We start from the raw sequence: 143,580 nt of genomic DNA on the forward strand, positions 1-143,580 counted from the left end.
ATAGCATCAATGCCTTCCTCTTGCAGGAACTGCTGACACACTCCAGCCACATGAGGTCTAGCATTGTCTTGCATTAGGAGGAACCCAGGGCCAACCGCACCAGCATATGGTCTCACAAGGGGTCTGAGGATCTCATCTCGGTACCTAATGGCAGTCAGGCTACCTCTGGCGAGCACATGGAGGGCTGTGCAGCCCCCCAAAGAAATGCCACCCCACACCATGACTGACCCACCGCCAAACCGGTCATGCTGAAGGATGTTGCAGGCAGCAGAACGTTCTCCACCGCGTCTCCAGACTCTGTCACATCTGTCACATGTGCTCAGTGTGAACCTGCTTTCATCTGTGAAGAGAACAGGGCGCCAGTGGCGAATTTGCCAATCTTGGTGTTCTCTGGCAAATGCCAAACATCCTGCACGGTGTTGGGCTGTAAGCACAACCCCCACCTGTGGACGTCGGGCCCTCATACCACCCTCATGGAGTCTGTTTCTGACTGTTTGAGCAGACACATGCACATTTATGGCCTGCTGGAGGTCATTTTGCAGGGCTCTGGCAGTGCTCCTCCTGCTCCTCCTTGCACAAAGGCGGAGGTAGCGGTCCTGCTGCTGGGTTGTTGCCCTCCTACGGCCTCCTCCACGTCTACTGATGTACTGGCTTGTCTCCTGGTAGCGCCTCCATACTCTGGACACTACGCTGACAGACACAGCAAACCTTCTTGCCACAGCTCGCATTGATGTGCCATCCTGGATGAGCTGCACTACCTGAGCCACTTGTGTGGGTTGTAGACTCCGTCTCATGTTACCACTAGAGTGAAAGCACCGCCAGCATTCAAAAGTGACCAAAATATCAGCCAGGAAACATAGGAACTGAGAAGTGGTCTGTGGTCACCACCTGCAGAACCACTCCTTTATTGGGGGTGTCTTGCTAATTGCCTATAATTTCCACCTGTTGTCTATTCCATTTGCACAACAGCATGTGAAATCTATTGTCAATCAGTGTTGCTTCCTAAGTGGACAGTTTAATTTCACAGAAGTGTGATTGACTTGGAGTTACATTGTGTTGTTTAAGTGTTCCCTTTATTTATTTGAGCAGTGTATATCATTCTCCCTTTCCCCACTCGCTCTCTCCTTCCACTCCCTCCATCACGCTCCTCCTTACACATGAAACAGGTCTGGGATCAGGTTGGTGTGTGTCTCCCCTGTTCTCCTCTCTTCTCCCTTCTCTTGCCCCCACAATCTCCTCTTTGCCCTCCCTATATTTCCCCCACCTATCTCTCCCTCTTCCTGTATCTCTATCCCCTTATACAACACAGCAGTCTGGGTGGAAGTTGTCCCACACAAGGCGCCAGGTAGCCTGGCATTTAAGAGTGTTAGGCCTGTAATCTAAAGCTTGCTGGTTCGAATCACCGAGCTTACTAGGTGGGAAAAAAAGATGTCGATGTGCCCTTAAGCAAGACACTTAACCCTAATGTACACACAGAGAGATCAAACACACACGCATACTAGTCAACCTTTCCACATCATACACCCCTCAGTCCCACCACCAGAGGAGAGAGAGCGAGGTGGAGGAGAGTAGCTGATATGAATGTGTTTTGTGATCCAGCTGCAGTAGTCCGGTCCCACAGACGTCAATTCAACGTTGGTGCAACACTGGTTGAATCAACGTGGAAATGTTGATTCAACCAGTGTGTTCCCAGTCCGGGGGGGCTCACTGTTGTGTCTCTGTTCCAAGGACAGTTCAGTTCCCCATGGCCTTGACTCTTGACCCAGACCTCTGCCTCCCACTCCTGTGATCGCCCCAAGTGTGCAGGGTCACCATAGCAGGTTGTGAACTCTGACCTGGCCAGGAGAAGAGCTGGACTACCCACACCTGGCATGTGTGGAATATCTCGGCACCGTGAGCTCATCCACGTCGCTCTGACGAGAACGCCAGGAATGGTCCGGAATGCCGCAGCAAACACCCTCTCCCTAAAGCCAAACATTCTGTCTGCTCTCCCATCTCTCTGTTATGGTCAACATTCCCTGAGTCTGTGTGAACGTGTCAGTGTTTTGGGAGAGGGGGAGGGGTGTATTAGTACCTAATCTGGTGAGGGAGAGAAAGACAGGAGGAGGAGCAGGAGGGAAATGAAAGATGATGAGGATATTTTCATCAAATGAATCTGAGGTATTCCAAGGCTCCTGATGGAGAAATGTAACTCTGTTGTTTTAAAGTCTATAAACAGCAGTGTTTGTTTGTGTGTGTGAGTGTGTGCTTCTACTTATCGGTCTTGTGTCCTCACTAACCCGAAGGACAGGGGTTTTTCCACAGTGAGGAAATCTAAAGAAAATGTAGTGCCTCAACATTTGACAGGAATGACATTATTACATTAACACACCATCAAAGAAAGAGAGAGGACATCATCATATTTCTATAGATATATACAAGTAATACTGTACAGGAGCAGACACAGGAAGGAATAGAGATGAATTCAGGGCTCTGTAGGTCACAGCAGTATTACATATTGGGAGGTAATATGTGTATTGTCATATATATTCAGTGGTGTATGTTGTGATAGGACTATTTTTTTTATCTCTAGAGGTTATCCTGCCCAAATTCCAGAGTCAAAAACAGATCAGTTGGACTGAAGCTGGATGGATTTGTGCTCATCAGACATGCAGCCACACACAGACACACACAGAGTTCACAACATACATACACATTCGCAAACACACCTGGACCACCTGTAGTGGCATGTATGGCTTATTCAACATCCTTCTGTGTGTACACATCTGTGTCTGTTACACAGCTTGACAGACAGTTTGTTGTAACAGAACACATTGGGGAAAGAGGCAAAGGTCACCATCCACCACAAGCCTTCCTACAGGGGTCACAAGAGGTCAAATGTGTCCTTCGGTTGTCCAGTCTTGAGGTCAACCCATGATCCTATTGGCCCTTCTGCCCTGGGCTAAAGTGCTACAGAGAGGGAGTGGCTGGGTGTCTATGTATGCATGGAAGAGAGGGCCGAACTGTCACTCAAACAGAGGCTCATAGAGTCTGTATATGTTCTCTCTGCCAGCCACACACTCTTATTGGCCCAGGGCAGATAGGGGCGGGCATTTATAGTCTGTTTAGTCCCCACCTCCATAAGAGAACTCCCCCTCCAGAGAAGGCAAAAACAAATTAATGGCAGTGTCTTCTTTCTCCTCTCTCTGTCTCTCTCTCCATCTATCAGTCAGTCTGTCCATCTCCCAGTGTCCTCCGTCTGTTTACCAGGTGCAGTCTTTCTTCATTAGTGTGAGGACCTTGCGTCCAAGGCTGGCTCTCCAGGGCTTGACGAAGCTCTTCATGTTGACAATAAGCCGGTTCTGCTTCCTGTCTGCATGGCCCGCCACCAAGTACTCCCCACCTAAGTAGTCAAAGCATAAACAGAGACATCATTAGCTCAGCAGCCCTGCGTGTGTGTGTACGTAACTGTGCGTGTGTGTGTGCACACGTGTGCCTGTGAATAGGTGTGTGTGTGAGACTGGCCTGGGTTGAGGATGGGGCAGGTGCAGCCCCGTGCGGTCCAGGACTCTGGGTAGAGTGTTACTCGTCCTTTCTGGATTTTCACCTTAGTATTCTGACTCAACACCTTCTGAACCTTCACCTCCAACTCAGCATGGGAGCCCTTATCATGGGCTGACAAGACCTTAACCTTTAACACTGAAACAGAGAGGGAGGGAGGAGAGAGGTAAAGATGGAGTGATAGAGAGGGAGAGGGAGGGAGGGAGGAGAGAGACAAAGATGGAGGGAGAGCGAGGGAGGAGAAAGAGAGAGAGGGAAGGAAGGAAGGAGGAGATAAGGAGAGAGAGAGCGAGAACGGTAGGAAAGGAGAGAGGGAGGGAGTAGAGTGGGGAGAGGAGGAGAGGGAGGGAGAGAGAAAGAGGGAGGGAGGGAAAGAGATATGAGACAGAGACAGAGATATTTAGAATTTTAACAAGCCTTTATTGTACAATAAAATACTGGTTACATAGAGTTATCAATAAACAAACAACAGTGGAAATCAATAAACAAACAACACAGTGGAAACCAAGGAAGCAAAAAAACAAATATGGTGTTATTACCACCATCTCTCTTACTGTTGTTCATGTGTGTCTCAGTACTCACCATAGGCAAACTTCATGGTGCAGAAGAGTTTGCTGTTAGCCAGGACCTGCTCCTTACACTCACATTTCTCTGCAGGGGATACAATCATATTGACATATTACACACCAATATCCTGTCCGGATATGTGACTGATACCTGCTCTGTGGGTGAGTGGGTGTGTGTGTGTGTGTGTGTGTGTGGACTTAGATAAGTGGTGACTTAGGAATGTGAGGACAGGGTGTGTGATCAAGGAGGAATTTGTCTTCCTCAGCTGTAGACCCTGGGAGATCGAGGAGAAGGACATTTTGGAAACTGTCCACAGACACACAGATTGTTGTTCTCTGCCCTTGTAAGGATGTACCATAACTTTCACTACTTAACCATTAACGCTTGGGCACTGGGCTGTGGAGCAGACCACACACACACACATACACACACACAGTGGTGACCCCATGTCTAACCTGAGTAGTGTAGGGCAGAAAAGAGCTCGTCTCCCCTAAAGATCCTCACCAGCTCACTGGAGTTTCCCTCCAGATTATACAGGTCCCGATCTGACCTGCACACACATACACATTATAGACTTGCTGTTAATATAAACGTAATATTATATATATCATATCCAACGGTGTGTATGTGTTTGTGTGTGTGTATATATATATATATGACTCACCCGGACATGCAGTATCCCGTGAAGGGATCGCAGTCTCCCGCACAGTCGCACGGACGGCAGCCGTAGTCATGGAAACCCCAGTATCCCACCATGCACCTGTCGCAGTGGGAGCCCCCCACACCGGCCTTGCAGACACAGTCTCCGTTGGTAGGGTCACAGAGAGACCCCCCACCCAGGTGGAAGGGTATTGAACCAAGGGGGTGGCAGCCACATGCTGGGAGGAAGAGAGGGATGAGAGATAGAGGGGAGACATGGCACATCAGTCACATATACATCAATAACTCCACCACAGCTAATCAAATACATCGGCACTCAACCCAATGTTATCTACTGACAAATAAACCACAGACATTCATTTGGATCTATTTGTACCTTACCACAGCGAATCAAATCCACCCACACTCAACCACAGCCAATTAAATCCACCACACTCAACCACAGCCAATCAAATCCACACAAAGTAAACCACTGCACACATTCAGATTGAGAACCCTAATGTTGGCAACATTTCCAGTTTATATATATTTTTTCTACCTATGTCTTTATTAGGCACTTATTAGTCATGTAGAGTTCCCTTTGTGTAACTGTCACACAGATAGACACACTCCAGAGCGTGCCACCTCATTGTAGCCCAGCCTGGAGGAGGAAGTGATAAGACTGGGAGAGGGAGAGAGACCACTTCACAAAGGACTCTGGACTGACTGGAACAGTCCAGGAAAACCACGAAGCACAATGGTCTCTTTGTCATCGTCTTATCAGATTGCGATCACACACACGCACAAGGATACATGCACGCGCGTACGACATGCGCATGCACCCAGGCACACGCGCAGGAATGCACAGGCATGCGCACACATCTTTCTCAAATACCTTCCACAGTTCTCTCTCCTGTCTCTGTCCCTTCTCTCAGCTGATAGTCTGTTCTTTAAACAGACCACAGCAATATAAGATAGCACAGTCAGTGCTATGTTCTGCCCACTCAACAACCACCTCACACACACACACACCATAACCCCCCTATGAAACACACATCTTGCAAAGGCTCAAAACACACACACATACACACCACATAAAATGTACACATAAATTCACAAACACATTCTTGCTGTCCTACTAGTCTGAATTACAAGATAACTTTTCAGGGGTGAGAGTAACAGCCAAAGTATGTATCAGTATCACCATAAATCTGTACTCATCTGAGCGAGGGATACAAGGGCGGGGGGGGGGGGGGGGGGGGGGGACTAGAGAGAGACAAGAGGAGGGAGGGAGAGATGGGAAGGGGAGGCGGAGGGGTGGTGTAGAGCTTTATTTCTGTTGTTTAATGATGCTTGAAGCCCCCCCCCCCCCCCCCCCATCCTACCCCACTGGCAGTAAATTACTATTTAACCAGAGCCAGACCCCCTGTGTCTCTCCCCCGCTCCCCTGGTCTGGGTGCAGGGAGATGATGTCACAAGGTTCTACTGTCTGAGACCCAGACAAGGCTGTACCTTTATCACTTATCGCCGTGGGCAACAAATATAAGATAAGATGCATCTGTAGTTTCATTCATTTTGTATCTTTCATTATCAACAGACATTGTAAAGTCCCATGCACACACACACACACACACACACACACACACACACACACACACACACACACACACACACACACACACACTATCACACACTCAAAGACAGGGGAATCATTACACTGACATCTAAATCCAAAGGCATATGTAAGGCAGCTAGGAGAGACAGTCTCTCTCTTCAGGGTTTTCCCCATTTACGATAATACACTTGAACTTGAAATCATTTCTCTTCCTGAAAAGCATCTATTGAGGCCCTGTTGAGACTGTAGTGTTCAGTCACCTCAAGTGATAGCAAACCTAGAAGCAGCAAAGTCATCAGCACACACACACGCAGGTGCACACACACACTTTCCCTCTCTCTCTCGCTCTCTCACGTTGTATAATAGGATCATGTTGTATAAGAGGACATTGTTAATACATTAATTGTATAATTACTGGAGTTTAGAGATGAGAATGTATGGAGTGGTGTATGTGTGTGTGTGTTGACGCAGTGAGCTCTCACAATGAGAACATTATGAGTCTGTAGTGATACGTGACAGAGCAGCTGCCCGAACAACCACAGAACACACCCACTTAGAAAACAAACAAAAATGTATCTCCACACACACACTCATTGTTACTGTGTGTGTGTGAGCTTGCGGCTGGATTGTGTGTTTTCTTTAAAGAGCTCCACCATGCCTGGAATTGGAAATATGTTCCTAGAGACGGAGAGAAATTCCTCAGTTGTCAGATTTCAACCTCACTCTGACACTGGGGTTCCCCTCCTAAACGTGTCCTGTCTACAAACATTCCCCAGATATGTGTTACACTCTCACTTATTGACAATGTGAAAATACCAACATCCTACAGACTTCCCTAAAGGCAAACCTAAACACATGCACACAAGCATGCAGTGACGCACACACACACCAGCCGGCGTCTCCCCAGCCTTCTGCATAACTGTGGGGCTGAGCTCACTGGGTCAAATCAGACAGATAATCAGAGAATGTAGCCACTGTCGTCTTTATGGATGGGTATCTAGTGTTTACTTAAGTCCCATCACAGAGCACAAACAACACACACACACACACACACACACACACACACACACGGAAGACACATTTCAGTTGAATGCATTCAGTTGTACAACTGACTAGGTATCCCCCTTTCCCGTTCCTTTTCCTTACATGAGTCACCACTGTGTTAATTAGTGATGACGAGCCACTCCAGTGACTCACAGAGAACACAAACAGCCATAACAACAGGGACAGGGGTTGGGGTAGGCAGTGTGAGTGTGTGACCCTCAGGTCCCAGGTATGCCCCAGTCTGATGATTCATCTATGTGTAATCCTCAGAGAGAGTGTAGGCTGTGTGAAAGACAAAACACAAACACACTGACACACACACAAAGAACCAGGTGCCCATCAGGAGCGACGTTATCCAGCACGTCTCGGCTTGCGATCTCAGCAATCAGCATTCCGGACAGAAATGAGTTGGCTCTGCCAGTAAGGGTGTGTGTATACGGTGTGTATGTGTCTCATGTTTTCTGGATTCCTACGGTGTGTGTTTATGTGTGTGAGTGTTTGTGTGATTGAGTCAGTGAGTGAGTGATAGAGCAAGCCAGTGAATGTGAGTCAGACATGGGTTCAAATGCTACTTGAAATCTTTGAAGTACATTGAGCTTTTGCTTTAGCCATCTGGAGTGCGTATGCGTGAGTTTGTCTTACGTTTACAGGAGTCCTGGGCCGTGTGCGCCCTCTGGGGGTCTCTGTAGAAGCCAATCTTACAGCTCTGACAGTTGCGTCCCTCTGTGCTGTGTAGACACTCACACACACCTCCGCTGCGCTGGCCGGACTCCCGCCACACCGACCAATCAAAACTGCAGCTCTGGGCATGCCCGTTACACTTACACTCTATAGGGAGACAGGACGGGACATCAGAATCACAGATATCTGTCAATCTTCTCTAAACAGGCACTGATTGGTCATCATGATCAATGATGGCTGTAAGTGGGGCCGTGCGTTGTTCCTGACCAGATCTCATCCTCAGATAGAACTCCTGGCCCTAGTGTATAGTGAATAGCAGTAGTGTCACTCACTCCTGCACTCGTGTGGAGCCCCTGTGAGTCCGTCCGCAGGTTGCCAGGGTCGGTCGTTGTAGAGCGGAGCGCAGCGCTCACAGTGAACACCTGCAGTGTTGTGACTACACACACACTTCCCATGAACCTGAGAGAGAGGAAGATGAGAGGGAGAGGAGGAGAGGAAGGGAGAGAGAGGAAGAGGAAAGGGAGAGAAGGAGAAAGGGAGAGGGAGAGGAAGGGGGGGACAAAGAGGTCAGTGTAAGGGAGAGAGCAGTTCCCACGTGAGATCAGCAGCACCCCAAGTCTAACCCCTGGGGGTCGGGGGGGCTCCCCTGCCTGTTCTCTTTCAGATCCTGTCCTGTAATTGCTGAATGGAGACTGATTGTTTGGCTTCATCGCTGGAAATGAACATTGGCCTTGTGACGAAAGAGGCCTGAAAAGGACAGTGTCTGAGTGTGTGTGTGTGTGTGTGTGTGTGTGTGTGTGTGTGTGTGTGTGTGTGTGTGTGTGTGTGTGTGCATGGAAATATGTAGCGCTGAGAGCACAATAACAGTCTCCTTGTCATTCCTGTGAGTTGGAATGTCATGCACGCGGGTTAATGATGTACTCTAGGTGGGAGGTTGACAAGGCATCTGAGGTAGCTATTTATCTGTTTGGGTTACAGTGCCTCTGTGTGGGGGAACAGAGACACAGAGAGAGGCCTGAACACACACACACACATTCAAACACACAGACGCATGCACACACACACACTGAACACAAACACTCACACACACACTCCAACCCCTGCGGTAGTTTCAGTTTCCCACGGTGTATGGCTATAGAGGATGCTGCCCTCTACCACAAAATGCCCTCTCCCCTATGCTGCACAGACGCTCACACAGAGGGTTAAACACAGGCATGGGAGAGACCTGTAGCTACCGGAACTGGGACATATCCCAGGCCCTTGCACTAACCCCAGATCGAACCCTAACCTTATCTCAAACTCAACCCCAGCCACTGTGCCAGCCCAAGACATAACTCCAACCATATTCCATCAACCAGGAGAATGGAGGAAGATAAGGACAGGCAGGTAAGACAGTGTGAGAAATGGATGTGGTAGATCTGGATTGGACAACATAGAGAAAATGAGTAAAGGAACTCTGTGTACATCACTACATCAATGAGAATGGAATCATCTGTAACCAGGACTGATTGTGGAAAAGGGGGAAGGAGGCAGGTAGAGAGAAGAAGAGGGGGGAGGAGAGGAGAAGAGAAAGAGGGGGGAAGGAGAGGAGATACATTGGCCAAGGTCCAGACAGCTGGTATTCCAAACAATTTCACATGTTTACCTGCTTGATATACACATACACCAATAGACACACACATAAATACATACCCAGGCAGCCAGGCTCCCAGGCACGCACACAAATAAAATGCATGCACACTCCTTCCTGCCCTGAGCTTGTGTGTATGTTCTGTTTTGACAGGCCTGTATTTCAAACACTCTGACCCTCTGATAAAGAGGTTGTTGGACATGGACAGGGAGGGGTGGCAGAGGGTACAGACGGGTGCTCAGGAAGACCTTGGCAGCCCCACACCCAGAGGATGGGCGTCACTTACGCCCATTTCCCCTCACACATCAAAAGCTTTATGGGCCAATGTGAAATTAAGTCATTCATCAGCAGCGTGTGTGTGTATTCATCCAAACAACATGATAAGTGTGTGTGTTAATCCGATCATTAGCGTGTGTGTGTACTCAGGCAAACACCTGTATAGCACAATACTCTCCATGAGGTGCAGTCTTTAAATTCCAACACCTCTCCAGAGACTCATTCTCAAACTCCAGTTACTGTGCAAGTCTCTACAGCCCTTAGAGACTCTTACTGCCTCTCCATTTGCTATGCTAATTGCTGCTAACGCTCCAGTAGCTGAGCATGGGCCCAGAGGGTTGGATGTGGGTCAAAAACTGGCTCTGTGGTCAACTCAGAGTGGCTCACACAGACCATGATCACCTTCCCATGTGGTCTGGACCTGTGAGCCCTGCAACACAACAACAAAAACACTGTTTCTCCCCAAAAACACTTCGGACTGCACAAAACTGTCTGGGCACTAATAGCCCTCAATATCAAGGCCACTGATTATTGGGTTTACTTACTTGCTCTCTCTCTCTCTCACACACACACACACACACAAACAGCTTTGTTTTCATGAATTTTCAAGAAGCCCCTAGCCACGACACACTTAAGGGGGCGGGGGCGGCTGTGGGCGAGGTCGGCCCGGGCCTACCCCGCCTACCACACGGTTTCATTTGCTGAGGCTTTCCAGACAAGCGATGCGCAGAGCTGGGTTTGTGTTGCTCAATGGGTTCGCCTGGGCATGTTCAGTAAAAAATCGTTTTGGAAAGTTGCAGACTCAAATGCCATGAATAGAACTGACATGATTTCTTAAATCAGAGAGGCATGTTTGTTCTACATTTTACATTTATATCTGAAAGTTGGCCAACGTTGTGTCCGTCCTCCTGCTGTACGCGGCCCTGGTACACGCTTGTCCCTGCCAATGTGAAGCTAGCCACATTAACAATTAGCCACAAAAGTGGAATTTGCGGTTCTGAACAAAAGTCCCTCATTAAAAGTGATGCAAACATACAAATAGTGGATAGAATCATGCCAGCTTTGGACTAGATAATGCTAAATACGGTTGGAATGTTGTTAGAATTTAAGATTTAATACAATAAATAATTCGTTTGACAAACAGAAAACCACTGTTGAAATCATGGGTGCACAAAATCCTGGCTCCTGAACTGCTATTTTGTGGGGGTTTTTTGAGCTGAACTTAACTTTTTTTGTACATAATGTTTCCGCCATCGGTTCCTATGACCGAAAAGAGCGTCTGGACATCAGAACAGCAATCACTAACCTCGATTTGGATGAAGATTTCTACTTCAATGAGTCGGCGGCACAGGACATACTGCTCACACCAGACCCTAAATCCGGCAATATAAAGGCCAACGTGTGGGCACCCGGATGAAACTATGGCGGCAGGTAAATAAACCGCCTCTACCCTCTGTTCTATTGGTGAATGTACAATCACTGGAGAATAAACTGGACGAGCTCCGTTTGAGACTATCCTACCAATGGGACCTGAAGTAATATCCTTTTTCTTGGAAACTTGGCCATATCATGGTCCAAACACACCAACACAGTCGAGAAGAGGGCATGACAACGCCTCTTTCCCCTCAGGAGTCTGAAAAGATTTGGAATGGGTCCTCAGATCCTCAAAAAGTCCAACAGCTGCACCATTGCGAGCATCTTGACTGGCTGCATCACCGCTTGATATGGCAACTACTTGGTATTCGACTGCAAGGCGCTACAGAGGGTATTGCGCACAGCCTTGTAGTACATCACTGGGGCCGAGTTCCCTACCATCCAGGACCTCTATACCAGGCGGTGTCAGATGAAGGCCCTAAAAGTTGTCAAAGACTCCAACCACCCAAGTCATAGACTGTTCTCTCTGATACCTCACGGCAACCAATGCACCAAGTCTGGAACCAACAGGACCCTGAACAGCTTATACCCCCAAGCCATAAGACTGCTAAATTGTTAGTTAAATAGTTAACCAAATATCTACCCGGATGATTTGCATTGACCCTTTTTGCGCTCACTTTTTTGACTCCTCACATACGCTGCTGATACTGTTTATTATCCATCACTATATTCCTGGTTAGATGTACATATCTACCTCAATTACCTCGTACCCCATTCACATCAACTCGGTACTGGTACCCCATGTATTTATCGTTACTAATTGTGTATCTATTATTACTTTTATTATTGTTTTATTTCTCAATTTTCTTTCTCTCTGCATTATTTCTGAAGGGCCTGCATGCAAGCATTTCACTGTTAGGCCACACCTGTTGTTTACAACAACAACTAAAATGTTTGAAATCCCACTGTGGATGTATTAAGACTGCATAATTGCTTTGGGGGCATATTTATATGCACTGTACAGACTTACCCATGGATTGTGCACCCATGAAACGGGGTATCAGTCTACACAGTGACACCCACAGAACATAACTATGTAGAGTTTACATAAATGTTAATGTAGCCGATGTGAAATTGCTAGCTAGTTAGCGTTGGTGCGCGCTAGTTGCGTTTCAATCGGTGACATCACTTGCTCTGAGACCTTGAAGTAGTGGTTCCCCTTGCTCTGCAAGGGCCGCGGCTTTTGTGGAGCGATGGGTAACGATGCTTCGAGGGTGACTCTTGACGTGTGCAGAGCGTCCCTGGTTCGCGCCCAGTTCGGGGCGAGGGACTGACGTAAAGTCTATACTGTTAGCGTATTAGCTCTAAATATCTCAAGGGTCTAATGTCCATTGTTCATGTAGCTTGGCCCAAGCAAGTCTCTTATTATTATCGGTGACCCATAGTTGTGGTTTCTTTGCAGCAATTTAAACATGAAGCCCTGATTCACACAGTCTCATCTGATCAGTTGATGTTGAGATGTGTCTGTTACTTGAACTCTGTGAAGCATTTATTTGGGCTGCGATCTGGGGTGCAGTTAACTCTAATGAACTTATCCTCTGCAGCAGAGGTAATTCTGGGTATTTCTTTCCTGTGGCGGTCCTCATGAGAGACAGTTTCATCATTGTGCTTGTTAGTTTTTGCGACTGCACTTGAAGAAACTTTCAAAGTTCTTGACATTTTGTGGATTGACTAACCTTCATGTCTTAAAGTAATGATGGACTGTTGTTTTGCTGTTTGAGCTGTGTTTGCCATAATATGGACTTGGTCTTTTACCAAATAGGGCTATCTTCTGTATACCACCCTTACATTGTCACAACACAGCTGATTGTCTCAAACGCATTAAGAAGGAAACATATTCTTAACTTTGATCAAGATACACCTGTTAATTGAAATGCATTCCAGGTGACTACCTCATAAAGCTGGTTGAGAGAATGCCAAGAGCGTGCAAAGCTGTCATCAAGGCAAAGGGTGGCTACTTTGAAATATATTTTGATTTGTTTTACAGTTTTTGCATGATTCCATATGTGTTATTTCATAGTTTTGAGGTCTTCACTACTATTCTACAATGTAGAAAATAGTCAAAATAAAGAAAAACCCTTGAATTAGTAGGAGTTTCCAAAATTTTGACTGGTACTGTATGTGCTGACATATCAAAAAGCAGAGTGTGGTGGAATGCAAACCAACGTGGTGGAATTCAACCAATGAAAACGTGTGATGGGCGGGGCTGGTACAGGCCCGACTCTGCCCACAACTAACCCCGCCTTGTTCCATGGCGAGGGGTACTCAGAATTTTCTGGACTTTTTGGGGAGGAAAAATATATTCCCATTCAAAATCCTATTTTCACTTAACCTAACCTAAACCTCAACCCCCTAACCCTAACTCCTAACCTAAAACCCTAACCCTGATCTTAGCCACAAACACAACACTTAACCCTTAAGCCTAAAATAGCATTTTAACAAATTCACGACATGAACAAAGTCTTGTCAGGTCATTCTGGTCCTTATTAGGTAGGAAAACATGTACACAAACCCACACCCTCCCGTCTTGTTTGAGTGTGTTTGAGTGTGTTGAGTGTTGAGTGTTGAGTGTTGAGTGTTGAGTGTGAGAGAGAGAGAGAGAGAGAGAGAGAGAGAGAGAGAGAGAGAGAGAGAGAGAGAGAGAGAGCTTATATAACCTCATACCGCGTCCCCCGTCTCAACGCTTGTTTACCCAACTCTCCCACATATCACACTACAACGTTAGGTCGTGTTGTGATATTACCTGATGTTTAGAATATCAACATTAAAAAGCTTAAAACACATTCTGAGGATGCTTTTGTAGCCTAGATAGAGTCAAGTCCAAACTAGGTTAACTAGGTGTAGTCCACTGGGTTACTAGATAAGTCAGTGATATTATGGGGGAGGATTACAGACAGACACCTCTGATTACAGTGGGCTCACACAGAGGAGACAGACTGACCGGCTGCAAACACACAAGCTCCTAGATACTGTAATACTGCCACAGACACTGCTATTGTGGGCTTAACACTCATACACAAAGTTATAGTTACCCACAGTCAGACAGTCGCTGTGTGTCTATGTCTTTGTGTCTGCAGTCTAAAGGTTATTTTGTCACACTCACTTTCCCTGCTCTCTGGGCCTGCTGATTGCAATAGAATAGGCGCTCTGCTTCAAAAGGCATCGGGCGGAACTGCTTGTGGAGATGGCCGAGATAGGCGTTCCACCGGCAGTCTGGAAATGCTCGCTGCATCTCTAATGTCCATCTACACACTGTGAATCAGCCATGTCCATTCACACCTTTATCAGCGCACGCACACACACTTTTTTAGACTTCAACACCATCATTAGCCCAGTGCTGAATCAATATCAACATCTCTTTTGTAATCTGGATCACAGGAAAGGGAGCTCTTTATCTACCCAGACAGAGCAAGCCCAGCACAGGAAGTGGGACAGAGAAAGGTGATAGCCCTCATCACTATGCTAATGACTGACACACAAAACACATGCATGAACACGGGTATGCACGCACTTACACACATAGACAGTCAGATACGCAGACAAACACAGACACACACACTCACCACATGGTTGGTTCTGTCCCTGACAGGGCGGTAACCGGGCGCGGGGACACACTGATCGGCGTGCCCGTTGCAGAAGCAGCTGCCCTTCACGATGAGGTCATAAATGGCGAAGTGCTGGGTGGGCGGGGCTCCAATGGTGGGATCTTTGGCCTGGCAGGGACAGGATTGGCACTCCTGCAGACGTACGCGCACGTTGGTCACCCTCAGCTGCTCCTGGCCTGCTACCCCATATGGGTCAAGAGCTTCCCATTGGGGGAGGGCACGATAGATCACCTGTCAATCAACCAATCCAACAGTCAGTCAAAATGATACGAGTTAGTGGCACCATGTTATTACGCAAGAGTTGGTGACAACACATCTTCTTTTCTGCACCGCTCTCTCTGGCTCTCTTTCTTTCTCTCTCGCTGAGTCTTGCATCCCTAAATTGATGATCCCTCCATTTTACCCCCCAGCCCAAGCACAATTGCCATCACATCGGTGGCTGCTCCTATGGCAACCTGTTACACTGCTGCTGTTGTTGAGGGTGAACTGTGTTCCTGAGAGGGCTGTGTTTCTGACACATATCACTGGAGCATAAGTGTGTTTCTGCCACAGATATCACTGGGGCAGAAGTGTGTTTCTGACAGATATCACTGGGGCAGAAGTGTGTTTCTGACACAGATATCACTGGGGCAGAAGTGTGTTTCTGACAGATATCACTGGGGCAGAAGTGTGTTTCTGACACAGATATCACTGGGGCAGAAGTATGTTTCTGACACAGATATCACTGGGGCAGAAGTGTGTTTCTGACACAGATATCACTGGGGCAGAAGTGTTTTTCTGCAACAGATATCACTGGGGAAGAAGTGTGTTTCTGACAGATATCACTGGGGCAGAAGTGTGTTTCTGACACAGATATCACTGGGGCAGAAGTATGTTTCTGACACAGATATCACTGGGGCAGAAGTATGTTTCTGACACAGATATCACTGGGGCAGAAGTGTGTTTCTGACACAGATATCACTGGGGCAGAAGTATGTTTCTGACACAGATATCACTGGGGCAGAAGTATGTTTCTGACACAGATATCACTGGGGCAGAAGTATGTTTCTGACACAGATATCACTGGGGCAGAAATGTGTTTCTGACACAGATATCACTGGGGCAGAAGTATGTTTCTGACACAGATATCACTGGGGCAGAAGTATGTTTCTGACACAGATATCACTGGGGCAGAAGTGTGTTTGTTTAAGGGGAGTTAGTTGTCATTGAGGGAAGTGTGTGATGCTGGGAGGGGGTGTTATTGGAGGAGAGTATGTATCCCTGATATAGATATCATTGGGTGAGGGGTGTGTGTTTGTGAGTCGAGCCCATGCTGTGTCTCCATTGGCTGTATGGCTGGCCTGGGGTGTGATGGGAGGAGCACTATTAAGTTCCCTGTTGTTGGAATAGGTCACAGAGTCATGGCATTGTGTTCCGCAATTAAGGGAACACAACAAATAGGGCAAGGGGCGCCAGTCCGCGGGAGAGGAGGACGAGACAAAAGAGCGGGCGAGAGATGCAGCCCCACATAACTCAGCCCTGGACAAAGGCTCTACGATAGCCCGGCGACACCGCAGCAACATTGTCACACACACATACAAACACATCCCCAATGGACAAACCCAAACTCCACACACAACATCCAATGAACATTCCCAACTACACACACACTTACCCAATCAACATTTCCATACCCTGCAAAAATTCCACAAGAGGTCTTCTGGATTCTCCAGAAGGGCACAGACTTCATGCAACCCACACAACGAAAGCAAACTCAAACACACATACAAACAAACAAATTAAGTCTCTCATTAAAGTTTTTATGAAATGTCAAGTCATTGTCTGGGTATGGTCTCCCAAACCATAGAAACAGAGAGAGCAGTCCCACAGAAATCTTAGTCAGGGGAGCATGTGGCATTTCTACGCTCATAATCTTTTCTTCCTGTTACAGTCTGAAAAACAGTGCAAGACTGGCTTTAACAGCCCTAATTCCATCAAAGCGCTGTGGACTGTATTCTGGTAAACAGGAACAATGGGCATTGATGGAGGGAGAGAGTGAGAGAGAGAGAGAGAGAGAAAGCGAGATGAGGGGGATGGGCCGTCTCGCCTGCAGGACCAACTTCCATCAGGGCAACGGCACTTCCTCCTTGACAGACAGACAGAGAGAGAGAGGTGTGTGTGGGGCTCTGTTTAGACGGCTCCCTCTCTAAGGAGGTTACAGTCTCTATAACACCTAAACACACACACTCTTCCAGCCCAGCTGACCTCATAAATAACACAAGGAGCCCTGAGCTCTCCAACAGAGAGACTAACGAGACCTCTTCAGTTAGTACCTGAACAAGCGTCCCAGGTTTTCCCCCATTCAGACGAACATGTTCAGCTCTCAGCACAAGAGATGACATGCTTTTTAATGTTCATCAGATAAAGGAGGGGGAAGCTGAGAATACCTGCTCCCTCACAGTATCGCTCCAAGCTAAGACACTCCTCCTCCCCCTCCCTCCTTCTTGCTATCCATCACAGTTAAACACTTATCTGATTGCAGGAGCCCAAACACTTAACACTGACTAAACACACACACACACACACACACACACACACACACACACACACACACACACACACACACACACACACACACACACACTTGACACATTGAGCTAGTAGGTGAAAGCCTGACATGGTAGGCATATTTGCATGTGCACCTTGCCCTCTGTATGAACATAAACACACAGAGCACAGCTCTCAGCTCCCAGGGTAAAGCACACACACAGTTCTGTACATGCCTTGCTGTCATCACCAGACAGGCCACAGACAGTTGAGTTGTCCGAATGATGGTTTTAGTTAATGATGAACATCACAAGATAAATACAGTAGGCATAGCGATAGAGAGAGTGGAGAATGGTTTAGTATAACAGACTCTGTGATGAGGAGCTGAAAGGGCTCTGGAGTTTGGACCCCTCCCCTGACCTCAGGGTCATCAGACAGAGGTTAGAGGGTAAAGGTCATGCTACTATCACGGTGTCTCGCTGCTTCCCTCACACACAAGCATTCACACACAAACATGCATTGCACGCACATCACAACATGACTCGAGTAGCTTATAGTAGCTGGGTCCCTCAAATAAACACATACACACTTTCACATGCTCACACTTGCATGGACACACACACACACACACCACTCACAGGGGAAGACTGCTTTTGGATGTACAATACAGCGGATCATAAAAGATGACAGGATTACATGTAGGCAATCCTACCAGGGAAAGCCTGTGGAGCAATACCATTACAGAGTCAACATGCACTACATCAGAGATCATCAACTAGAGTCATTACAGAGTCAACATGCACTACATCAGGGACCATCAACTAGAGTCATTACAGAGTCAACATGCACTACATCAGGGACCATCAACTAGAGTCATTACAGAGTCAACATGCACTACATCAGGGATCATCAACTAGATTCATTACAGAGTCAATATGCACTACATCAGGGATGATCAACTAGATTCATTACAGAGTCAATATGCACTACATCAGGGATCATCAACTAGAGTCATTACAGAGTCAACATGCACTACATCAGGGATGATCAACTAGATTCATTACAGAGTCAGTATGCACTACATCAGGGATCATCAATTAGAGTCATTACAGAGTCAACATGCACTACATCAGGAATCATCAACTAGATTCATTACAGAGTCAATATGCACTACATCAGGGATCATCAACTAGATTCAGCCGCGGCCCATTTGTGTCTCAAGCGGGTGGTCGGGGGGACGGAACATAATTGGAAATAATTTTATAGACTGCAAAATGACCGCAAGAAGATCACAAATATATAATATTTGACTAAAACATAATAATTTCAAACCTTGCTTACGATTGTTTACGATCACGTGCCTCTCTATTATGCGTGGGAATACCTGGAATAGATTTTCAAAATGAAAATGACTTGGAGCTGATTTCCTGGTGTTTTTACAATGTTTTATGTCCAACAAAAAAACATACACACATATTTTTTCTTTATTTAACTAGGCAAGTCAGTTAAGAACAAATTCTTATTTTCAATGACGGCCTAGGAACAGTGGGTTAACTGCCTGTTCAGGGGCAGAACGACAGATTTGTACCTTGTCAGCTCGGGGGTTTGAACTTGCAACCTTCCGGTTACTAGTCCAACGCTCTAACCACTAGTCTACCCTGCCGCCCCGTATATTGTTTTTTATTCTTCTCAGAAAACTTGGGGGGCACAACAAAACCACCAAATCCGGCCCTGTGAGCCACCAGTTGGGGAACCCTGCACTACATGATCTCCCTGCACTGGGTGAACTGTTAGCTCTGCCTTGGTAGGAGCTGAAACCACTCACACACTGTTTCAGTTAGACATCAAGGAGCTGCCAGGAACCCTTCCTTGCCACACAATCCCTACACCCACCTGATAACCACCCTTCTGTAGTAATAGCACACTCCTCCGTAGTGCTGCTGCTGGCTTGGGTACTACGGACTACCCAGGCCATTGAGAGCTGTAGAGAGGTTAGGGTGTGCAGACTGGAGTTCCAGCCCAGCACTAACACACCTGACTCAACTCATCACGGTTTTGATTAGTACCTGTATTTAGATTAGAGACCCATGATTCAGACACACAGGGGAACATGCAGGTTAGCTTTATGAATGGGGGGAAGTGGAGTGGACACTCCTGTGTGTAGTACAGTAACCAACATCTATCATCCCTCCTTCCTTCCAGCTGTTCATCCGTCCATAAGTAAGGTGCCATGACAGGGCACATCCTGGACCGCTAGAGGTGTGAGTCTGAGCTGCTGTCTGGACTAACACCTGGTTCTGTCTCAGACAGTCCTGTCTGTCTGTCTGTCTGTCTGTCTGTCTGTCTGTCTGTCTGTCTGTCTGTCTGTCTGTCTGTCTGTCTGTCTCCGTACACACACACACACACACACACACACACACACACACAAGCCCTCCTCACCTCTCCCCTGGTACAGGGGTAAGCTCCAGAGTATTTGGAGGTGCAGGGGGCCCTGTCCAGCACTGCCTTTCCCTCCTCCAGTCCAAAGGTGGCGCTACAGTTCCTTGCGTAGTACTGCAATGTCTTCCAGGTCTGCCCAAAGTCCTGCGAGCGCTCCAGGGTCATGGCGGTAGGGCGGGGCGAGCGGAACACCATGATCAGGTGGGTGAAGATGAATTCTGCTTCCAGATCCAGCTGCAGAGTCTCAGACTCCACTTCCCCGGACGACTGCCACCAGGTGTTGGGGTGGCGGAAGGAGGAGTCGGCCATGGCTGCAGCCAGGTGGGCCTGCAGGGGGAGGGCCGCGTTGCACTCCCCACACCTGGCCGGGGGGCAGGGCACTGTGGAGGAGGAGGGGTCAGAGTAGGAGCAGTAGGGCTCTGTGCCCTTGTAGCCACACACGGTCTGGGTCAGGACCCTGCGGCCTAGCACCAGATTGCCCATTCGGGGGTTACACGCCTGGCTCTCACAGCGAGGGGCTACCCCCCCTACACGACCCACATCTATAGGAAGAGAGAGAGGACAGGTTATAGGAGAAGGAGGAGGAGGAGGGTGAGGATGTGTGTGTGTGGTTGTGTGTGCGTCTGTGTGTATGTCATATAAACTTGAATCTAAAGTCTTAACTTGAATGCTTCAATGTGGACTTTGACACAGATCAAGTTTTGGGAAGCTATGGGAGGAGGATGTGCACTCCAGACACATTCCAGATGCATTGCCCATGGGTCTTAAGAACACCTTCTGGGCAACACTGCCATCTTTAAGAGTCCTCTCTACTGCCAACATGCACACAAGGGCTGTTCTGTTCACAGCGGGGGTTTCATGGTTTTATAACACAACAATTCTGTTTATAATATGGGCAGGTATTCAAAATCAATTTTTGGCAGTCGACAATGGATGTTAGCTCACAGTAGCCTTCATTGTTATGGTCTTTTGAGGTTATTACATAGTTATAAATACACATCAGTATCTTTGTGTTTCGTTTGAAAACATTCTACATTATAGAGAAAATCTCAATGATATCATGAGACGCGAGTTTCACCTCGACACAAATAGAATGTTGACCCGAGGTGGTCAACAGAGCGGAGCGTAAGGAAATACTTTTGTCGCTGTTGCTGCCCTTATCACGCGTATTGTTCCGAGACAGCGGGAACGCTACATTGTTGCACACAATGAATACACTGCCCATGAATCCAATTCGAATAGGATCAGTGTTTTTTTTAAAGAAAAAATACAAACCTGCAAGAATACCAGATAGTCCAGTACAGGTAAAAACAGCAAATAAAGTCCACATCATAGTTCCGACCCAAGAGCAAGTGTTCCCAAGAAGAGGTTAGCCGATGAGATACCTAGAGAGAAGCCTTGTGAATAGGCAACGCGACACCTCGTTGGTGTTATTCAAGTGGCAAATAGATGCTAGATTTCATCCGCGAATGTAAAACCAAGGTTCAAAGCCAGTGTAGGTTGTACTATCCATTTCAATAACAATCAAATATGATCAAAGAAGAACAAAGTCCCCAGTTTGACAACACAGAAGGTTCAGACACCCAGGGAAAAGTATTCCATTATGCCGCATTTACTTCTGCAAAGGCCGAGGACTGATTTTCGTTCTCTCGTATTCGTCGGGACCTTCTACCTTACAGTTAATTTGCTTGCTGATGGCCTGAAGATATACTGTGAATCTACTATAGAATACTGAGAGAGTGACAGCGGGCTTGCGGCTCCGCCCCGTCTCTTTGCATTTTTCTCTTTAAAGGAACATTCCTGGTAGTCAGGAGCCAGTCGGTGTCAGGTCAGAGCTGGCACGCTGTGGTCATCCAAACCTCTCCAATCCACAGACACTCATCCGGATATTTTTTTTTTTAATGCGGTAAAGTTTGACACTTCGTGGAAACAAAACAAAGGAACGCAGAATAACAAAGCCAAGGGTCCAGAATGATTGAGGCTCGTGAGCTGAACAGGATTCACATTGGGGGAAATAGTTGCCCCTTTTTAGAAAGGAGACGAACCACTTTTCCATCCAACCTTTTTATGCGAATAAAGTAGGCCTACATGTCCCATAAAAAAAAGTACAACATGCCTGATGGAAACAGCTAATATTGTCGGTCAAATATAAGGTTGGATATTTTTGTGTAGGTTCATGTATTATGCGAGAAATGAAGGTGGAAACGCTTTTATGACCAAATATTGACATAACCATCATATCGAAGTAAATTTGGAGTCACGGATGACATGTTTATGTGGTCATCCCACTAGGACTCGGGAAAGCATACAGTTTATTTGGCTACAGATTAAATACATGATGATGAACTTCATAGGGTGGTGAAAGTGCAAGGTGATGAGGTTAATGGTACTTTCCAATTAATATCGAGGATCTTATTCTGGTGACTTGATGAATCCATGCTTGGCTGCCGTTTGACAAATTAAAACAATCTCACTCTTTTGGCCATAATAATCTTATCATGCGTAGACTGTACCCACAACTGTATCTGCAAGCTGGTGGCTAGAGCACATATGCCAATACCAGGGTGGGCACATTCGCTATATAACAAATGTTTTGTGACATCAGTAGAGTTGAAAATACAATGGAAACCCATTTAACTTTATTTTTTTATTTTTATCTGTACATGGGAATTTAACCGAAACAGTTATTTTTATGTGTATTATGTCATCACACACAGACTTTTAGCACAAGTCAATTTGATGTAAACACATCAAATGCGCATATTTTACTTATGCAGATTTGAGAATATTCACAAGAAAATCTGTCACCAATTGGTGGGAAACCCAGCTAGTGACCCACTTTTAACTAAAGTAACTGCCCAGTGTTTCCAGATTTCTATGAAATATGACCTATAATAACTGACAATATGAGTGAAATAGTTTTCCTTCCAAGATGTTTTATTAATTATGTTAAAACAGCAGCGTTTCTGTGTTGGAATGGTGTGGGCATACCCCAACAACAGAGTGGTGTGTGTGTACTGGACATTATAAATATTCACGCAAGTAAACCATTGACTGGCCAACTCATCCTCCTCTAGAATGCTGATAGGCCAGCTCATCCTCCTCAGGGAGATGACGTCATGTTATATGAGGAAATAGCAAGAATTTTTGAAACACCTGTTTGAGATACAAATTTGAGATTGGGGTTTTGAAGTGTTTTTTCTCCCATTTATGTTTTGGCCACAAATACCAGTGTAGGACGAGTTAAACCGAGAGAGATTTTCACTGGGCACTTACTTTAAAATTGTGGAGTTTGGGGGCCTCCTGAGTGGCGCAGTGGTCTAAGGCACTGCATCGCAGTGCTAGAGGCAGCACTACAGACCTGGGTTTGATCCCAGGCTGTATCACAACCAGCCGTGATTGGGAGTCCCATAGGGCAGCGCCCAATTGGCCCAGCGTCGTCTGGGTTAGGGGAGGGTTTGGACGGGCGGGCTTTACTTGGCTCATCGCACTCTAGCGACTCCTTGTGGCGGGCCAGGCTCCTGCAGGCTGACACAGGTCGTCAGTTGAACTGTGTTTCTTCCGAGACATTGGTGCGGCTGGCTTCCAGGTTAAGCGGGCGGGTGTTAAGAAGCAAGGTTTGGCGGGTCATGTTTTGGAGGAGGCATGACTCGAACTTTGCCTCCCAAGCCTGTTGGGGAGTTGCAGCGATGAGACAAAATCGAAATTGGGGAGAAAAAGGGGGTAAAATACAACAACAACAACAAAGACATTTGGGGTCACTTAGAAATGTCCTTGTTTTTCATACCTAGAAGGCCAGCATCCCAGAGTCGCCTCTTCATTGTTGACGTTGAGACTGGTGTTTTGCGGTCACTATTTAATGAAGCTGCCAGTTGAGGACTTGTGAGGCATCTGTTTCTCAAACTAGACACTCTAATGTACTTGTCCTCTTGCGCAGTTGTGCACCAGGGCCTCCCACTCCTCTTTCTATTCTGGTTAGAAACAGTTTGCGCTGTTCTGTGAAGGGAGTAGTACACAGCTTTGTACGAGATCTTCAGTTTCTTGGCAATTTCTCGCATGGAATAGCCTTCATTTCTCAGAGCAAGAATAGACTGACGAGTTTCAGAAGAAAGTTATTTATTTCTGGCCATTTTGAGCCTGTAATCGAACCCACAAATGCTGATGCTCCAGATACTCAACTAGTCTAAAGAAGGCCAGTTTTATTGCTTCTTTAAGCAGAACAACAGTTTTCAGCTGTGCTAACATAATTGCAAAAGGGTTTTCTAATGATCAATTAGCCTTTTAAAATGATCAACTTGGATTAGCTAACACAATGTGCCATTGGAACACAGGAGTGATGGTTGCTGATAATGGGCCTCTGTACAGCTATGTAGATATTCCATAAAAAAATATTCTGTTTCTAGCTACAATAGTCATTTACAACATTAACAATGTCTACACTGTATTTATGATCAATTTGATGTTATTTTAATTTGCAAAAAAATAGCTTTTCTTTCAAAAACAAGGACATTTGTAAGTGACCTCAAACTTTTGACCGGTAGTGTATATATATGGAGAGTTTGGTCACTTGGCTAAATACACTTCTGCATGGGCTATGTTGACAATATGCTACTGATGGCCTATCCAAAATCCCAGCTAATTGGAGTGGAATGCAAGCCAATTGAGAATTATTAACTGATCTGTTTTATGTAGTACCAATTAATTAATTAACTACCCTGGCCTATGCAGCGATGATTATACCAGGGGTTGGCCTTTTAATTCCTAGATGAATTTTTAATAGCCTACCAAAGTCCTGCTTCCGTTTCCAAAGGACTCTTAAAGGGATACTTTGGAATTTTGGCAAATAGTTCCCCAGAGTCAGACGAACTCGTGGATACCATTTTTAGGTCTCTGTGTCCATTATGAAGGCAGTAAGAGTTATTTTCGCGAGCCAATGCTAACTAGCGTTAGCGCAATGTCTGGGAGTCTATACGGATCTGCTAGCATGCAGATGCCCATAGACTTCCAGTAATTGCGCCAATGCTAGTTAGCAAGCTCCGCTAGCGCTTGTTATCAACTTCCTTCAAACTGCACATAGAGACATAAACATGGTACCCACGAGTTCATCTGACTCAGGGGAAGTCGATTAAGGGTATTGCCAAAATCCCAAAATATCTTATTGTAGGCCTAATATTATAGGCAAAATCTCAATAATATTATAACTTCTCCTCTTGTCATTAGGCCTATATAAAAGTGTAGCTGGTGACAGTGCTGCTTAGGATATGGGGTTTGATTATAGCATATTCTCTCTCTGCAATAGGCTACACGCTTCCAAATATTGTGACATTTGAGCTAAATCAGTAACAAACAGTGTCTGTGTACATGTTGCCCTCGTGTGGTCAGTGCTGGCGATGAGCATTATACAGTAGGACAGTGAAGTCATGGCGCTGCATTGGTATTCAGGAATGATGTGGGGCTCTGACCCTCAATTCCCCCCCCCCCCCCCCCCCCCCCTTTAGCTCAGTGATCTCCTGCTCTAATTCTTTGATAGGCCCTCAACCGCCTCCTCTCTGCTGCTTTCTGCTTCACCTCAATGAGCCCAGCATGGCTACTCTGCATGGAGCCCACCAGAGCAGACCTGCATACTGTCTAATATATTTCATTCTCTGTTTTGCTGAAAGCTCTAGTTCTCCTGGATTATATCCTGCACTTCTGTTTCCATCTTCCCCATGAGTCTTCATCCCTGCACATCTATTACACAGTAGACAATGGGACATGTCAGTGTTATCCTAGGTCATGCATGCAGCAGCTCATGATTAGTGATAGTTTAACTATCCTTTAACAGTATAAGAGTTTTCCCATGATACATACCTAGGTGTATGTCTGTTTATACAACCAGATACACACAAACACACACCCGCTCACACAATGCCCTTTTATGCCCTTTATCGCCTCGTAACACTCACTTCTGTTATCATGAAGTACTCTGAGAGACTAGTGAAGGATCATATCACCTCCACCCTACCTGATACCCTAGACCCACCCACACTTTGCTTACTGCCCCAATAGGTCCACAGACGAAGCAATCGCCATCACACTGCACACTGCCCTATCCCATCTGGACAAGAGGAATACCTATGTAAGAATGCTGTTCATTGACTACAGCTCAGCATTTAACACCATAGTACCCTCCAAACTCATCATTACGCTCGAGAATCTGGGTCTCGACACAGCCTTGTGCAACTGGGTCCTTGACTTTCTGACACCCCCAGGTGGTGAGGGTAGGAAACAACATCTCCACCCCGCTGATCCTCAACACTGGGGCCCCACAAGGGTGGGTTCTCAGCCCTCTTCTGTACTCCTTGTTCAACCATGACTGTGTGACTGCGTCAATCATGACTGTGTCAATCATCAAGTTTGCAGACGACACTACAGTGGTAGGCTTGATTACCAACAATGACGAGACGCACCCAGCTAGGTGAGGGCCCTCGGAGTATGGTTTCAGGAAAATAACCTCTCACTCAACGTCAACAAAACAAAGCAGATGATCGTGGACTTCAGGAAACAGCAGAGGGAGCACCCCCCTATCCACATCGATGGGACAGTAGTGGAGAAGGTGGAAAGTTTTAAGTTCCTTGGCGTACACATCACAGACAAACTGAAATGGTCCACCCACGCAGAGAGCGTGGTGAAGAAGGCACAACAGCGCCTCTTCAACCTCAGGAGGCTGAAGAAATTTGGCTTGTCACCTAAATTTGGCTTGTCACCTATCACCGCCTGGCATGGAAACTACTCCGCCCACAACTGCAAGGCTCTCCAGAGGGTAGTGCGGTCTGCACAACGCATCACCGGGGGCAAACTACCTGCCTTCCAGGACACCTACAGCACCCGATGTCACAGGAAGGCCAAAAAGATCATCAAGGACAACATCCACCCGAGCCACTGCCTGTTCACCTCGCTATCATCCAGAAGGCGAGGTCAGTACAGGTGCATCAAAGCAGGGACCGAGAGACTGAAAAACAGCTTCTATCTCAAGGCCATCAGACTGTTAAACAGCCATCACTAACATAGAGTGGCTGCTGCCAACATACAGACTCAAATCTCTGGCCACTTTAATAAATTTATTTAATAAGGTACCACTATTCACTTTAAATAACGGCACTTTAATAATGTCTACACATCCTACATTACTCATCTCATATCGTGTTTATACTGTATTCTATACCATCTACTGTATCTAGCCTAGGCCATCGCTCATCCATATATTTATATGTACATATTCTTATTCATCCCTTTACATTTGTGTGTATAAGGTAGTTGTTGTGAATTTGTTAGATTACTTGTTATATATTACTACACTGTTGGCACTAGAAGCACAAGCATTTCGCTACACTCAAATTAACATCTGCTAACCATGTGTATGTGACCAATAAAATTTGATTTCATTTGACACACACACACACACACACACACACACACACACCTGAACATGCTCACACAAACACATTAACATTGATGTAAGGACATCAGTATTTCAGTAATGTAAAGACGGTTTAGTGTAATTTCAAAGGAATTTCCACTTAAACCATCCCTTGCTGTTGGAAGTATTATTCATGATCTCAAGTTCAAACTTGCCAAACGGTTTAGTAAGAGTAAAGAGTGCTGCCAGACAGACCCAGATATGACAGTTTACCTCTATGCCATAAGTTCTTCATGCAATTCCAGACAAAACATATTCATTTATTGAAAATAAATAAACATTATATTTGAAATTAAATGCAGATTTCAAATCTTGTTTCAAATGTTTTTAATTCAATTACAATGACCTTGGACACCAGTGGTTTCCATTGATGGGCCACTCCTCCTGGGACATGACTGAAGACTGGGTTTTGGCTTGAAAACATAGAATTTGTTTATTTGCTGCGTTACATAGAAATTAGTAAAGCTTTATCTAGGTAGATTACATCCATTGATAGTAAATAAGTCACATCACAGCTCAAAGATTTTTGGGAAGTGGACCGAGGTGCAGTACTCAACACGATAACCACTATAACCGCCAGAGGGCGCCATTGTCCCATACACATGGGCAGTCTTTTGAATAAAACGCAACCATTTGAAGATGGATATGGATAAATATAATAGTTTACTGTCCTTTACTTATCTATAACATTTTCCGTTAAAATATCTGCCCCAATGAGCAATGAACATGGAAATGTAAATCATGTCTCTTAATTTTTGCCCCTCAGTACACTAGGTGGCGGTACATAAATATTTCGAGCTCTTCTTCTCAATTGATTAACATTTGTTTTGGGTCAAAGTTGATTTGCTCCAGTTTCCTGGTTTCGGCGGCAATGCGTGCTAATCTGGACGTTTTTGTGTCGAAAAGATAGTAAAGTACTAAGATATAATAGCACCACATTTCGCACAGCAATGGTGAGTGTTGACATGGTTGGTTATAATACAATTGCCAGGATCTTTTGAAAAGAAAAACGGATCAGCAGTTGAGTTGGGTGCCTTTTTCCAGCAAGCTAACGTTATCCCATTCATTCATTGCAGTGAATGAGCAGCACATAATCATGTTGCAGATTGAAATCTAATATGCGTTTCATTGCATGGTGATATACGTATGTTCTTCCCTACACATGGGTCTGGACGTTCTATTTTGTTATATTAAATTATTACCCATAACAATAATCCCACCGTCTTCCCGTTGCTGTGTGTGTAGAGTTTACCCCTGAACCCCAAGCCCTTCCTGAACGGCCTGACAGGCAAGCCGGTGATGGTGAAGCTGAAGTGGGGGATGGAGTACAAGGGCTACCTAGTGTCTGTGGACAGCTACATGAACATGCAGGTGAGGAGCACATCTGGACACGTGTGCTTTTAGAAACGCCGGTGTATTTACATACGCTAACGTTGCTTTCAATTGGATTGGATTGCACAAAAACAGTCCGTGGGAAGCCAGAAGTCAAAAACAATTCCATTTCAGTTTACAGTGCTGGTGGGCAGGACGATTAGTCATTATGACGGAATTTGAGACAATATCTAAAGGATTGTATTATTAAACAGACTTTCCAAATGTGGGTCTGTTGTAGACCCACTTTCTTTCTGCTTATCTGTCAAAATAATATCAAATGTCAAAATAAAAGTCCCCCACAAGTTATTTATTTTTTTGTCCACATATGCTGCATGTGCAAGACTTGTATTTTGCACTAACCTGGACAGTGTGTGTGTGTGTGTGGCTGGTGCAGATTAATGCCAATGTAAATTTGTAATGTTTTTGTCATTGGTTTCGACAGTTGGCGAACACAGAAGAGTATGTGGATGGAGCGTTGGCTGGTCACCTTGGAGAAGTACTTGTTAGGTAAATAAGAGCCCTCTTCTGGATTCTCTACAATGTTGCCTTCTGCCCCTTGTCCTTCACTCCTGAGGTGATCAAGATTGACAATGACTGCGTTCATGAAATATCTACCTCTCTTAGAGCAGTGACCTGGGTGTATTCATTAGTGTAGACTGTTTCAACAGAAAGTGTTTTGCGACAAAAACAGGTTTCATATTGAACAAGTTCAGAAAAGTCCCTCAAAGTCCCACTTCGTCTTGTTTGATTTGTAGTAAATAATACCCAGTTCAAGAAAACGATGAGGGAGGGAAGGAAGTATTTGTTGAAATCAAATATTTTCTGCAATAGAATGTAACTCTATATTCTGATTTATTGGTTGAACTGCAAGTCAACCCTTTAATGAATACCAGTAGAAATGTATTCTCCCTGCACTTCTGTATCCAGCATACTTCTAGTGTGACTGATGCAGATGTTTGATTGTGGCTGTTCGGTGTAATTCTCTTTGATCTAAAGTGCGTATTCTCTACCCACAGGTGCAATAATGTTTTATATATTAGAGGAGTGGAGGAAGAAGAGGAGGACGGAGAAATGAAAGAATGATGGCGAGGATGCGACTTACAACTGATGATCTGGATGAGTGTTTAAATCGTAGCTTTTTTTTCATTTTCACTATGTGGAAAATTGACCCTTGGGGGAGCAAGTTAGTTTTATATGTGGGAAACTTTAAAGAAAACAGTTTATTTTTTCTTTTTTTCTCTCTCTTCTTCTACTGTTTATGATCAGTATGTATTATCACTGTAGAAAAAAAAATAAAAGGATGTTTATTGTACCCATTCCTAAACCTGCTGTCTGGTGGTATTATTACAGGTTTGTGAGGGAGGTGATTGATGTGGTGTCTCAACCTTATTATCAAACACTACACATTGAACAGAGCCTGTCAATCAATGTACAGTATTCCTCATTTTCCAAGCCCCACCCAGGATTTGGCTCTTGCACTTTGAACACCTGTTGAGCACATATGTACTTTCCCCCAAACCACTAGAAAGTGACAGCGAGGCGACATAGAAATAGAGGTGACTTACAAAAGTAATTCAACATTTTAAAGTTTAATTTCGACTATTTCAAAATGTCCAACAAACTTTTGGTAAAGAACGCGAAACAGGTGGTTTTAATTTGCCACAACGGTGAGAAGTTCCTGACGAAGGATGGGATGCAAAAGCTGTGTGTGATTGAGAACAGTAGTTTGGTTATCGGGAGGTAAGTCGAAACATTGTATCATTAATGTCCGATATAGGGCTGCAGATTGCAACATTTTTTTAATATTCAGTGGTTTGGCTACTAGTTATTGTTTGTTACAATTTGGTTAGAACGAGTTGACAAACGACTGTCAAACGTCGCAGACTACAAATTGCCCTAACGTGCTCTGAAAGTAAAATTAAATTTAGGCCTAAACCAGATGTTATTCCACCGCAAACTATTGATTAAAAGAGCTGTGTATTGTTCGTGCAGCGACGGCCTGATAAAGGATATTGGACCAGCGAGCACCATTGATTTCCAATATGCAGGGGTCTCGTTTGATAAAGTCATCGATGCAACTGGCATGTGTGTCATTCCAGGCAAGTATCAGTGCAATACACCACCCTGGACAATAGGGGGCGGTAGATCTAGGTGTGCACACCGGTGTAAACATGGTTTGCGCTATCTGGGATCCTTAATCCTAACCATAACCTTTTCCTAATCCTAAATTTAACCCATGCCATTTTAAATGGCAACTTCAATGGGGTAGGGATGTCCCAAGGATACTGGATAGCAAGAGCCATGTAAACATGCAACTTTGGCCACGTTTATTTGCCAAACGTTGTCGAACTGTGCAAATAGAATTGCCATGAATAGGGCCGACATTATTCTGTATTCTACAAGTCAGTGCACATTAGGTTGGTGGCACATTAATTGGGGAGCACGGGCTCGTGGTAATGGCTGGAGCGGAATCAGTGGAATGGTATCAAATACATCAAACACATGGTTTCCGTGTGTTTGATGTCATTCCATTTGCTCTGTTCTGGCCATTATTATGAACCATTCTCCCCTCAGCAGCCTCCTGTGTGTCAGATAGCCATGTTTGGTCTACATAACATATTTTTTATTTGAATGTTCCAAAACGTTAGGTCCTGCCGAACGCACCCCCGTTCTATTGATACAAATATTTGAATCATTGGTTTAGTGTTCTATCATGTAGAGAATTAGGTTTTACAGAAATGCAGTTGTGCTCTTTGATTATTGCGTTTCAGGACTGGTTGATGCACACACCCACCCCGTATGGGCTGGAGACAGGGTGCATGAATTTGCCATGAAGGTAAATATGACTTCCATGGGTCCTGTCCCCTCTGCCTCAACAGCTTGTAATATGACTCATCTTTCAGAGTAAAGCTTTATATGGCGTTTAAACAAGCAGCCCAATTCTGATCTTTTTTTCCACAAATTGGTCTTTTTACCAATCGCATCAGATCGTTTCACACAAGATCTTTTTCAGAGCTGATCTGATTTTTCAAAAGTCCAATTTGTGAAAAAATATCAGAATTGGGCTACCTGTCAAAACGCAGCCTAGGTAATGTTGTGTGTGCTTACAGTTGGCTGGTGCCACCTACATGGATGTGCACCGTGCCGGAGGAGGGATCCACTTCACAGTGGAGCACACCCGGGCTGCTCTTGCCTCCACCCTGCTGGCCTCTCTGATAGGCAGGCTGGGTCGGATGCAGCGGGCAGGCACTACCCTGGTGGAGTGTAAGAGTGGCTACGGCCTGGAGCTGCAGACAGAGCTGAAGATGCTGGAGGTCATCGAGACGGCCAGACGTACCCTGCCAATCAATATATCGTCTACCTACTGTGGCGCACACGCCGTCCCTAAGTACTGAACACACACTCTACACAAGTGGTACTAGGACCACCGGGGGTAGTTGGCCTATCCACAGGGGGTAGTTGGCCTATCCACAGGGGGTAGTTGGCCTATCCACAGGGGGTAGTTGGTCTATCCACAGGGGGTAGTTGGCCTATCCACAGGGGGTAGTTGGCCTATCCACAGGGGGTAGTTGGCCTATCCACAGGGGGTAGTTGGCCTATCCACAGGGGGTAGTTGGCCTATCCACAGGGGGTAGTTGGTCTATCCACAGGAGGTAGTTGAGAAGACTCATGACACCATAGACAAGCTGGTAAAATGCACACGAGGTGGTACTTCAGAGGTATTCTGGACAGAGCAAAAATTCCCCATCCTGAACAGACACCTCACTTCCACCCCGTCATGACCTGTTGAGGTTATGTATTACATTCACCCACACCCATACAGCTAACCCTACTGACTTTCGTCCTCACTAGGTGTTATTAAATACCCACCCCTTTTGATTCTTTCCCAGGGGTAAGACTGTTGCCGAGGCGACAACAGACATCCTTAAGGTCCAGTTGCCGCGGCTGAGTGAGCGTATGTCAGCGGGGGCCCTGAGGGTGGACAACATAGATGTGTTCTGTGAGCAGGGTGTCTTTGACCTGTCCTCCACACGCTCCATCCTGCAGGCTGGCCTGGACATGGGCCTCAACATCAACTTCCACGGAGACGAGCTGCACCCCATGAACTCTGCACAGGTACGCATCATCAACCTGCACCTCTCTTCTGTCACTGGTGTAACAACAGCTGGTTTACTACCTGTACGTATTATTTAAGTGTCTATGGTACTGTCCATCTCACTTAACCATTCCTGTATTGTGTGTGTGTGTTTCTCTGGTGGTGCTAGCTGGGGGCAGAGCTTGGTGCCTTGGCTATCAGTCACCTGGAGGAGGTGACAGATGAGGGCATCGCTGCCATGGCGACAGCTAAGACCGCCGCCATCCTGCTCCCAACCACCGCTTACATCCTACGGTTGCCCCAGCCACGGGCCCGAGACATGCTGGAGGCTGGGGTCATTGTTGCCCTGGGCAGTGACTTCAACCCTAATGCCTACTGTTGCTCGATGGTGAGTACCAGAGGACGGGGGGTGGAGGAGGAAAGTTAGGGGGGAAAGATGGAGAGAGCTGTGGGGGTAAGTTCAATGAGTTAGTGGGAGAAGGTAAAAAGCCTATTCCTCTATATAGCGATCCCTCTGTCATCATCTCTTTATCCCTCTCTGTCTATCCCAGCCAGTGGTGATGCACCTGGCGTGTGTCAACATGAGGATGTCCATGCCTGAAGCTCTGGCCGCCGCCACCATCAACGCAGCCTACGCCCTGGGCCGCTCTCACACGCACGGCTCCCTGGAGGTCAACAAACACGGCGACCTGCTGGTCCTCAACGCACCACGGTAAAGTTACTGTCAATAAATACTACTATATTTTAAGAGCTGGCTTAATTTACTGGTCAAACACCACAGTGTATGTTCCAGTTGACCGTTAAGTCATCTAGCTGCTGAAGGTTATCTTGTAATTGTGGTGACGACTGTGTATGGCGTTGTCTAAAATGCAGTAGCTGTGTGAATGGAACCGGTTGGTTTGTGTGAGTGAGACTACCTAAGGTTGTGTGTGTGTGTGTGTGTGTGTGTGTGTACTGACAGTGTTGTGTTGGTGTTATCCGGCAGGTGGGAGCATCTCATCTACCAGTTAGGAGGACACCAGGAACTGATCCGCTACGTTGTCATCAGGGGCAACGTCGTCTACAACAACGACAAAACCATGGACTTCTAACTCCAAAATTGGTTTTGAATAATTGTTCTTCCCCCAGACATAGTCTCACACGGCCCTTAGCCCCGTGGCCTAGTGGACAGGGCTGTGTGTCCCTATAAATGGACACAGCTCACAGTCAAGGTTTTGTAAATAGACAGTTAATATTAACCAGATATTCAGTGTCAGTGGGGTATGTGGTAACATTTGAGTATCGGCTTTGAACCATTGTTTCTCCAATCTCCAAATTACTGTAGAGTTGGGTAGGGTTCATATCCAGTAAGTGTTTGTTAAAAATAACGTGATTTAAATGTTTTTCTTACCATAAACAAAAGTCTCCATTCTTGCGCTGTCATTTTTTTGCCGTGTTTTAGGTTGGAGACCTTCTGACCCTTGGTTCCTCTCGTTCTTGTTCTGTTAATCTTTCGCCCTTCAGCTCTACACCCCTCCCCTTCCTGTCTCTCTCTCTCTGAGGTTGTAGAAGAGTTAGTAAAGCTTACACAGGTGAGTGAATCATTAGTGAGGAAGCTCAGCCTGTAGAACATGGTACTCTCTGCCAGCTCAACTGATCAAGCATACCAGTAGTGTTGCAAGGGGACTGTGCTCAGTATGATCCAGTCCTGTGTGTGACACTGGAGCATGGTTGCGCGAGTGCTAAAGAGGTGCTGCCACTCAAAGATGGTATGGGAAAAAAATCTCCAGAAAAAAGTGGACACTTAGTATTTAAATGAAGAGTTGCCTACAGTTAAAAACTAAGTGTCCACTTTTTTCGGGAGATTTTCTTCATAACCACTGCTCTGAAGTTGCAGGCCCCCCCAGGGAGTTAACCACCCCCGCTTATTGCTCCAACCATCTTTGTGTGGCACCCTTGACTCCCAATAGGCAACCATGAGCCAGAGCCAGCAACTAGGTTCAGACCTACAACCCTGTACTAATGGGGCAAGAGCCTTACACCAGAGCCACAGACTCCTTCACACTCCCCTCTGGATGTTTGACATAGAGAATTGTTGAAATGTACATTAAAGCATAAGAGATGAGGTTTGAACCCATAACCTCTAGGTAGGAGGCATAGATTTAAGTACCGAAATGCTTCACATTTCTCCCTCTAGTCTTTCTGTAACGGATAATCAATGAGACTATGTGTTCTATGGAAAAGAATGAACGACGTGGAAGGTGTGTTTCACAAGCCAGATTCCGTCACACTTTTCTTGCACCTCTTTGTATGTTTGACATTAAGAGTTGCAGAAATTCACACGTGTAAGAGTTGAGGTTCAAACCCAAACTCAGGGTTATGTGACGGGTTCTAACCATTGAGCCACAACCTCAGAATCATGAGACAATATTCTGCAGAATGAGGTGGCATTGGTGTGTTTCTCTTGGGGCACTCCTGTAACAGTACTAAATTATAGTTCACTCCTGTAACAGTACTAAATTATAGTTCACTCCTGTAACAGTACTAAATTATAGTTCACTCCTGTAACAGTACTAAATTATAGTTCACTCCTGTAACAGTACTAAATTATAGTTCACTCCTGTAACAGTACTAAATTATAGTTCACTCCTGTAACAGTACTAAATTATAGTTCACTCTTGTAACAGTACTAGATGATGATAGTTCACTCCTGTAACAGTACTAGATGATGATAATAGTTCACTCCTGTAACAGTACGTGATGATGATAATAGTTCACTCCTGAAACAGTACTAGATGATGATAGTTCACACCTGTAACAGTACTAGATGATGAGAGGTCACACCTGTAACAGTACTAGATGATGATAATAGTTCACTCCTGTAACAGTGCTAGATGATGATAATAGTTCACTCCTGTAACAGTACTAGATGATAATAGTTCACTCCTGTAACAGTACTAGATGATAATAGTTCACTCCTGTAACAGTACTAGATGATGATAATAGTTCACTCCTGTAACAGTACTAGATGATGATAGTTCACTCCTGTAACAGTACTAGATGATGATAATAGTTCACTCCTGTAACAGTACTAGATGATGATAGTTCACTCCTGTAACAGTACTAGATGATGATAATAGTTCACTCCTGTAACAGTACTAGATGATGATAGTTCACGCCTGCAACAGTACTAGATGATGATGATAGTTCACTCCTGTAACAGTACTGGATGATGATAGTTCACTCCTGAAACAGTGCTAGATGATGATAATAGTTCACTTCTGTAACAGTACTAGATGATGATGATAGTTCACTCCTGTAACAGTACTAGATGATGATAGTTCACTCCTGTAACAGTACTGGATGATGATAGTTCACTCCTGAAACAGTGCTAGATGATGATAGTTCACTCCTGTAACAGTACTAGATGATGATAATAGTTCACTCCTGTAACAGTACGTGATGATGATAATAGTTCACTCCTGAAACAGTACTAGATGATGATAGTTCACACCTGTAACAGTACTAGATGATGAGAGGTCACAACTGTAACAGTACTAGATGATGATAATAGTTCACTCCTGTAACAGTGCTAGATGATGATAATAGTTCACTCCTGTAACAGTACTAGATGATGAGAGTTCACTCCTGTAACAGTACTAGATGATGATAATAGTTCACTCCTGTAACAGTGCTAGATGATGATAATAGTTCAGTCCTGTAACAGTACTAGATGATGATAATAGTTCACTCCTGTAACAGTACTAGATGATGATAATAGTTCACTCCGGTAACAGTACTAGATGATGATAGTTCACTCCTGTAACAGTACTAGATGATGATAATAGTTCACTCCTGTAACAGTACTAGATGATGATAGTTCACTCCTGTAACAGTACTAGATGATGATAATAGTTCACTCCTGTAACAGTACTAGATGATGATAGTTCACTCTTGTAACAGTACTAGATGATGATAATAGTTCACTCCTGTAACAGTCCTAGATGATAATAGTTCACTCCTGTAACAGTACTAGATGATAATAGTTCACTCCTGTAACAGTACTAGATGATAATAGTTCACTCCTGTAACAGTACTAGATGATGATAGTTCACTCCTGCAACAGTACTGGATGATGATAGTTCACTCCTGTAACAGTACTGGATGATGATAGTTCACTCCTGTAACAGTACTAGATGATGATAGTTCACTCCTGTAACAGTACTAGATGATGATAGTTCACTCCTGCAACAGTACTGGATGATGATAGTTCACTCCTGTAACAGTACTGGATGATGATAGTTCACTCCTGTAACAGTACTAGATGATGATAGTTCACTCCTGTAACAGTACTAGATGATGATAGTTCACTCCTGCAACAGTACTGGATGATGATAGTTCACTCCTGTAACAGTACTAGATGATGATGATAGTTCACTCCTGTAACAGTACTGGATGATGATAGTTCACTCCTGAAACAGTGGAAGATGATGATAATAGTTCACTCCTGTAACAGTGCTAGATGATGATAATAGTTCACTTCTGTAACAGTACTAGATGATAATAGTTCACTCCTGTAACAGTACTAGATGATGATAGTTCACTCCTGCAACAGTACTAGATGATGATGATAGTTCACTCCTGTAACAGTACTGGATGATGATAGTTCACTCCTGTAACAGTACTAGATGATGATAGTTCACTCCTGTAATAGTACGAGATGATGATAATAGTTCACTTCTGTAACAGTACTAGATGATGAGTTCACTCCTGTAACAGAACAAGATAGTAATAGTTCACTCCTGTAACAGTACTAGATGATGATAGTTCACACCTGTAACAGTACTAGATGATGAGAGTTTGCTCCTGTAACAGTACTAGATGATGATAATAGTTCACACCTGTAACAGTACGAGATGATGATAGTTCACACCTGTAACAGTACTAGAGGATGAGAGTTCACTCCTGTAACAGTACTAGATGATAATAGTTCACTCCTGTAACAGTACTAGATGATGATGATAGTTCACTCTTGTAACAGTATTTGATGATGAGAGTTCACTCCTGTAACAGTACTAGATGATAATAGTTCACTCCTGTAACAGTACTAGATGATGATAGTTCACACCTGTAACAGTACTAGATGATGATAGTTCACACCTGTAACAGTACTAGATGATGAGTGTTCACTCCTATAACAGTACTAGATGATGAGAGTTCACTCCTGTAACAGTACTAGATGATAATAGTTCACTCCTGTAACTACTAGATGATGATAATAGTTCACTCCTGTAACAGTCCTAGATGATAGTTCACTCCTGTAACAGTACTAGATGATAATAGTTCACTCCTGTAACAGTACTAGATTATAATAGTTCACTCCTGTACAAGTGCTAGATGATGATAATAGTTCACTTCTGTAACAGTACTAGATGATGATGATAGATCACTCCTGTAACAGTACTAGATGATGATAGTTCACTCCTGTAACAGTAGTATATGATGATGATAGTTCACTCCTGTAACAGTATTAGATGATAATAGTTCACTCCTGTAACAGTGCTAGATGATGATAATAGTTCACTCCTGTAACAGTGCTAGATGATGATAATAGTTCACTTCTGTAACAGTACTAGATGATAATAGTTCACTCCTGTAACAGTACTAGATGATAATAGTTCACTATCGTAACAGTGCTAGATGATGATAATAGTTCACTTCTGTAACAGTACTAGATAATGATGATAGTTCACGCCTGTAACAGTACTAGATGATGAGAGTTCACTCCTGTAACAGTAGTATATGATGATGATAGTTCACTCCTGTAACAGTACTGGATGATGATAGTTCACTCCTGTAACAGTACCAGATGATGAGTTCACTCCTGTAACAGTACTTGATGATGAGTTCACTCCTGTAACAGTACCAGATGATGAGTTCACTCCTGTAATAGTACTAGATTATGATAGTTCACTCCTGTAACAGTACCAGATGATGAGTTCACTCCTGTAACAGTACGAGATGAAGATAATAGTTCACTTCTGTAACAGTACTAGATGATGAGTTCACTCCTGTAACAGAACAAGATGATGAGAGGTCACACCTGTAACAGTACTAGATGACGAGAGGTCACACCTGTAACAGTACTAGATGATGATAGTTCACTCCTGTAACAGTACTAGATGATGAGAGTTCACTCCTGTAACAGTACTAGATGATGATAGTTCACACCTGTAACAGTACTAGATGATGATAATGCACTCCTGTAACAGTACTAGATGAGAGTTCACTCCTGTAACAGTATTTGATGATGAGAGGTCACTCCTGTAACAGTACTAGGTGATGAGTTCACTCCTGTAACAGTACTAGATGATGATGATAATAGTTCACTCCTGTAACAGTACTAGATGATGATAGTTCACACCTGTAACAGTACTAGATGATGAGAGTTCACTCCTGTAACAGTACTAGATGATGATAATAGGTCACTCTTGTAACAGTACTAGATGATGATAGTTCACACCTGAAACAGTACTAGATGATGAGAGTTCACTCCTGAAACAGTACTAGATGATAATAGTTCACTCCTGTAACAGTACTAGATGATGATAATAGGTCACTCTTGTAACAGTACTAGATGATGATAGTTCACACCTGAAAAAGTACTAGATGATGAGAGTTCACTCCTGAAACAGTACTAGATGATAATAGTTCACTCCTGTAACAGTACTAGTTGATAATAGTTCACTCCTGTAACAGTACTAGATGATGATAATATTTCACACCAGTAACAGTACTAGATGATGAGAGTTCACTCCTGTAACAGTACTAGTTGATGATAATAGTTCACTCCTGTAACAGTACTAGATGATGTCACACCTGAAACAGTACTAGATGATGAGTTCACTCCTGTAACAGTCCTAGATGATGAGAGTTCACTCCTGTAACAGTACTAGATGATGAGGTCACACCTGTAACAGTACTAGATGATGAGAGTTCACTCCTGTAACAGTACTAGATGATGATGACAGTTCACTCCTGTAACAGTACTGGATGATGATAGTTCACACCTGTAACAGTACTAGATGATGATAGTTCACTCCTGAAACAGTGCTAGATGATGATAGTTCACTCCTGTAACAGTACTAGATGATGATAATAGTTCACTCCTGTAACAGTACGTGATGATGATAATAGTTCACTCCTGAAACAGTACTAGATGATGATAGTTCACACCTGTAACAGTACTAGATGATGAGAGGTCACAACTGTAACAGTACTAGATGATGATAATAGTTCACTCCTGTAACAGTGCTAGATGATGATAATAGTTCACTCCTGTAACAGTACTAGATGATGAGAGTTCACTCCTGTAACAGTACTAGATGATGATAATAGTTCACTCCTGTAACAGTGCTAGATGATGATAATAGTTCAGTCCTGTAACAGTACTAGATGATGATAATAGTTCACTCCTGTAACAGTACTAGATGATGATAATAGTTCACTCCGGTAACAGTACTAGATGATGATAGTTCACTCCTGTAACAGTACTAGATGATGATAATAGTTCACTCCTGTAACAGTACTAGATGATGATAGTTCACTCCTGTAACAGTACTAGATGATGATAATAGTTCACTCCTGTAACAGTACTAGATGATGATAGTTCACTCTTGTAACAGTACTAGATGATGATAATAGTTCACTCCTGTAACAGTCCTAGATGATAATAGTTCACTCCTGTAACAGTACTAGATGATAATAGTTCACTCCTGTAACAGTACTAGATGATAATAGTTCACTCCTGTAACAGTACTAGATGATGATAGTTCACTCCTGCAACAGTACTGGATGATGATAGTTCACTCCTGTAACAGTACTGGATGATGATAGTTCACTCCTGTAACAGTACTAGATGATGATAGTTCACTCCTGTAACAGTACTAGATGATGATAGTTCACTCCTGCAACAGTACTGGATGATGATAGTTCACTCCTGTAACAGTACTGGATGATGATAGTTCACTCCTGTAACAGTACTAGATGATGATAGTTCACTCCTGTAACAGTACTAGATGATGATAGTTCACTCCTGCAACAGTACTGGATGATGATAGTTCACTCCTGTAACAGTACTAGATGATGATGATAGTTCACTCCTGTAACAGTACTGGATGATGATAGTTCACTCCTGAAACAGTGGAAGATGATGATAATAGTTCACTCCTGTAACAGTGCTAGATGATGATAATAGTTCACTTCTGTAACAGTACTAGATGATAATAGTTCACTCCTGTAACAGTACTAGATGATGATAGTTCACTCCTGCAACAGTACTAGATGATGATGATAGTTCACTCCTGTAACAGTACTGGATGATGATAGTTCACTCCTGTAACAGTACTAGATGATGATAGTTCACTCCTGTAATAGTACGAGATGATGATAATAGTTCACTTCTGTAACAGTACTAGATGATGAGTTCACTCCTGTAACAGAACAAGATAGTAATAGTTCACTCCTGTAACAGTACTAGATGATGATAGTTCACACCTGTAACAGTACTAGATGATGAGAGTTTGCTCCTGTAACAGTACTAGATGATGATAATAGTTCACACCTGTAACAGTACGAGATGATGATAGTTCACACCTGTAACAGTACTAGAGGATGAGAGTTCACTCCTGTAACAGTACTAGATGATAATAGTTCACTCCTGTAACAGTACTAGATGATGATGATAGTTCACTCTTGTAACAGTATTTGATGATGAGAGTTCACTCCTGTAACAGTACTAGATGATAATAGTTCACTCCTGTAACAGTACTAGATGATGATAGTTCACACCTGTAACAGTACTAGATGATGATAGTTCACACCTGTAACAGTACTAGATGATGAGTGTTCACTCCTATAACAGTACTAGATGATGAGAGTTCACTCCTGTAACAGTACTAGATGATAATAGTTCACTCCTGTAACTACTAGATGATGATAATAGTTCACTCCTGTAACAGTCCTAGATGATAGTTCACTCCTGTAACAGTACTAGATGATAATAGTTCACTCCTGTAACAGTACTAGATTATAATAGTTCACTCCTGTACAAGTGCTAGATGATGATAATAGTTCACTTCTGTAACAGTACTAGATGATGATGATAGATCACTCCTGTAACAGTACTAGATGATGATAGTTCACTCCTGTAACAGTAGTATATGATGATGATAGTTCACTCCTGTAACAGTATTAGATGATAATAGTTCACTCCTGTAACAGTGCTAGATGATGATAATAGTTCACTCCTGTAACAGTGCTAGATGATGATAATAGTTCACTTCTGTAACAGTACTAGATGATAATATTTCACTCCTGTAACAGTACTAGATGATAATAGTTCACTATCGTAACAGTGCTAGATGATGATAATAGTTCACTTCTGTAACAGTACTAGATAATGATGATAGTTCACGCCTGTAACAGTACTAGATGATGAGAGTTCACTCCTGTAACAGTAGTATATGATGATGATAGTTCACTCCTGTAACAGTACTGGATGATGATAGTTCACTCCTGAAACAGTACGTGATGATAATAGTTCACTCATGTAACAGTACCAGATGATGAGTTCACTCCTGTAACAGTACTTGATGATGAGTTCACTCCTGTAACAGTACCAGATGATGAGTTCACTCCTGTAATAGTACTAGATTATGATAGTTCACTCCTGTAACAGTACCAGATGATGAGTTCACTCCTGTAACAGTACGAGATGAAGATAATAGTTCACTTCTGTAACAGTACTAGATGATGAGTTCACTCCTGTAACAGAACAAGATGATGAGAGGTCACACCTGTAACAGTACTAGATGACGAGAGGTCACACCTGTAACAGTACTAGATGATGATAGTTCACTCCTGTAACAGTACTAGATGATGAGAGTTCACTCCTGTAACAGTACTAGATGATGATAGTTCACACCTGTAACAGTACTAGATGATGATAATGCACTCCTGTAACAGTACTAGATGAGAGTTCACTCCTGTAACAGTATTTGATGATGAGAGGTCACTCCTGTAACAGTACTAGGTGATGAGTTCACTCCTGTAACAGTACTAGATGATGATGATAATAGTTCACTCCTGTAACAGTACTAGATGATGATAGTTCACACCTGTAACAGTACTAGATGATGAGAGTTCACTCCTGTAACAGTACTAGATGATGATAATAGGTCACTCTTGTAACAGTACTAGATGATGATAGTTCACACCTGAAACAGTACTAGATGATGAGAGTTCACTCCTGAAACAGTACTAGATGATAATAGTTCACTCCTGTAACAGTACTAGATGATGATAATAGGTCACTCTTGTAACAGTACTAGATGATGATAGTTCACACCTGAAACAGTACTAGATGATGAGAGTTCACTCCTGAAACAGTACTAGATGATAATAGTTCACTCCTGTAACAGTACTAGTTGATAATAGTTCACTCCTGTAACAGTACTAGATGATGATAATATTTCACACCAGTAACAGTACTAGATGATGAGAGTTCACTCCTGTAACAGTACTAGTTGATGATAATAGTTCACTCCTGTAACAGTACTAGATGATGTCACACCTGAAACAGTACTAGATGATGAGTTCACTCCTGTAACAGTCCTAGATGATGAGAGTTCACTCCTGTAACAGTACTAGATGATGAGGTCACACCTGTAACAGTACTAGATGATGAGAGTTCACTCCTGTAACAGTACTAGATGATGATGACAGTTCACTCCTGTAACAGTACTGGATGATGATAGTTCACACCTGTAACAGTACTAGATGATGACAGTTCACTCCTGTAACAGTACAAGATGATGATAATAGGTCACTCTTGTAACAGTACTAGATGATGATAGTTCACACCTGAAACAGTACTAGATGATGAGAGGTCACACCTGTAACAGTACTAGATGATGATAATAGTTCACTCCTGTAACAGTACTAGATGATGATAATAGTTCACACCTGAAACAGTACTAGATGATGATAGTTCACACCTGTAACAGTACTAGATGATGAGAGTTCACTCCTGAAACAGTACTAGATGATAATAGTTCACTCCTGTAACAGTACTAGATGATGATAATATTTCACACCAGTAACAGTACTAGATGATGAGAGTTCACTCCTGTAACAGTACTAGTTGATGATAATAGTTCACTCCTGTAACAGTACTAGATGATGAGAGGTCACACCTGTAACAGTACTAGATGATGAGAGTTCACTCCTGTAACAGTCCTAGATGATGAGAGTTCACTCCTGTAACAGTACTAGATGAGAGGTCACACCTGTAACAGTACTAGATGATGAGAGTTCACTCCTGTAACAGTAGTATATGATGATGATATTTCACTCCTGTAACAGTACTGGATGATGATAGTTCACTCCTGAAACAGTACGTGATGATGATAATAGTTCACTCCTGTAACAGTACTAGATGATGATGATAGTTCACTCTTGTAACAGTACTAGATGATGAGTTCACTCCTGTAACAGTACCAGATGATGAGTTCACTCCTGTAACAGTACTGGATGATGATAGTTCACTCCTGAAACAGTACGTGATGATGATAATAGGTCACTCCTGTAACAGTACTAGATGATGATGATAGTTCACTCTTGTAACAGTACTAGATGATGAGTTCACTCCTGTAACAGTACCAGATGATGAGTTCACTCCTGTAATAGTACTAGATGATGATAGTTCACTCCTGTAACAGTACTAGATGATGATAGTTCACTCCTGTAACAGTACCAGATGATGAGTTCACTCTTGTAACAGTACGAGATGATAATAGTTCACTCCTGTAACAGTACTAGATGATGATAATAGTTCACTTCTGTAACAGTACTAGATGATGAGTTCACTCCTGTAACAGAACAAGATGATGAGAGGTCACACCTGTAACAGTACTAGATGATGAGAGGTCACACCTGTAACAGTACTAGATGATGAGAGTTCACTCCTGTAACAGTACTAGATGATGAGAGTTCACTGCTGTAACAGTCCTAGATGATAATAGTTCACCCCTGTAACAGTACTACATGACAGTTCATTCCATCTCCCCCTCAATTGAACATGATGCTTTAGTAAACAGAATTGGAATTGGAACTGAGGGAAAAATGGCCAGCATTTTGACAGAATAAGCTTAACTTTTATTGAACACATCACAGTAACTGGTTTTACAAGAATAAATCCATACAATATAAATGTAATCCGTTTAAGGATTTCTAAGGCATGAAATCGAACCTCTTTCCCATTACTCTATTTTGTGTTCAAGCCATGCTATCCTGGATGACTGAGGGGTGTCCCTATTCCCATACACACAATCCAACCCCCCTTCCTCCCCCACCCTTAGTCCCCCGATAACTGAACCAGGGCCAGGATTCAATCCGACTGCAGGTTGTGGACAATTCAGCTTTTAAAGGGAATTTCTGATTGAGCTATATGTAGCATTTGGGTCCTTCCACAAAATGATAACACGTTGGGCAGTTAAAATTGGTCAAAACAAACTAACTTTACATAAGCGGTTGAATAAAAAAATGACTAAGTGTCTTTAAAGTAACAGGGTTGACCATATAAGGGTTGAGGTTTTCATCTGAAATCAGCCATAAATCCACTTGTGACAGGGGGAATGGACACTTGTGACAGGGGGAATGGACACTTGTGTGCAACAGGGAGGGGAAATAAATGCAAGCCTCACAACACGTTTGGCTAGAAATGTTTTAACAAATCCAATCTATGTGTAACGGGTATGACGCGTTATAATCAACAAGCTCAGTTTAACCACAAAACACCAGAAAAGGGCCAAAAAGAGTAGAACCAGCTCACCTGCTTTTACACTGATTTGACAGTTTGTTTTGGAAAGGTTTCACCATATATATATATATATAAATAAGAGTCAGGTTTACGTAACAGGGTTGGCCTTAAAATGAGGGGAAAACAAATGAAATCGCATAAATAAATAATAACCTTCAGAAAAAACTGTCAAAGCAACAACATTACTAGTTCAACTTTTTACAGTAGAATTTCAATGATGTTGAAAACATGGAGGAATTTTGGGGTGAAGTTGGTTGAAATCTTCCCAGAAGTCGGAAAAACATAACGAGGGACAATGTCAAAATGCTGATTGTTGGCACTTTATTTGTGGAATAACCCATTTACGGTGCATTGTTGACAAACCGCGGTCGGATTGAATCCCAGCCAAGAGCACTGATTATAATGAGCAAGATAATAATTAAAAAACAATATTGCCTTTGTGCACAAAATGATACAAGGGTGTGTAAATACAAAACACTAAATAAAAAGCTGTTTTGTGACGTGTGTGTCTTTTTAGAGTATAATTTTGTATACAAGTAATGGGTCTCAAACGCTGTGTGTGTGTGTGTGTGTGTGTGTTCTAAGCTTCGTACTTCTTCCCGGATCGGTGGATCTGCTGGTACAAAGTCATGGAGAAGGCCATTCCCAGGAGCTGCAGACAGGAAGTCACATCAATCACACTGCAACATCATTACATGTATATCTGTATGTCTTCCTGTATGCGCGCACACACACACACACCTTACCTGTATGACCAGAACACACATGGCGATGGTTCCCAGCAGGTGTTTATTGTCATCCAGCCACTCCTCCACCTTCTCATAGCAACCCTGACAAGAGAGAAACATACAATTCTGAGAAGTGAAAAAGGACACTCCTACACATGCAGATACACACACTCCCTGATGGGAGGGAGAAGATCAGACACACACTCCCTGATGGGAGGGAGAAGATCAGACACACACTCCCTGATGGGAGGGAGAAAATCAGACACACACTCCCTAATGGGAGGGAGAAGATCAGACACACACTCCCTGATGGGAGGGAGAAGATCAGACACACACTCCCTGATGGGAGGGAGAAGATCAGACACACACTCCCTGATGGGAGGGAGAAGATCAGACACACACTCCCTAATGGGAGGGAGAAGATCAGACACACACTCCCTGATAGGAGGGAGAAGATCAGACATTTTTAAACAAACACAAACTGACCTGTGTCCAGAACTGGTTGGTGGCATTGCGCCCACAGTCCTGGTAGATATTCTGGCAGCAGTGGTCAGGAACCACCTTCTCCTGCAGGGCAGTGTGCCAGTCTGTGTACACATTCACCCCACAACAATGCCACTGACAGAGAGAGAGAGACAGGGTTACATATTGCACCTCTCCCTTGATGGAATGCTATGCTATTAGTGTGGGGTTGTATGGTAGATCATTAGTAGTTAGGTACCGTACCTCTGTCTGTATGGTGTTCCAGGCGTTGCGGAGGCCCACGTTGTTGTTGGTGCTGTACAAAGTAAGTCCCTCTTTCAGGTCCTGTCTGGCGCTCTCACTCACCTGCACACAGTGGATCATGAGAAATGTAGGCAGAGGCACAGAGCACTATGGGAACAGGAACCATAGGTGGAAGGATAACCAGGGGTTGAATTGACAGGTGGCTTCTATGGGAGTCTTACATTGTCTGTGTATACGAAGAACAGGATGAGTAGGATCAGCTCCACCAACAGAATAACCAACAACGTGATGAAAAACTACAGGGAACCAGTGAGAGAAGAGAGAGAGGCAGGTGAGGTTGCCAATGTGCCAAGCAATGTAGTGTGGTGCATCGTGGGTCGTGTAGTTCACTCACACTCAGCAGCAGACACTTGTTCTCCTTGATGGCACCCAGACAACCCAGGAAGCCTGTGACCATGATGACAGCACCCAGGGTGATGATGAGGTTGGCAGCAGAGATGGAGGGGAAGGATGGTGATAGGGTGGCAAAGCTGCCCTGGGACACAGACAACCACACTCCCACACCCAACAAACCACAGCCCCCCAACTGAGAGGCAGAATAAAATATAAATACATGAGTGTCATTACTCTAATCATTATTATACATTTAGTATATTATGATTTAATAATAAAATAGAATTCAGAATCAGAAGATCAATTTCTTTGAAATTGATGTGTGCAGTGAGTTTATTCTCCCACCCAGAAGAGCAGGTTGAAGAGGAACAACATGTATTTGACGCAGCAGAGGCAGCCGCGAGCCATGGTGAAGCTGTGACTATCTGCAAATAAAAAGGGCAGTGTTTATTATGTAAAACTTGTGAATAATTTGTACGTTTCTCCCTTGCAAATTATCAGCAATCGACTACAATTCAAATGTGACTGAATATCTATATTACTTCAAAAACACTGCTCGAACTTGTTTCCTTTAAGTCGTTACAACCGAGTGTATTTCCATGGGCACTAGTAAATAGTAATACTGCACTCACCTCACTTGCGAAACTCTTGTAATTCCTCAAGAAACCACCAGTGCAGCGTTAACAAAGTAAACCAATCAAAACTCGCAGGTATAGAAGGGTTGGTTGTTTTGCAACAAAATCAACGCTTGGACAACTATAGCGCAAAACACACGGGGTTGGCTTTACATTGCTGACAACATGTAAACTCTATTTCGAATTCAATGTTTATTAAAAACAGAAATACATGTGCACAATGAGCACTTGTTGTCTCTCAAATACATCGTTACAGTTGTTGACTAGCTTGCGAATTTGGGCCATATTAGCATTGACATGAAATCTGTCAAAACAGGACATGGTATCAAGAACAAGCCACTTACGATTCCCCACATGGCACTTCTCATTCTTGCTAGCAATCTGGCCATCCAGAATCACAACACCACACTGACTTCTGCCCCCCATAGAAACGTGCACATTTGTTTTCGTGACATTTCCAGCTAACCCATCTATTATTATCTATCTTTTTGCTCGTCCTGTAAAAAAACACTTCGTTGATCTCTTGAGGGATTACAACAAACTATGGCCTACATTTTCCCAGGTGTATGTACAGTTTGACACAAAGATTATTAGCTCCTATCCATCTGTTTGACATTTACATGTGAAAATATTATCCCGCTGTAATTCTTCAACGGAACCACAAGAGGGCAGCGTTTGCTCAATAATTAAAGTGACTGGAGTCCTGAGGACTAAAGCAACGTTTAAATAATTGTGTAGGCTATTCTGTTCACTCCTGATATAAAAGTGCGTGTGAGCGTCGTATTTACGAGCACAACGCCAAAACCTCCAGATAGCCCCGGAGAAATAACAGAAAATGCATTTGAAAAACTAAAGAACATAATGAACAGTGTTTTGATTTAGTCACTTATTTCCTGGGAAAGTGCTTCCCCCTTGGGGTTGTGTTGAGGCATGACAATTGATTGATATATTTGAACATGTAAATTGTTCTCAAAATTCAGAATGATTAAATGTAATTTCCCTCTCTCTGAATAATTTTACCACTTAGATAAGGAATTAGATGATGCCGTCGAACTTTGAGCGAAGGGACCTGTAAAATAAAGCACACACACACACACACACACACACAACTCTTTCATGTAGGCCTACTGTTGTTCTATGTAGTAGTAATGTTTTTCTGGAAATTATGTTCTGAGCCAATCACAGTGGACACACACACAAAGAGCGAGAGATAAAATCTACCATCACTTTTAGGCCAACTACAGAATAATAAATCACAGATTGCACTCCCCCTTCATCTTTTTTCTACATCGCCACCACAGGAAGTGACATTTGGTGAGGATCGAGAAAGAAGCATTGTTGCTCGCTCTAGAATGTGTTGTTACTGTTTGAATCTGATAGTGTTATGATGTAACTTCTGTTCAAAGAAAATGTCATCATTGTTTAGCAGCCAGATCCAATGGTTTTGGCTACACCTCTAATTTAATTCGTTGACGTTGTAAACAGATAACGTTGGTCGTGCGTGAATCTAACATAATTTACAAGCATATATTCTCATATATATATATTTTTTTTAAATTACGGACTGGATTTGATACCCAAAACTGCTGGGATGATTTTAGACTTGTCCTAAACAGCATGGCCGGAGTATCCAGACCAAAGAGATGATTCCGTACCGTAACTGCACCAGCTCGAGTTCAGCTCATCCTCATTTCAACCATCTCCTGACTACTGCGACCGACCTCTATCCGGTTTTCCAGCGTAGAATCCGCGATAACGCAAAAGTTAAATCCGATTGTATTATTTTTGTAGGCTATATTTAAACTTTCCTGCTGTCGTCAATGAATCACATGCGAAGTATTTTCTCTCGGAAGGGCGGAAACTGGTCTGGTGGCGGGGAGGAATTACGTTTCCGAATGGAACTGCAACGATAGTATGGGACGTCCTGGGAGATAATGGATTTATTTGACCGAGGTCAAATTTCAATAGCTCTTTAACCATTACTCCTAAAAAATATTATAATTTTAAAAAATAACATTACTCCTGAAACTTTCAAATCTGGTTGTAGCTAACCCGATGGCATAGACACACATTGCACACGTTTTTTGTTTGTTGATACACATCTCGCACTATTTTAAATTATTTATTTACATTTTTGAATTTCAATAGCTCTTTGGTCATATGACCTACTGACTTCTAACAAGGTTCAGAAAGTACACTCAGTGGCCCTACACAGTGCATACCCTTTAGTTTGTCAATATTAATCTGACGCGTGTTTTACATACATTTTTCAAACTTCCAAATTTCAATAGCTCCTTGGTCATGTGACCTACTGACCTGAAACAAGGTTCAGAATGTCCACTGACTACCCTTCTATATTGCACACCCTTTAGTGTCCATTTTCATCTCACACGTTTTTACATTAAAATTGTAAACTTTCTAATTTCAATAGCTCCTTGGTCATGTGACCTACTGACTTCAAACAAGGTTCAGAATGTCCACTGACTACCCTTCTATATTGCACACCCTTTAGTGTCCATTTTCATCTCACACGTTTTTACATTAAAATGGTAAACTTTCTAATTTCAATAGCTCCTTGGTCATGTGACCTACTGACTTCAAACAAGGTTCAGAATGTCCACTCAGTGGGCCTACACATTGCACACCCTTTAATTTGTCCATTTTCATCTCACAAGATTGTATATGAATTTTTCAAATTTAAAGTTTCAACAGCTCCTTGGTCATGTAACCTACTGACTTCAAACAAGGTTCAGAATGTCCACTGACTACCCTTATATGGACTATAGTTATTCCATTGTACTGGATCTAATACATTCTAGCATTTTATATACATTCATAAGTGTAATAATGTTTTATGACATACTGTGAAAAACTCTCTTGGCTGCTGACTCTGTCACTTTCAGGCATGCGTAGAGCAGACTGAAAGGGGAAGGGTAGCTCTTGACTTGAACCCCAGGGGTTCTCTGTAAAGAGAGAGTAATCCAAAAGGCACAGACACACCCCTTGACTTTCAATTGGCACCCCTGACCTGTATGTATTCTCTCCTGATTGGTCTCTGTGGTGCTTAGTCAATAGGAACTCCGTTGCCGGCCCCATCATTACGTTTTTACACAGTCTAGCAGTCTGACTAAAGTGCCAGAGGTATGAGGAAAGACATCCTCCTTTGTATTCATGGGAAAAAAATATTTCCTAACACTTTGGATCCTATTCTTGGACAGTTAGAAAACACAATATGTCAATGCCAATTTTTTTTTTTTTTACAAATTACTGTACATGAGTAACCTCAACCTTGTGGGTGTTTGGGCCAACTCAATTCTACCACTGACTAGTCTCTCATGCCCCTATGGACGGGGACACAGGGCAATAGTTTTTCATCTTTTACTGGAGTACACTAATTTTAATTGGGGCTCTTTTCTTGACACACAGTAACAGTTTACCAGATAAGAAGTCAAGAAGTTCAGAAAATAGATTGTAGTAAGAGTTATTACGTCCTGTGCTGGTCCCATTGTCATATCCCTTCTGGATTCTGAGTGGTAAAATCATAGCTGAAAAATGCCTCTATGTATGTGTCTACTGTATGTGGGAATGTTTCATGTCCGTCCTACATGTAGTGTTGGTACATGAAATATTCCTCAACTGCATCGATCATAAATTGTATTATGTTCAACAACTGACATTTTCAGATATTATTTTGACTAACACACTTTAACACACTTTGGTGTTCACAATTCATTCTCTATTGTCATAGACTTGCTGGGCACTGTCACCTGTGATCTTTGTGATATGACTTTCTTTAAGCACGTACGGATGAAACGGTCACTTCCTGTTTTTTTCTTAAAGTCTACAGACGCTCTACATGTATTCACTCTGTGATGGGGCTGGATCCTTCCTATATGCTACTTTTATTGTTCTCCTGTAAATGGTTCAGTGCCTATAATTTAGGCTGTGTGTAGAATGGGGGCATGAAGGAAATGACCTCTATTAGATTATAGTGAGAAGGAAATCAGCATACAGTTTTGGCCTGTGTATTCACTTCTCTATAACTAATCAGTGTTCCATTATGTTTACATAAAAAAGAGAATATTTCTAAACAAGAAGATCCTGCCAAGACGACTGGGCGGACATAAAGTGGAAATGAGAAGTAACTCCCAGCATGCAGCAGGACACCTTCAGCTGTGGGGTCTTTGTAATGCAGGTTTGATGGTTATATTTTCAATAATGAATGGTTAGCTGTTATGTGACAATTATGTCAAAAACTCTATTTTATTTTTTGGGTGTAGATGGCCAAGGAAGTGTCATGTTGTCTTGTCTCTGTCCTTTCCCTTCACCCTGTCTCCCTCTGCTGGTCGTTGTTATGTTACCTTTTCTCCCCCGCTTTCCCCCAGCTGTCCCTTGTCTCCTCTAACTACCCGTTCCCCACCTGTTCCCTGTTTCCCTCTGATTAGGTCCCTATATCTCTCTCTGTTTCTGCTCCTGTCCTTGTCGGATTCTTGTTTGTTTGTGTTTCATGCCTGAGCCAGACTATCGTCATGTTTGCTGTAACCTTGTCCTGTCCTGTCGGAATCTGCCGGTCTATCTGAGCCTATCTATGTTTGGTTATTAAAGAAGCTCTGTTTAAGTTAGTTCGCTTTTGGGTCCTCATTCACTCACCTTAACAGAAGAATCCGACCAAGAATGGACCCAGCGACTTCGGATCCTCTCCACTCAGCCGTCGGAATCCAGGGAGCGATGCTAGGCAGACACGAGCAGGAAGTGTCTGCTGCTCGACATGCCGTTGAGACCCTGGCCACCCAAGTCTCCAACCTCACGGAACAGGTTCACCATCTCCGCCTCGATCCACCGGCCACTTCCAGGGCTTTCGAATCTCCGGAGCCCAGAATCAATAACCCGCCGTGTTACTCTGGGGAGCCCACTGAATGCCGCTCGTTCCTCACCCAGTGTGATATTGTGTTTTCTCTCCAGCCCAACACTTACTCCAGGAGCACTGCTCGTGTCGCCTACGTCATATCTCTCCTTATTGGACGGGCTCGTGAGTGGGGCACGGCAATCTGGGAGGCAAGGGCTGAGTGTACTAACCAGTATCAGGACTTTAAGGAGGAGATGATACGGGTTTTTGATCGATCTGTTTTTGGGGAGGAGGCTTCCAGGGCCCTGTCTTCCCTATGTCAAGGTAATCGATCCATAACAGACTACTCTATTGAGTTTCGCACTCTTGCTGCCTCCAGTGGCTGGAACGAGCCGGCTTTGCTCGCTCGTTTTCTGGAGGGTCTCCGCGCAGAGGTAAAGGATGAGATTCTCTCCCGGGAGGTCCCTTCCAGCGTGGATTCCCTGATTTGAACTCGCTATTCGCATTGAGCGACGGGTTGATCTGCGTCACCGAGCTCGTGGAAAGGAGCTCGCGTTCTCCGTTGCCCCCCTCTCCGCATCACTACCATCTTCCTCTGCCGGCTCGGGAACTGAGCCTATGCAGCTGGGAGGTATCCGCATCTCGACTAAGGAGAGGGAACGGAGAATCACCAACCGCCTCTGTCTCTATTGCGGTTCTGCTGGTCATTTTGTCACTTCATGTCCAGTAAAAGCCAGAGCTCATCAGTAAGCGGAGGGCTACTGGTGAGCGCTACTACTCCTGTCTCTCCTTCAAGATCCTGCACTACCTTGTCGGTCCATCTACGCTGGACCGGTTCGTCAGCTTCCTGCAGTGCCTTAATAGACTCTGGGGCGGAGGGCTGTTTTATGGACGAGACCTGGGCTCGGGAACATGACATTCCTCTCAGACAGTTAAGGGAGTCCACGGCCTTGTTCGCCCTGGATGGTAGTCCTCTCCCCAGGATTCAGCGTGAGACGCTACCTTTAACCCTCACTGTTTCTGGTAATCATAGCGAAACCATTTCTTTTTTGATTTTTCGTTCACCTTTTACACCTGTTGTTTTGGGCCATCCCTGGCTAGTTTGTCATAATCCTTCCATTAATTGGTCTAGTAATTCTATCCTCTCCTGGAACGTCTCTTGTCATGTGAAATGTTTAATGTCTGCTATCCCTCCTGTTTCCTCTGTCTCTTCTTCACAGGAGGAGCCTGGTGATTTGACAGGGGTGCCGGAGGAATATCACGATCTGCGCACGGTGTTCAGTCGGTCCAGGGCCACCTCTCTTCCTCCACACCGGTCGTATGATTGTAGTATTGATCTCCTTCCGGGAACCACTCCCCCCCGGGGTAGACTATACTCTCTGTCGGCTCCCGAACGTAAGGCTCTCGAGGATTATTTGTCTGTAGCTCTTGACGCCGGTACCATAGTCCCCTCCTCCTCTCCCGCCGGAGCGGGGTTTTTTTTTGTCAAGAAGAAGGACGGGTCTCTGCGCCCCTGCATAGATTATCGAGGGCTGAATGACATAACAGTTAAGAATCGTTATCCGCTTCCTCTTATGTCTTCAGCCTTCGAGATCCTGCAGGGAGCCAGGTTTTTCACTAAGTTGGACCTTCGTAACGCTTACCATCTCGTGCGCATCAGGGAGGGGGACGAGTGGAAGACGGCGTTTAACACTCCGTTAGGGCACTTTGAATACCGGGTTCTTCCTTTCGGCCTCGCTAACGCTCCAGCTGTCTTTCAGGCATTAGTCAATGATGTCCTGAGAGACATGCTGAACATCTTTGTTTTCGTTTACCTTGACGATATCCTGATTTTTTCACCGTCACTCCAGATTCATGTTCAGCACGTTCGACGTGTCCTCCAGCGCCTTTTAGAGAATTGTCTTTTTGTGAAGGCTGAGAAGTGCACTTTTCATGCCTCCTCCGTCACATTTCTCGGTTCTGTTATTTCCGCTGAAGGCATTAAGATGGATCCCGCTAAAGTCCAAGCTGTCATTGATTGGCCCGTCCCTAAGTCACGCGTCGAGCTGCAGCGCTTTCTCGGCTTCGCGAACTTCTATCGTCGTTTCATCCGTAATTTCGGTCAGGTGGCCGCTCCTCTCACAGCCCTTACTTCTGTCAAGACGTGCTTTAAGTGGTCCGTTTCCGCCCAGGGAGCTTTTGATCTCCTCAAGAATCGTTTTACATCCGCTCCTATCCTTGTTACACCTGACGTCTCTAGACAGTTCGTTGTCGAGGTTGACGCGTCAGAGGTGGGCGTGGGAGCCATTCTTTCTCAGCGCTCCCTCTCTGACGACAAGGTCCACCCATGCGCGTATTTTTCTCATCGCCTGTCGCCGTCGGAACGTAACTATGATGTGGGTAACCGCGAACTGCTCGCCATCCGGTTAGCCCTAGGCGAATGGCGACAGTGGTTGGAGGGGGCGACCGTTCCTTTTGTCGTTTGGACTGACCATAGGAACCTTGAGTACATCCGTTCTGCCAAACGACTTAATGCGCGTCAGGCGCGTTGGGCGCTGTTTTTCGCTCGTTTCGAGTTCGTGATTTCTTATCGTCCGGGCTCTAAGAACACCAAGCCTGATGCTTTGTCTCGTCTCTTCAGTTCTTCAGTAGCCTCCACTGACCCCGAGGGGATTCTCCCTGAGGGGCGTGTTGTCGGGTTGACTGTCTGGGGAATTGAGAGGCAGGTAAAACAAGCGCTCACTCACACTCCGTCGCCGCGCGCTTGTCCTAGGAACCTTCTTTTCGTTCCCGTTCCTACTCGTCTGGCCGTTCTTCAGTGGGCTCACTCTGCCAAGTTAGCCGGCCACCCTGGCGTTCGGGGTACGCTTGCTTCCATTCGCCAGCGTTTTTGGTGGCCCACCCGGGAGCATGACACGCGTCGTTTCGTGGCTGCTTGTTCGGTCTGCGCGCAGACTAAGTCCGGTAACTCTCCTCCTGCCGGCCGTCTCAGGCCGCTTCCTATTCCCTCTCGACCGTGGTCTCACATCGCCTTAGATTTTGTCACCGGACTGCCTTCGTCAGCGGGGAAGACTGTTATTCTTACGGTTGTCGATAGGTTCTCTAAGGCGGCCCATTTCATTCCCCTTGCTAAGCTTCCTTCTGCTAAAGAGACGGCACAAATCATCATCGAGAATGTTTTCAGAATTCATGGCCTTCCGTCAGACGTCGTTTCGGACAGAGGTCCGCAATTCACGTCTCAATTTTGGAGGGAGTTTTGCCGTTTGATTGGGGCTTCCGTCAGTCTCTCTTCCGGCTTTCACCCCCAGTCTAACGGTCAAGCAGAACGGGCCAATCAGACTATTGGTCGCATCTTACGCAGTCTTTCTTTTCGCAACCCTGCGTCTTGGTCAGAACAGCTCCCCTGGGCAGAATACGCCCACAACTCGCTTCCTTCGTCTGCGACCGGGCTATCTCCTTTTCAGAGTAGCCTCGGGTACCAGCCTCCGCTGTTCTCATCTCAGTTCGCCGAGTCCAGCGTCCCCTCCGCTCAGGCTTTTGTCCAACGTTGCGAGCGCACCTGGAAGAGGGTCAGGTCTGCACTTTGCCGTTATAGGACGCAGACTGTGAGGGCTGCTAATAAGCGTAGAACTAAGAGTCCTAGATATTGTCGCGGTCAGAGAGTTTGGCTCTCCACTCAGAACCTTCCCCTTAAGACGGCTTCTCGCAAGTTGACCCCGCGGTTCATTGGTCCGTTCCGTATTTCTCGGGTCATTAATCCTGTCGCAGTTCGACTTCTTCTTCCGCGATACCTTCGTCGCGTCCACCCGGTCTTCCATGTCTCCTGTATTAAGCCCGTTCTTCGCGCCCCCGCTCGTCTTCCCCCCCCCCCCCCCCATCCTTGTCGAGGGCGCACCCATCTACAGGGTCCGCAGGATTTTGGACATGCGTCCACGGGGCCGTGGTCACCAGTACCTTGTCGATTGGGAGGGGTACGGTCCTGAGGAGAGGAGTTGGGTTCCCTCTCGGGACGTGCTGGACCGTGCGCTGATCGAGGATTTCCTCCGGTGCCGCCAGGTTTCCTCCTCGAGTGCGCCAGGAGGCGCTCGGTGAGTGGGGGGGTACTGTCATGTTGTCTTGTCTCTGTCCTTTCCCTTCACCCTGTCTCCCTCTGCTGGTCGTTGTTATGTTACCTTTTCTCCCCCGCTTTCCCCCAGCTGTCCCTTGTCTCCTCTAACTACCCGTTCCCCACCTGTTCCCTGTTTCCCTCTGATTAGGTCCCTATATCTCTCTCTGTTTCTGCTCCTGTCCTTGTCGGATTCTTGTTTGTTTGTGTTTCATGCCTGAGCCAGACTATCGTCATGTTTGCTGTAACCTTGTCCTGTCCTGTCGGAATCTGCCGGTCTATCTGAGCCTATCTATGTTTGGTTATTAAAGAAGCTCTGTTTAAGTTAGTTCGCTTTTGGGTCCTCATTCACTCACCTTAACAGGAAGTTGCACAGAACTTCCCCAACATCCCCTCCCAAATTGATATAGAACCTTCACAAAAACACATGGAGCAACTGCGAAAAGAAATGGCTGAGGATATACTAAAAATGTCTGGCATGAAATGACATTTAATTCAAAGTAAATGTCAATTCTTTATTTTTATAATGTTGTGTGGGACAGCCATCTGTTCAGTTCATGCCTATCATTTCAGAGTTCAACAAAGCCAACAACTGCTTCATGTGTGCCACTGATAAAGAACCTGGATGTGGCCCAAAGACTGACTGGGTTAGTAACTTTATCTAACATGTTTATAATCTTTTGAAAACAGTGACGGCATGTAAGACAATTTATGATATAACACAATGGATGGCTAATTCGTCACACTGCATTGATATTTGATATTATTTATAACGTGTTACGTTTTGATTTAGATTGAATGATTTGCATGCCAAAAAGAGTTCAACAGAGTGAAGAACATCAACTGGAAGTGCTGTCTTTGTTGTTATAAATGTATGCTATACCCCATCCACACTGAAGAGGCTCTGAAATGTACATCAACCAGGGTTAAAGAGAAAGTTAACACTGTGAAATGTTTTGTACTTATTTAAAGTAAAGTGTCTGTTGACATGTTGGAAAAGTTTAAAGGTACATTTTTTTTCATTGATTTTCTGGCCACCTTTACTGTGGTTACATGTTCAGTATAGTGGGGCAAAACAAGTATTTAGTCAGCCACCAATTGTGCAAGTTCTCCCAGAGGCCTGTAATTTTCATCATAGGTACACTTCAACTATGACAGACAAAATAAGAAAAAAATATCCAGAAAATCACATTGTAGGATTTTTAATGATTTTATTTGCAAATTATGGTGGGAAATAAGTATTTGGTCACCTACAAACAAACAAGCTTTCTGGCTCTCACAGACCTGTAACTTCTTCTTTAAGAGGCTCCTCTGTCCTCCACTCGTTACCTGTATTAATGGCACCTGTTTGAACTTGTTATCAGTATAAAAGACACCTGTCCACAACCTCAAACAGTCACACTCCAAACTCCACTATGACCAAGACCAAAGAGCTGTCAAAGGACACCAGAAACAAAATTGTAGACCTGCACCAGGCTGGGAAGACTGAATCTGCAATTGGTAAGCAGCTTGGTTTGAAGAAATCAACTGTGGGAGCAATTATTAGGAAATGGAAGACATACAAGACCACTGATAATCTCCCTCGATCTGGGGCTCCACGCAAGATCTCACCCCGTGGGGTCAAAATGATCACAAGAACGGTGAGCAAAAATCCCAGAACCACACGGGGGGACCTAGTGAATGACCTGCAGAGAGCTGGGACCAAAGTAACAAAGCCTACCATCAGTAACACACTACGCCGCCAGGGACTCAAATCCTGCAGTGCCAGACGTGTCCCCCTGCTTAAGCCAGTACATGTCCAGGCCCGTCTGAAGTTTGCTTGAGAGCATTTGGATGATCCAGAAGAAGATTGGGAGAATGTCATATGGTCAGATGAAACCAAAATATAACTTTTTGGTAAAAACTCAACTCGTCGTGTTTGGAGGACAAAGAATGCTGAGTTGCATCCAAAGAACACCATACCTACTGTGAAGCATGGGGTGGAAACATCATGCTTTGGGGCTGTTTTTCTGCAAAGGGACCAGGATGACTGATCTGTGTAAAGGAAAGAATGAATGGGGCCATGTATCGTGAGATTTTGAGTGAAAACCTCCTTCCATCAGCAAGGGCATTGAAGATGAAACGTGGCTGGGTCTTTCAGCACGACATTGATCCCAAACACACTGCCCGGGCAACGAAGGAGTGGCTTCGTAAGAAGCATTTCAAGGTCCTGGAGTGGCCTAGCCAGTCTCCAGATCTCAACCCCATAGAAAATCTTTGGAGGGAGTTGAAAGTCCGTGTTGCCCAGCCCCAAAACATCACTGCTCTAGAGGAGATCTGCATGGAGGAATGGGCCAAAATACCAGCAACAGTGTGTGAAAACCTTGTGAAGACTTACAGAAAACGTTTGACCTCTGTCATTGCGGACAAAGGGTATATAACAAAGTATTGAGATAAACTTTTGTTATTGACCAAATACTTATTTTCCACCATAATTTGCTAATAAATTCATAAAAAATACTACAATGTGATTTTCTGGAAAAAAAATTCTCATTTTGTCTGTCATAGTTGAAGTGTACCTATGATGAAAGGCCTATGATTACAGGCCTCTCTCATATTTTTAAGTTGGAGAACTTGCACAATTGGTGGCTGACTAAATACTTTTTTTGCCCCACTGTATGTATTGACCAGCAAACCCACTGCAGCCTATCTCACTAGCTCACTATCCATCCCTGTTTTGGACAATTAATAGCATGACTCTCGTACTTTGCCCTTTTCCATTATGGTTAATATTAACGATGAAAGGAGATATTATCTGTCTCTCTCCTATTGTGTACCGCTGTTAAATACTGTGGCAAAATAAAAAACAGGGAAAATAAGTACTTAGAACTACCAATTATTATATATAAATATTAAAGAAAAGGGTAAACACATCACTGGACTGAACCCCCTAATTGTCAAACTAATATTCATGTACAACAAAACAGAAGATACATGACTAGAGTTCATGCAATATGGGTGTATATCCACTGCACGCTTCTTAGGTGTGTAATTGACATGACCAAGGAGCTATTGAAATGTAAAACTTTGAAAAATGTATGTTACACTGTGTGATTTTACAGTACACAAACAAGAGTGTGCAATATATAAGGCTAGTTCGTTTGTTTGAGTCCAGTAGGTCACATGACCAAGGAGCTATTGAAATTTGAATGTAAAAAATGTTTGTACTTTGTTTACGCTCCCTAACTAATTCAATTAGGAAGATAAAATGCTGCCCACATTTCCACATGTTTATTAGGTTTGGAGAGAAAATGAATGCCCAAATTGTGAAAATAAGACCTGTGCAATGTTGTGCTCAATTGGTTTGAAAGCTATTGAGGTTTGAAAGCGCAAATAGCCGTCGAATATCCAACAAACTGGTCTAATTCTACAGGACATGTTATTCTCAGGAGTATTCCAGGCCCCATGAACTATTGTTGTATTACTATTATTATTATTAATCATAATAATAATAATAATAATAATAATAATGTGTAGCCTAACACAACTGCACACAAATACAAACACGGCCCCAAAGGCAAGTGAAAATTTAATAAAGATAAATCATAACACCACTAATAATTATAAATACTTTGGACATGACTGTACAGATAAACTCCAAATGACAATACAAAATATACAAAAACAGTGACAGTTTCTTTCATTTGCAGCCCTTCAATATCCATGGCAATAAGCATGGTTGTGTTCCCTGTGTGGTAGGGTCTAGGGTGGGGAGCCAAACCACTTTCCAGTTTCAGTCAGAATCATGGGAGCAGGTACCTTTGCAAAGGAAACTGGAGCAGCTGGAGCCATGATGGAGTCCTCAGGAATAAGCAGAGTCCAGGAGACATGAAGAGGAGTGGAACTCAGTGCCAACCCTACCAACTCTTGCTTCTTCTTTCTCTATTTCCCTTTCTCTCTCCTTCCTTCCTTCCTTCCTTCCTTCCTTCCTTCCTTCCTTCCTTCCTTCCTTCCTTCCTTTTCCTTCCTTCCCTCGTCGTTACCCCCAGACCCATCTCTCAGACTGGGATGACTTCAGCTGTACCGACTCACTGCTGTCTCCCTCTCTCTGCTGAAGGATAGAGATACACACAGGGTTAACACACACACACACACACACACACACACACACACACACACACACACACACACACACACACACACACACACACACACCACACACACACCTTGTTGGCGATGGCCCTGAGCTTGCCGAGCAGTGAGGGTTTGTGGGAGTAGACCACGTCATCCTCAGGCTCCTCCCCCTCGGCCAGGGCACAGCTATCTGCCACCGGCAGCTCACACTCCTTATTGGCTGACATCACCAGCCGAGAATACTTATACTCCAGCCTGACAGGGGGTGCCACAGTGACACAGAAACACACAGGACACAGAGATGCAGGAGTCAGGAACGTTGTACTACAGCCTATGGCTAGGATGGTTATTTGATTAACAGGTGTCAGTCAATCACCTCTTGTTCTTTTTCCAGAAATAGCAGGTGAGAGAGACGAGCAGCACAGCTAAGAAGGCCCCGCCTCCTACCCCCACCTTTAGCCATAGGGCAATGGCCTCGCAGGGGGCGGAGCTCTTAGCTGGCAGGGAAATGCCTTTGATGCATAGTTTTGGCTCATTCCACACAGACAAAGTCTCCTACAGAGAGAGAGGGGGAGAGAAGGCGAGGGGGAAGGAGGGAGAGAGAGTAGAGAAGGCGAGAAACTAGGTTCAATTGAAATACCAAGAGGTGAAAGTAAGAGTAGCATTAGTGTGTAAAAGGAGATGAAGAGAGAGGGAACAGGTTACCTGGGCCCCTCCCTTACAGGCTCCCTCTATCTGGTGATAGTCATCCTGGGTGCAGCGGGGACAGGCGCTCCCACTCTCCCACAGGAAGTGAAATGTACAGCCGTCACACGTACCTGCAGGGCACGCACTGCGCGCACACACACACACACACACACACACACAGAGGATAAATGTAGAAGGAGCTAATGAAAATACACAAACGTTTTCAGCTTGTTGAGCAGACAGGTGACGTTGAGCAGACAGGTGACGTTGAGCAGACAGGTGACGTTGAGCAGACAGTCAGACAGGTGATGTTGAGCAGACAGTCAGACAGGTGACGTTGAGCAGACAGGTGACATTGAGCAGACAGTCAGACAGGTGACGTTGAGCAGACAGTCAGACAGGTGACGTTGAGCAGACAGGTGACGTTGAGCAGACAGGTGACGTTGAGCAGACAGTCAGACAGGTGATGTTGAGCAGACAGTCAGACAGGTGACGTTGAGCAGACAGGTGACATTGAGCAGACAGTCAGACAGGTGACGTTGAGCAGACAGTCAGACAGGTGACGTTGAGCAGACAGTCAGACAGGTGTGTGTACCTGGGCACTGTGAGTTTCCCGCGGTCCGTCTTCTCTGGGTTGCAGCGTATGGTCATGACCGCACTCCGACCACGCTGGCAGGATCCAGTCACCTGAGTAGACCTGAGACAGTCATACACACACACACAAATCAAATTTTATTTGTCACATGCGCTGAATACAACATGTGTAGACCTTACCATGAAATGCTTACATACAAGCCCTTAACCAACAGTGCAGTTCAAGAAAGAGTGAAGAAAATGTTTATGGAATAAATGTAAGTAAAAAAAACAACAAAGTAACACAATAAAATAATGAGGCTATATACAGGGTCAATGTGCGGGGGTACAGGTTAGCCGAGGTCATTTGTACATGTAGGTAGGGGTAAAGTGACTATGCATAGATAATAGACAGCGCGTAGCATCAGTGTACAAAAAATACATTTTCCACCCACTTTCAACCACAATGACTGATCTTCACTGGAACCATTAAACTTTGAATGCTGTTTTATGGCGTCTAGCTCTACGCTGACCTACCTGTAGAAGAAGTTGATGTCTGGTATGGTTTTTGAGTTGTCAGAGAAGAGTTCTGGTCTAGCGTTTATTCCGTCTAAATCACTGTCCACTGTCGCTCCTGAGAGAGAGACGGAAAGAGATGGAGAAAACAAGTTTCAAATGAAATTGTTGAAAATAAATGTGTTTTTAGATGAAGAGTATACTTTGTACTCTGGCTATATGACTACTTGTGGTTGTGGCACTGTCCTATAATCATTACGAAGGCACTATTCGATTGCCATCTCACCGAGGAAGGTATCAGCCAGACTGATAGACTGGGATGCCAGAGCCATCCTGAAGCCCCGCCCATCCGCAGGAATGATGGTTGATTGACAGATGAAGCTGTCCACTGAGTTGACGAACTGGGTGGAATCACTCCCCATGTCCTTGTTGGCGAGATCGGTGACATTATCTGTGCAGACAGCTGCCATCGTCCCCTGAAACAGAACACACAACGACGACCCTGAGGTATGTGTGTTATCTCGTGTCCACACAACTGATGTGTGCCTGCATGAATGTGTGTGTGCGTGTGCGAATGTGTGTGTGCGTGTGTTACCTGGTGTCCACACAGGCTGACGTTGAAGACGTGGAGATACTTTGTGCCTTTAGAGGTGAAGCTGGGGCCGATGGTGAGCGAGGCCACGGTGCTCAGAGAGCTCAGGTCAAAGGTCAGGGTGCGGTTGTTCTCCGTGTGACTGAAGGAGCAGTCGCTATAGCAACGAGAGTGCTCCTAGGAGGGGGCACAATAGCATCAAGTCAACACACATCGCACAAATAGCGGCTCACATGATACACACATGATAGTACCAATGCTAAAAACATTCTTATCCAGAGCAGAGACGGTTAACTGTTGATCTGGATGAGAGTAAAACTCATAACTATGGCCCTGAGATTTTAGATTAGGAGGATTTCATGTTATAAAGTGGTTCTAATGATTATAATGGTTGCGTAGGGTTAGTTTGTAAGGTTGTAACTTATGGTTGTGTGATGATATGAGTTGTGTGTTTGTGTGTAATATAATACCTTGTTGCTCTTACTCCCGGGGCCACAGGGCAGACACGCGTCTTCTCCATATGTGTGGTGACCAGACAGGTATGTGTTGGGGGGGCACTCCTGGCACCGGTTGGTGTCTCTGTCAATGTAGAACCCAGCTGGGCATGGAATACACGACCCAGGCCGCTGAGAACTCTGGGATAAGAGGGCGCAGGCCCGGCACGCAGATGCCACGCCATCCTGGACATTTGTCACGCTCACCGAGTAGAGTATCACCACGTCACTGATGTACCGCCGCACCTAGATACACCCACGTCAATGTATTATAGTGAAGTATGTGTGTGTGCAGTGTCACTGTATGTGTGTGTGTGCAGTGTCACTGTGTGTGTGTGTGTGTGTGTGTGTGTGTGTGTGTGTGTGTGTGTGTGTGTGTGTGTGTGTGTGAGTGTGTGTGTGTGTGTGTGTGTGTGTGTGTGTGTGTGTGTGTGTGTGTGTGTGTGTGTGTGAGAGTGTATGTGTGTATGTGAGAGTGTATGTGTGTATGTGTGTGTGTGTGTGTGTGTGTGTGTGTGTGTGTGTGTGTGTGTGTGTGTGTGTGTGTGTGTGTGTGAGAGAGTGTATGTGTGTGTGTACTCACGTCCTGAGCCTGGTTGGTCCTCTGGAAGGCCCAAGTGTATGATACGGATGCGTTCCTGGTCATGATGTGTGTGTAACTCTGTCTCTCCTTACTGCCCTCCCATGACTCCACCACCGTGGTGCTCTTCCTGTTCACATCCTGCAGGGGGCGACACACACACAGGGTTTATATGGGAGCGGATCACTCTAGTTTACAATTCACACAGTGACGGGTTTATCTGAAATCTCACTGCTTTACTGTGATTTAGTTGTGCATATTGTGTACAGTGATTTAGTTGTGTATATTGTGTACTGTGATTTAGTTGTGTAGATTGTGTACTGTGATTTAGTTGTGTAGATTGTGTACTGTGATTTAGTTGTGTAGATTGTGTACTGTGATTTAGTTGTGTAGATTGTGTACTGTGATTGGTTGTGTTTGTTCAAATATACTTTGGTTTCATTTAGATACATGGATTGTTTTAACTGAGTCTACTGCAGGGATTATCAACTAGATTCAGCCGCGGGCCGATGTTTTCCTGAGCGGATTGACCGCAAGAAGCACAAACATAATATTTGACTAAAACATTATAACTCTCTATTATACGCGGGAGCAGATTTCCTAGATTAAAATCACTTGTAGCTGATTTTCTGGTGTTTTAACAGTGTTTAATGTCCAACAATTACATTTTGTATTATTTCTTTGCGGAACGCTGTTCTGCTTTATATGGCTTTACTAACAAACATAGATATTGATATGTATTTATCCAATAGCAATATGAAAGAAGGTCACTCATGTATTGGCTATGTCATACTGGCTATGTTGGGTTGGGTAATATTGATTTACTGGCTAAAACACTGTTGATGTTGCCAGTAACATTTCCCTGAGAACCTAGACACACACTCGTGCAGATGCGAATGATCCGACACACACCATCATGAAGTAGAGCTCACAGTCGGCAGAGCAGATTGTCTCGAAGACGAAGGTGATCCGGCCAAACTCAGTCCCGGTCATCCCAGCAAGTGATGTGGGTAACCTGACAGAACACACACATACACACAGTTAACACACACACACACACACACACACACATACACAGTGAACACACACACACACACACACACACACACAGGGCCAATAAAAAAATGTTTCACAATAATCATAGCCATGTGTTCATTCTGACCACATGACCTAACCATGAAAAACCTGAGAACTCTAACAATAATACGCAGTCAAGCCAAGACTAACTTGAAGCCAGGAACATGCAGGTTCAGGATGAGGTAATCGTTATCCGAGCCTCCAGCACCGCTGCGGATGTGATCCCCTGCCACCTCCCAGCCTGAACAACAACATATTACTGTGATTACACATTCTATTAAACACACATCTATATTCCTTACAATCTGAGGGACACCACACATCTATTCAAAAGACATCTATGCTCCCATCAGTCAGAGAGACACAGAGATATTACATACCCAGCAGGATGTCTATATTAGACATATTTACTATTCACCCATGTGTACTACTACATACATATCACATATCTCTTGACCCTAATCACCCGAGTCTCTGTCTCACCGTTCATGTCGTCACACTTGGAGTTGCCCACGTTGAAGCAGGAAGTCTTCATGTTGGAAGGGAGGACGTTCCACCATTTATACTCATACCCCAGTACTGGCTCTGTCCCCGCAGGACACTCCTCACACACTGGGACACACACAACCGTCAACAACACATTTCATTATACAGCAATACAGACGTGAGTGGCGTGTGTGTGTGTACTGTAAGTGTGTGTATGTACACTGTTAATGTATATACACATGTGAATATACATATATAGTGTGTGTGTGTGTGTGTGTGTGTGTGTGTGTGTGTGTGTGTGTGTGTGTGTGTGTGTGTGCGTGCGTGCGTGCGTGCGTGCGTGCGTGTGTGCGTGCGTGTGTACCTGAGGTGCCGTCAGAGTGTGTTCCAGGAGGACAGGGGAAGCAGGTGGAGTCGTCGGTGTTGTAGTAACCAGGGTTACAGGGTGGGCAGGCCTCTCTCTCCCCTGTAGGGGGCAGTGCCACAGCGCCCGTCACATTCTCCTCACAGATCCTCGGCTCCACCCACCGGTACATCACCTTCGTCTGTCACCACGGCAACCACAGCAGTTACATCACAACCATAGAGATACTATACATAGAATGTCCTATGTATTGTAATCTAATGTATATGGCCACATCCTTCTCTCTATATATGCACACTGTGTGTGTGACTTACCTTTCCCTCGCTGTCGCAGGCTGTGTGGATCTGAAAGTAATCCTTCTCTGAACACGGAGGCCTCTCCTTACACTGTGACCATCCTTCATCTGAGGGAAAGAGTGAAAGAGAGAGAGACCGTGGATATTTTACCTGGTCTTTACTGATACATTTGAATGTGTGTGTGTGTGTGTCTAGTACATACGTGAGTACTGTGTGTCGGGGCAGGGAGTACAGGAGGCGGCTCCCTTGTTAGACGATGTGTTCCTGGGGCAGGGCTGGCAAGAGGAGGAGCCAGGGGCGGAGCTAAACCAGCCTGGTCGGCACGGGAAACACTCCGAGGTGTAGGCAACACCTAGACAGAGACACATTAATTCATTAAGATGTAGATTCTGCTGTCGTCTCACACTGTGGTCTCATTTCCTAGATCTAAGAAGGGCGAGTGCTGGAGTGGGTAAGAACCTGTGATACTACTCTGCCTTGACCAACCACATTACAAAGGCATGCAGAATGGGAGAGAGAATAGAGGTGAGTGTGAAGATAGGGACTACGGGTACGAGCGGTCTTTACCCTCAATCTGGATGTTCCTGAGCAACACTGGTTTAACCATCTTCCCTCCGACCAGGATCCCTGTCGTCCTCCAGTACAGTATGTTAGTGCCAGACTTCAGATTCACCTGAGTCACATGTCACACAGTATGTTGCACACAGATTATGTTACACACATCACACACACCAATCATATAACACACACGTATCACACACACTGCCTTCCTCCTCACCGTGTGTGTGTCCCACTCTCCGTTGGTGGTGAGTTTGATCCACTTCTGATCGTCGGTCTGGGCCATCTCCTGACACTGCTCGTTCTGGACCTGAACACACATCACCACGGTAACCACTCAGAACATTGCATCACATGATTCTCTCGCTTTACATTTACTGATGTAAAGCCATCGATGTAAAACCCATTAATGTAAAGCCATTGATGTACAAAAATCTATAAATGTACAATTAAAGTCTTCCCTGCTGCCGCAAAACAGACCCACTTTTCATCTCTACGGACGTCAACCAGCTAAATAAAAGCGTAATAAATGAACTGATATAAACTTTATCAGGGAGGAGAGAGTCAGACTCACATAGAACTCAAAAAATATGTTGTTGTCAGGGTACTGGTAGCTGAAGGAGACAGAGCCCTGCTGCTCCAGATGCACAGCGTAGACCAGAGACACGGTGCACTCATCACGACTAGACTCCAGATACACGCCCTGCGGCGTCCACGACGAGCTACAGTACACAGAGAGAAAGAGAATACAGGACGACTGTGAGTTTGTGTGTGTGGCTGTATGTGTAGGACAGGTGTGTGTAGTGTGTGTGTGTGTGTGTGTGTGTGTGTGTGTGTGTGTGTGTGTGTGTGTGTGTGTGTGTGTGTGTGTGTGTGTGTGTGTGTGTGTGTGTGTGTGTGTGTGTGTGTGTGTGTGTGTGTGTGTGTGTGTGTGTGTGTTTTGGGTTTAACTATCCTTGTAGGGACCAGAAGTTCTCACAAGGATAGTAAAACAAGGAAAAAATGTAAGATTTTCACCACAGGGAAATTATTATTTTATGTTTATTGTTACAATTAGGGTTAGGGTTAGGGGTTAAGGGTTAGGGTTAGGGGTTAAGGGTTAGGGTTAGAATTAGGGTTAGGGTTAGGGGTTAAGGGTTAGGGTTAGAATTAGGGTTAGGGGTTAAGGGTTAGGGTTAGAATTAGGGTTAGGGGTTAAGGGTTAGGGTTAGAATTAGGGTTAGGGGTTAAGGGTTAGGGTTAGAATTAGGGTTAGGGGTTAAGGGTTAGGGTTAGAATTAGGGTTAGGGTTAGAATTAGGGTTAGAATTAGGGTTAGGGGTTAAGGGTTAGGGTTAGAATTAGGGTTAGGGGTTAAGGGTTAGGGTTAGGGGTTAAGGGTTAGGGTTAGAATTAGGGTTAGGGTTAGGGGTTAAGGGTTAGGGTTAGAATTAGGGTTAGGGGTTAAGGGTTAGGGTTAGAATAAGGGTTAGGGGTTAAGGGTTAGGGTTAGAATTAGGGTTAGGGTTAGAATTAGGGTTAGAATTAGGGTTAGGGGTTAAGGGTTAGGGTTAGAATTAGGGTTAGGGGTTAAGGGTTAGGGTTAGAATTAGGGTTAGAATTAGGGTTAGGGGTTAAGGGTTAGGGTTAGAATTAGGGTTAGGGGTTAAGGGTTAGGGTTAGAATTAGGGTTAGGGGTTAAGGGTTAGGGTTAGGATTTAGGTTTAGGCGTTAAAGTTAGGGTTAGGGTTAGGGGTTAAGGGTTAGGGTTAGAATTAGGGTTAGGGGTTAAGGGTTAGGGTTAGGATTTAGGTTTAGGCGTTAAAGTTAGGGTTAGGGTTAGGGGTTAAGGGTTAGGGTTAGAATTAGGGTTAGGGGTTAAGGGTTAGAATTAGGTTTAGGCGTTAAAGTTAGGGTTAGGGTTAGGGGTTAAGGGTTAGGGTTAGAATTAGGTTTAGGCGTTAAAGTTAGGGTTAGGATTTAGGTGTTAAGGTTAGGGTTAGAATTAGGGTTAGGGGTTAAAATGAAGGTTAGGAGTTAGGTGTTAAGGTTAGGGTTAGAATTAGGTTTAGGGGTTAAAATGAGGGTTAGGAGTTAGGTGTTAAGGTTAGGGTTAGAATTAGGTTTAGGGGTTAAAATGAGGGTTAGGAGTTAGGTGTTAAGGTTAGGGTTAAGAGTTAGGGTTTTGAATGTGAATCAACTGTTTGGTCCCCACAAGGACAGTAAAACAGACATGTGTGTTACCTATTACAGGCCTGACTCTCCTCTCCACTGGGTCCTGGGTCCATGTAGGTGGCCAGGCTGGTGAAGCCGGCAGGGATAGTATCCCATTGGTCGAAACGCACCCCACTGCCCAGCGAATAGGAGCCGGCCGCACACGTCGTACATTGCTGAGCGGACATCTCTAGGAACTCTCCCGCCGCACACGAGAATGCTGACAGACAGACAGACAGACAGACAGACAGACAGACAGACAGACAGACAGACAGACAGACAGACAGACAGACAGACAGACAGACAGACAGACAGACAGACAGACAGACAGACAGAGAGAGAGAGAGAGAGAGAGAGAGAGAGAGAGAGAGAGAGAGAGAGAGGAGGGTCACACACACAATGTGACAGACACATTCACACCTAGACGGTATCTCTCTCTCATGATCATACGCAGCTATCTTGAACAGGTCTCTCTGGAAAAATTGATTTTTTATCTAAATGAGGAAAACCTGAATAAATAAAGGTGAAATAAATCTGAATTAACAAACACACGCACGCACGCACTCACACCCGCACACACACGCGCGCTCACAGTACTCACAGCAGTCTGTTCCTCTGGTGGGAGTAGGCAGGGCTGAGCAGGTGCCCAGATTGTGGGGGATGGCCACCCTCCATCGAGACCCTGCACTGTCACACTCTGTATACTCATAGTAGTAGTCTGTCTGGAAGATACACAATCTCACAGTAGTCATATTAGAGCATGATACACACACTCACCTAAAACACAGTCACGATCAGTCACACATGACCCAGTAGATAAAACAATCTAAGACGCACTTAAATCTGCAGTGGTAGAGCAGGTTGTCATCAGTGAGGCTTGGCAGATGAGGAAAAGAAAATCAGACGGAAAGAAAAGAAAGCTCCATTAATAATTGACAGAGAGTCACCACCAGGGTCTCTGAGTCAGAGACTGGGGTCGGCTCTGCTGTATGTTAAGTCAATACTCTGGGTTGTCACCGCTCATCTTTGTCTCAGCCGTGTGCATTTGTTCTTCTGTTTGTTTACTACTAAGTAGTAAGCCAGGTGTGAACAGGTCACTTCAGGTCAATGACATTATAACCTCTACTGGAAAAAAAACTGTTAATCCACACAACCAAGCAAGTGTGAGTGTGAGTGTGAGTGTGAGTGTGAGTGTGAGAGAGAGAGAGAGAGAGAGAGAGAGAGAGAGAGGATCCCCACAGAGAAAAGGCATAAGGAGACTGGATGGCCATCTTGTTTTGGAGGCCATGGTGGTTTGTCTCTAAGCATTCTATCTGCAGCCAGTCATGCAACACTTCACTTCCACCACCATGTTGCTCCCCGTCCCCTTCCCCCATCCTCCCAAACCTTCTGTTCACCCAGCATTGCCATGGCAATCAATCAGGACCACCAGCAAACAGCTCACTGCCACCCAAATCATTACTGCATTCAAAGTGGGTGAGTGTGAATGAGAGAATGAGAGTGAGAGAGTCAGTGAGCGAGTGAGTGAGTGAGTGAGTGAGTGAGTGAGTGCGAGAGAGAGAGAGAGAGAGAGAGAGAGAGAGAGAGAGAGAGAGAGGGGTGTAGAATCTGAGGATGGAGAGAGAGAGGGGTGGAGAATCGGAGGACGGAGAGAAACAGTGAGAGAGAGAGACAGTTTAAGGCTGTGTGTGGAGTATTGATAAGCCTGGGCTCTTTTGTATAGATCATCATCTCTCTCTAGTTCTAACAAGTATTGTTCCTGCCATTTCCACACAAATATTGGGGACATGGGCACACACACACGCAAACACACGCATAACAAACTCTCAATAGGTGAGGCCATATATTAGGATTTAAGCCGACAAGAACCCCTTTCAAGTGGAGTGCACCTGCTGGTGGGTAAATGTTGGTACTGTGGTGGATATGGGCCTTGTGCAGTGGAATTGGAGGGAGATAAAAGGGGATTGAGATTAATGTGCATAACTTGTCTCCTTGTGACTCATCATGGTCACCATGGATACAGAGGAGACCATGTGCCACAAGATATTTAGTGCCAGAGTGACCTATCCATCATCCATGAATCCACCAGTGTGTGTGTGTGTGTGTGTGTGTGTGTGTGTGTGTGTGTGTGTGTGTGTGTGTGTGTGTGTGTAGATCTGGCAGTGTAATGGGACACACTCTGGGGTACAAATCTGACAGCACTCAATAATTTTCAGCTCAAATAATATGGAGAAGGCTGGGACAGAGATGGCTTCCTGGCAGCTATTGTCCTTAGAGAGCTGATATCATAGCCATAATATATACATCTAACCGGATAATACTATGCCAGGGCCCTTGCTGTTAAGCTGTCCTTCCCCCTTCCCTTACTCAGCGGTAATATTACTCCGACACATCATCGGAATATAATATACGGACGAGGATGGATGCCAAGTGATCGGCTCAGTGCGCCGCGTCATCATATTATGGAGCCTTATATTTTGTCAACATGCTTAGGATTTAAGCCGATAAGAAGAATAGGCGACCAACACATTTTAAATCCCACCATTAACAAAGAAGGCCTCCATAACATCGTATATTTCAACTCCATTCCACGCCAATAGGTATTTTAAAACAACGATTGGCAGAAGGTTGTAGCCTATAATCCCCTGGTTAATGTTTATTCTTGACCCTTATGATAACGTTCGTAACATAAACATTATAAATATGGTTGGGACATAGAATAAGATGATTACACATTGTGCGTGCAGCGCACTTGGTGGCAATGTCATGGCTTGCTTATTTATTGTAGTTTAATAACAGTGTTCTAAATAACAGTGAGAGCCGATGCCGTTCGTGTCGAGCTGCGCGCTCTTACCTCATTGCACGGGCGCAGGTTCCTGCTCGCGGACACCCATTGCCGGGCGCTGATGATAAATAAAAAACATTTAAGAAAACAGAACCCGCGTGACTCTTCCCTCATCCTCGTTTTGTTTTAAGACAGTCCGTCAAAAGCTTCGGATGAAGACCAAACGCATGAATGACAGTGCGTGATTTTGGTTATGGTGCCCACTCGTTATGAATGCGCGCGGTTCTCTCCACCCACTCAGCTACGCTGCGCTCAAGAGCCATCCTGTCAGAGGCACGCGGCGACGTCACTCTGCTAAAGTACTGGCTTTGCGTTATTTTAAGACAGCTAATTGACACCGATGTAAAGTTGCTTTTATACTCACACATTCGTACATTCAACAGACATTCATCAGACATTCATCAGACATTCGCCAAAAAGCCATTCACAAATGTAAAAATCAATAACTAATTCACAGTTTGTCACAGAATCTTCAAACTAGGTATGATTTATTCTATAAATGTCTAGTAGAATTGTACAACCTTTGCTTTGAGTAAACATTCCAGCTAACACAACGTGCCATTGGAACACAGGAATGATGGTTGATGATAATGGGCCTTTGTATGGGTATGTGGATATTCCATTTAAAAAAATCAGCCGTTTCCAGCTACAATAGTCATTTACAACATTAACAATGTCGACACTGTATTTCTGATCAATTTGATGTTATTTTAATGCACTATTTTTTGTTGCTTTTCTTTCAAAAACAAGAACATTCCTAAGTGACCCCAAACTTTTGAATGGTAGTGTACATATATAGAGTATATATATATATATATATATTGGGTAGTGAAAGATAACAGAGGGTGGATGACAAGAAAACCCCACTAATAGAAGAGGTGGACGGTACATGTTTTGTTTTTCGGCTAAATGTATACATTATGATTTGCCTCTGAACTGTATGTGAACCCCTCTGCAATCTACTGGCACTAACCATTAAAAATGAGGACTTCAACCGGGCTGTCCCTATGCTATTGGCTCTCTTTCTCTCTTAAACTGCTAGCACAAAGCCTACATCAAATGTGTTTTTTTTCCTCTCACAATAGATCATGAGAAAAAATCAACTGGCCCAAATCAGCTCTTCATAATTCAGCAGGGAGGTGCGCAACTACCACACATTATACCCATTATACCAGCGGAGAAATATGTCACCTACATAGGTATTACCATCTGCCTTTCAATTCACATTCCTTGCAGAAATAACTATTTACAAACCTTTTAAAACGTCCATAAAGACAGCGGTCTTAGACGGGTATTTGTTCTTTAAAAGACAGACTTTATGTGAATGGATGTGGATGAAAGAATTCTGCCAGTGTTTTAAGGTCCTAGTTTCATATTTGTTATCTTTACCTCCAGCTCTATATATCCAAGTGAGCCTATGAGGACCTTGGGGATCAGATTTACTTCATTAGGTTCGCCACCGTATTCACAAAAATAAATTGCTCCTACATACACCAAGTCCATAGATGTTATATATTTCTATCAAGTCAAAGCTGGAATGTTTACTCAAAACAAAAGGACGTAAAAGTATGCTAGACATTTATAGAATAAACCATATTTATTTTTATGTTTCTGTGACAAACGGTGAATTAGTTATTGATTTATACAGCTTTAAATTGATTTTGGTGTATATCTGTTGAATGTCTGTTGAATGTCTGAATGTGTGAATATAAAACCAACTTTACCTCGGTCTAATTGACAGCAAGAACAATGGGTTTTGTTATTAAGTCCACCATCTGTGTATAGACCTATTACCATCAGTGTTCACTGTTAAAATATATTACTTTTTATTACCATAAATGATTAGGTGAACATTCAAAAAAATCTTCCAGCAGCCCAATAACATGGAATGGTGTGAATGTTGGTCAAAATGGGGAGTCTGAAAAGGCAGACAGATGGGTCAAGCATTTGGTCAAGCAGCAGACCCTGGCACCACACACCACTTTAAATGAACCACCAGGAAGATACTGAGCTGCTGACTTGTCAGCTAACAACCACACTAAACCAGTTGTAGTCCTGATTCTCAAGAGGAGTTGTGCCAGATGCAAGATGACTGGGGAAATACCAGGCATATTTTTTTTAAACTCTGCAACTCTTTCAACTATTGACTTTTTTCACAACTGCCACCAGTTTGGTGGCAAAACATTAACACAGATATATTGACATAGTAAAATAAATGAAAGTGTGTAAATAAAATATATTAAGCATATTTTGTGCTGAAACCCTTATTAAAAGGCCAATGGTATTGACCGAGTTTATGGTAAAAATTATCTTATTTTATTGTTTTATATATTTTACATGTGATAAGGCCACACAGAGGTATATATTTACAGATGCCTGTGATAATCTGAAGTACCCAAAAGGGCCACTAGATGTCCTTTGATAAATGACAAAAAATCCTTGAAAGTTACCAAAATTCTGGTAGTTTACTGGTAAACTTTGAAAGTTACCAGTAATATAATGTCTCTTTGCAACCTTAACCGGGACACATTTAGGAAGTTTTGCCCTGGAAACATGTATGCCATAGGAATACAATTTCTATGGTATGGTGCATGGGAAGGAGGTGGCAGATGATTGTCTGTAGAGGTGCAGCAAGCCACAGATCTGGGGCAGTGTTTACAACGTATGGACACCTGACAGTCCAGCTCATAGGACCCATATAGGGTAGACCCATTGCAGGTGTGAATATCTGTTGTAAGTCCCAGCCTGAAGTAGTTGGGTCTGCCATAGTGTCGTGTCATCACCTATCCCCCCTCCTACCAACACACACACACACACACACACACACACACACACACACACACACACACACACACACACACACACACACACACACACACACACACACACACACACACACACACACACACACACACACACACACACACACACACACACACAAGCTGCCTACATGGCCATCCGCATTCTTGAAGAGTGCAATCAGCCATTATCTAGACTTGTACTCCCTCGATGAGTGTTTTTTCCACGGAGCAGAAGGGTGAAGAATGCAGAAAGTCTCTCTGTTTTAACTCTCCCCAAAACCTGCTGTTCCACTAACAGATGCCCCTGAGAAAGAGAAAAGTAGAGCGGGAAAATAGTCATGCCAAACAAAAGTATCAGATTCAGCTTCCTACTACTCTACTGTTAAATTGTGATTCAAATATATATCATTGATACTCCAAAAGGCCTAAGGCCTAAAACAGTTACATGTTTCATCACTGGGTAATGCTTGCCTCCAGTCCATATAGCCATTAAGTTAACAGTAAAATACTGTATCCTACATCAACCACCAATAAACATGTCCCTGTTGGGTAGGCTCAGCCTGAGATTGGAGGCTAGATGAGCTGTGTGTTGGGTGCCACAGAGGCTATACACTGATATCTTACTTCATTGCAAGTTTATGTTGTTGATAGTTGGAAACTGTGGGATTTAATGTACCTGGTTCCCTGAAAATTTCGGGAAGAAAAGTATAGGATGGCTTGCACCTGTCGAGTGCAGGTAGAGTATACCCCAAGCCAGCTGGTGGCAGCAACACATCTTGTACCAATCTGCATGGCATTGTCTTTACACGAAGAAGAAAACAGTGGTTTCCGGTTGAGCAAGCAAGTGACGCAACCCACAGGATCAAAACAGGAAATATGCTGCCAATTTCTCCTCAAAAACCAACTGTAGCTTTCTGCAGATTATCTCGACAATGCAAGGAAAGTGTGTTACCCAAAATAAACATCTTAAAATTGACCACATGGTCCAGCAAAACATCTTCTTTGGATGTACGTCGAGATAATACCTGGTGTTTTTGAAAGATAAAGTGGCTAGCAAGATTTCCAAGTCACTCTTAGCCTCTTGCTAGCTAGCTAGCTAGCCCACTCATAACTGAGTTGAAATTAACCAGGCATCATCCAGACGTATGGGCTGAACATTACCATATATAGGGCTGGTGACTGCGGTGCGACTAGAGTTGCAGACCACCCCTGCGCCTGAGAAATGTAAACTGTGACAGGCCGTCATTAACAGATCGAGGCCGGAAGAAGACAGTCAACAAAACAGATCACTTGACAACATTAGCTAGCTAACCCAACCACTAAACATGTCATCTGAACAAATAATCGTAATTGTCATGGATGACAAAACGTACAACGTCAACAAAGGCAAGTTGATAGAAAAAAGCGACTACTTCCGTGCACTGTACAGCTCTGGGATGCGCGAGTCCAGAGAGGATTCAGTGCAACTGCAGGGGCTGAGTGTGCCAGGGCTCGAGCTGGTCCTGGAGTTTATCAACACCTCCAAAGTGAAAGTAGTCAACGAGACCCTGGAAGACCTGATTGAGACTGCATCTTTTTTGCAAGTCACCTCTATCCTAAAACTCCTTTCGTCTGAAATTCGACAAGAGAATTGTGTGGAACTCTACAGCCTATCTGAGGTATATGGAACTCATGATCTACGCAACGCTTGTCTCAGATATATGAGCTGTCACTACCACCCGATGCTGCGGAGACCAGAGTTCAGCGACTTACCTGCTGCCCTGCGCAACCAGGTTAGAGAGATGCGTATGAAAGGCACAGCCACTCTGGTGGCTATCGGACTTTTCACCTGTCTGGCTCTGGACCTACCAGACCAGGACGAGCCCTGGTCCATGCTGAGGTATGGGGAAGTAGAGCAGCGTTGGAAGCCGCTCGCTAACAACCTGCCCTCTGACATGGTCAATGTGAGAGGCTACGGCTCGGCCGTGTTGGACAACTACCTATTCATTGTCGGTGGGTACAGAATGACCAGCCAGGAGATCTCAGCGGCACACTGCTACAACCCCTGTAGAAATGAATGGAACCAGGTAGCCCCCCTGAACCAGAAGAGGTCAGTACAGGTCAGCTATATGAATAGATCTCTATGCAGTCTGTCCCAGTCTTGAGTTCCAATATCCAGTCTGTTCCGATGTCTTGAGCTTCAATCTGTTTTGATGCTGAGCCAGCAAACTACATAGGCTACAGTATGTCTCCGTCCTGTAATGTTGTTGTATATCCGTCTCTCCTCCGGTCAGGTCCAACTTCAAGCTGCTGGCGGTACGAGGGAAGCTGTATGCAGTGGGAGGCCAGTGTCAGGGCACTGTTGAGTGCTACAGCCCTGAGCAGGACTGGTGGACCTGTGTGTCGTCACTACCCGACCCCCTGGCAGAGTTCTCTGCCTGCGAGTGCCAGGGCATGATCTACGTCATGGGAGGATATACTGCCAGAGGTTAGTGGGGGGGATTTTCATTCCCAGCAGAAGTGAGAACATTTTCTAAAATGTCCAATGTATACACACAGCAGACATAAAGAACTGTAGGCTACACAAATAGTGCTTGTCCATTTGACAAAATATCAACAGTTTTTTTCAATTATTTGAACAAATGCTGTTTTCTCTCTCTATCCATTAGACAGGAATACCAGCGTACTCCGCTACTGCCCCACCTCTGACAGTTGGACAGTGTTCCGCTCCTGCTCGGCCCACGTGCGTAAGCAGCAGATGCTCTCGGTGGAAGATACCATCTACCTGGTGGGGGGGTACACCCACGAGCTGGAGCCGGGTCCAGGGCGGCGGGCCAGCCAGACGGAGGACATGCTGACGGTGCAGTCTTACAACGTGATCACGGGGGAGTGGCTCCACCTGAAGGACAACACCTCCAAGTCGGGCCTGAACCTCACGTGCACGCTGCACAACGACGGCGTCTATATTATGTCGCGCGACGTCAGCCTGCCCACCAGCCTGGAGCACCGCGTCTTCCTCAAGTACAACATCTTCTCAGACGCCTGGGAGGCCTTCAGACGCTTCCCCGCGCTGGGCCAGAATATGCTACTCTGCTCCCTCTATCTGCCCAACGTTCTATGAGCGTTGCGGATGGAATGAGAGAGACTACATCATGTGCCACAAGAGGCTTGTTTGTGCGTGCTGCGGCTACATAGCTCCCGTGAAGAGAAGTGGTAACGGTAGAGCTGTAGATGGCTGCAGTATGAAACAGTATGGCCAAATCCCCGTTGGTGGGGCAAAATCTAGAAAGACACAGACTTGTTACATTATTTAAACCTTAAAGTAGCTACAAGCACAGGCAAAGCGACAGTCATGCATTGTGGGTCAATGTCTAAGTTAGCATAGCAGCATTGGGCTACTATCGAGATCCATTTTCGGATTCTTTGATTAGAAGTAGACTTGAATCATATAGAACATTCCCCATTGTTTACACTGCAAATTAAAAATTAAAGATTTGCAAAAATCTTCGTTTTAGTGTTCACTACAAACCTTAAACGCAAATAAGTAATATAATTAATACGTCATATTGGATATTGAAGAAAGTTTGTAGCCAAGAAGTGGCTTTGGTGTTACACTGCTTGTTTTGCAATGTGCAATTGAAGAACTTAAATAAAATGCTAAGCTGATGCCAGACCACAATTAATAACTAAACAAATGTTTTAACTCTTGCGTGAGAAGAGATAATGGTAGAATCATGAACGGGCAAAATTGAGAAATTCATTGGCTTGATTTAACTTATGAACATTGTTTAGAAAACAAACGCTAAACTCAGCAGCAGTACAGTTCAATGAAATGGATAAGGAACGTGCCTTCTCCCTCACCTGGGGGGATTTTATACAGATGAAGAAGAGTTGAATTGTAAGTGACCAACCAAAACTGTGTCTTTTTTCCCAATTCACTGTTGAATTATAAGGAAAGGGCTTTCATTAGGGTACGTTAAGGACAAATTGATGAAATACAATGAGAATGTAGTTTTGGTTTAAAGGTAGACTCCGCGATATGAAGCAGAAAAGTAAACAACATAGTGGCTCAATTTCCACAACTAAGAAGCGTAGGAGTGTGAGGCTCGACTTCTCAGCTATTTTGGTGCCCTGGCTACCACGCTGTGAACAGGGTGACGCGAACCCGTGCACAGATACTGTGTGTGACTGTCGCTCATCTCAATATCTCCGGCGCTGCTTTCTGCAACGTAACTTTGCTGAGTCTACTTTTAATTAAAGGGGATTACAGACCTTTTCTGTGGAGATGGTTTGTCTTTCTGTTGATAATACAACTACGTCGTTTGGCTTCTAAAGATGTGTTGGAGTTTGATGAAGGGACTGTATATTGTTTTGTCACCTCTGGTTATGTTCTGACAGATGCCTTGGACTTTGACTTAGAAGATTAAAGAAAATATTCAGGGAGTAGGTGTCGTTCTGTTTAATTGTAAAAACATTGAAACCATGCATTTAGTGATTGTGCCTTTTTGAATGTAGAAGGCTTTGTCTTTTCATCTCTGCAAGTGAAGCGACATAAAATACTTTGAATCACATCTAAACGTTCATAGTCTGACCATATTAAGGCCTTAAGGATCATTTAGTTATCTTTCTTCCCTGTCTTTGGTTTGGTCCTCGCTTCTCTACATCCCGGTACTTTGTCCTCTCTCTTCTTTTGTAGGGGGAACTAACAGCCTTTCTCCTGAAACTATTCCCCTCTTCCCCTTTGTAGGCGAAACTAGCGTCCTCTATTCCTAAATTATTTCTCTCTTCACATTTTGTAGGCAAAACTAGTGACCTGTTCCTAAACTATTGCTGTCTTTTATTTTGTAGGTGGGACTAGTGTCCTCTCTTCCTAAACTATTCTGCTCTTCCCATTCATAGGTGGAACTTGTGTCCTCTCTTGCCTAAATTATTAATATCTTCCCATGTGTAGGTGGAACTAGTGTCCTCTCTTGTCTAAATGATTAATCTTTTCCCATGTGTAGGTGGAACTAGTGTCCTCTCTTGTCTAAATGATTCATCTCTTCCCATGTGTAGGCGGAACTAGTCTCCTCTCTTGTCTAAATGATTCATCTCTTCCCATGTGTAGGTGGAACTAGTGTCCTCTCTTGTCTAAATGATTCATCTCTTCCCATGTGTAGGTGGAACTAGTGTCCTCTCTTGTCTAAATGATTCATCTCTTCCCATGTGTAGGTGGAACTAGTGTCCTCTCTTGTCTAAATGATTCATCTCTTCCCATGTGTAGGTGGAACTAGCATTCTCTCTAAACTATTCCCCTTGTTCCATTTGTCGTCAACTAGAGACCTCTTACAAAACTATTCCCCTCTTCCCTTATGGAGGTGTTACTAGCTTCCTCTCTTTCTAAACTATTATCTTCTAACATTTTGGAGGTGGTACTAGCTTCCTCTGTTCCTGAAGGATCTTTTGCCTTGAGGATGTCCACATCGACAGAGAAGACAAACTGCTCGTAAGCAGTGTAATCGAGGATATTACAACTTCCCAGTATATCAGTTGCATCGTCAGTCTGTCTGATTGGGGAGAAAGCCCTTATAAACTCCAGGCCTCTGTAGTTCACAGAGGTCCACTCCTTCCCTGGGAAGTCTGTCACAGAGGAATCAGTCAGTGTTACTGCTGCTCTCGCTATCCCCTTGAGAGCTATGGAACTGGTCCTCAGGAAGAGACATCTTGGTCAGGGGAATAGTCTCTCTGGAACATTCCACTATCTCATGTCTGCTTTCTGGGATCCAGGGTTGGTCTAGCTGGAGAGCTATAGTCCAGGAGTAGAGGGTCTGTCTGAAGGTGGAGGAGACCCGGGGCATAAGGATGGCATGTGAGATGGTAGTGGAGGTCTGGGATGCTGAGGGCCACACACTGCAGGTTCTGCTGTGTCAGAGGCTTCTCTGCTGTGTCAGAGGCTTCTCTGCTGTGTCAGAGGCTTCTCTGCTGTATTGGTCAGTCGCACAGTCATGTTTGTTGGGTAGGAGTATGTTTTTCCTTCATGAAATCTGCCCAATCATGAAACAAAGAATGGAATTATGAAATTGTTTGAAATAACTCTGACAGAAAAATAATAAATTGGTGGCTATTTCACAATTTGCATAAAAAATTTTTTTATACCTAAATTGAAAGCAGGATTGTCTTCTGCATAGAATGTCAGCCTCATAAGATATTTCTCTGCATAGAGCTAAACCACCTCCATGTCTTGCAGTGAATCAAAGCTTATTTGAATTAAAACCATATTTATCTATGCTCTTGGTTTGTAATGTCTCTATGGAAACAATCATTTGGAAATGATTCTAAATTCTAATGGAATGGCCCTGCATAATAGTGGCCATTAAAACATCTGGAATTCGTCTGCGTCCAACATTTGTGCAACTATGTTTACTATTCTACACAGCTGCAAATCAATGCTAAAAGCACTTTGCAACCCCCACCAAACACACCGATTTAGATTACATTTCTCTTAAACTACATAAACACAACTAGCCTGGTCTCAGATTTGTTTGTGCTTTTGGATTTTTAGACAATTCCATAAGGAGATGGCAAGAGAGCTAAAACAGACTGGCGCCAAGGCTAAAACACAACCGCAAATGGCAGTGTGTGAGCGTGCACATCTTCGACAAAAACCCATTTAACAATCCACCAGGGTCAAAGAAAAATATCACCAGAAGGTGGCAGTATATCCCTGTCTGAGTATTTAGAATGTCAATACAGTTCATTTCCAATCAATCACCTTGAAGTCCAACAGTCCCATAAATAAAAACTGGTAAACAGGTTAATTGGATATGTGGAAACAATATTCTGTGCAGGGGGACATTTTAAGGACATTATACTCTGTTTGACATGCAAATGTTGAGTACATTTACATGTATTGAGTAGGCTACATGCATTCTTGCTGAACCAGATAAATGTTGTTTATGACTTAACCTGCTAAGCCCAAGGTCAAAAGCAATGAGTTGCAAAATATATATTACCATTTTACTGACACATCAAGGTTCTATTACACCGATGCTCATTGAGGGATTGATTTCTTCCCTTTTGATAATTATATATAGATGAGGTTATATATATATATATATATATATATATATATATATATATATATATATAAATGAGGGGGGTCTGAACTGAAGGGGTTTGTTAATCTCATGCTGGAGCCTGTTCATTTATTCATGGAGCTTGATTGAGTGGAGATCAATGCTGGAGCAACCACACCAATCACACACACACTAATCACAGACACCAATCACAGACACAACCGTAGCATAGGTGCCGGAACCACTGAAAACCCAGGGGAACTAAATGACAACTGGTTAGAACTCAGCTAAATACACATATAGCTGACCGAGTGGATCCCTCAATGTGTTATCCATCACATAGAACTACCACTGTACAGGAGTTAGAATCTCTATTGGTTGACTGCATTATGACATGTTACACCTCTGATGTTCTATAGCAGCATGTTCAGCATGTCAGCCAGGGCAGAAAGGTATTCCAGCTCAGTGTGTGGAGGGTAGGGAGGTAATAAGAAGGCAGCTGGGTGCTTTTCTACTTCTTTGTGTTTCCCCCCCCCCACTACGGGGCATTAACCGAGAACACGTGGGTGTCGTGTTTTGAAACTAGGCGAGATGTGTGTGTGTGTGTGTGTGTGTGTGTGTGTGTGTGTGTGTGTGTGTGTGTGTGTGTGTGTGTGTGTGTGTGTGTGTGTGTGTGTGTGTGTGTGTGTGTGTGTGTGTGTGTGTGTGTGTGTGTCAGAGTGTGTGATGGAAAGAGGGCTTGAGGGGATGGACAGGGGGTGGGTATGTACTCTTCTAGAGAACAGCAATGAGAGAGGAAGAGAGTCAGAGAGAGAGAGAGAGAGAGAGAGAGAGGAGATAGAAAGAAAGAGAGGAGCAAGAGCGAGCAGAGAGAGAGAGCGAGAGAGGGGGGGGGAGAGAGCAAAGAGAGAAAGAGAGAGAGACAGAGAGAGCGAGCGCAGAGAAAGAGAGGGGCACAGTTTGCTCCTGCAGCGCTGCAAGGACAGACTCCACTGACAGAGGAGGGGACACACACACAGCCCAGCCTGAAGAGAGACATGTCTACATAACAGGACCATCAGCACACTAATCATTTCTGGACACTGACAGCAACACAGAACACAAATAGATGCCAAGGACTAGCACCTCAAAACAACCTCACCCTCACAGAGAGGGAGGTCACAGTTTGAAGGTGGAACAGTTTGAAGACGGACACGGTAAAGGTGAGGGAAGACATTTGTTCTGGAAGAGACCAACTAAAACAGGAGTAATCAACAGTATCATCTCCTCTCTGCGATCTAGCTCTTGGAAGTGAAAAGGAGAGACTTTACAGTACAGGGCACTGGGCTGTGCTGCTCTGCCTTCAACACTCATACCCTTCTGTGCTGCTACTGCTGTTCCTGCTGTTCCAAACCAGGCTACATCAGACAGAGGTACGCTGAACTGAGCAGCTCTGCTCTACACTCTAGCTAGCTGTACTGCACTGACTAACGGATTGACTGACTGACCATGAGTGAGTCGAAGAAGGGTGATCTGGCTATCCGGGATAAAGCCATCCTGGGCCAGCAGAGGCGTCTGAAGCAGGCCACCCAGTTCACACACAAAGACTCAGCCGACCTGCTGCCCCTGGATGGGCTCAAGAGACTGGGCACCTCCAAAGATCTGGTGAGTGGCTGTCAATGTCCCATTGGACTATTCTTATTCTGTTATTGGCGGTACTGTCACTTACATGACTTATTCATTAAGTCACTGTAGCAAAATGTTTTGCAAGGAAAAACGTCTGTTTTCTGTTGTAGAATGCTTTACTACAGTGTGCCCTGCTCTTATTGAACAAGTTCAGATAGTCCCTCCCTGTTACAGTCTTTACCTAATGAATACCACCCTGGTCAGTGGCTGTCTGAAAGTCCCATTAGATCACACTCTACTGCTTGTATTGTGTCACTTTGACTCTTAGTGGTGGTGGCTAAATGGTGGCTAATGGTGGCTAAATGGTGGCTAATGGTGGCTAAATGCATTTTGGATGAGACTTGGCAGATAGAAGATGTTGAAATAAGCTTATTTGGATAGTTAGTTGAAGAGGCTGTCTGTCCTCTGTTTGCCACCAGCTGCTTATCATGGATCTACCGTTCACTGTTATCGCTGCAACATCAACTGCCATTTCCATTATCTGACGAGGTGTCAAGAGAAGATGGTAGGCCATGTAAGAGACTCAGTACAGTAGATGAGAGGACTGCCTGTCAAACCCTGTCAGAGAACATGGAGCCTCAGAGACACAGTGTGGTCGTCACACGTCTACTTCCATCAGTACACTAGCTATGAGGCCAGAAGGACAGAACAAACAGAGCGAGGCAAGTTAGATTAAGATGTAGCCGCACACCCACGCAGCCACCCACACAGCCACCCACGCAACCACATTCTTATAATCAATGCATGACACAGTGACAGAACACACTGTAAGACAGAGCGACAGTCCCTGTTAGGAAGTGTCCGCCCGTCCCCCAACATCCTCCCACTTCCTGCTCAATCAGTCCTCTCTCTCCCAGTCCTCCTCTATGGACACAAGGGCTTCCTGTGATAATGGCTTCGTTGCCCCACTGTCAACTGCTGACACAGTCTTGATTAGATGGCTGCCTCCCAAATTCCCAGAACGCACTCCAAAAATCTCCAGAATGACTGGAGCGGAGAGCATCAGAAGTGTGCTGTGTGTGTGTGTGTGTTTAAACTGTGTGTGATTACACTGTGTATTTAAAGACAGCTTTCGCAGAAGGCAGCGGCATCTCCATGACGAACTTCCATCTCTCTCAACCCTCTCACGTTATATCTAAATCTATTTCCCTTTGCTCTCAGAGTTGAATTCTCTCACACGAGCATTGTGGGAGGATAACAAGCTGTTATTTAGAGCGAAATTAAATATTTGTTGGAGCCTGTCTGGTGCTCTGGATTCTATTCACACTCTGAGAAAATATTAAATCCCTATGCAGTGAGAGAACCTGAAGGTAACCATCTTCTGTATCCTAAATGGACCCCTATGCCCTATACACATAAGGCTCTGGTTCAAAGTAGTGCACTATATACAGTAGGAAATCAAGTGCCATTTGGGATTCACCCATGGTGTCTGACTTGTAAACGAGTGTCTCCATTATTCTGAATACAAACCAGCAATAGTCAGGGGAATATTTGATTACAAGGGTGACAACAAGAGAGGATGATGCCACTGACACACTCAGGCTCTTCAGTGTGTATTTACAGTCACATGTATAACTTTATACCACTTTGTCACGATGTAATGCAGTCAGAGCTGAATCTTTTCTGCATCACCTCCAACATGTAGACCACATCTGCTGAACGGCAGCCTGTAATTCAACGACGCTACTGGGATAAATCCCTCTTATGCTAATACCAATTATCTGCTCATAGGAAAGAGAAAAGAACTCGCTCTGATTCATACCTCATTTGCTAGAAACCCCATTCGATGGAGGTAACAGGCCCCAGGGGTTACAGAATGATTTGCATGTCATCTCACGGCCCTGCTTCACATTGTAATGGCCTCGGAGCCTGAACAGCAGAACGCCAGAGAGGCAGCCATTGTTACAGCTCCCCCGCCGTGCCTCGCTCGCCGTACTGACTGTCAAAAGCAATCACGCTCCAAGTGGAGACATGGCTAAAGTGAATTGTAGAAAAGCAGCAGGAGTTTCCCTAAGGTGCGTGGGGCTACTCTGAGATAAAACAGAAGCCAGCTGATGGGCACCAACAGAGTAGTGATGTCACCTCACAGCTGAATAGACAGGCAGTATGTGTGTTTATTTTTTATTTATTTAACTTTGCATTGTCAGTTAAGAACAAATTCTTATTTTCAATGACGGCCTAGGAACAGTGGGTTAACTGCCTTGTGCAGGGGAAGAACGACAGATTTGTACCTTGTCAGCTCGAGGATTCGACCTAGCAACCTTTCGGTTACTGATCCCACGCTCTAACCACTAGGCTACCTGCTGCCCACATATGTGTGTCTGTCTGTCATTCTGAAATAGTGTTCATATCTCAAGAACGCTTTATTATCAGTCTCATGGGTTCCTTCCCTTATTAAGGAAGGATGAAGACATTTGTCCTCATTATCATTCTCAAGTCATTAAAATAGAACTAATCCTGGTGTAAAAGCACACATTGAACCGCGCAGGGCTTCTTTAGATGTAGCCTGGTTTGCCCATCCACTTCAACTGAGCCAGTACATCATTTAACAGTAAAGGGCCAGTTATATAAGAGTGATTGTTTGGTCTCTCTCTCCCTCCCTCTCTCTCTCCCTCCCTCTCTCCCTCCCTCCCTCCCTCCCATCCTAGATCAGAGCCAGGGAGCAGTGATCATGAAAAGGGCAAAGACAACCCACCATTCAATCGCAAGAGCGAGGGAAGGGAAAAGCAGAGTGGAGGAGGGTGGGGACAAGAGGGGAAGTGGTAGACTGTGGCCCCTTTTAGCACAAGTGTTATTTATATCAGAAAGCCATGAGTTCTAGAAAAACAGTGAGGGCGAGGAAGAGAGGAAGCAGCATCCCTCTCGCCACTCCTCAGTTGTATCCCTCCATCTGCTCTGCCTCCCACTCTTTTTAACTTTGTGTGTGTGAATAAGCTGTGTGTGAGTGTATCTGTGTATCCTCTTTCCTGACAGACCCAGTGAGGCTTGTCTAAATGGGAGGCTCCAGGTGTCTCTGTCAGGTCGGAGCTAGGCTGCAGCGTCCGCATGCTCCAGTGTGGAGCAGAATGTAGAGCACCTTCCCTTCTCATCACCTCACTGCAGCATGAAGCTCAGAGGAGTGCATTACAGCACCAGGCAAACAAACCCAGCAGGGCATATCCTTCTCCACATCAAGTGGAAGTGTCTGGGCTTGGATTTAATTGGTGGTAATTATCTCATTAAATTGTTTATAACATCCAAGGACGACAACATTAGACCGAGTTCTCTCCCAGGCGGCGACATGGCACCTTCACTCACTCAATGGGATCCCTTGACATTTCCCTAAGAAGTTTGAGAAAAGTGCCCTAACTCTGACTGTGGAGGGCCATGGCGAATTGATTCAGGAGACATCTCAGGAAGGTTCTAGTGATTACCATTAGAACCCAGCACTGAGCCAATTAGCTTGGCTGACGAGAGCAGAGGTGAGGACCCTTCTCTCTATCCCTCCACCCTCTCCACACTCTCTCTATCTGTTTCTCTCTCTCTTCTCTGCACTCTCTCACCCTCCCCGCTCTCTCTCATCCACTCTCGCTGGCAGTTGTCAGAAGCTTTGATGGGCGGCAGCGTTGGTTCACCCAGAGCTGGTCCGCGCTCCGCAGACAGACAGCCGGCTAAAAATACCTGGGTGAAACAGACCGGCACAGAGACCGAGGGAATGGCAGAGGGAGAGAGTAGAAAGAGAGAGAGACAGAGAGGGGAGGGAGAGAAGATGTGTCGCTGGCTACACCCAGATGGTTTGTATGACAGGAAGCCAGCGGCTGGGGACCTTGATCCGAGTGGGAAAGCAGGCATTAGCAGAGTCATGTGACTTCAGCCATGACAGAGAGAGGAGCCTGTTGCAGTCAGATAATTAGCCCACATGGCAATTAGGCTCTAATCTCTCAGAGAGAATGAGAGAAGAAAAGAGGAAAGAGGACATGCCATGACAAAAGGGAGGGAGAGAGAGAGAGAGAGAGAGAGAGAGAGAGAGAGAGAGAGAGAGAGAGAGAAAGAGTGAGCATCATAGTGACCGGTTTGAACTGGAACACTGTGGACATGTTCCGAGGGAGGTCACTGCAGGACACTCAGCAGCAGAATCAGCAGTCTGCAATATGTATTAAGAACACAGAGGAACAGTGTGTGTGTGTGTGTGTATATATATATATATGTGTGTGTGTGTGTGTGTGTGTGTGTGTGTGTGTTTGAGGAGGGCTTGAAAAGATGCTAGATGGAATGCTAGAATATGACAGACAGGATACAGACAGGAAAGGACAAGGTCATTGATGATTGATATTCTATAAACATCCCAGTTTGTTTTTCCTCTTTACCTATTGTGCCATGTCTAGTGGTTTGACTGGACCGGTTGTCTGACTGGGTCAGTTTGCTTCTGTATCTAGTAAATTCAAATATAACATTTAAAAAAAAAATAAACAATGGCCATCTAGCCTACATTTGGCATTCATCAAGTGTCATACAGTGTTATCAACAAGTCATAGAAATATTATATGTCATGCCAATAAAGTTTTCATTTCAATCTCTGCTCCATACTTTCAGTACCAGAAAGGCTATGGGAAGTTATACTCTCTTTAATTACAGCCAATTGAAGAGAGAATTGATTTCTAGAGACCAACTAGGGGAGGAACAGGAAGGGACAGGAACCTTCACATCCTTTGTACATGTTTAACCAACCATCACAAATCACTATTTAAGACTCATCCAGTCATCATCTCTGTTGGCTGAAATGAATGATGGCCAATCATGATATCAGCCAATATAATCTCATCTGCATGAACGCTGATGGATGCAGACAAAGATTAGCCTAAGTCATAGCAGGGACGCCAATTCCAATTGAACCATTTAGCCAATAAAGACTACCACCCATCAGCATGCATTTACAGCCATAAAGGTTATCCCAGGGGGGATTCAATAGGGATAACTCCATATCTAGTGTGACAAATCAAATAAAAGCCTTGTATGAGCTATATGGCAAAACGAGACAGTTTTACATGTACCCATGCTTTTGCCATTTGACGGTTGGCACAAAAGTGATGAACATGTCTACTGTGATAGCTGAAATTGAATAGATAATCAACGTTCATTCGCGGCATTCGGTCAATATATTATTTTGTTGTTGTTGCAAAAGCCCTGATATCACACTGCTTACCTTAGCACGCCATCTTGTCTCTGAGAATGTCATGGCCAGACAGATGCAACATCAGACATTATTATAATCTTTGTCTCCAAACGGGTTATTTTGCAGCCATCCCTGTCCCTGAAACCAGACAAAAGACTAAGCGCATCTGCCAAAGTGGAGCGCTAGAACAGTGAAATGCATTTGAACTTTATAAAAAGGCCAGGGCACATACTGTATGGCAGTTCACAACCACTGCACACAGGCCGCTTGTTGTGGACAGAGGATCTGCATCTAAACAGTCTGACCTCGCTGTAGCTGCAGGGCAATCGGAACCTACAACAGCCAGCTGCCTCCTCACTCACATGGAGCAGGGGGAATTACATTGGGTACACTGCTGTCAGCTTCAATCTGCTCTGCTCTTTGCCAGTCAGAGAGGAGCACTGAGGAGGGGAAGTATGGGTAATGGAGTTTTTCGATAACTTATTAATAATAATGGGATTTAAAGGAGGGTTTTCCCCTTGAGAGGGGGGGCAGGCAACCAGGCAACCAGGCAACTCTCTCTCTCTCTCTCTCTCCCTCCCTCCCTCGACTAATTAATGCTTGTCAAATATGTTTATTTCTTCATTTTTTAAATCTCCTCCCAAGGACCAAACAAAAACTCCATAAATGTAAAAAAGTAACACACTGGGACGAAGTCAGAGAAATCAGCAGTACCACAGACTGTGTCTGTGTCTGAAATGACACCCTATTGGGGTACTATGGGGCTCTGGTCAAAATAGGGAACAGGGAGCCATTTGTGGACACAGCCTGTGACTCCTCCCTCCAGACGGTGACTCCTCCCTCCAGCCTGTCAAATCAAATCAAATCAAATTTATTTATATAGCCCTTCGTACATCAGCTGATATCTCAAAGTGCTGTACAGAAACCCAGCCTAAAACCCCAAACAGCAAGCAATGCAGGTGTAGAAGCACGGTGGCTAGGAAAAACTCCCTAGAAAGGCCAAAACCTAGGAAGAAACCTAGAGAGGAACCAGGCTATGTGGGGTGGCCAGTCCTCTTCTGGCTGTGCCGGGTGGAGATTATAACAGAACATGGCCAAGATGTTCAAATGTTCATAAATGACCAGCATGGTCGAATAATAATAAGGCAGAACAGTTGAAACTGGAGCAGCAACACCGTCAGGTGGACTGGGGACAGCAAGGAGTCATCATGTCAGGTAGTCCTGGGGCATGGTCCTAGGGTTCAGGTCAGTTGAAACTGGAGCAGCAGCACGGCCAGGTGGACTGGGGACAGCAAGGAGTCATCATGTCAGGTAGTCCTGGGGCATGGTCCTAGGGCTCAGGTCCTCCGAGAGAGAGAAAGAAAGAAGGAGAGAATTAGAGAACGCACACTTAGATTCACACAGGACAGCGAATAGGACAGGAGAAGTACTCCAGATATAACAAACTGACCCTAGCCCCCCGACACATAAACTACTGCAGCATAAATACTGGAGGCTGAGACAGGAGGGGTCAGGAGACACTGTGGCCCCATCCGAGGACACCCCCGGACAGGGCCAAACAGGAAGGATATAACCCCACCAGCCTGTGACTCCTTCCTCCAGACTGTGACTCCTCCCTCCAGACTGTGACTCCTCCCTCCAGACTGTGACTCCTCCCTCCAGACTGTGACTCCTCCCTCCAGATAAACCTTTAGTAGTTCGCCCAGGGAAGCCCCTCCATCAGCCAGCCACACATTTACCTGGGTTCATTATCTATCTCCCTGTGTGTGTTTCGGTACACATGCTGTTCATTACAGCAGGAAGGAGCGGGGGGATACGTGTTGAAGTACCCTTAATCATTGTCCGATTTAGATAATAAATGATCTGATGCTGCAAGCTTTGAGAAATGTAAATGAGAAAACTTTGCTGAAATTACACCTTTTCTGTGTTGCCTTCAACAACGCTGGTGCAAGATAGAAGGCTGAATGGTGGGGGTCAAACGAGAATGACACACTGCTGGTTTTCCAATGACATCTCTGATAAAAGGCTGCGGACATCGAGATAAAACCCTTCTCTATGGGTGTTGATAGCTGGGAAGGTGAGTGTGAGGTCAAAGGAAACACGGGAGCTTGATTTGAATGGTTGTCAGATATGACAGAGTCAGAAAACACTGTTCCCTTCGCTCCAGGACCAGAAGGGGGTGAGTATGATTCAGGCCCGGTCCAAGTGACCCTGTTGATTGATGTGGAGTGGTGTGGAGCGGACGTCGAGCTGCTCATTGTGGAAAGACTATTCTGCGGCGGGCTCCTGTGGAGAAGCCTTCTTCACAGCTTGTGTCAGAGCTGACTAACACAGCTCAGCCTAGCAACTACATGATCAGCTAGAACTGAGGCTGGGTTGGGAGGACAATTCTACAGACTGGTAGATTCTAAAGTTCCCCGATGAATTGTGTAATGCCCAAACTAGTTGCTTTGGAAAAATACAGAAGGATTTTTACAAGTTCCATGTCCTCTGAGAGTGATTGAATACCTCTCACTTCTTACCCAGTCGGTTCCTGTATCCACAAACCTTGCCTGGACTATGAGGTAGCAACAGCAACAATATACTTTTGCCTTCGCACTGGCAGACAACAGTGAAGGAGGGGAGAGATGGAGGCAAAATGGTAGGAAATGTGGGGGGGATAAAGGGATATAGCCAGGATCTACTGGGATCTCTCTATCCCTCTTATTCTCTCTTTCTCTCTCTCATTCATTCTCTCCCTCTCTCTACCCTCCTATAATTCTCCCCTCTTATCTTCATTCATATTGTAAACAGGCAGAACAAGCTGCAGCTTCCAGCCTCGTGTAGAGAATGGTAAATTAGCCCTGCACGTTGCACAATACAAAACAAGGATGAAATGATGATGAAAACAATACAATCAGCTGAGAAAAGAACGGGACAAAATACCAGCGTGGCATTTATCCTCCTCCTTCCTCTCCGTCTTGCTCCATCTGTTCCTCAGGCTATTGGGTATGATTGCACAATCGCAGTATTTGGACAGTCAACCCTCTGGGGATTTGTGCTCTTCGTATCTGGGTGCAATACAATACTATGATTACAGGAGTGGGCCATGTAATACTTAATTTATGTGCAGAGAAAGGATACAAGGTACCAAGGTTTTCTATTAACACGAACATACGGAGGAACTGTAAAATAACAGGATTTGTTATAGAACTATAAAATAACTCTATCAGAGGTGGCATTGTATCACAACATAGTAATGAGGCTGTTTGTGCTGTGATGTCCTGCAGCTGCTCTCAGTAATAGTATCTTTTAGAGGAGGCACTAGACTACAGACTCAAGGCTGTATACACAACGGACACCTGCTCGTCTACTGAAGGTGCTGAGGAGGTCAAGGGTCATGTCTGTGTAAACTCTCACCAGACACTTCCGGTGTGCCACAGAGTCTTTAGAGAAACTGCAGTCTCCCACAGTACCAGCAGCAGAACCCACCTACAGATGTAGGATCTTAATTTGAGCCTACTCCCCTAATGCAATTTAGCTGACTTTACAGTAGCCATCACTTAAGAGATTTTGAAAGGAACCGTGAATAATGATGAGAAAGTTATAGATGCACAAATATCATACACCCTCCCCAAAAAAATGCTGTTATTGTAATTGTTAGCATGTCTTGGGGTATGATATTTGTGAGTCAAACTTTCTCACTCATAATTATTCATGATTCAGTCAGGACTATCCATAATCATGGTATCATCCACGTTAATGTAGAAAGTGTTTAGAAACATATTCTATTCTTATTTACAATAAAAGTGACTCCAAAATGAAACAATACATTATTTACCATTCATTTATTTTGGGCACAAAATAATCTGAAACACATCCAAAACAACCAGTAAATCCATCCAACGAGTTTGTAGAGTCACAAGCTTGATGTAATCATCGCGTGCCGGGAATATGGAACAAAATAATAACCTTTTGACTACTTTAATACACATAAGTGAATTTATCCCAATAATTTTGGTCCCCTAAAATGGGGGGACTATGTACAAAAAGGGCTGTCATTTCCAAAACGATTCACCCGATATGGATGAAAATATCCTCAAATTAAAGCTGACAGTCTGTATTTTAACCTCATTGTCATTGTATCATTTCAAACCCAAAGTGCTGGAGTACAGAGTCAAAACAACAACAAAAAAGCCACCATCCCAATACTTTTGGAGTTCACTATATACAGTATACCCACTAAATGTCTTAGAAAAGTCAGAGCAAACAAGCTTCTTGTTTTTGTTAACCTATTCAGTTGACCTTGTTCATGTGGTTATCACACATACGCAGGCTTGCTTCTATGTGCGTGTGAGTGTGTGAGAGAGTTGAATATGAGAGGGAGCGAGAGAGTGCATATCTGCCTGTTTACAGTGTCAATAAGCCCTATAACAGAGAAAGCTCTTAGCAAAACTGGCCCCTCCAGAGAGTACTTCCTCCCTGATCAATAGAACGCCTACCCACAGAGGTATACAGAGGCCTGATACGATCTATTGTGTGAGCCAGTGTGAGAACACTGGCTCAGAGCCCTGATACGATCACTTTGATGGGCTGACAGGGAGAGCTGGAGCACAGGGTGAAATGAGCCCAGGAGGAGACTGACAGACAGCTCGGCTCTGATATGCTCTGATGTTGTGGTCATTACCTGAAACCTTCAACACCTCAACTGAACTCACAATGAGGCCCCAAAGGTGAGATTTGAGACCAGCAACTGTGTGATACAAGCAGAACAACTGTTTTGTAGGCTACATACTGTACAGACATGCACAGTGCAGATAACACAGATTGGAGGCGCGCCTACCCACACATAAGAGCGCACACACGCTACTTACAGCTAACGATGTGCCTCTGGCATAGAGAGAATGGATGTTTCCGTCCCGTCAGTAGCAGCACCGTTTTTCAGCAGCAAGTATATCTGAAATCACTGACATCCTCCTTCTGGTGAATTGATGCTGTTGGTTTTGCTGGTGTTAGCTGACCTTTTGTTCACTTCAAACTACATGGCCTCTTAGAAAAACTATTTCCATCTTTCTCTAGAGTGACTCCCTACTGCAAAACAACTGGACTACCATAAGGCTCAACATTTTATTGTTTTGCCCACCAGTTTTTCTGAAATGGTTTAAAATCGATTTTTGTTAGTCATCCAGGCAATTATCGAATCATAAAAGAACAGTTGCCTTAATGTCTCTATGGAATGGGGTTGGTCTGAGTAAATGGACATGAAAGCTGTACAGAACACTAAGATAGAAATGTATCATATTTACAGAACTCTCTGTCCTGAAGAATATGGAATCATTGTAACATTCTAACATTGAACAGAGACTGCACGAGACTGGTTCCCTCTTCTCTTCATTTATTTATTTACCATTTTAGGTCGACTATGAAATACATATTAAACTAAGGGGCGGGATCTCAGACACAGATTAAGCCTAGTCCAAGACTAAAAAGCACTTTCAATGGAGATTCTATAGTGACATCATTTTGAGTCACCCTTCCCCCACCCCAATGGACATTTATCATTGCCACAGTTGTAATATGTATATATTATTATTTTATTATCGATTTGTATTCATTTTTTTTCTCTTTGTCCAGCATTGTTGGAGCGCAATAATTTCACTGTACCCTGTAATTACATCTGCCAGCCTATACATGTGACTATAAACTCTCTAATCTAATCTAGTTCAGGACTAGGCTTAACTAAGCCCTAAATGCATAGCTTCTTTCTGACTCCCCTGAAAATGGTGTCTGACATCCCTCTACCTGCCCTGTCTCCTGGTTACAGCAGCCCCACAGCATCGTGCAGCGCCGCCTCATGGCGGGAAACATCACACAGCTGCGTGGCGAGGCCCGCGTGGGGAGACCCTCGCCCCTAGTCGACAGCAAGGAGGGGGGCGCCGGCGACGCAGAGGAGAAGAGCGAGAGCACGGCTGACGACTCCACGGAGGAGAGCGAGAGGAGCCTAGAGACGAGGTCGGACGAGGAGGAGGACAGCAGCGAGGCCGGGGGGAAGACAAGCAGCACAGCGGGCAACGATAAAACAGAGGAGAGGAGGAAGGAGAGGCCTCTCACTACCCTGCTGGTCCAGTGCAAGGTACACTTCAACACCCACCCTTCCTTCATTTCGGCGTCATGGGTTTTTTATTAACCTAAATTAAATCTCAAATACTATTCAGTTCCACTCCATATGAAGATAAAAGAGGAGTGAAAGGGGGAGATACAGGGATAGGAGGAGAGAGAAGCACTCAGAGAGACCACAGTGACTCATCATTTATCCAGATGATTTATTCCCTCATTGTATTCCACTGAGCCCGGTCTCGTCAATTCTAAATGGCTTTGATTCTAGGGTTTGTAGAGTCCCCATATCGACCCTCTGCACCCCTCAGACACTCTCGTCACACTGTGTCTGTGGCTAAATGAAGAGCTAATGTAACATACTGTAACAGTGACTCCTCCACATGCAGGATCAGCAACAGACTCATAATGAAGTCAACACACAGCTGAAGACCCCATCATACTAACATCATAAGATAATCATACGAACAACATTGGTAGAATCAATCTATATGCAAGATGGGAAGACAAACCAGCAATGCAAATGCATTGAGTTCACTGGCAACATCATTCATTTCAGTGAATGAATAGCAGTCATTAAGATGTTATTAGTGAACATGAGCAAACGTACCATCCCAAGTAATTTCTGACTCAGTATGTTCAGGCCTAATTATTTCTGCAGACAACCCACTGACAACCCACCTACTGCAACGTAATAATTGGACTAACTTTAAAACACCATACTGCACCCACCCACAAGTATTGATTGTCTGGAACACAGGCTCAGACTGATGAAACAACACCTACATACACGAGACTAACCAGGCATCAACTCCACAGAGAGGTACGAAAATATACCCCCAAATAAAGGAGTTTGACCATGGGGAGTGGGTGGGCGGGCGGCAGAGACTACTGTGTTCTTTCCCTCCTCCAGATCACCTCACCTGAGTCACTCTATAGAACAATGATGACTGCCACACAAAAAACACCCACTCAGTTGCATCATTTCTGGCTGTCATCTCAAGGTAGTGTTGTGTAGCATTTTAACTGACTGGCTTTCTGAATCATACCTGCCTGAAGCAGGTTCCAACAAATCAATGTGGTTTGGGATAGATAGAGCTCTTTGTTGATGAACTCATACATGTACAGTGCCTTCAGAAAGTATTCATTCTTGACTTATTCTACATTTTGTTGTTAAAGCCAGAATTCAAAATGGATTAACTACAATAAAAAAAGAAATTGCACCCATCTAAACACAATACCCCATAATGACAAAGTGACATTTTTTGGGGAAATGTTTGCAAATGTATTTAAAATCAAATACAGAAACATCTAATTTTCATAAGTATTCACACCAGAGTTAATACTTTGCAAATGCAGCTTTGGCGGCGATTACAGCTTTGAGTCGTCTTAGGTACAGTTGAAGTCGGAAGTTTACACACACCTTAGCCAAATACATTTAAACTCAGTTTTTCACAATTTCTGACATTTAATCCGAGTAGAAATTCCCCGTCTTAGGTCAGTTAGGATCACCACTTTATTTTAAGAATGTGAAATGTCAGAATAATAGTAAAAACAATTATTTATTCCATCTTTTATTTCTTTCATCACATTCCCAGTGGGTCAGAAGTTTACATACACTCAACTAGTATTTGGTAGCATTGCCTTTAAATTGTTTAACTTGGGTCAAACGTTTCGGGTAGCCTTCCACAAGCTTCCAGAGCTTTTTCAGTTCTGCCCACAAATTTTCTATAGGATTGAGGTCAGGGCTTTGTGATGGCCACTCAAATACCTTGACGTTGTTTTCCTTAAGCCAATTTGCCACAACTTTGGAAGTGTGCTTCGGGTCATTGTCCAAGCTTTAACTTCCTGACTGATGTCTTGAGATGTTGCTTCAATATATCTACATAATTTTCCTGCCTCATGATGCCATCTATTTTGTGAGGTACACCAGTCCCTTCTGCAGCAAAGCACCCCCACAACATGATGCTGCCACCCCCGTGCTTCATGGTTGGGATGGTGTTCTTCAGCTTGCAAGCCGCCCCCTTCTTCCTACAAACATAACGATGGTCATTATGGCCAAACATTTCTATTTTTGTTTCATCAGACCAGAGGACATTTCTCCAAAAAGTATGATCTTTGTCCCCATGTGCAGTTGCAAACCGTAGTCTGGCTTTTTTATGGCGGTTTTGGTGCAGTGGCTTCTTCCTTGCTGAGCGGCCTTTCAGGTTATGTCGACATAGGACTCGTTTTACGAGTTTTATTTTCCAAGCTGTTTAAATGCACAGTCAATTTAGTGAACGTAAACTTCTGACCCACTGGAAATGTGATACAGTGAAGTATACTTGAAATAATATGTCTGTAAACAATTGTTGGAAAATGTACTTGTGTCATGCACAAAGTAGATGTCCTAACCGACTTGCCAAAACTATAGTTTTTTAACAAGAAATTTTTGGAGTGGTTAAAAAACGAGTTTTAATGACTCAAACCTAAGTGTATGTAAACTTCCAACTTCAACTGTATGTCTGTATCAGCTTTGCACATCTGGATTTGGGTATTTGGGTATGCAGATTTTCCCAAGGTCTGTTAAGTTAAATGGGGAGCAGCAGTGAACAGCAATCTTCAGGTCTTTTCACAGACTTTCAATGGGTTTCAAGTATGGGCTTTGGCTGGGCCACTCAAGGACTTTCCCATTCTTGTTCTGAAGCCATTCCAGCATTGCTTTGGATCCATGCTTGGGGTCATTGTCCTGTTGGAATGTAAATCTTAACCCCAGTCTAAGGTCATTTGCACTCCGAACCAAGTTCTCATCAAGGATTTGCCTGCTGTCATGTGCCTTTTTCTTAGGAGTGGCTTCCGCTTAGCCACTCTCCCATAAAGCCTAGATTGGTAAAGTGCTGTAGAGACTGTTATCCTTCTGGCAGGTTTTCCCTTCTCAGCCAAGGGAACTATGTAATTCTGTCAGAGTGGTCATTGGGTTCTTGGCCACCTCCTTCTTGCCCGAGTCTGGGTAGTTCCATATTTTTTTCAGTTTCCCAATGCTGGAGACCCCTTTGCTCTTGGAAACTTCAAACACTTTATACCTTCCCCAGATATATGCCTCATCATATTTATATCACAGAGATCTACAGACATTTCCTTGAACTGCATGTTATAGTTTATGCTCCAACATGCACTGTCAACTGTGAGACCTTACTGTATATAGACAGGTGTGTTTCTTTCTATATCATCTCCAAACAATTGAATTGGCCACAGGTGGACTTCATCAAGGATGATACAAGGAAATTGGATGCACCTGAGCTCAATTTGGAGTGTCATAGCAAAGGGGTGTAAACACATACCAGTCAAACATTTGGACACACCTTCTCATTCAAGGCTTTTTCTGTATTTTTACTATTTTCTACATTGTAGAATAATAGTGAAGACATCCAAACTATGAAATAACACATATGGAATCATGAAGTAAACAAAAAAACTATTAAATAATTCAAAATATATTTTGTATTTTAGATTCTTCAAAGCAGCCACCCATTGCCTTGATAGCTTTGCAGTTTTCCTAATTTGTGCCCTTGAAAACCAAACGCAGAATCAAACTGAAAACACATTTGAAACCTTTAGACATGCCTCCTCGTCCTTCATTTCAAAATGTTAAGTATCAAAAGAAAATGTCAACGAAGTTGAATTTCATAGTGGTTTTTATTAACACCATCTTTTGCCAAGTGCAAGATGAATTATGATATGCTGAGATAAGTTCATAAAGTGCCATATGAAAAGAGAGTTATAACAAGGGACAATAAAAACATTCATAAATCATTATCCGTAGGCATTAGATAAACAAGTATGAAGAGAGCTGTACAAGGCAAGATATAAAAAAAAAACAAGAATTATGCAAATATAAAATCAGGTAAATGTGCATTTGAAGGTGAACTGTGACAGACAAAAACACCAATCAAGAGTTATGCTTAGATAATAAGGTAGAGCTGACAGAGCTTTACAAGACACAAAATATATGAACCATTTAAAAAAAGAGAGAAGTATAAGACCCCTAGATACCACATAGATGAACATATTTGGAGCACAGGGTTGGTCTGCCTGACTGGAACTCATCTACTATCCTTGGCAGCATGTGTGTGAAATAGAATGCCTTTAGTTTAGGGATAAGATCAGCACAGAACTTCACATCAAAAGGCACGTCAATAACAACCTGCTCGGATGGAGCCCAGACAAGCAGTTTGCATCTGTACGAGTATTCAAAGATAAATACGCAACTCAGAGGACTAAAGGTCAAGAGGGAATTCATTATCAATGGAAATAGTTGTTTTTCTCTAATGGGGAACTGAAGATTAATGGGTCAGGGACACGGGAGGAATTTCAGTCTGGGACTCATAGCTACATGTGTCAAGTTCTCATTGGTCCGAATTGTCTAAACATTGAGCCTGAAAAAGGATATTTGTTATTTGGCCATTGGCCCAGTTTTATTGCAAGACATTCTAATAGGTCAACCATGGGCTAGGGTTGGGTTATAAACTCCATCCAGTCTCTTTGTTCAGAGGAGAAACATTGAGGACAGGGAAGAATAAACATCTACCATCAACTATGATTTGTTCTCTTTAAATAAATATATTTTTCTCCCCCTGATTTGCTTTGGGGTCTGTGTTATTGAAGAATAACATCAACTGCTAGCACATCTCTCCGGTCCTGTGCAGAACATGTCCATTTGCACCTTCATGTAGTACCCACGGGCTCCATTAGGTTGCAGCTGAGGAACCCCATGCACCAGCTTCACATTGGTGAGTTTGCCAGAGAACATTTCAGTCAGAGACTCACACTTCTTAATCAGAAGGGGACATTTGATTTCTAATAGTTCTTGAGAGTTTAAACACTCGATCTGGGCTTGCAGAAATAAAACATGGCTCCTTGACACTCACTATTGTGCCTCCACTCTGCAGACTAAACCCTCAGCTCTCCATCCATGTGTAGGCCACCTGCTCGTTCTCCTTGCTATATGTGGTTGCGGAACCTGGGGAAAGAGATTCTCCCGCACAAAGAAGTCGGGAGATTTGTTGAGGTGCGCACAGGAACCTTCTTTGCTGAGCTTGCAGTGATCCAAAGCTAACGCGCGTCATACATTACATGGGAGGCACTCTGTGCTTTAGTGACCTCCTCCAAGCTGGCACATTTACACTCCTCCAGCTTAACATAAATGTGACAAGCATTACTGACACTGCATGTTGATGCCATGTTACCCATAAGGATGTTGTAACTGTGTGGCTGCTGCTGGAACCTGATGACTGTTTGGTTAAGCTTTGATGAACTTGTGTAGAAAGCTCCACACTGGAACATTGGCTCCTTTCAAACGTTTAAGTGCGTTGTGGGAGTGGCATGCAGGAGTTGGAGGTAGAGGTGGAGAAGCGGCTGTGGTGCTGTCAGAGAACTCGTCACTTGGTTTGTGACGTTTGAAACAGATCTCGCTCAACCTTTTTGGAGCTAAATTCCGCTGCGTCCCCGAGTTCCACTGGTATTGCTCATCTGTACAGGACACCCCTGTCAATCCTCCATACACAGCATTCTGCACCTTCAACAAAACACCACTGTTAGAATAGTCAATTACAGTACAGAACACTAGTTTACATGGTGTTCACAGCTGACTAGTTTACACAGTCTCCATTTAACTAGGAGATTTAGGTTATGCTGGCAATTTTCTATTTGATTGTAAAACTCACCTTGATTCTGTACCTACCTCATTGCCATTTGAGATTAGACTGATATACTTACACAATGAGCCATTACTGTAATAGTTAACGTTATCAGTTCTGGTCAGTGATATGGTTTCATCCCAATTAATTAGCTAGCTAAGTAACTAGCTAACGTCAAACATATAATTCATAGAAAGGGTTATGATAAACAAAAAGCCAACACAAGAACACCCTGCAGTCTCCACCTTACCGACAGATGATACAAGAATCCAGGCAGAACGATGGTGTGTTTTGCTCTGACTGGGCTGGACATCTGCTTTGAGGAACAGCAGGTTGTCATCCTCAAGACAGTGAATAAGCACCCGCCCAACTCTGCCGCTGTGGAGGTATTGATATCTGTGCTTGTGTAGCTCCTCACCTCTGACTCATCCACACCGAGAGACGAGACTAAATATTTGAAGATGTCTTCATAGGTGATATGTGGCCATTTTTTCATATCGCCCTCCTACCCTTGAATAATCCGTGGATGTGGCACAGACTTGCCATTAGACTTTGAAAGGTTTTTCTTGGTAAGATCCCACGACATTTTGAGCTAGCTAGCTAACAATCACAAAACGGCAAGAACGCCACAACGAAAGTCCTCCACAAAACAGAACGTTCGGACATTGTTTTGTTTCCGGGTTCTTAAATAAAGTGGCCCGACGGGGTGTGGTATAAAGGCCCGACGGGGTGTGGTATATGGCCAAAATAACACGGCTAAGGGCTGTTCTTACTCACGACGCAACGTGGAGTGCCTGGACAAATCCCTTAGCCGTGGTATATTGGCCATATATCACAAACCCCAGAGGGTTCATTAATTGCTTATGGTTCATTGAACAAGCATGGGAAACCGTGTTTTAAACCTTTTACATTGAAGATCTGTGAAGTTATTTGGATTTTTACGAATGATCTTTGAAAGACAGGGTCCTGAAAAAGGGACGTTTCTTTTTGTGCTGAGTTTATATCCTCAATTTACGTCACAAATAGTACGGTTAGTCTGAGTATGCGAACACAGCTACTGTGTATGTGTTTGAAGTAAGTGGTTCGCCAGGGAACATTCCATGGGGCTCAGCTTATCTTTGTTTGATTCTGTTTTTAAAAGCGGTTACACGCTCCATATTTACCCATTAATTCCGGAGCCATTTTTAAACTTCACAGAAGGGAAGGAATTTTTCACCACTCAGGCAGAGACAAAAACGTACGTTCGCAGGCCTGCTGAGAAGCCTGGCCGTGAGAAGCCTGCAGGGATTAAGAGGGAAAGCTATACTATCACCATATTGTGTGTTGGGGACTACATTTTTACACCCAGCTACAGCAATGGGATTTGATGTCCTAGCGGGCTTTAATCTAGGGGGTAAAAAACACCCTAAAGTCAAGTCGATGTATGTACTGTGATACACAGTGATAATATGGCAGGAAAAAGACAAGTGAAAACATGCTTTTCTCAGGATGTTTTATCCATCCATACATCTAGGATCCATTTATCCACCCATCCAACCCTTATTCATCCTTCCATCCATCTACCAATCGAACCGTTCATTCAAAACATGGTGGATGTTAGAGAAGGCTTGAGATGAGGTACACTGGCTCAGAAACCACAAGGTAGTACTGCTGACCTAGCAAGGACACAGAGGTTATGTCACTGGGTTGTGTTAACTCGTGTTCGGGGAAGCATATCATTATGTGTCCACTCGGTGTCTTTCCCTCTCCATCGAGAGGGGGCGGGTGTGACATCTTGTTCCGTTCTCACTCACGCAGATCCACCATATGCTGTGAAGTGTGAACATGTTTTAAATCCTCCCTCCAGAGTTGCATGTTTTCAGCAACATTGCCTGTTCTGCCTTCCACTCGCAGAAGTATGATATGCTAACTGACTTGCCTAGTTAAAAAAAAAGGTTACATTTAAATGCAATATTCTAATAAGAGCCTTGAGATTTACAACAGAAACTTCATTATAGAACATTTTACAGTTATGGGTTTAATTGCCTTGCTCAAGGACACATCGGCAGATTTGTCACCTAGTCGGCTCGGGGGAATCAAACCGTCGCTCTTTCGGTTACTGGCCCATTGCTCTTACCACTAGGCTACATGCCGCCAGGCCTCTGCAGTCATTAGAATCTGCCGCAATGTCTGCTTCCCCTTTACCGTGAATCACTGCATTGTGACATGAAGTGCCCTACGACAGAACCACTGGGAGATGTGGAGGAGGATAAAGGACCACCACCCTGGCTGTTAGCAGCTCTGCTGGGTGGGTGAACACACACACACACACGCACACACACGCTGGATGACAGGGAGTGAGACAGGTAGGATGCTTTAGGCACCCAAAAGAAGACAGCCCTGCTGAAACACAGGATCCTCACTTCAGAAGCATTGTTGTGTTGTTTACTGTTCTATGGTTCTGGCTCAGAAGACAACATCATGTTGCTCTTGTACAGAAGATGTTGCCCTTGAGGATAATGGTTTTGGACGAGCACTATTTTCGAAACAGGAACTGACCGGTTCGCTGATTAGTTGAAGAATATTCCACAGGCTCTGCTGATTGGGCTAATATTTCACTGTCTAGTAATGTATTCAGGATTATAAAAGCATGGACAGGCCTCAGATAAGATCTCTCAGATCTTTTTCAGAAAACAAACACAGTCATTGGCTCTAATGGTTGAACTAATAGTCAACACATCCACTGGAGTGAGACTAATGATTTCATAGGTGTTTTTTTCTAAAACAGTCATGGTTGGTTTGGTATTATCTCTAACCATGAGGCAGAATAGCCAAAGTCCTGCAACATCAGCACAGGCTTCATGATCTAATAGTCTCTGACTCAGACAGAGAGGATCAATACAAACGTGATTGCATATAAACAACTATGCCAAACCTAGAAAACACCTGGTCTTAAACACTATCTGTAATTGGTTGGGAAATGTGGCTTAATAATGGACTACTAGCACAAATTTGACCAAAACTCGAGTCGATAAGGCTTTAATTCAGACTTTATATCGTAGTTTGGCAGTTTTTTTCAACAGCAGAGCTGTTAGGACCCATATGATGAGAAGCCTTTTGTAATCAAACAGATATATTTCCCTATAGCTGCAGGATAAATATACGCGTTCCTGTCTGCTGTTCTCTCCTTTGTGGGAGTATAAGTGTGTTGACTATACACGTACACTGTCAGTTAACACTGTAGTTGTTCTGCTGTGTTTCCACAGTGCTGTGACACTGAGGTGAAGGCTTCCATCAACACCGGGAGTCAACACAACCGCATCTCCAGCTCCTGCTGCAGGAGGCTTGGGTGAGAGGCCTTATTCTCCCTCGCTATCTCTCTTTCTCCGTCGACCTCTACCACACCCACGAATACCCACCCATCACATAACACTCCTGGGTCCAGATTTGCCAACTAGCACCGAAATACAGAGCGCCAACAACCACATTTGAGTTCCACAGGCACTCACACAACCACAACCAACATCAGACTGCATCAGCATCAACAAACTGGCCTGTGAGAGACAGAACAGAGTAGCGTCCTAATAACCTCTACCATGGCTGTGTGTGTTGCCAGATTGGTTCCCACCCAGGAAGGTCCACCCTGTGAGCAGACCGAGGGCCAGGGCTCGGTGAGGGGCCTGCAGCTGCAGCTGGGCAGACAGAGTGTCCAGTGCTCTGCCCACGTCACCGGTAAGGAAGGAGACACCACATATTACGTCACATAAACATTTAAAGCAGCATTGCAGCCAGTTGTATTGACTGTCAATTAAGCAAGAGAGAGTCCACTCATACAGGGTAGGAATACAGGTGTTATGGCAGTGTCAATGAAACACTTTCGTTTTTCTTTCTCCGTAAACATACATTCTGTTCAGCATTATCTGGACTGTAGGCGTGGCAAACAACATTGAATCGAATAATGCTATGGATTGGATAAGTCAACTTGATTATATAAATCGCTGGGGTTAAACTGTAATGTTCCTGTCAGTGATCAATACAAAACGTCTGGGTGCTCTCTCACAATGACCACAAGCCATTTTCCACACCATCAAGATTACTTCCCTTTACCAATGTCAATACAAAACCCCTTGGTAAACCCCCCCCCCCCCCCCCCCCCCCAACAAATCAGTGCCTAGGTACAAAGCGGTGTTTCAGACAGTAACATTAACAGATGGTAATAGATTTGCTTACTGGCTGTGTTATTTCTGAATGCTTGCTCTAAAAAGGCAGCGGTCTTAAAAAGGTGTTGGAGATGTGCTTGGCAGCCAATGTGTATGTGACAGCGTGTGTGTGTGTGTGTGTGTGTCTGAGAGAGAGAGAGTGAGTGTGTGTGAACTCAGTATGCAGCATGTGCTCCTGACCTTTCCTATTCAGCAGCCAGGGACAAATCACAAAGACAAGCAGAGAGAGACTAATACCTTAATGGTTGAACACACACACGCAATGCAGATGGGAGAATGGAGATGTGCTGATGATTCCTGTTAGTTTTGAGCTCATTTATGCAGTGTTAATTAATCAGTCAGTGAGAGACACGGCAGGTTAGAAATTCACTGTTTCTTATTCTGCTCCCTCTCTCCTCTTTATCTCTCTCTTCCTCTCTTTGTCTCTCCTCTCCATCTCCCCACAGAGGATGAGGTGTTTGAGCTGTGCCTGGGTCTTCAGACTCTGCAGGAACTCAAAGTAAGTCCTCATTAGTGTCGCAAATGTGTAAATGCTGTGTTTGATCTGTCTTATTTACACACTTTATTTGAATATTTATGAAATGCAAATTGTTATATTTGGTAGCACTTTGTTTTTCCTTTCGCCTCCAACCCCATTCGATGTGTGGAACGGATGTGGGTGGGGCCAGGTCTACATAAGGGTGCTAATTTAAAGAAATTCACAAAAGCTCTGACGAAGGCCGTGAGACCGATACGTAAGCTTATTTAAGATCAGTGATACTATCAAGAGCAGTGTGCGGGTTCCTTTTTCATTCATCTTGTTCAACTGCACCTGAAAAACGTTTGCTCAGATGTGCGAGATCCTTTAGTATTTTGAATCTGCCGTCCTCCCTAAATCTCCCCCAACTTGAACTTCACAGCTAATGAAAACTGCTGCTAAAAATAATCATAGGGGGGGAAAAAAGCAGACATTGAGCTGTAGCGATTAGACTAAGCAGAGACCTTAGGAACTGGCATCTTCAATGTATTACTATCAGAACACATCAAGTAATGGCAGGTTAGGACAGAGATGGAGACAGACAGGTTTGTGTTATGTTATCTGAGGGTTATGGCTGCACTGCTGGCGCTTCTTGGTGAGGACAGGGCTGCAGGTGAAAGCAGACAGATAAGACAGACTTCAGATCAGCACATCTCACTGAGGAGGTTTAAAATGCTGCCATTTCCCCAGGATATCCCAGGAAATGGCAACCCAATGTGACAGTCAACAAACAGAACAGAAGGGGAAATTACATGAACAGAATTCTGTCTCAGAGGGTCTGAGAGGGAAAGTAGAATTAGGCACGAGACTAATTGCGCCCATTTCTCACAGAGAATCTAATTAGACTTTAAGGGTACACTGCAAACCAGATCTATGATTATGCAAAAGCACCCCCGGAGGATCTGCGATACCGGAGACAATTTTCCTTCCAAGTGCACCCAGTCTCAGTATTCTGCTCCCTCGGCAAAACTCAAGATGGGAACTTTAACTCAATTTAATCATAGCTGAAAAGTTTTCAAAATACTCCTTAAATAGACCGGTGGCTTGGAAAAAAGGGTAAATCCTAATTTAATTATCACGTATGCCTGCAAGGAAAGATACCCATATATGGAGATGGAGGAAGCCTGGAGTTAAAGTTAAAGACAACTGTTAGAACAGAGACAAAATGTTCAATTTAGTCCCTGGGCCGTTCTGGTGACCTGGAAGTAAAACACAAAGCTCAGTGGAGTCTGTTAGGCCCAATGGAGAGCAGAGAGCTAGACTCAGGTGCATCTCACAGCCATTGTGTGAATTGTGATCACATATGCATGCGCACTGGGGCATATTTAATGTTGTGCCCCTCAAGAGAACCATTTGGATGGAAAAGTACATAACTGAAAAAAGTACAGTGTCTCCCTTTAATGTCACCATGTGCAGACCGATTGAACTGCTATTTGGAGCAGACGATGCGACCTTTCCGAGGATTTTGGTTTACATAACATTATTAACCCTCTGTTGTCTAAAATGGCACTTTGTTGGATGATGGCAGTTCCGCAAATGAATGGAGTTTCCATGGCACTGCACTCTGTGGTAGAGTTGATGTTAAACCATGTTTTGACCCTATAGTCAGTCACGGTCACCCATCTGATGTCTCCCTTATCCATCCTTTATCTCCAGTGCTGTGTGGACCTGAGCAGTAGAGTCCTAAAGCTCCAGGGCTCAGGGGAGGAGCTGCCTTTCATGGAGCCGCCATTGGTCAGCCAGTGCCATCAGCAAGACAGCAATGAGAACCTGTGACGCTGGCGTGTCACAACCTCCCAGCCGTCCCACGCCCTCCTCTGATTGGCTGGCGCTGAAAAAACATAATGCGGTCCGGGTCGGGACTGTCCAATCAGTGTCTCGCACTGCCAGGAACATGGTTGACCACCCCAATTCTCTTCAGTTTACACCATTGTGTTTGTTTCTGTGGAATTAAGACATTACCATGATGTTACCCCTGTATTGAATTAGACTAGTTTATGGAGCAGATGGAGCTCAAGGTTTGGGACGATTCTATGTAACAATCTTCATAATTATGTACTTAATCAAGGTGTTTTTTATCTGCCAGACAGTGCATCATTGTTCAATGCACTCATGGAAAAAAGGAATCCAAAAGGGTTCTTTGTCTGTCCCCTTAGGAGAACTCTTTCTAGTTCCAGGTGGAACTATTTTGGGTTCCATGTAGAATCCTCTTTGTAAAGAGTTCTACATTGATCTCAAAAAAAAAAAAAAAAATGGAACCAAAAGGGTTCTACCTGGAACCAAAAAGGGTTCTTCAAAAAGTGATCCTATGGGAACAGCCGAACAACCCCTTTAGGTTCTAGATAGCACCTTTTTCCCCCCTAAGAGTGTACTGAAACATACGGAGGAGTCAGACGATGATTATCATTTGAAATGAACATATTGTGATTTGGAGGTATAAAATCATTTACATTGATCATCAATTAAATGCCCAAACTGTTTAAAATCAAAAACAGTTCAGCCTAGAGGAAAAAATGATATCTCCCTCACATCCCTTCACAGAGAGATAGTCTTCTAGATGTCCTCTCAAACGTGCTCAAGAGAAAGTGAGAAAAAAAAAACAGGTCTTATGAAACCTTTGAAACTGCCTGTTAAAAAATCTAATTGAGAGTCAGGACAGACAGGGAATTCTGGAAGAGATGTGAGGAGACTACTGCTACTCCTGAACTAACTGCCTTCAGCCAAGTGAAGACTCTCTCTCTCTCTCTCATTTATTTTCCCAAATGAAGAGTGATCCTAAGAATGTCACGATGACCCACATGAAAACTAGTTCTCAATAATTCCACTTAAAATGTTAAGAGTCCTGGAGCTAGTTGTGTGTGTCAGACGGACAGCACAGCAAAAAGATCCAAACATTCCATAGTTCCGCATGATTTTTTGTAGAAGTCTGCTTTTGTATACGTCTGGATGTTAGTGTTCCTGTGAGAGTGTGTCAGTGTGTGTGACTTGGAGATGTGCGAGTGTGTGTACGTACTGGTAGATGTGCACTTTGTGTGTGTGTGTGTGTATGTGTTGGATGCATGTCAATCGAGGGGCTTTTCTGTTTTGATATGGTTAGTGGCTAGTGTTTCACATGGGAAAGAAAAAGGGATGAGTTCTATTTACTTCTCCTCCTACTCCTCCCAGCTGCTCCTACTCCTCCTCCCAGCTCCTCCTACTTCTCCTACTCCTCCTCCCAGCTCCTCCTACTTCTCCTCCCATCTCCTACTACTCCTCCCAGCTCCTCCTCCTCCTACTTCGCCTCCCATCTCCTACTACTCCTCCCAGCTCCTCCTACTCCTCCCAGCTCCAGTCAGAGGGAGCTGCCAAAACGGAGCTGACCCCAGCTGCCTTCCTTCCCTCGTCTTCTTCAGGGGACATTAATCAAGGCCCTCATAGATGTTTGTTTAAGCATATTCTCTCTCTCTCTCCCTTAATTTTTTATGTTCAGGAAACAAATCTGCTTAGTACATTTTACCTCTTCTCATTTGGTACGTTATTCACTTTGACAAGCCTTGCTTGCTGATTTGGTATTTTACTAGGACCGGTGCAGCAGCACAGAATCATCATCAGGACCCTGCTTGTTGCCTGACTGACAGTTTCAAAACAAGTCACATTTTCTTAGTCACATGCCCCGAATACAACAGGTATGCCCCGAATACCTTACAGTGAAATGCTTACTTACGAGCCCCTAACCAACAATGCAGTTTCAAACAATACATATAAGAATAAGAGACAAAAGTAACAAGTAATTAAAGACGAGTAGTAAAAAATAACAATATATACAGGGGGGGTGCCGGTACAGAGTCAATGTGCAGGGGCACCGGTTAATTGAGGAAGTATGTACATGTAGGTAGAGATAATTAAAGTGACTATGCATAGATGACAACAGAGAGTGGCAGTGGTGTGGAGAGGGGAGGGGGGCAATGTGAATAGTCTGGCTAGCCATTTGACTAGATGTTCAGGAGTCTTATGGCTTGGGGGTAGATGCTGTTAAGAAGCCTCTTGGACCTAGACTTGGCGCTACGGTAACGCTTGCTGTGTGGTTGCAGAGAGAACAGTCTATGACTAGGGTGGCTGGAGTCTTTGACAAATTTCAGGGCCTTCCTCTGACACTGCCTGGTATAGAGGTCCTGGATGGCAGGAGATTGGCCCCAGTGATGTACTGGGCCGTTCGCACTACCCTCTGTAGTGCCTTGCAGTCGGAGGCCGAGCAGTTGCCATACCAGGCAGTGATGCTCTCGATGGTGCAGCTGTAGAACCTTTTGAGGATCTGAGGACCCATGGCAAATCTTTTCAGTCTCCTGAGGGGGAATAGGTTTTTTCGTGCCCGCTTCACGACTGTCATGGTGTGCTTGGACCATGTTAGTTTGTTGGTGATGTGGACGCCAAGGAACTTGAAGCTCTCAACCTGCTCCATTGCAGCCCCGTCGATGAGAATGGGGGCGTGCTCGGTCCTCATTTTCCTGTAGTCCACAATCATCTCCTTTGTCTTAATCACGTTGAGGGAGAGGTTGTTGTCCTGGCACCACACGGCCAGGTCTCTGACCTCCTCCCTATAGACTGTCTCATTGTTGTCGGTGATCAGGTTGTGTCATCGTCAAATTTAAATGATGCTGTTGGAGTCGTGCCTGGCCGTGCAGTCATGAGTGAACAGGAAGTACAGGAGGGGCACCTGAGGGGAGGATTAGTGTTGCGGATGTGTTGTTACCTACTCTTACCACCTGGGGGGCGGCCTGTCAGGAAGTTCAGGATCCAGTTGCAGAGGGAGGTGTTTAGTCCCAGGGTCCTTAGCTTATTGATGAGCTTTGAGGGCACTATGGTGTTGAACGCTGAGCTGTGGTCATTGAATAGCATTCTCACATAGGTGTTCCCTTTGTCCAGGTGGGAAAGATGCAGTGTGGAGTGCAATAGAGACTGCATCATCTGTGGATCTGTTGGGGTGGTATGCAAATTGGAGTGGGTCTAAGGTTTCTGGGATGATGGTGTTGATGTGAGCCATGACCAGCCTTTCAAAGCACTTCATGGCTACAGACGTGAGTGCTACGGGGTCGGTAGTTATTTAGGTAGGTTACCTTAGTGTTCTTTGGCACAGGCACTATGATGGTCTGCTTAAAACATGTTGGTACTACAGACTCGGACAGGGAGGTTGAAAATGTCAGTGAAGACACTTGCTAGTTGGTCAGCGCATGCTCGCAGTACATGTCCGGGTAATCCGTCTGGCCCTGTTATTTGCCTCGAAGTGAGCATAGAAGTGGTTTAGCTCGTCCGGTTGGCTCGTGTCACTGGGAAGCTTTCTGCTGTGCTTCCCTTTGTAGTCTGTAATGGTTTGCAGGCCCTGCCACATCGAACGAGCGTCAGAGCCGGTGTAGTACGACTCGATCTTAGTCCTGTATTGAAGCTTTGCCTGTTTGATGGTTCGTCAGCGAGCATAGCGGGATTTCTTATAAACTTCCGGGTTAGAGTCCCGCTCCTTGAAAGTGGCAGTTCTATCCTTTAACTCAGTGCGAATGTTGCCTGTAAACCGTGGTTTCTGGTTGGGGTATGTACGTACGGTCACTGTGGGGACAACGTCATCGATGCACTTATTGATAAAGCCAATGACAGATGTGGTGTACTCCTCAATGCCATTGGAGGAATCCCAGAACATGTTCCAGTCTGTGCTAGCAAAACAGTCCTGTAGTTTAGCATCTGCTTCATCTGACCACTATTTTGTATCAATCTACTCACTGGTGCTTCCTGCTTGAATTTTTGCCTGCAAGCAGGAATCAGGAGGATAGATACGTTTTTCCTCTTCTCATTCGTTCCACTTTTGCTGACGTACGTTATTCACTTTGACAAGCCTTGCTTGCTGATTTGGTATTTTACTAGGACCAGCGCAGCGGCACAGAATCATACTAGCCCCTGCTTGTTGCCTGACTGACTGTTTCACACTACAGGGTCGACTACAGGGCCGAAACGTACTGTGCTGGCTTGAATATCGTATTTTCTCATTATCCTTTACAGCACAGTTCCAGCTACTATGGTGGATACGTAACGAGTCCAATCCAGTACTGTACAGCTCGGCTTGGTTCAGTTTGACCCGATGGTGTGAATCAGGCATGTGAGAAAGCCAAAAGGCCACGCCATAATCTTCCCACTAACATGCATTACACTCTGCCTTGATCCATTCACATTGTTTGGACAATCGCGAAGCGCTTCAGACGCCCTCAGAAAGGTCTTCATACTCTGCTTTTACCATCTGGACTTGTATTCAAAGACTCTCTGAGTACGGGTTTCCACTAGTTAGCACAGCCACAGTCAAAATTGTCTATATCGGGGAAAAAAATTATGAAAACAAAAATTAGCTTTTTGGTCTCAATTCAAGGTTAGACATACGCTTTGCAGTGTGGTTACGGTTAGGTATACAAATCTGATTTCAGGAAGAGACGTAGAAATAGGCTGGGTTTATGACTTTGTGGCTGTGGTAACTAGTGACTACCCCGAGTAGGCGCTGATATCGGATCAGTCATGCCTTTCAGCTCATAATGGACAATATTACATGGACCTGATCCTAGATCAGCACTCCAACTCAGACTTTTTGTGAAGATGGGTCCTGGACAGTGCCATGCTCTCAACTGTGTAACAATATCCATCTGACCTCTAGCTCTTTCTATGGAGGTCACCCACAAATAATTGCTAATGTTTCGTACTAGTGTACTTCCTAATATGCTGTGCGATGGTAATCGACGTATGAAATACATTTATTTTTTGTGTTTTTTCTGAACAGTATTTTCTCTGCCTATTAAAAGATGTATTCTGGCTAGCTATGCTTGCAGTTTTTTTAATAAGTCTAATTTGCACACATTTACTATGCCAAGACTAAGATGTGCCAGTCACATCTTGACGAATGCCAGTTATAACACAAAAACAAGACTAAGCTACAGTAACAGTACAACCATTTATCTGCTCAAAACACATCAAACCACAAGCAGTATCACTAATATCCACCACCTGATCAAGTGGAGGGAAGAAGGGAGGATATGCAGCGCTAACTAAAACATGAGTCACTGTGCTGCCATTTTCTTTTTTTTTAATAGCTCTGTTAGTCTCATGGTTGTGTTGCTGTGACGTCGTTATAAAAATAACCTTTTCAAGTTGGCGCAGCAGAGAAAGCAGATGTTCCCACAGCGAGGGACTGGGGGGCTGGAGGGATGTGATAGTACTACGGAACTCTTGCGTTGTGTTCTTAAACTGTTCAGCCAGAGATCCCAGTTGATTGGTGTTTATTCTGACGATAGACACAAGGAAGCACATTAGATATGACGGACAGTAGGTTGACGGCTGTAGATTCGTTATTAGTCATTTGCATGTCAATATCAGACTGGGTATTTTGTAATCAAACGTCATAACAACAAAATGAGTACAAAATACAATACATGTAAGTACCTGACAATAGACACAAGGAAGCGCATTAGAAATGCAGGCCCAACAGTATGTTGCTGGCTGTAGATTTGTGATTCGTCTGTTAGCATGAAAACAACTGAAAAAGTAGGGCGCTAATGTGTCCACTACAATCAGAAAATGCTAGCTAACAACCCTCTTACAGCGCTAACATACAAAAGCAAATCCCAGGAAGCCCGCAATATCTAACAGGTACGCATGCGCACGCACACACACCGAGTGTACAAAACCCTAGGAACACCTTCCTAATATTGAATGCACCCCCATTTGCACTCAGAACACCCTCAATTCGTCGGGGCATGGACTCTTCAAGGTGTCGAAAGAGTTCCACAGGGATGCTGACCAATGTTGATCCAATGCTTCCCACAGTTGTGTCAAGTTGGCTTGATGTCCTTTGGGTAGTGGACCATTCTTGATACACACAGGAAACAGTTGAGCTTGAAAAACCCGGCATCGTTGCAGTTCTTGACACACTCAAACCGGTGTGCCTGGTACTTACTACCATACCCCGTTCAAAGGTTCTTAAATATTTTGTCTTGCCCATTCACCCTCAGACTGCTTAGAATTTAAGTTTCACGATCTCCCCCTATCTGCAAGCATGACCAATGGCATAACACCTTATTGATATGTAAATTCAACCAACTAATAGGAATACATACACTGAATACATATTTCTTCAGTGGCAAGTGGAAACATAACCAACCCTGTTACGCATGCTCCCACCCCCCCAAATCAGAGAGGAACCAGGGAGGCAGGCTGCCTCTGTTTGTTAATCCCCCATGCCAGCCCAGCCCCCAGGTGCTCTGCTGAATCACTGCTACCAACAAACAGCCTTAGGACTAGAGCCACACATATTACACAGATGTATCTCTGACTGCAAAGGAATACAAGCTCAAAACAATGCTACTAGCAGAGGTCTCTATGACCAAGTCATTACCTTGGCACCCAGAACCAAATCAGCTTCAATGTTAAGGCTGTCACAAGATACTATTTTCCCACTGTTCTCCATGTCCACAGTGCTGATGGAATAAGAACAGGTACTGCAGTAGACAGGATTCAGAATAACATTGCTAATGTCAAATTTGGAAGAGAAATGGACCTCAGCTAAGGAAACTTCTAATCAGATCAGTGTCAATTTAAAAAGCTATTGTCCTGTGCTGCTGCTGCTGTCTGTTTTACAGATGTATCAGCTGTCATGTCACAAAAACAGCCAAGTCCATTCATCTCATCTGAACTGTCTCTCAGTAACGGTTTCATCTGAGCCATGGGACGTCCCTGGCTTATCCTAGGTTTAAACGCAACGCGTGGGCTCAAAAGTGTAGGCACACAGAGAGAAGGAACTCTGCGGAGCTACATTATATCAAAGCCAGGTTCAGAACGTCCCCCGAGCACCCTACAGATAACCCAAAGCATAGTCATCTGTGCAAAACTGTAGTGTGCCATCATAGCATGCTTTGGGAGGCCAGTAGCAACTTTCCTTTGCTATTCACTGACCACAGGCCACATCCTGTCACAGCTCTAAGTCGCCACATCATTTGTTCCTCTGCAGAGAACAACGGCATAATTCAAAGGTGTAAACGCTGAACACAGGAAACAGTAATGGTAGTCTCCGTTGTACTTTGGGGCTTTTGACACCTCCGGACCTCCGCCAAGCTATTTTCTTGCTTGATTACTTGAAAACTGCTGTGAATAAAACAGAAGAGTAAGTATTATTCAAATCAAATCATATTTTATTTGTCACATACACATGGTTAGCAGATGTTAATACACTCGCATTAACATCTGCTAACCATGTGTATGTGACAAATAAAATTTGATTTGATTATTGCTCACATGTGATTCTGTTAGTCATATGGTTAAAAATACATTAAACTAGAGGCATCATTGAGGCATCTAACCCTCTTTTGCCTCCCACACTAAAGTCTAGCCACGTCTGAAGTCTCTCGCCATCTCTGGAAGAGTGTTGCAGGGTGACAGAGCACCTCCCCGCAGACCTTGAGTACGGTGTCCATTTTCGGACAGCCTCAACAAATAGACACCGTACCGGAGACCGTTCTCACTTACTGGAAGGTGAGGGGCTCTGCAGAGCCAAGCAGGAGACATAGTCAGACCCAGTGGATGAAAGGCTGATACAACACTCTCACTCACAGAACCATCACACACTGAATCTCTCTCGGAGTCTTCATCGCTACACATGGGCTCTATCTCAGGTTACATAGGCGTTCCACTGATGAAAGATGGTCAATGTGTGACCATGTCCAACCGGTCACGAATGGAAGAGCCTTCGTTGCTTTTAAGCATCACAGGCTGAATGATGTAACTATGGCAATTGAAAGAAAAGTGTTGATTCAAATCATGTACTAGATCATGACATGAAAATAAATATCGGACAAGGCAGCACAATTGCAAATAAAAATTACGGGCCAGTGTTGACACACAGTATTATAATTTACATGTTACCTGCTCCTATTGTAATAGACCTGAGAATAAACAGACAGGTTTGGTGGGGTGGAGTAGAAACCCGTTTGTCTGTATTCTGCATGCTGTCTGTCTGTATTCTGTACGCTGTCTGTCTGTATTCTGTACGTCAACTCACAATGTGATGATTTGTCTTGCCTGTCAAAGAGAAATTACAAGGGTTTCGATTCCTCCTCTCTCTCTCCGCGTGGTGGGGGCCGCGGGGGAAACAGAGACTAGCCCTCACATCAAGGACCCTTGTGAGGTAGATAGCGGCCGGTGGGCTATCAGTCAGGATCAGAACCCGTCACGGTGACACTGGGATCAAGCCTGAGCGAGAGCGCACGCACGCGCACACACACACACACCAGCATCAAGCCTAAGCACGCACAGGGGTACCATGCCAGTTTGGAACAGACTGTAGCCACCACAGAGACTCAGCAAAAGCACAGTAGTACATCTCCATCAAGATGAGTGTTGTCTCATGGGCTAGGGACTTTGTTATGGCTCATCTTTCTAACAGCTCTCATGTACTCACAAGGACCAGGACTGATTACAGTACACTACCATGTCTATTCAGGTTGAGACAATTCATGAAGCGTCTGTAAACAACTACCAACACTACTTCAATATTCAGCCTGTATGAATGCTATTCAGCCTGTATGAATGCTATTCAGCCTGTATGGATGCTATTCAGCCTGTATGGATGCTATTCAGCCTGTATGGATGCTATTCAGCCTGTATGGATGCTATTCAGCCTGTATGGATGCTATTCAGCCTGTATGGATGCTATTCAGCCTGTATGAATGCTATTCAGCCTGTATGGATGCTATTCAGCCTGTATGGATGCTATTCAGCCTGTATGAATGCTATTCAGCCTGTATGAATGCTATTCAGCCTGTATGGATGCTATTCAGCCTGTATGAATGCTATTCAGCCTGTATGGATGCTATTCAGCCTGTATGGATGCTATTCAGCCTGTATGGATGCTATTCAGTCTGTATGAATGCTATTCAGCCTGTATGAATGCTATTCAGCCTGTATGGATGCTATTCAGCCTGTATGAATGCAACATTGCAGCGATATTATGTGAAAATCAATAAGGCTTTATTGTACAAACAGACCCAGATTATGCATGGAGGCTCTCACAGAGGGGCTACTGAGCATAGATACATGCATACTTTACTGTTGTATTTCATTCTGTGCTACAGAGATCAGGGGAGCGTGTGGGCTAGTAACACACAGAATGGCACATACAAACTGTGATATAGAATGGAAATGGGGTAGGTAGGCCTATAGAGATATAAAATTGAGACTCTGCATGCAGACTTCTGCAGAAATATCCTCCGTGTACAACGTTAAACACCAAATAATGCGTGCCGAGCAGAATTAGGATGATACCTACTAATTATCAACATCCAGAAAAGAACCGCTAAATTATACAACCACCTAAAAGGAAGCGATTCCTAAACCTTCCATAACAAAGCCATCACCTACAGAGACATGAACCTGGAGAAGAGCCCACAAAGCAAGCTGGTCCTGGGGCTATATTCACAAACACAAACAGACCCCGCAGAGTCCCAGGACAGCAACAAAATTAGACCCAACCAAATGAGAATGAGAAAACAAAAAGATAATTACTTGACACATTGGAAAGAATTAACAAAAAAAACTGAGCAAACTAGAATGCTATTTGGCCCTAAACAGAGAGTACACAGTGGCAGAATACCTGACCACTGTGACTGACCCAAACTTAAGGAAAGCTTTGACTATGTACAGACTCAGTGAGCATAGCCTTGCTATTGAGAAAGGCCGCCGCAGGCAGACCTGGCTCTCAAGAGAAGACAGGCTGTGCACACTGCCCACAAAATGAGGTGGAAACTGAGTTGCACTTCCTAACCTCCTGCCAAATGTATGACCATATAGACACACATATTTTCCTCAGATTACACAGAATTTGAAAACAAACCCGATTTTGATAAACTCCCATATCTACTGGGTGAAATACCACAGTGTTCCATCACAGCAGCAAGATTTGTGACCTGTTGCCACAAGAAAAGGGCAACCAGTGAAGAACAAACACCATTGTAAATACAACCCATATTTATGTTTATTTATTTTCCCTTTTGTACTTCAACCATTTGCACATCGTTACAACACTGTATATATACTGTACACAATGACATTTGAAATGTCTTTATTCTTTTGGAACTTCTGTGAGTAATGTTTACTGTTCATTTTTATTGTTAATTTCACTTTTGTATATTATCTACTTCACTTGCTTAGGCAATGTAAACTTCGAGTTGAAGTCTGAAGTTTACAAACACTTAGGTTGGTTTTTCAACCACTCCAAAAATGTCTCGTTAACAAACTATAGTTTTGGCAAGCCGGTTAGGACATCTGCTTTGTGCATGACACAAGTAATATTTCCAACAATTGTTTACAGACAGATTATTTCACTTATAATTCACTGTATCACAATTCAAGTGGGTCAGAAGTTTACATACACTACGTTGACTGTGCCTTTAAACAGCTTGGAAAATTCCAGAAAATGACATCATGGCTTTAGTAGCTTCTGATAGGCTAATTTACATAATTTGAGTCAATTGGAGGTGTACCTGTGGATGTATTTCAAAGCCTACCTTCAAACTCAGTGCATCTTTGCTTGACATCATGGGAAAATCAAAAGAAATCAGCCAAGACCTCAGAAAAATAATTATAGACCTCCACAAGTCTGGTTCATCCTTGGGAGCAATTTCCAAATGCTTGAAGGTACCACCTTCATCTGTACAAACAATAGTACGCACGTATAAACACCATGGAACCACGCAGCCGTCACACCGTTCAGGAAGGAGACCCGTTCTGTCTCCTAGAGATGAACGTACTATGGTGCGAAAGTGCAAATCAATCCCAGAACAACAGCAAAGGACCTTGTGAAGATGCTGGAGGAAACAGGTACAAAAGTATTTATATCCACAGTAAAAACGAGTCCTATATCAACATAACCTGAAAGGCCGCTCAGCAGGGAAGAAGCCACTGCTCCAAAACCGCCATAAAAAAGCCAGACTACGGTTTGCAACTGCACATGGGGACAAAGATCGTACTTTTTAGAGAAATGTCCTCTGGTCGGATGAAACAAAAATATAACTGTTTGGCCATAATGACCGTCGTTATGTTTGTAGGAAAGGGGGATGCTTGCAAGCCTAAGAACACCATCCCAAACGTGAAGCACGGGGGTGGCAGCATCATGTTGTGGGGGTGCTTTTCTGAAGGAGGGACTGGTGCACTTCACAAAATAGATGGCATCATAAGGAAAATTATGTGGATATATTGAAGCAACATCTCAAGACATCAGTCAGGAAGTTAAAGCTTGGTCGCAAATTAGTCTTCCAAATGGACAATGACCCCAAGCATACTTCCAAAGTTGTGGCAAAATGGCTTAAGGAAAACAAAGTCAAGGTATTGGAGTGGCCATCACAAAGCCCTGACCTCAATCCTATAGAAAATTTGTGGGCAGAACTGAAAAAGCGTGTGTGAGCAAGGAGGCCTACAAACCTGACTCAGTTACACCAGCTCTGTCAGGAGGAATGGGCCATAATTCACCCAACTTATTGTGGGAAGCTTGTGGAAGGCTACCCGAAACGTTTGACCCAAGTTAAACTATGTAAAGGCAATGCTACCAAATACTAATTGAGTGTATGTAAACTTCTGACCCACTGGGAATGTGATGAAAGAAATAAAACCTGAAGTAAATCATTCTCGCTACTATTATTCTGACATTTCACATTCTTAAAATAAAGTGGTGATCCTAACTGATCCAAGACGAGGAATTTTTACTAGGATTAAATGTCAGGAATTGTGAGAAACTTCCGACTTCAACTGTATGTTTCCCATGCCAATAAAGCGCCTTGAATTGATATACAGTGTTTGACAGAGAGGAGACCTTGAAGGGACAATGATGGCTGAACTGAAATATGAATCAGTCTCAGTCCTAGTGATCAGGGGGCTTCTTTAGTGTCACACAAGTGCTATCTGACCCGCAATTTTATTATTAGTTGTGTGAGGAGACTGCCATGACAACCGAGTGACCTGATGGCGAAGGTGAAGGATTTGAGGGGGATACTCCCTTACACAAAAAAACACATGATTTGACATGTGACAAATCACACGATATTTCACGTTGAAATCATGTTTTTGGAACACTTCACGTGATCACATTTTCATGTGTCGGTTGATGTTATCACACGTCGCTTTACATGTTATCACATTCATTTCACATAAGATCACGTGAAGTTCATGGGGTTTTTCCGTAAAGGCTGTTTGTACGAGCGGCGGCTGTCAGTTTTCAGAGTAGGACCATTTTCTTTTCCCACATAGGGGAAATACTATTTCCGACAGTACTTATTATTAGCCCTGTCTTTGAGCTTAGATGGGACTCAAAGGGGAACGTTTTCCAAACCCTTTTATGTTGGCTAAAGCTCTTACAGCCTAATGCCTTCAACACCATATCAGATTTTTTCCCCCTCCAGCTTTAACTTCAATTATAACTCGATTATTATCATTTGTAATGACATTCAAATGTACCCCTTTCTTCTAAGGTAATTATAGCTGTTGATGCTTTACCCAAAATGATATTATGTAGTGTAAATAAAATGACATGTTGCAAATCAACTTCAACCTATCCTTCATTTACAGTGATACAAATGCATCCATTATAGAGTGTGTTTAGAGACGCCCTGATCATAGCCTCACCATTCTGCTTCATCAGAACAGTTGTTTTCAACCTTCCTGCGATTACACTAACCCGCTAGCCATGCTCTGTGGAAGCACATGAAATGATAACATTCTCTATCTCTGAGAGAGAGAAAAAGTCCTCCGTCCATTACACACAGTCAAAAACAAAAAAGGGTTGTTTTTCTTATGCCACGGTAATGGGAGAGACAACTTAAAAACATAATCACGTAACGTGTTGAACAGCCTGGCCAGACCCATGAATATAATGATTAACAGAACGGAAGGAGGACATACAACACACATCATTCTACAGTCCCCACTGTCGGTTTACTCTATTCCCTAATGAACTTCTGTTACGAGCTCTAACTTCTAACCTGGACAAGTGAGACTAAACAGATGTCAACACTGACTATCAATATAAATGGTAAAAACTACAGGAGAGTGGTGACAAGAATAGCTCCCATTGCTTAAACACACACACACACACACACACACACACACACACACACACACACACACACACACACACACACACACACACAGCTGGTGGGGACATTACCCCTGGGTGGTTAGTTCCCAGGGTCATCTGTCTGCTGCTTCTGTATTAGATAGTGTAACATCCAGCCTGATGGCATTGGGGAAATATCAGGGCAAAGGTCAAATTCACACAGGAACCATTCCACTCCTCCATGTTGCATTTATTATACCAGGCCAGCTGTGTCCTATGTGGGAAATAAAGAAAGAAATCAAATATGGAACCAATTGCTGGTCTTGACATTACTCTATTTGCAGGGGCTTGACACACGTCTACATAAAGTAGACAAACACTTAAGAACCTAACATTAGAAGATTTGATATACTGAATAACCACGTGATGTAGCAAGTACTGGGACTGCAGTCAAGAGGCCTTAGTCGGCAGACGGAGTCAGAAGTCGAGACCCAAGTGGAACCCAGTTATAGAATGCAGTGTTTTTCTGTCCCTTCAGTCTTGACGCACAGAGACACAGGTCCTGGGAAGCAGCGTGACACACGGACGTGCCAACCGTTTGACCATTAACGGGCAAAACAGGAACAAGTCTCGACAAAGCTGATAGGAATGCTGCTGACCAATGAGCCGGCTACATATAAGGGCATAAATCAGCGTTGTTTTTCTCATGCCACAGTAATGGGCGCAACGATCAACCTAAAAACATAATCACGTAACTTGTTGAACAGCCTGGCCAGACCCATGAATATAATGATTAACAGAGAGGAAGGAGGACATAGAACACACATCATTCTACAGTTCCCATCACCGGTTCATTAAATACCTTAATGAACGTACAGGAAACTGCCAAAATAAAGGAAACACCAACATAAAAATGTCTTAATAGGGCGTGGAACTCTATTGGAGGGATGAGACACACCTCCTCCACAAGAAATTCCATCCTTTGGTGTTTTGTTGATGGTGGTGGAAAACGCTGTGGATGGGGGCATAGTCATCCTATGGGGGCATAGTCATCCTATGGGGGCAAAGTCATCCTATGGGGGCATAGTCATCCTAGTCATCCTATGGGGGCATAGTCATCCTAGTCATCCTATGGGGGCATAGTCATCCTATGGGGGCATAGTCATCCTAGTCATCCTATGGGGGCATAGTCATCCTATGGGGGCATAGTCATCCTATGGGGGCATAGTCATCCTAGTCATCCTATGGGGGCATAGTCATCCTATGGGGGCATAGTCATCCTAGTCATCCTATGGGGGCATAGTCATCCTATGGGGGCATAGTCATCCTATGGGGGCATAGTCATCCTATGGGGGTGGGGGCATTGTAATCCTATGGGGGCATAGTCATCCTATGGGGGCATAGTCATCCTATGGGGGCATAGCCATGGTAGGAGAAATAATGGCCTGCCCAGATTTATATTTTTTTTTACATGACCCTAAGCATGATGTTAAACACTTAACTAACTCAGGAACCACACCTGTGTGGAAGCACCTGCTTTCAATTTCTCTTTGTTTCCATTATTTTGGCGGCTACCTGTATGCAACTTCTAACCTTGAGAAGTGAAACTAAACAGATGAAAAACAAAGTGTCCATGCTTTGGTACACACTGCACTGCAGGGCCTTGGCCCATGAAGGGGAGGGGAGCTCCAGAGTATGATACCCAAGAGACACCTGAGCCCAGAGTCTAGACACACACATACAGTACACACTTGAGGCAGCCACTGAGTCCTCCACTCGTCCCTCCTCATTTATAATACATGAGAACCAGAGTAGACAGACTAGAGGCTGATATAGGATCTTCCCTTTGGGAGAAAGGAGGATTCCCCTATAGACCCATCCAGCAGTCAGCCAGTGTTCACGCTTGTTGCCTCGACTTACAAGCCCTCTGCAATACAAAACTGACAAACAAGAGTACAGTCTTGCTGCTGCGCTGATGGTCAAGTCACTTAACGCTGTTGGTAATTATGTTACAGCAGTACCTCTCCAGATCCTTGAGGATCAACGATCACAGAACAAAAAGACAGAAAGAATGGGACTAAAATGGCCGACATTTGGTATACAAGATGAAAATCCGGGAATAAATATTGGTGGTTGAACCTATCGCTACATTAACTCTGTCAAACCGGCACATTGCCTTAGGGCAGGGAAGGGCCACAACAAAAAAACTGAACCGCAGTGACTCGACCGAGTCACTCTGTATTAAACTCTGTCTTTAGTGGGGTTGAGTCAGAGTGGGTTTTGAAATGCAGATGAGAGCACTGCTTTAGATGAATAAATCACGGCTGAGCCTGCACAGGAGCTCCCTGCTGCTCTGAGGAGCTATTCTACCGGCATTCACTTAAACTGGGGAGTTTAGAATGCATGACCATGGTTGCTTTAGGGAAGGTAATGCAGAAAAAGTGTGACATCATCATGCAGAAGCAGGATACCATGCATTACGGATGGGCCATTCATTTAGCTGGCCCCTTAAAGAAAATGCATTAGGGCAGGATGTTAAATCAAGAGATGCAGACAGGTAGTATGTAGTAGCTGCATGTCCGAGCTTTCTTGTTGAGGGCCCAACTTTGTAAGTGCTGTTCAAACCCATATTTACATAGTAATGACATACTGCAGACAGGTACACAGGTTCACTTGACATAAATGTTTTAGCTTGCCACAGTGAAACACCTGAGAGTGGTGGTACAAAGTAAACTGTACCATCTGCATGGCAACGCCGCTGAGAAGACATTCAGATGATTCATCTACTGCTGAAATAAACACAAGCAGAGAGAGATAAAAGTCCCCATAGGTATAACAACATGCATCTCTCCTCACGACGCCTTGTACAGCAACAGCCAGAATTATCCTGCATTGTCACATTGTGAAGCCAGAGAAAATAAGCTTCCTGATAAACACACTGTAGATGCATTTACCTTACTCCCTTCCGTGTTATTAAGAAATGACTCATATATAATACCTCAGGTCTGTCGACAGTCAGAGAAGGGGGATGCGTTTGGTTGTTATTTGTGATGGGTGGGTGAAGATGTCTACCATTGTGTGTGGAACTCAGACTTGGTGACAGGCGACAGCTACACACACAGGCAGCGCTATCAGCAATAAACTGATGTCGCACTGCAAACTGGGTTTAGCCATAAGGACCTCTCTCTCTCTAGCTACAGTCTGTCGCTCCTTTTCTCTCTAACATCTCCCTCTCTTTGAGCCTCTTTCTCTTCCACTCCCTTCTCTCTCCCAACCCCCTCTCCCTACTTCTCTCTTACTCTCCCTACCCCTTCTCTCCCTCCCTACCCCCTCTGTCTCTCTCCGTCCCTACCCCCTCTGTCTCTCTCTGTCCCTACCCCCTCTGTCTCTCTCTGTCCCTACCCCCTCTGTCTCTCTCTGTCCCTACCCCCTCTGTCTCTCTCTCTCCCTCCCTATGTCCCTCTCTGTCCCTACCCCCTCTGTCCCTCTCTGTCCCTACCCCCTCTGTCCCTCTCTGTCCCTACCCCCTCTGTCCCTCTCTGTCCCTACCCCCTCTGTCCCTCTCTGTCCCTACCCCCTCTGTCCCTCTCTGTCCCTACCCCCTCTCTCTCTCTCTGTCCCTACCCCCTCTGTCTCTCTCTCTGTCCCTACCCCCTCTGTCTCTCTCTGTCCCTACCCCCCTCTGCCCCTACCCCCTCTGCCTCCCTCTGTCCCTACCCCCCCTCTCTCTCTGTCCCTACCCCCTCCTCTCTCTCTGTCCTTACCCCCTCTCTCTCTCTCTCTCTCTCTGTCCCTACCCCCTCTCTCTGTCCTTACCCCCTCTCTCTCTCTGTCCCTACCCTCTCTCTCTCTCTCTCTCTCTGTCCCTACCCTCCCTCTCTCTCCCTACCTCCCCTCTCTCTCTCTCTCTCTCTCTGTCCCTACCCTCCCTCTCTCTCCCTACCTCCCCTCTCTCTCTCTCCCTCCCTCTCTCCCTACCCCCTCTGTCCCTCTCTGTCCCTACCCCCTCTGTCCCTCTCTGTCCCTACCCCCTCTGTCTCTACTCCCTCTGTCTCTCTCTGTCTCTACCCCCTCTGTCTCCCTCTGTCCCTACCCCCTCTGTCTCTCTCTGTCCCTACCCCCTCTGTCTCTCTCTGTCCCTACCCCCTTTGTCTCTCTCTGTCCCTACCCCCTCTGTCCCTACACCCTCTGTCTCTCTCTGTCCCTACCTCCTTTGTCTCTCTCTGTCCCTACCCCCCTCTGTCCCTACCTCCTTTGTCTCTCTCTGTCCCTACCCCCCTCTATCCCTACCCCCTTTGTCTCTCTCTGTCCCTGCCCCCCTCTGACCCTACCCCCTTTGTCTCTCTCTGTCCCTACCCCTTTGTCTCTCTCTGTCCCTACCCCCCTCTCTCTCTCTCTCTCTGTCCCTACCCCCTTTGTCTCTCTCTGTCCCTACCCCCCCCCTCTCTCTCTCTCCCTACCCCCTCTCTCTCTCTCTCCCTACCCTCTCTCTCTCTCTGTCCCTACCCTCTCTCTCTCTCTGTCTCTACCCTCTCTCTCTCTCTGTCCCTAACCCCTCTCTCTCTCTCTGTCCCTAACACCTCTCTCTCTCTCTGTCCCTAACCCCTCTGTCTCTCTCTGTCCCTAACCCCTCTGTCTCGCTCTGTCCCTACCCCGTCTCTCTCTGTCCTTAACCTCTCTGTCCCTACCCCCCTCTGTCCCTAACCCCCTCTGTCTCTCTCTGTCCCTAACCCCTCTCTCTCTGTCCCTAACCCCTCTGTCTCTCTCTGTCCCTAACCCCTCTGTCTCTCTCTGTCCCTAACCCCGCTGTCTCGCTCTGTCCCTACCTCCTCTGTCTCGCTCTGTCCCTACCCCCTCTGTCTCTCTCTGTCCCTAACCCCTCTGTCTCGCTCTGTCCCTACCCAGTCTCTCTCTGTCCCTAACCCCTCTGTCTCTCTCTGTCCCTACCCCCTCTGTCTCTCTGTCCCTACCCCCTTTGTCTCTCTCTGTCCCTACCACCTTCTGTCCCTACCCCCTTTGTCTCTCTCTGTCCCTACCCCCTCTGTCCCTACCCCATCTCTCTCTGGCCCTAACCCCTCTGTCTCTCTCTCTCTGTCCCTACCCCCTCTCTCTGTCCTTACCCCCTCTCTCTCTCTGTCCCTACCCTCTCTCTCTCTCTCTCTCTGTCCCTACCCTCCCTCTCTCTCCCTACCTCCCCTCTCTCTCTCTCCCTCCCTCTCTCTCTACCCCCTCTGTCCCTCTCTGTCCCTACCCCCTCTGTCCCTCTCTGTCCCTACCCCCTCTGTCTCTACTCCCTCTGTCTCTCTCTGTCTCTACCCCCTCTGTCTCCCTCTGTCCCTACCCCCTCTGTCTCTCTCTGTCCCTACCCCCTCTGTCTCTCTCTGTCCCTACCCCCTTTGTCTCTCTCTGTCCCTACCCCCTCTGTCCCTACCCCCTTTGTCTCTCTCTGTCCCTACCCCCTCTGTCCCTACACCCTCTGTCTCTCTCTGTCCCTACCTCCTTTGTCTCTCTCTGTCCCTACCCCCCTCTGTCCCTACCTCCTTTGTCTCTCTCTGTCCCTACCCCCCTCTATCCCTACCCCCTTTGTCTCTCTCTGTCCCTGCCCCCCCTCTGACCCTACCCCCTTTGTCTCTCTCTGTCCCTACCCCTTTGTCTCTCTCTGTCCCTACCCCCCTCTCTCTCTCTCTCTCTCTCTGTCCCTACCCCCTTTGTCTCTCTCTGTCCCTACCCCCCTCTCTCTCTCTCTCCCTACCCCCTCTCTCTCTCTCTCCCTACCCTCTCTCTCTCTCTGTCCCTACCCTCTCTCTCTCTCTGTCTCTACCCTCTCTCTCTTTCTGTCCCTAACCCCTCTCTCTCTCTCTGTCCCTAACACCTCTCTCTCTCTCTGTCCCTAACCCCTCTGTCTCTCTCTGTCCCTAACCCCTCTGTCTCTCTCTGTCCCTACCCCCCTCTGTCCCTACCCCCCTCTGTCCCTACCCCGTCTCGCTCTGTCCCTACCCCGTCTCTCTCTGTCCTTAACCTCTCTGTCCCTAACCCCTCTGTCTCTCTCTGTCCCTAACCCCTCTGTCTCTCTCTGTCCCTAACCCCTCTGTCTCTCTCTGTCCCTAACCCCTCTGTCTCTCTCTGTCCCTAACCCCGCTGTCTCGCTCTGTCCCTACCTCCTCTGTCTCGCTCTGTCCCTACCCCCTCTGTCTCTCTCTGTCCCTAACCCCTCTGTCTCGCTCTGTCCCTACCCAGTCTCTCTCTGTCCCTAACCCCTCTGTCTCTCTCTGTCCCTACCCCCTCTGTCTCTCTGTCCCTACCCCCTTTGTCTCTCTCTGTCCCTACCCCCTCTGTCTCTCTCTGTCCCTACCCCCTTTGTCTCTCTCTGTCCCTACCCCCTCTGTCCCTACCCCCTTTGTCTCTCTCTGTCCCTACCCCCTCTGTCCCTACACCCTCTGTCTCTCTCTGTCCCTACCTCCTTTGTCTCTCTCTGTCCCTACCCCCCTCTGTCCCTACCTCCTTTGTCTCTCTCTGTCCCTACCCCCCTCTATCCCTACCCCCTTTGTCTCTCTCTGTCCCTGCCCCCCCTCTGACCCTACCCCCTTTGTCTCTCTCTGTCCCTACCCCTTTGTCTCTCTCTGTCCCTACCCCCCTCTCTCTCTCTCTCTCTGTCCCTACCCCCTTTGTCTCTCTCTGTCCCTACCCCCCCCCTCTCTCTCTCTCCCTACCCCCTCTCTCTCTCTCTCCCTACCCTCTCTCTCTCTCTGTCCCTACCCTCTCTCTCTCTCTGTCTCTACCCTCTCTCTCTCTCTGTCCCTAACCCCTCTCTCTCTCTCTGTCCCTAACACCTCTCTCTCTCTTTGTCCCTAACCCCTCTGTCTCTCTCTGTCCCTAACCCCTCTGTCTCTCTCTGTCCCTACCCCCCTCTGTCTCTCTCTGTCCCTACCCCCCTCTGTCCCTACCCCCCTCTGTCCCTACCCCGTCTCGCTCTGTCCCTACCCCGTCTCTCTCTGTCCTTAACCTCTCTGTCCCTAACCCCTCTGTCTCTCTCTGTCCCTAACCCCTCTGTCTCTCTCTGTCCCTAACCCCTCTGTCTCTCTCTGTCCCTAACCCCGCTGTCTCGCTCTGTCCCTACCTCCTCTGTCTCGCTCTGTCCCTACCCCCTCTGTCTCTCTCTGTCCCTAACCCCTCTGTCTCGCTCTGTCCCTACCCAGTCTCTCTCTGTCCCTAACCCCTCTGTCTCTCTCTGTCCCTACCCCCTCTGTCTCTCTGTCCCTACCCCCTTTGTCTCTCTCTGTCCCTACCACCTTCTGTCCCTACCCCCTTTGTCTCTCTCTGTCCCTACCCCCTCTGTCCCTACCCCATCTCTCTCTGGCCCTAACCCCTCTGTCTCTCTCTCTCTCTCTCTGTCCCTACCCCCCCTCTCTCTCTCTGTCCCTACCCCCCTCTCTCTCTCTGTCCCTACCCCCCCTCTCTCTCTCTCTGTCCCTACCCCCCCTCTCTCTCTCTCTGTCCCTACCCCCCCTCTCTCTCTCTCTCTGTCCTTGCCCCCTCTGTCCCTAACCCCTCTCTGCCCCTACCCCCCTCTGTCCCTACCCCATTTGTCTCTCTCTGTCCTTGCCCCCTCTGTTCCTACCCCCTCTCTCTCTCTCTGCCCTCCCCCCCCAGCCCTGTCTCCATGACCACTATGTGTCTCATGATGAGTTAGGTAACAGTTCTCTGAAATCGCAGGAAGGAGCACCAACACGCCCAGGGGTTCAATTATTAACACGCTGCAGGAACAGGAAGCTACTAGGCTTAGCTGCTGTTAGGAAATCTTTTTTTATTTTTTATGAATAAGGCCTACCTGAAATGGCTATCTGCAGACTATGTAATCATTTAGGCGAGCAGTCAGCTCACCAGACCTTTGATTTAATCAAGAGGCTAATTAAGGGATTAATGATCATTTCTTTGGGCCAAATTGATTTACCCTGCTAGTGCTTCATTCTGTTGTTGAAACAGGAGACAGTTCAACAGCGTGTCTGCCCTGTAGCCAGGATGGCAGTGTTTATATAGAAGCTGTCAGTGTCATGCACAGGAGGTTGGTGGTACCTTACTTTGGGAGGACGAGCTCGTTGTAATGACTGGAGCAGAATCAGGAAATGGTATCAAATACATCAAACACATGGTTTCCAGGGGTTTCATGCCATTCCATTTACGCCGTTCCGGCCATTATTATGAGCCGTTCTCCCCTCAGCAGCCTCCACTGGGTCTGGTAGCTGGACCATCTGTCACTCTGTGAGCACAGCAGCTACTGGCTCCGACAGAGAGGGCCATGCAGAGCAGCAGAGTATAGTACAAACGAACAGTCACACAGTACGTGCATACGCAACACAAACATAAACAGACAGGAAGCTAGCTACTGTATTATGTAGTGCAGTCTATGTCATTCAGCCCAGGGACAGATGGAGATAGTGCTCATGTAGCAGAAAGATAAGCCTGAATAGAGCTCGGCAGCTTGTCGTCCTAAAAAAAAACGGAAAAGAGATACCTCTGGTTCGTTTCTTTGGGGGAAATGAATGGGAAAGAACGGGGTTTTGGGATAAACGCCGAAAATAAGGTCTGAGGTTGACACAGGCTTAGGAGATCTTCTACGTTTTGTTCGATGAGATAATATCAGGCAGTAAACGTGGCCTTTATGAATTCTGAAGCCTTTCATGTGCTCTGTGTGCTTTTTTTGATGACATAAATGCTTCAGAATTCACAAAAAAAAAGTGATGTTAGCGGGTGAAGATTATCTCATAGAACAAGATCTCCTAAACCTGTGTTTACCACCAACCTTCTTTCATCGCGTATATCCCAAAACGCCATTCATTTACCCATAGGCCTTGCCCAACGAACCATGGCAGAGTGGTGCCTACAAAAAGACACCATTACTATTTCTTACAGTTGAAGTTTGAAGTTTACATACACTTACGTTGGAGTCATTAAAACTCGTTTTTCAACCACTCCACAAATGTCTTGTTAACAAACTATAGTTTTGGCAAGTCGGTTAGGACATCTACTTTGTGCATGACACAAGTACTTTTTCCAACACTTGTTTACAGACAGATTATTTCACTTATAATTCACTGTATCACAATTCCAGTGGGTCAGATGTTTACATACACTAAGTTGACTGTGCCTTTAAACGGGCTTGGAAAATTCCAGAAAATGATGTCATGGCTTTAGCAGCTTCTGATAGGCTAATTGACATCATTTGAGTCATTTGGAGGTGTACCTGTAGATGTATTTCAAGGCCTACCTTCAAACTCGGTGCCTCTTTGCTTGACATCATGGGAAAATCAAAAGAAATCAGCCAAGACCTCAGAAGAAAAATTGTAGACCTCCACAAGTCTGGTTCATCCTTGGGAGCAATTTCCAAATGCTTAAAGGTACCACCTTCATCTGTACAAACAATAGTACGCACGTATAAACACCATGGGACCACGCAGCCGTCATACCGCTCAGGAAGGAGACACGTTCTGTCTCCTAGAGATGAATGCACTTTGGTGCGAAAATGCAAATCAATCCCAGAACAACAGCAAAGGACCTTGTGAAGATTCTGGAGGAAAATGTAAAACCAGTCCTATATCGACATAACCTGAAAGGCCGCTCAGCAAGGAAGAAGCCACTGCTCCAAAACCGCCATAAAAAAGCCAGACTACGGTTTGCAACTGCACATGGGGACAAAGATCGTACTTTTTGGAGAAATGTCCTCTGGTCTGATGAAACAAAAATAGAACTGTTTGGCCATAATGACCATTGTTATGTTTGTAGGAAAAAGAGGGAGGCTTGCAAGCCGAAGAACACCATCCCAACTGTGAAGCAAGGGGGTGGCAGCATCATGTTGTGGGGGTGATTTGCTGCAGGAGGGACTGGTGCACTTCACAAAATAGATGGCATCATGAGGCAGGAAAATTATGTGGATGGAAAATTATGTGGATATATTGAAGCAACATCTCAAGACATCAGTCAGGAAGTTAAAGCTTGGTCGCAAATGGTTCTTCCAAATGGACAATGACCCCAAGCATACTTCCAAAGTTGTGGCGAAATGGCTTAAGGACAACAAAGTCAAGGTATTTGAATGGCATCACAAAGCCCTGACCTCAATCCCATAGGAAAACTGTGGGCAGAACTGAAAAAGCGTGTGCGAGCAAGGAGGCCTACACACCTGACTCACCCAACTTATTGTGGGAAGCTTGTGGAAGGTTACCCGAAATGTTTGACCCAAGTTAAACTATTTAAAGGCAATGCTACCAAATACTAATTGCGTGTATGTAAACTTCTGACCCACTGGGAATGTGATGAAAGAAATAAAAGCTGAAATAAATTACTCTCTCTACTATTATTCTGACATTTCACATTCTTAAAATAAGGTGGTGATTCTAACTGACCTAAAACAGGGAATTTTTACTACGATTAAATGTCAGGAATTGTGAATAACAATGTATTTGGCTAAGGTGTGTGTAAACTTCCGACTTCAACTGTATATCCCCAGTCTGTCCTGTGCATGTCCACCCACACCCTACAATGAACAGCTGTGTGATGGAACTTCTGTACGTCTCTAGATGTGTCCCTCAGTGTGTGTGTGTGTGCATGGTTGCGTTTGTGTGTGTGTGTGTGTGATGTGTTTGTGAATCTGGGCAGCCCTTTGACAGTGTTGCTAGCCTGCTGAGAGAGAATTCCCCTGGGATATAGAGAGCAAAGAAGAGAGAGGCAGAGAGAGAGATGAAGAGAGTGGTCCCGTCTGCTCCACAGGAGTGAATGCGTGGATTCCAGCCTCTGCCTCTATAAATACTCCAGTCACGCATCAGAACAACAGTCTGCTGGCGGGGACAGGTTTTACATACATTTAGACGAGTAGAGGACACACAGATTTCATCTGTTTCCCTTACTCTCAGTTAGAGGACATGAATACAGAACAGTACATGCACTGTTTGTGTGTCAGGTAGCATTAGCTGAGTTAATGGGGAACTAAACAAAATGGTGGACAGGGAAAACCAGGAGCTTTCTACCTTGTGCTGCGTTCTAATTAAATTACATGCAAGATTATTTTTGTATTTTGACCTACTTAGTCCACCTGTCGGCTCTCTCTAGTAACGAGCCTGCGGAGGAGGTTAGAGCTAACTCATTTTCTTCCTTGATATGGTTTGAGTGAGAGTAGCTTTTAGGTTTACATTGTTGTTTAACTCCAACTCACCCACTCCCAGTTGCTCCAGCCGGGCCTTGAACTCTGGCCTCTCCTCCAGGACCCTAAGGAGATGGGTGGGCTCCATGCGCTCCAGCTCCACCCTCCAGTACACATAGATCTTGTGGTTGAAGCTGACGTACACCAGACAGGGGCTGTTCTTGCCATCCTTACAGGTGTACTGACCTGTTAAACACCAACATGTAAGGCCTGTTAGACAACAAGAGTTTCCCCTAATCACATGTCTTAATCAGGAAAAACTCCAGGCCCTAGTCATTACAGTAAAATATACATTCAGTGACAATAGGAGAGGCTTAGAAATAGGATTGTTCAAATCAAATGAATAAAATCAGACGTTATTTGTTACATGCGCCGAATACAACAGGTGTCGTAGACCTTACCATGAAATGACAAGCCCTTAACCAACAATGCAGGTTTTTTTGGAAGAAAACATTTGCTCATCACTGTGGCCCTGTGAACACTGGCCTATAATAATGTGCGTTTCGCAAGCAATGCCAACAGTGGTGAGGCTGAACTAATTCATTCCAATAACCACAGAGACAAAGCATGGATGACCCCTGAGTGTGGGTTGTTCACACACTGACTCTGATAGTCCTTGTCTGTAGCTTCAACATGCGTTCATCGTTACACATTCTGCATTTATTCCTTGTGGTATTATTATTATTTGTATTATCCCCTGCGCTGTTGAAAAGCGCCCGGAAATTAGCATTTCACAGTTACTCCACACCTGTTGTTTAAGAAGCATGTGACAAAAATAATTTCATTTGATTCTCTCTTGCCCATTTCTTTAATCATCTTATTAGATAACAATAGGATCTCTCTCTGCTCTCAGAGGCACTGGGGCTCGTGCAGAAATTGGAGAGACAGCATTTGACAGCAAGCGAGAGAGTGGGAGATAGAGAGGATGTAGCTTGTTTATGTGAGCCTGAAGTCCAACACTGCCATCTAATGGTGACATGAGCTGTAAACATTTATTGTATTAATACTGTCAATATCATTTGCTTAGTCATCACGTAAATCAGGTATACATAGGTGAGGGATCTGACAAGAATGTGTGGTTCAGAATGAGATCTCACATGCACAGAAAGCATTGACGTTCTCGTCAAACTGGAAGCGCACCACCATGCGGTTGTGGTCGATGATGTAGGTCTGACCGTCCCAGGCACACGCCACCACCTCCTCTCTGCCGTCGCCCTGGAGACAAGAGGCACAGTCAAAAACCGCACGGTCACAGGCAGTCACTTAAAAAAAAAAACATATACTGTTTTTATAAACTCACTGTGATATCCAGCTTCTGCAGAGCAAAAAGCTGGTGATCCACCTGCACTGACCACTTCAACTGCTCTGAACTGTCCATCAGTTTCAGTGTGCCTGGAACACAAAAAAAACTACACGATCACATTGTTCACATACTAAAATTACCAACATTTTATGCTTAAATTTGTTAATGGCATCAAGAGTATTGTTTAAACTGCATTTAATAATAATAATATTAATAATAATAAAATGACAGTCTGATTTTAAAAAATTAAGAACTAAAACAGCTCAAGACCTGCAGACCACTGGTTCTCACAGGGTTAAGGAAAACATTAAAGCCATAGAAATGGAATGAATTATTCATTCGTTAACAGCAGCACTCAGTGCTGGACACCAACATAGTCATCTAAAGATGTATTAGGTTCTCTGCATATGTATTAGGTTCTCTGCATATGTATTAGGTGCTCTGCATGTCCAGTGGTATGTACCTGCCAGGGGTGGGTGGAGCCTCCTCCCCAGGCCCCGCCTCAGAGGAGCACTGTTGTGTCCATGTGCACAGCAGGATGGCAGAGCCACAACCAGGCTGGGACACCATCAGTTCAGGAAGACCCTCTAGGTCTGGGTTTACTGACAGGCTGTCCACGTGTCACAGGAGGAAATAATGGATTAGAAATAGTAGAGTGTACACTTTACAGGATGTGAAGTCATCCAGTGTTATGTGGGGTTTATATGTCGGGCCAGAGTTCAACTTGGGATAACCGGTCATACAAAAGTAGCTCAGCTTTTAGCCAGGTCAATTTCTATGGCAACGAATCTTTCAGAACGAACCTGCTCCTGGGCAAGTTAACTCCACTTACCCTGAATGAAATGACTGAGCCACGTGTTGAGGATCAATTAACTCAGATTCACTCCCTCTTGCAAAGACTGCATCATCCCCTCCATTTGAGGAAGACGACTGACTCAATATTTTATTAATCAAATGTTTTTTTTTGTGCTACAAAATACTAATGTTAAGATATCACATTTCACATTTAGTAATGATAGAAGGCATTTTAAACTTCACGCAACGTGACACTTTTGTGTGACTTAATAAATAACAAATATCAATAGGAGTGGGAAGGTGCTTGTGCATTGATAAACACACCAAAGACGGCCTTAACGAAAAGTTGGAAAATAAAGACGGCACTTTTAATAGCCTATTTCACACCATAGCCTGCTGAACTTGCAAGAGATTTTTTCTCTCAGAACAAATAAAAATGTGGCACTAATTAATTCATAGATGAAGGTTTCGGCATTGTCACAACGAAGAGAGCGACTAGCCATGTGCGACATGCGCAGTTACAAGCCTGTTAGAGTTTAGCGGCAGGCGGACGAGCAATATCCACCGTCGTAGTACGGACCAAGCCTGAGCTGGAATGTAAAGCTTGCTGAAGATGGTAAGAAAACCCTGAGTAGAGTAATCTAGATTACTCCGTAGGAAACCCCTCAGGAGTTTTTCAGCCTTTGATTGACATATTCCATGTTTGTGTATAGACCTGCCTGTCCCTCCAGAAGCCACTTCTTCAGCAGGACCAGCTGTCCAGAGCTCAGGTCTGAAGAATCATTGGGCTCCTCCCAGCAGAACGCTCTCACCACACGGTCTGTGTATCCCACTACAAGCTCACTGCGCCCATCCCCATCTGCAAAGCGTACACACACACACACACACACACACACACACACACACACACACACGCACGCACACACACACGGCTGAGAATAAAGCAGTCAAAACAGAAACGGTCAATTGCATTGAGGGTCCCTACATCTAGGATGAAATGGGTGCAGAACAGAGAGGTTACCTATGTCACTAATAAGGATGACTTTAGTGCTGGCAGGAATGTGCTGAGAGAAGCAGGGTTTCTGGTCGTCAGAGAACAGCGCCTCCTGCTGGCTGGATGAATCTGACTTGGCTCCACTGCAGACAGGTCAAACAGGTGAAACCATCCCTCTGCACCCACAGCAACTACAAAGTTCTGATGGATAAGTTAGGGCGGTGAATAGTTAGATGATAGCACTCATTGGATGCAAGGGGAAAATGACACAACTATTCCTCATCTGACTGGAGGACTATGCAGTTTCTGCACACCCACCCTTCCGTTGTTGCAGATGTCTCCAACACCAACACAGGTGAGCTAAAGAAGAAACAAAAAATATAATTCATTAAATATTTGTCTAAATCTGCTAAAATAACAACAGAAATCAGATGTGCAGGCAGGGGTGTTCAAATTCCCTCTTTAACGCCACTACAGTTGTACTTAAATGTGACGATATTTGAACTCAAAGAGAGGTGATCAAATGCCCTCTAAGCAGCCACTTACCATGCCCACACATGTTCTAGTGAGCCAAGGCTTGGCGTCATCGTTCTTGTACACATGCAGCTTTCCACTGGTGTCACCCACGATAAGTTCATTCAGCTGTTCAAAAATAATAACAGTTCATGTCAAGGTTTTGGTGTCAAGGCCATGGGTACAGTCAGGACATTTTGTTTCCATAGACATAAGATATGTTGTCATAAATATGTTGAAGGTCAAGGAATGTGATAAGAGGACTGTTATGGCATCTACCATTTCACTCTTGACCCTCTTATCGTGACTGGAGGGAATGAGTCAGAGACCCTCTAAAGCAAGAGTTGTTATTTACAGTACAGGGACTAGAAAGGCACAGCTGGACAACGAGTGGGCAAGTGGAGAATGGACAGAGCAGTTTATGACTTCTGGGAAATTATTGATATGTTGCCACGTAGGTGGGTAAATAACTGGCAAAAAAAACGAGTTGATACATGTCATTGGTAGGCTACAGTATGTATAACTGGCCCTAGGAGGTGGATACACTAACGCCGTGAGCACTTAGACTACACACATTTTTTTCAAGGATTGCCTATGTCTGAAAACATGGACACAATGAAAGATCGCTGAATAATTGTCTAGCTGATGATATTTTACCGAGTCATTGTCCGCCTGCCCAAGACAAATTGCACGACGGAAAAGGGTTCCGGTGAAATCCAAACTAACAAGCTGAACATAGCTCAAGGACCGCATATCACCAGATAACAGTTTGACAGCTGAGCTGGACACTGACAGCTGCAATTTGCACCATCCAGATGCAAGTTAGAGAAACGTCAAGTAGTTAGCTGTGTTAAAGCATATATTTAAGCGTTGCTTCTGCTTTTAAACTTGGCGTGATAACTATTATCAACCATAACCACAAAAAATAACAGAAAGCTATACTAAACTTGTAAGATGTGAGTTTTTGTACGCTCCTCCTTAAACAACGCTCACATGACAAAAACAGTATGGAAACATACTTGAGACAGACTTCACGCGTTTTGTATTTTGCGATTCGTATGGTCACGTGGCGATATTTATTATAATCCCACAGATATCGTTAGTTATTGAGAAGTAAAGAAAAAATAAAACAGCCAACGGAAATGTGATATTGTAACATAATCCCTGCATTTGTATTTATGCACAAATACTGAATCCCACCTAGCTGATCATTTAATTGTTCATAATATAGACTAATGTCACACTCACATGTAGCCTAGTAATTCCAGAATATTCTATGAGTGTAAATGATAAATTATAATGTCAGTAAACTAAAAGAATAACGTGGTAAACTGCTGTGGGCATTAAAGCAAAAGATTTAAAAACTAAGTACAACTGCCATCAAGTGCATTTGGGTGATGCACTGTCAATCCTCTAGAGGGTACTGTTGTACAAGGGAAAATATTTTCCAACTATTTCACCTCATCCATACTGTCTAGGGACCCAAGGCCCCTCTGACCCATATGACACTTTGAGTGAGGAACCCAAGCCACCATTGGTTTGCCTATATATTAGGCCCACATGTTTGAAAGACCTACATTTGTTGGTATATTCTCAGAAGTGCGGAATAATTTCAGTGCACAGCCTGTGGATATTTACTGCAGCTGAGCCGCTGTTTTCAGTGATCTCCAGTGGTGTAAAGTACTTAAGTAAGAATACTTTAAAGTACTACTTAAGTCGTTTTTTGGGGGGTATCTGTACTTTATTTTACTATTTATATTTTTGACTACTTGTACTTTTATTTCACTACATTCATTGAGAAAATATTGTACTTTTTACTCCATACATTTTCCTTGACACCCAAAAGTACTTGTTACATTTTGAATACTTAGCAGGACAGAAAAATTGTCAAATTCATGCACTTATCAACCGAACATCTCTGTTCATCCCTACTGCCTCTGATCTGGTGGACTCACTAAACACACTAATGCTTCGTTTGTAAATTATGTTTGAAGGTTGGAGTGTGCCCGTGGCTTTCTGTAAATAAATAAAAAACAAGAAAATGGTGCCATTTGGCTTGTTTAATATAAGGAATTTGAAATGATTTATACTTTTACTTTGATACTTGTACATGTATATTTTAAACCAAATACTAGACTTTTACTCAAGTAGAATTTTACTGGTGATCTCTCTCTCTAACTGTGTGTGTGTGTGTGTGTGTGTGTGTGTGTGTGTGTGTGTGTGTGTGTCTGTGTCTGTGTGTGTGTGTGTGTGTGTCTGTGTGTGTGTGTGTGTGTGTGTGTGTGCGTCTGTGTGCGTCTGTGTGCGTGTGTGCGCGTGTGCGCGTGTGCGCGTGTGCGCGTGTGCGTGTGTGTGCGTGTGTGCGTGTGTGCGTGTGTGCGCGTGTGCGTGTGTGTGCGTGTGTGCGTGTGTGTGTGTGTAAAGACCAGAACAGGTAGTCACGACCCATTAAACAGCTGCACATCACTGGCCACAGACAGGACTGGATGATTATCCACATCGACTGTAGGGAATTTCAGATAAATATTCAGTTCAGCATCTCTTCAATAGGCTAACTGCTGAGAGAAGTTGATTCAGATTACTCAGATGCCTTGTGATGGCATGGGTCATTACCATTCACTCCAGATGTTCTTGACAGGTCTCATTAATTAATTAATGCATAGCACAACAGTTTTATTTTACTCAATAAGTAAAACAAAAGCATCAGATAGATGTTTAAAGTAGCCTAATTTTAAACCTCCAAAACTTTCAAAATTAAAGTCCCCTATACTGTCTTGTACGCCAGCTAGACAACACTATGCTATTGTCCACTTCAAATGTTTTATTTCAGATATGGTCTTTCATCTAAAACTCTATTTTTAGCACAATTGAATAGTTAATGCAGCTGAATATAGGCTATGCCCTTCAAACTTTTTTATTTAGACCTATTCATGTATATAAATTGTTAATAAAGATAAATCAGAATTTTGATAACTGTGATCCTTCAAAATGCATTCAGTAGAGGCTTTTCACTTTATTATAAGACTGATCTGTTGTAATGCACCTGCAGAAATTATACAAAGTAGAGTCAGTGCCATGGGCGACCCCAAACGACCACATTATTTAAAAAAATAAACACCACAATTTAGTTTAACAGCTAACAAATTGAAAATTAATCCCGCATATCACATAGGGATTATTTCCCAGGACAAATGGGCCCTTATGAGTTTTGTTTTATGATGTCTCAGTGAACTCCAAAAGCAGAAAGACAGAGGTGTTTCAATGGAGACTCGGGCGCCCAGATGTCATATTAATTATTACACTCGGCTATGACTGGAACCCTCGAATAGAGGGAGCGCTCTGCCTGCCTCTGGAAGATCTGCAGTAGAAACAAGTCTTTACAAAGCGCTAATTGGACCCTGGAACCGCACTGACAGGGGATGGTAGATAGGTTTCAGAAAGCCGACGATGGCGAGGGGGCTAGGGGAAACTGAATAGAACCCACGCTTCTTTTCTAAACTCTCTTGCTGTGCAAAAAAAGGGAGGAAAAAGAAAATAAAAGTTGGTGGGGGCTGGGTTCTTCAATGCAGGCTTGATTTTGAATGCCACAGCCAACACAGAAAAATTTCACAATTTACCCCCTCCCCTCAAACACACACACACACACACACACACACACACACACACACACACACACACACTCATCCCCATGAGTGGAGTCGGTTGGTTTTGTTCTGAGTGAAAGACATGTTCTATTATGCTGCCCTTTAAAAGAAAACAAAATTGTCGAAATACACTGTGTCGAGTCGTTACTGTAACAAAATAGGGTGTATCAAATCATACACAAAACATCCTCGAATGCGTCCTTCTTATGGCCCCTTCTCAGATTTAGCCTTCCGTTCCGCCTCTCCGAGGGTGATGATTAGCTCTAGCCTAATGAAAGTGGGAAATTCGCCTCTGCTGGACAAAGCTCCATTCTTCGAAAGACGAAGCATTCAAATGCGGTTGTAAAAGTGTTAACAATAAACTGTGGGTCATCCAAGACTGTGGGGTCTGCTTGTGCCTGCCAACCCGACAGTGTTCCAAACAACTTACAGTCAATGGGGTCTATAAGGTATACCTTATAGTATACTGCCCATACTGTATGGACCGCAAAGACAATGCAAACAACTAAATCTTAACATCTTTGATAAGCGCCTTTAAGGTCCGCCTGAGTTTGAGAGCTGCCTTTCAGCACTACTTTTCGGTCCACTTGAGAAATTGGTTATCTGCATGCGTAAAAAGCTAGTATAGCCAAATAGGTTCGCTTGTATAAGCTAATTTAAAAAATATATATATTCAAAAAAAAATTAAACAGTTGTTTGAGTCACCCATAAAGGGACACGTTTAACTCATTTTACGCATAAAATGAAATTACGCCTTATTTGTCTTTTGACCTCGATCTTATGTTATATTCTATCACATTGTGGCCAACTTTTATGAACAAGACCCTCAATCTCTCATTCGCCATGAAACAATTCAATATATATATATTATATAAGGTCCATTTCTGAACCAAAGACGCTCTATTTTTATGCATTTTATATGAGGAGCATTTTGGAACCTTTGCGCGTAATCAGTCATTCTATTAAAACTAACATTCTATTAGTGCTCAAAACTCTCAAGACATCTGGAACAAGTCGGCATGCTGCAACCAGTTGTGCTTTGGTGACTGTTTGTTCAGTGGTTCAAGTGGCACGCGACCGGCGTACGCATTGCAACAGCACAGGAGCCAAGGTGAATACAACTAGCACGAGGAGGAGGCGTGGTCAGGTCCAGCGCGTGGGGCTGCCAGTGTATAAGCCTCGCTTCTAGCCTTTCTCAGGACTCAGTTCAGACTGAGGAGTGTGCGAGGCAGAAGCCCACAAGACCGCCCATTAAACACGGCTAAAGTGAGCATTAAGCCACACGTGAACGCCACGAGCAGGACGCAACTGCTACCGATCAATCCAAAGAAAAACTCTGAGATTCTCTGCAGCTCTTATTTTTTATTTTTCAATACGTGCCAATGGACATCACAGCAAAGATGGAAATAAATGTGAGCCAGCAGCAGTTCATGCCGCCCTCCTGCTTCTTTGCTGCCGCAGCGCAGAGTATCCAGCTCAGCCCTACCAGCAGCCAAGGGAGCGGCAAGTCAGCATCCAAGGTGAAGAGACAGCGCTCATCCTCGCCCGAGCTGCTAAGATGCAAGAGGAGGCTGAACTTTGCCGGCTTTGGGTACAGCCTGCCGCAGCAGCAGCCGCACACCGTGGCGCGGCGGAACGAGAGGGAGCGCAACAGAGTGAAACTTGTCAACAACGGCTTCGCCACTCTCCGGGAACACGTCCCCAATGGCGCGGCCAACAAGAAGATGAGCAAAGTGGAAACGTTACGGTCGGCGGTGGAGTACATTCGCGCACTACAACAACTTTTGGATGAGCACGACGCCGTGAGCGCAGCGTTTCAGTCCGGGGTCCTGTCGCCCAACAACTACCCCAACGAGATGAACTCCATGGCAGGCTCTCCAGTGTCCTCCTACTCGTCCGATGAGGGGTCTTACGACCCTCTCAGCCCCGAGGAGCAGGAACTCCTGGACTTCACTAACTGGTTCTGAGAAACTGTATCCTATAAGGTACAAATGTTTTTTATAATAGGCCTATCATTCATATTCTACAAGTACTGTATTATGCTTTGTTATAATACATATTTGCATTATTAGGTTTTCAAGATCAATTGAAAATAACTGAACTAATGTCTTACCCCCTTTTCTTGTTCGTTACTATAGGAATATGGATCAATTGAATGATGTAAGCTCTCAGCATGGCTCGGGAGGATTACAGAGGAGCTCGCGCCCTCTAGAACAAGACGCACTGAGCTGGCGTTCTGCTCCGGTCGTCCACGACCCAGTCCACCTAAAGGAACCGCCTTTGCAACCAGAGAAACTGCGGACATGCAGGCCAGTGTTGAGCAAAAACGCCAAAGGACTAAATAGAAAACAGGCTCTCCACGTCTGACAGCGTGGGAATCCAACCTTCCAGCACATTCGCCCACGAAAACAACATTTCAAAAGTGATTTTACATCAGCACACAAAACATAATTTCAAATGTTGTTCTCGAACTATGCTTAATCCAATCAAAGAACATCAACCCTTCTTTGTAAACTCCTGTGACATTTAGTTCTAAAATGCTTCCAATGTGCGGATTTTATTATATGAAATTCTATATCAAACATGTTTTTGAAATATATCAAGATATTTTTGTATGTAAAGAGATTTTTTTTAGATGTTTTCTTTTGTATATATTTATATTGATAAGTTGCTCTTACCTCTTGCCTATTTTAGACTTGTATAATGCTCTGCAGCTGGCTATTCTGTGTATGGTCATTGATTAATGAGGTTTCAAGAAGGGGTTTGACACTCCGACGTTTGAATTTAGCACCAATGTGTCTTATTTAATAGGAAATACATGTTATTGTACATGGAGTTCACGATGATCAAAGGTTATGCAGCTATTGTCCAAACAGAGCACAATGGCTATTCATTGTCTATTGCTATACTGCCAGCTCCACACTGCCTTTACTTATATCATGTTGGTTGAAAAGAGAAAAGCCTATAACCATATTTTCTACACTCTAGTCTCATAATAAAACATTTTCTAGTATTTCCTTTTGTACCTCAGACTTTTTTACGTTTGCATTTTACATTCACTTTTAGTTACAGTGTGTTTTGACTGGAGATGGAATGGGAGAAATGATATAGGAGAGGGGGGAATGAAATATATTTCTGTTACATTTTTTTGTACAAATATTACCCATTTTACGCACACTTCCACCAACGAACACATTTTATGCGCATCTCCATTTGCGTAAAAAACGGTACATTCTGTAATATAAGTTATTAACATACAAATAGAGTAATATAACAATAGCAAATTCGAATCCTCAAGAATCCAATAGCCCTGTTTCTAGCCCGAGGATACTTAATGGGGGGATAATACGTCTTGCCTGGCTTTAGGCTAGCGGAGACGTGTCATGAATATTGGAGCGTTCATGCTGCATGTCAATTCTGTTGTGCACCAGCTCAATGCTGAAGCGCGCAAGCGCGTGCATAACAGAGTGAGAAAAATATGTAGCTTAGCCCTGCACCCCAAAATAGCACTTGAAAAAGTCCCAGTTGTGACAATGACTCCGTCAGTCCGTCTATGCCATCCTCTTTGTCAAATCCATTACAATAAACTCTAAAAACAACTTTAGTAAACGAAACTGTATAAATAACTGAATTATATCAGTTTACTATGTTTTTGGAACCTCTAATATATTGTGCAATTCTGTAAAACAAGCAATCCTATTTCTCATGTAAACATACTTATTTCGCTGGCAAACCATCAACATTAGGATTCTGAATCATATAGAACTGTAGGGGTTTTAAGCTCTGAAAATAAAGTTCATTGCGATGACAAGAAAAAACACAAACCTTAAAAAGTTATTCTTGTTTAGCCTACATGTAAAGGATCTCACCTGTGGTAAGTTGCAGGTGCCTACAGTGTAAAAATAGACATACAAACAGTGCAAAGACCACCCATAACATTCTGCTCCATTTCACTCTGTAAAGTGCTAAGGTGACAGTATATTTGACCGTAACTTTAGGCTATATATTGAAACTCACATTAAGCATAATCAAAGGGAAGGAAATCATTTGTAGTTGTTTGGTTATATTGATTACAAAAGTTGGCACTTGGTAGTCTTGTTTGCCTTGGTTCATAAGATTTAATCAATGAAACAGAGACTGATTCAATATTTTAGATGAGAATATGTTTAGTTCAGGTACCTATCTATTCCCTGAGGCCAAGAAGCATCGAGTTTGACAGGTAGGGACGCGTTTGCTTCGAGGCGCGTGCCTGGTTTAATGAGTGAATGCGGTTGTCTGGTGGTGGAGTGGAGACAGAGCATTGAATTGGCTGACGGCGTGTGCCTTTCCTACAGC

At 44.5% G+C, this 143,580-nt stretch overlaps 8 protein-coding genes and 1 pseudogene across 18 annotated transcripts; 5 read left to right on the forward strand and 4 right to left on the reverse strand.

Moving 5' to 3' along the window:
• Positions 1 to 2,398: 2,398 nt before the first annotated feature.
• Positions 2,399 to 21,997, reverse strand: ntn4 (netrin 4). 2 transcript variants are annotated; one of them, XR_016490192.1, is made up of 10 exons: positions 21,272 to 21,863; positions 19,997 to 20,538; positions 14,990 to 15,262; positions 8,419 to 8,545; positions 8,048 to 8,233; positions 4,772 to 4,985; positions 4,612 to 4,657; positions 4,123 to 4,191; positions 3,505 to 3,678; positions 2,399 to 3,382 (listed from the first exon to the last, which is right to left on the reverse strand). XR_016490192.1 is itself a non-coding variant. In XM_036957332.2 (10 exons), the coding sequence occupies exons 1-10, from the start codon at positions 21,327 to 21,329 to the stop codon at positions 3,243 to 3,245; spliced, it is 1,878 nt and encodes a 625-aa protein (XP_036813227.1). In that variant the 5' UTR covers positions 21,330 to 21,997; the 3' UTR covers positions 2,399 to 3,242. The 2 variants fall into 2 exon arrangements, 1 of the variants encoding a protein (XP_036813227.1); XM_036957332.2 differs by having other exon boundaries at positions 4,563 to 4,657; positions 21,272 to 21,997.
• Positions 21,998 to 28,264: 6,267 nt separating this feature from the next.
• ruxf (Small nuclear ribonucleoprotein F) lies at positions 28,265 to 30,153 on the forward strand. Of its 2 annotated transcripts, none has more exons than XM_021576743.3 (4): positions 28,265 to 28,408; positions 28,701 to 28,826; positions 29,272 to 29,336; positions 29,846 to 30,153. In XM_021576743.3, the coding sequence occupies exons 1-4, from the start codon at positions 28,406 to 28,408 to the stop codon at positions 29,910 to 29,912; spliced, it is 261 nt and encodes an 86-aa protein (XP_021432418.1). In that variant the 5' UTR covers positions 28,265 to 28,405; the 3' UTR covers positions 29,913 to 30,153.
• A 136-nt stretch (positions 30,154 to 30,289) lies between these two features.
• amdhd1 (amidohydrolase domain containing 1) lies at positions 30,290 to 34,335 on the forward strand. The gene is made up of 8 exons (XM_021577156.3): positions 30,290 to 30,569; positions 30,822 to 30,928; positions 31,601 to 31,665; positions 31,940 to 32,217; positions 32,720 to 32,945; positions 33,095 to 33,313; positions 33,477 to 33,637; positions 33,911 to 34,335. The coding sequence occupies exons 1-8, from the start codon at positions 30,439 to 30,441 to the stop codon at positions 34,014 to 34,016; spliced, it is 1,293 nt and encodes a 430-aa protein (XP_021432831.3). The 5' UTR covers positions 30,290 to 30,438; the 3' UTR covers positions 34,017 to 34,335.
• A 10,762-nt stretch (positions 34,336 to 45,097) lies between these two features.
• Positions 45,098 to 50,212, reverse strand: LOC110500044 (tetraspanin-9). 7 transcript variants are annotated; one of them, XM_090213903.1, is made up of 10 exons: positions 49,922 to 50,137; positions 49,287 to 49,335; positions 48,264 to 48,387; positions 47,977 to 48,056; positions 47,633 to 47,824; positions 47,460 to 47,534; positions 47,239 to 47,340; positions 46,999 to 47,130; positions 46,531 to 46,614; positions 45,098 to 46,436 (listed from the first exon to the last, which is right to left on the reverse strand). In XM_090213903.1, the coding sequence occupies exons 4-10, from the start codon at positions 48,037 to 48,039 to the stop codon at positions 46,365 to 46,367; spliced, it is 720 nt and encodes a 239-aa protein (XP_090070029.1). In that variant the 5' UTR covers positions 48,040 to 48,056; positions 48,264 to 48,387; positions 49,287 to 49,335; positions 49,922 to 50,137; the 3' UTR covers positions 45,098 to 46,364. The 7 variants fall into 7 exon arrangements, with proteins under 7 accessions (XP_090070029.1, XP_090070030.1, XP_021432833.1 ...); XM_090213904.1 differs by lacking the exon at positions 49,287 to 49,335 and having other exon boundaries at positions 49,922 to 50,171; XM_021577158.3 differs by lacking the exon at positions 48,264 to 48,387.
• A 10,539-nt stretch (positions 50,213 to 60,751) lies between these two features.
• On the reverse strand, positions 60,752 to 72,950 carry LOC110501030 (endosome/lysosome-associated apoptosis and autophagy regulator family member 2). 2 transcript variants are annotated; one of them, XM_036957336.2, is made up of 22 exons: positions 72,579 to 72,950; positions 70,326 to 70,446; positions 69,755 to 69,944; positions 68,107 to 68,254; positions 67,753 to 67,842; positions 67,542 to 67,647; positions 67,177 to 67,326; positions 66,993 to 67,081; positions 66,679 to 66,859; positions 66,312 to 66,440; positions 65,979 to 66,069; positions 65,664 to 65,766; positions 64,755 to 64,892; positions 64,148 to 64,417; positions 63,681 to 63,854; positions 63,372 to 63,561; positions 63,107 to 63,203; positions 62,592 to 62,693; positions 62,015 to 62,141; positions 61,686 to 61,864; positions 61,402 to 61,564; positions 60,752 to 61,286 (listed from the first exon to the last, which is right to left on the reverse strand). In XM_036957336.2, the coding sequence occupies exons 1-22, from the start codon at positions 72,681 to 72,683 to the stop codon at positions 61,215 to 61,217; spliced, it is 3,015 nt and encodes a 1,004-aa protein (XP_036813231.2). In that variant the 5' UTR covers positions 72,684 to 72,950; the 3' UTR covers positions 60,752 to 61,214. The 2 variants fall into 2 exon arrangements, with proteins under 2 accessions (XP_036813231.2, XP_036813232.2); XM_036957337.2 differs by having other exon boundaries at positions 60,752 to 61,283; positions 72,579 to 72,862.
• Positions 72,951 to 76,150: 3,200 nt separating this feature from the next.
• LOC110500045 (kelch-like protein 42) lies at positions 76,151 to 79,792 on the forward strand. Its single transcript, XM_021577162.3, has 3 exons — positions 76,151 to 77,459; positions 77,644 to 77,837; positions 78,019 to 79,792. The coding sequence occupies exons 1-3, from the start codon at positions 76,696 to 76,698 to the stop codon at positions 78,468 to 78,470; spliced, it is 1,410 nt and encodes a 469-aa protein (XP_021432837.1). The 5' UTR covers positions 76,151 to 76,695; the 3' UTR covers positions 78,471 to 79,792.
• Positions 79,793 to 82,997: 3,205 nt separating this feature from the next.
• Positions 82,998 to 112,528, forward strand: LOC110500046 (nuclear receptor-interacting protein 2). The gene is made up of 6 exons (XM_021577163.3): positions 82,998 to 84,048; positions 95,025 to 95,333; positions 104,235 to 104,317; positions 104,585 to 104,700; positions 105,635 to 105,687; positions 107,362 to 112,528. The coding sequence occupies exons 1-6, from the start codon at positions 83,893 to 83,895 to the stop codon at positions 107,479 to 107,481; spliced, it is 837 nt and encodes a 278-aa protein (XP_021432838.2). The 5' UTR covers positions 82,998 to 83,892; the 3' UTR covers positions 107,482 to 112,528.
• A 19,332-nt stretch (positions 112,529 to 131,860) lies between these two features.
• Positions 131,861 to 136,588, reverse strand: LOC118936407 (KICSTOR complex protein ITFG2-like; annotated as a pseudogene). The gene is made up of 9 exons (XR_016490426.1): positions 136,259 to 136,588; positions 135,635 to 135,730; positions 135,407 to 135,448; positions 135,116 to 135,289; positions 134,767 to 134,953; positions 133,763 to 133,857; positions 133,297 to 133,388; positions 133,094 to 133,211; positions 131,861 to 132,182 (listed from the first exon to the last, which is right to left on the reverse strand). The product of XR_016490426.1 is annotated as a KICSTOR complex protein ITFG2-like (transcript).
• Positions 136,589 to 140,442: 3,854 nt separating this feature from the next.
• On the forward strand, positions 140,443 to 142,258 carry LOC110500047 (achaete-scute homolog 1a). Its single transcript, XM_021577164.3, has 2 exons — positions 140,443 to 141,230; positions 141,384 to 142,258. The coding sequence occupies exon 1, from the start codon at positions 140,628 to 140,630 to the stop codon at positions 141,210 to 141,212; it is 585 nt and encodes a 194-aa protein (XP_021432839.1). The 5' UTR covers positions 140,443 to 140,627; the 3' UTR covers positions 141,213 to 141,230; positions 141,384 to 142,258.
• The last annotated feature ends 1,322 nt before the right edge of the window (positions 142,259 to 143,580 follow it).

Source organism: Oncorhynchus mykiss, chromosome 21 (assembly GCF_057628025.1).
Source record: "Oncorhynchus mykiss isolate SJ-2025 chromosome 21, ASM5762802v1, whole genome shotgun sequence".
Lineage (NCBI taxonomy): Eukaryota > Metazoa > Chordata > Actinopteri > Salmoniformes > Salmonidae > Oncorhynchus > Oncorhynchus mykiss.

Coding starts and splice junctions, on each gene's coding strand:
- LOC110500045 (XM_021577162.3), top strand. CDS start 76,696: ATGTCATCTGAACAAATAATCGTAATTGTCATGGATGACAAAACGTAC. Junction 77,460..77,643: donor GCCCCCCTGAACCAGAAGAG/GTCAGTACAGGT, acceptor TCCTCCGGTCAG/GTCCAACTTCAAGCTGCTGG. Junction 77,838..78,018: donor GGGAGGATATACTGCCAGAG/GTTAGTGGGGGG, acceptor TCTATCCATTAG/ACAGGAATACCAGCGTACTC.
- amdhd1 (XM_021577156.3), top strand. CDS start 30,439: ATGTCCAACAAACTTTTGGTAAAGAACGCGAAACAGGTGGTTTTAATT. Junction 30,929..31,600: donor TGGCATGTGTGTCATTCCAG/GCAAGTATCAGT, acceptor ATTGCGTTTCAG/GACTGGTTGATGCACACACC. Junction 33,638..33,910: donor CTGGTCCTCAACGCACCACG/GTAAAGTTACTG, acceptor GTTATCCGGCAG/GTGGGAGCATCTCATCTACC.
- LOC110500047 (XM_021577164.3), top strand. CDS start 140,628: ATGGACATCACAGCAAAGATGGAAATAAATGTGAGCCAGCAGCAGTTC.
- ntn4 (XM_036957332.2), bottom strand. CDS start 21,329: ATGATGTGGACTTTATTTGCTGTTTTTACCTGTACTGGACTATCTGGT. Junction 4,658..4,771: donor ACGGGATACTGCATGTCCGG/GTGAGTCATATA, acceptor ATGTGTGTGCAG/GTCAGATCGGGACCTGTATA. Junction 4,192..4,562: donor TTCTGCCCTACACTACTCAG/GTTAGACATGGG, acceptor TATCCCCTGCAG/AGAAATGTGAGTGTAAGGAG.
- LOC110500044 (XM_021577157.3), bottom strand. CDS start 48,039: ATGGCTCGCGGCTGCCTCTGCTGCGTCAAATACATGTTGTTCCTCTTC. Junction 47,535..47,632: donor ACAAGTGTCTGCTGCTGAGT/GTGAGTGAACTA, acceptor GGTTCCCTGTAG/TTTTTCATCACGTTGTTGGT. Junction 47,131..47,238: donor GGAACACCATACAGACAGAG/GTACGGTACCTA, acceptor TCTCTCTGTCAG/TGGCATTGTTGTGGGGTGAA.
- LOC110501030 (XM_036957336.2), bottom strand. CDS start 72,683: ATGAGGGAAGAGTCACGCGGGTTCTGTTTTCTTAAATGTTTTTTATTT. Junction 66,441..66,678: donor ACACTCTGACGGCACCTCAG/GTACACACGCAC, acceptor TGTGTGTCCCAG/TGTGTGAGGAGTGTCCTGCG. Junction 64,418..64,754: donor GGACCAACCAGGCTCAGGAC/GTGAGTACACAC, acceptor GGGTGTATCTAG/GTGCGGCGGTACATCAGTGA.
- ruxf (XM_021576743.3), top strand. Junction 28,827..29,271: donor ACAGCTACATGAACATGCAG/GTGAGGAGCACA, acceptor TGGTTTCGACAG/TTGGCGAACACAGAAGAGTA. Junction 29,337..29,845: donor CTTGGAGAAGTACTTGTTAG/GTAAATAAGAGC, acceptor CTCTACCCACAG/GTGCAATAATGTTTTATATA.
- LOC110500046 (XM_021577163.3), top strand. CDS start 83,893: ATGAGTGAGTCGAAGAAGGGTGATCTGGCTATCCGGGATAAAGCCATC. Junction 104,318..104,584: donor TCCTGCTGCAGGAGGCTTGG/GTGAGAGGCCTT, acceptor GTGTGTTGCCAG/ATTGGTTCCCACCCAGGAAG. Junction 104,701..105,634: donor GTGCTCTGCCCACGTCACCG/GTAAGGAAGGAG, acceptor ATCTCCCCACAG/AGGATGAGGTGTTTGAGCTG.